Here is a 144179-nt window from a genome sequence, read left to right as displayed (position 1 = left end):
AGTATGGGACAGAGGATTTTAGAAAAAATATTTTTATTATTTCTCATTAAACTTCAAAATCTTCTATTCGTAAGTTTCAGGGTGCCATACATGCATTAATGAAGGAAGCCTTTCAGCATTTCAGTGAGTATGCTATTGTTCTCTTTGTAAAGAAAGGGAAATTGAGATGGAAAAGTACCACTACTTAAAGAGCTATTTTTTTTACTGATTATAGTGTTTTAGCAGCCAAGACAGATTCTTGTAAGGGCTGAACTGTATTACTATTAGGCTTGTCTAAAATGTTAGACTAAGACTTACAGATGAATTTCTGAAGCCTGAGAAGTTACTGTGTCTGCTCAATACAGGGTCCATGTGTGTGTCCCCCACCCACAGCAAACACAGCAAAATAAGATAAAGCATTTTAACTTGATCTCTTTTTCATTTATGTTGATAGGGGTCCTGTGTTCTACTCCATCGCAGCAGCAACACTAAGTACATGGTGACATTTACAAATAGACCTCCGTTCAGGCCCTGGAAGATATATACGAAGGAAGAATTCACATACTGGAATTGACCGAAGAGTGGGGACTGGAAGGCAGCATCAAGTACACTGGAATATATTTAGAATTCTGGCTAAAAGTGAATTCCTGGTCTCCCTCCGTATATGCCCCCAATAGACAAATGGACACGTGGCTGTCTTACAGTTTTATTAACACTGTAGAAAACAGATGGATAAGCAGGATCCTTATGTTGCTGCACTCACAATGCCTTTTTTTTTAGTAGGCTCCGAATTCATCACTTGATTAGAAAAAATAAAGATGAGAAGGTTTCTCATCATTCTTATTCTGACCCTGTATGTTCATGAAACAGTTTTGGTTTAAGAATAACTGTGCTGGATATCACAATGCAGTATATTCACTGTAGCTACTGAGCATAAATGAAATTAATCTGAACATAGCTGCACAAAAGAAGTTTATTAGCTGTATTTCCTTCAGATTCCTAAAAATAATGTGGCAAATAATATTATTACATTAACTGATGAGCTAAGAGCCATCTGAAGAAGCAGAGTATAGTATTGACTTCTATCACCAGGGACCGGTCTGATGCTACAGACCAATAGTAGAGGCCAGGAGGTCAGAGATAAGGATACCAGCACCTTGGAAAAGAGAGGTGCTATATCAGAGGTGATCTTATTGTAATTCTGTATGGAGTTTTTAATTTTAGGTAGTTGTTAAATCTGAATGCATCTTGTTAATCTCTGAACTATATTGTGCAAGCAAACAATTTTCACAAACGCAGCACAGGAAACTGCATTCACCACATTTGCAGGATAAACAGTGTGTGAAACCAAAGAAAATGAGACAAATATGATTATTTTGTGATTTTTTTTTGATCAGATGTTTCTCTGTCTGCCCACATATGAGTCAGATATTTTGCATAACCACAAAATAATTTTCACTGTTTGCAGTGCTGGATCTTTGTGGAATTCTGGAAGGAAATCTTACTTAAAACAGGCATTTGTTCCTTGTGGTTTATTTGCTCAGTCTATATATAGAGGAAATTCTGAAATTCACAGAGCTGTCCACTCTGAAAAAGAGTACAAAATCCCATCTTCTTCAGTTTAATAATTTGTGTTTGTCTTTCATTAGCAAATATTTCCAAAAAAGCTATAAAATATCTTTTAACAGAATAAACAGTACTGGCCCAGCCTCATCTGTTTCATTTTCCATGTCCTATTTTTCAAGGTTTGAGGGGAGGATGACACAGGATATAAAGCCAGATATGTGCCCATTACAGAGCCTCTCATGCTAATGGAATGTTAGGAGGGAAATGAGACTATTTTCTTCTCCATTTTTATCACAATAGAAGCACAAAAATAATGAAGCAGGCCAAAACCAGATCATCATGTCAAAAGTATTTATCAAGTTCTGGCTATCCGTGGTTATCAATGAAAGACAGCATAAGCTTCCCTATATTATCACCACCCTGGCCTAGGGTGAAAGATGAGCTAATTCTCCAAGCCCTTCTGGTCCTTAGTCTTTTGGAGACTACCAGAAAATTAAGTATTAGCACCAGGCAATGGATGCCTGTCACTAGGAACACTGAGCTCACACACTGCATCACACAGGATGTATGTATGTGATTTATGGCTCAGACCAAGTTACTGTGGCTTAAGAAGTTACAATAGACTACCTAACACATGGTAACTACTTATATGTTGTTTTATGGTATGCTACCAGTTCAGTTAGCCTACAACACATAGGCTTAAGCTGAATTATGTTATGTTTGTGTAGGCTAAGAGCGTATATATGGACAAGTATTGAAGTTCAGCTGATGCTTGGTAACTTTGACCATGTCTCGAGTCCCTAGGCAGTCATTGTAGCCTGGGTATGAACTGCAGTCCCATAGCCAAATGAGTCCATAGTTCTCTGGCTAATCATTCAAGAACTTTGTAATTCCCAAAATTCCCATCAAAAATGTACATAATCCAACCCACCAACACGTATATAGAGCTTTGGTTCAGCTAGGAGAAAAGCAACATCTAATTTTAAATTGCTTTCTTGGACAGAAACTATTTTTCCAATCATTACTTGTTAAGCAACTAGTTAAAAGAGCAAAAATGTGTTTCAAAGTCTATTTTCAATCTAAGGTTGTGAGGGTGAACAGAAAGACATTAAAGACATGAAAATTAACAAGCAGAGAACATAAATGATAGAGTATTTCAGACCAGTATGAGTACCCCATTATTTTGCAAATTAAAAACTGTAAAAACTTAGAGAAGATGTGCATAATCATGAACTAGTGAAGTCTAGGTTCAGTTTTTAAAGCTGTTCATCCAGTACACTTTTATTTCACACGCAGACGAAAATGGCATACACACATATGTATTTTGCTTTGAAACCGCTACTCAGAGAGCTACTTCAAGAAGATACGGATTCTCAGTGGCACATTTCCGCAGCAGAGACTTGAACTAGAACCCTTGTATCACCACACATGTACACCAGAAAGCAATAGCTAAGTGGCCTCAGCAGGAGGGCACTTTTTGCTTACATAGCAGTGAACTCCAGCAAGGTAATGGCTAAGCTGCACAGAAGTGTACACACTGCAAATAGAAAAATATCAGCATCTTACATTTATCTTGTTTAAAAAATAAATCAGATTTCCTAATTTAATAACAGTATTTGAGTTAGATTAGGGAGGCAATAACTATTTCTTACTTTATTAGTTAAATCTTAACTATAATTAGGGACTACTTCTTTCTGACTGATTCCTAAGGGATTTTAGGAGAAGGGAAGTGCTGAAAGAATATCAGAGTTTATGGTCTGGGTTTAGGTGAAGATCATAATTTATTAAACATTGATCAAAATAAATTTTAGCAAGTGCTACAACATTTAATAGAAGATAACTGACAATTTGGCACACAGTGTTCATGTATTTTGAGTCTTAAATGCCTGAAGTATACAAGAAAAGATCATAAAAATATAATAATAATTTCTAAGCCAAAGCTTGAAACAAAAATCCATCAAGCCCATTAAATTTTAAACTTGACACTACTAAATTGCTTTAATGTCTTCAAAAGCGCACAGTTAGAAGCATAATGATATATTTGGTGAGTGTTTCTTACTTTTTGACATGAATTACTTTATTTGATTTTTTTTTTTATTGTAGCTGGTAAGAAAAATATTATGCACGGTAAACACCTTTACATGGCTGAATCAAAAGTACCCAAACATGAATTTGAGCAAATGTGCTTAATCTAAAAGAATTTAATTGCATTTTTATCAGTACTTCATATGTCATCATTAGTGGATATCTTCTGAAGATAGCCTCATTAAACTGCTATGCCATTGGAGGATAAAAATGACTGCTGAATGTCACAATAAATACTATCTCATCCTACGTTCTTGCCCACTGCTGCACTGAGCTTCTTTGGAAATTAGCACAGGATTTTCTATCAGTAAGACAAACCATATATGTTTTTAAAGAATCTCAGTTAACACAGTGCATTACAGCCACTTCTAAATAAGGGAAATTTACATCTCTCTTCAGCTAACAAGCAACGTTGAACTTTCAAGGAAAAGTTTTGTGTTGCTTTTTTTTCCTGTGAAACATATGTAATGATGTTTTCTTTGTGCATTTCTATGAAAATATCCCTAGGGCAGAAATACTTAGGAGTTTAAAGAAATATAAAACCCTAGGGCATCCTCACTTTACTTAAAGATTTCCTACTGGTTATTCGTGAAGAAACCATACTGTCTTTAGGGCCAGTCTTGTAAACTCCTTCTTCCTCTGTAAAATTCATGAAATATATTTTCCTTGGGATCATGTTTTGGCCACTGCATGAGTGCGTGGAAATCTTTGCAATCCACATACAGAGACCTGGAAGAAGCCATGAAAGTGTGTTGTATGGATGCAATTATTGTGAGGTACGTTTTCCGGAGAGTGCTTTCTTTCTACATTAAATTAGCCCCTTCTAGTCCTCCTGAGTACTTTCATCAGCTCTCCGAGCACTTGAGCTCTCGCTTCTGTCGCCTGTGTTTTGCCAGCTGTCATTGTGACCTTAAGCCCTGAGAAGGATGGGATATCCAGCATGGTAAGGACATGTGACAATGAGCGGTGCAGGGAAAAAAACAGAATTCTCCTCAGCAAACCAGGAATAGATCAAAAAGAAGGCATTGTCAGCTGCATGAAAATCCCTTCAAGGCTTTTCATATGTACTATTGGTCCAGACAGCTCCAGCAAACAGAGCAAGCAAATGTTGGAGACAGGAGTGGAAGTTCAGTGGAGTCCTCAGACTCGCTGTGAACTGGGGGAGGAGAGATGAAAGGGATTTTGGGGCAGTGTTGTCTTGAGATGCAGTATGGGCTGAAAGGGGAAAACGATTTCATTACTCTTCCTATAGAACATGGTGGTTTCTGATACAATGTGTTCATTCTACTCTTACCTTATACTGGAAAAAAAAAGAAAAGAACAGTTTCGGATAATAACTGAACTGAGCCTCGGACAGAGCTGCATCAGATCTGCCATTCCTCCTCTCCTGATTGTCCAGAGTAGGGACTTATCTGTTACAGATCATGACTTACATCTGGGGTGTGTGCACAGCTTTCCTTCACATGAAATCCACAGGGGGTATGCTGTACACCACAAGCTCGACCAGACATAAGCTTGGAGAACTCTTCTATGTCTGCTGCTTAAAAATCACCTTACTTTCCAACTGGTATTGATAAGGCAGCTGAACTCTATTGCTTCTGAACTCTAAGGAAAGACTCCTAGCTTAGTGACTCATTTTCAGAAAGGAAGCATTTCAAGCATTTAGAAATTCATTAAGAAAGTTTTAAAACATACTATATATACTATAGAGAGCACAGGAGGAAAATGTATACTCTTTATAAAACCTACACATAATCTGTCCCAGTGTGAAAAGATGATACATAAACACATTCCAGACTGATTATTTTAAACAGTCTTTTGTAACTCTGTGTAATTACTGCAAATTTAATACAAGCCCACAGGTAGTTTGTTCTCTTCCACTGAACTCAAAGTTCCATGTTTCCTCCTGCCTTTCCCTATTTTCAGAGATTCTATGCAACTCCACACCAGTTTATACTTATCAGTCCTACACTAACCCTTAACATATAGAGTTTTATGTGTCTCCATTTTGCCCTTTCCAGTTCTTCATGTTCTCCTCCCACAGCAAATACGTTTTTCCATTCCTCCCAACCCTCTCTCTAGCATGCATCCTGTGGTATCTTACTCTTCCTCTTCATAGATTCTCTGGTCTTCTTCCCAGATACCCTCTCTACTAGGGTCTCTCATCTTTACCCTATCTAGTTCCATGCCTAAAGCTCTGTGACAATCTTAATGTCCACATATTTCCCCTTAAAAAGACTTCTGTATGCTCACTTTCTCTTCTTCCTTGAGAACAGCTTCTTAATAGCCATTGTTATTGGCCAGGGAGGTACACCAGGCTACCCAGGTGCCAGCCTGCTAAACTCTGGAAGATGCTGAGAACTTCAGCTAAGCATTAAAAGATGTCATTAGTTCCTTCCCTATTCTACATACAGCTACAAAGGTGCTTGAAAATAGTTTCAATAGTGCTCAAAAGTGAAGGACTCTCTCACCTCCATTTTTTTGTCTCTTATCGTTTCTTTTTAAATCAATTGATATATTGAATACTCCTTAAAGGTGGTTAGATGCGGCACTCAAAAGTAGTGTCATGTTACAGACAGAGAGACAAATGCAGAAAGGCTTCTGCGTTGAGCACAGACATTAGCAGGCTCAAATGATTAAACTTGCAATGAGTGAATCATACTCTGGCAGCAATAAGCCACACTGGAATGTGTTTGCTCTGCTACTGAGATACTCCTTGGGTGATTGAAGGCACTCGACCCTTGGCCTCCTACCTCAAAGTGCAGGCACCAATAAGCCCTGTGGTAGCTCATTACTCAACTGCCACTCATCTCTGATACCAGCTATGCATGTCCCCACGGACAGAAGGAATATTTCCTCCCTAGCTAAGAGGACATGACTGACACCAGTGCAGGGTACACGGCTCAGTACTCTGATGTTTCCTGGCAAAGTCTTCTATATGTCTAGAGTTCATTTTAGCTTTCAAGATACTAAAAGGACTAAACTCTGGATCATCATATACATGCATACAATATATGTGATTCAGGTTTCCTTTATTGGAGCTTGTAGAAATGGTGTGATTGTCTTTCTTTACTTACTAAGTTTTCTTTGAATGGCTTCAACAAAGATTAACACACTAGTTCTTAAAGTATTTCTGATGGAAAAATCCAATAAAAAGATTTAAAAAAAACACCCTCCTCCCCTTTCTTTGGTTTGTAGAAAGTGTTAGTGGAGGAAGAGAGGAAGGAGTGGGGTAGGAGGGAAGAAGAAATTAATCAACTCTGTTTAGAATGCACAGGACGAAGGCTAGGAAGGCTGAAATAACCCACAGCCACAACAGCCTACAGATCCATTGGGAGGAAGAAAGTAGGCCGTTTGGCAAGTCCAGGAACCCTTTGGAGTTCTGAAGGTTCAAATACATAGAAGAAATGGAAAAAATTTTGAAAAGTCAGGGTATTCAATCAGGTGCAAGTTTAGCTCACCCACTGAGAAGGACCCATCTGAAGGAGCAAGGTGGTGGGGACTTGTTCCTTTGTGAGTTACAGCGTGTAATACATAGGCACAAGGCTCTTAACTATGAGCTCCCCAGGCTTTCTCTGCCAAAGTCCCTGTGCGCATTCAAATACAGAGTTAGAACAGTCAAACAAAACCTGCTGTCCTGGCCTTTGCCAATAGATTTGGTTTCTGTTGCCATTGCAGCTATGACCAGCTCTTCAAAGAGCGCCTCACACAGATTCTCATATTTAACACAGTGTCATGAAGCAGATGAGACAAAGAGAAGGACATAGCACACCAAGAAGACATAGCATATTAATCAGTTAGGGAGCACATTTTGAAGAGAGCTGAAGATGAGTTAGAAATCCCACTTTGCACACAATAAGCTCCTATCTCTATATCGGAACTAAAATCCTGTATGTTACCTGTGAAGATTTATCCACAAAACAAGGCCAGAAACTTAAGCCTGGTCTACCCAAAAAAGAGGTTGTCACTTGAACTATACTAGAAAATTCTTTGAATGGAGAGGTAGCATACATAATCAAAAGATTCCTTTTCTAACAGTTACTTCTGTATCAGATTCCAAAAAAGAATAACAGGTAATATTGCAATGAAGATATCATAGCTGTGTCAGGGAAATTATTTTTTTCACACTCTACCAGAGTTGCATCAGTAGCACTTTTAAGTTTATATTGGCATTAAAAGGCAAAGCCCTATGTTAGAGTACAAGAAGTGTGCACTTAGCCCCCCAGCCCCAAAAGTGCTTGTTTTTCTCCCTTAATAAAGAACTGGAAACTGAAGTCTGCTGCAGAGGTTTAGAATCACCTTTCACTTATACTGTGATCTCTTTATCTTCTCGTTGAATTTATTTTGTGAAAAATCTTTTTCAAAGTGCTAAGAACAAGTCAGGCTTGAAGACCTGACAGACTTCTACTTTAAAAAAACGTGAAGAGTGAACAAAGCTTGCTTACTTAGGTTTAGATTAAAGCTAAAATGCATCTGATGTGTGGCTATACAAATTACAAATTACATTTTTTTAATGTAAATTTTAAGCTTACTAATTTACTTATTGATAACATTAAACATGAAAGACTAAAAATCTGCCTGGTAAAGAGAGATTCAGTATTATTGCTTGTTACTTGCAAATGAGCACTTAGTCTTTAAGAATGCCATCAAATTTCAATATGTATGAGAGATTCTGCTGTTTTTACTGGAAAAGCTTACAATGAATGGCTTACAATGGCAAAATGTTTGATCTTTCATACGAAAGCTCACTTACTGCTACAACTGCGGTCTTATAAAACATGACTGAAAACAGACCTGGTTAAATATAATCACTTTTATTAAGACTTTTTACTTATGTAGCATTTTGTATGCAAGGATTTGGCATATTTTATATATATCAGTTAAACTTCATAACCGTCCTGCAATGCATGCAATATTGTGTCTCTAAACCCATTCTCTACATGGATAAATTGAGATCCCTAGCCTGTATGTATACTGTGAGCTTAAGCATTGGCACACGATTGTCTATATTAAATTATTAATTTAATGGTATATTAAATCGCTAGTCTCTGGTGTGGTTTTCGTCTCAGCTAACCAGCTGTCTTCCAGATAGTGCCAGGACCAAGGACAATTTTGAATAGGTTATTTGGATATAGTCACCCTATTATGGGGACAAGAGTTTGACTATATAGATTTAGCCCCTGAGTAAGTTTTCTGGCCAATTTCATCTGCTACCATAGATGTAACCACAAAGTTCATAGTACACAGCACAATGCCATGCATGGACTCATGATCTAATTTGGGCTCTGGAATCAGTGCAGCTCAAATGAAGCATGTATTAACCCTGGTGGAGAAAACAGCTAAGGATCCTATTCTGCTTCCACTTGCTCAGGCTTGTCTGCATGCCACTTCAATCCTCTGTGGTAAGCCAAGTAGAAGGCATCTACTTTTGCAAAAGGAGCAGGATGGGAAGGAAAGGGGTAGAACTATATTCACTGGACTATACAGAACAGTTGACTGTCTAGAGCAGTAATGTGGGCACTCCCACATGTTGAGGTAGGTCTCCAACACAGGTGCTGAGATGCTTGAAACATCTTAGAGCTCACTGATTTTGGAACTGGGGGTAGCCAGGGTGGTGACCACACAGGCAGGCAAAGCTCATGCTAGTTTCCCAGTTTCTAGGCTTAGGAAACATTGAACTTTATCATTCCAGCAAAAGTTGATCTTATCAAGGAAAATGGAAGAGGAAACACAGGAACTGAAACAGGGAACTGGAATAATCTTTTTAACAACTCTTCACACTATTGAACAAGGGAATGTTGCTGGAAGATTTGAGGAGGTTTACTCCAGCGCCATCTTGGTCCACCTCTGCAACAGTTGTTGCTCCAATCACTCCAAATCTTTTTCCTCCTCTGGAAGCAACAGCAACACAGCAGCAGTAAATAATAATAATAATAATAATAATAATAATAATAATAATAATGATGATGATGACTCTCCATAAGTATGGTCTAGTAGCTGGGTTTTTTTTCTCAAGTAAACAAATGTCTTTGGCAACTGACCAGAGTTCCTTGGGGTCTGAGCTGATTGGTTGAGTAGTTGGACTGAGTTCAAGCACATTGCAACACTAACGTAACTACACTGCTGTTGGGACTCAGCCTAGTCTCCCTGCAGAGCACGTGGAGGTAGGACCATGTTCTTGGTCCTATGCATGCTACATTGCATCATGTATACTTGCCCAAGGCTTAGCTGCCAGCTCAATTTATTTTATTAACTTATGAATTATGCTATTTTATTGATTATTTTATGGATAAATTATTTAATTATAATTATTATTTTATGGATTATTTAATTATATGAACTAGAGCAACTTTTCAGAAGAGATTGAAAAAGTTTTTTCAGAATGTAACATTGAGATATTTATTTGGAACGAAACCCCTGTACCTGCTAAAACATGAAAAATATGGAGTAAGTTTCCTGTGCCTTAGCTGTGAGCCTTAAGGCATATGTCCCCAGTTTTTTCATACAAGCTGCATGGGCATTATGCATAGGCATGTGCAGAATTAGACCATTGTTGCAGAAGATGCTCCTAAATTAAAAATTTTGTATTCCAGGGAACCAAAGTCCCCCGGGCTTTGTCTTAAGCTAGATTTCAAGTTGACTAGTGGAAACTTTGCAACATTTGAGGATCTAAGTAAAGAGTCAGTCACCTAAATACTTGTGAAGACTAGTAACTGGCAATGATAAATAAAAAATAAGGCAGGATAGGAAGCCAGTGACTTTGGTTTCTGTTGCTTTGCATTCCTCTCTGCTTCTCCCTAATTTTCACTTATGCTGTCACGTACTGATAGAAGTCCGTTTGTTTTCCTAAAGCTATAGTATGGGTACCTGGTTTATATCCATGCATAAAACAAACCAGTAACACCCGCAGTGTTGGATATGCTATTGCTTATCATGTAGTGACATCATTCCATAGACAGAGATACAGCAAATGAGACCCAACTTCCAAATTCTCAAGTTTTGTGAGTTCATCCACTCACCTAAAAAGGATAGGCACAAAGTTGCAAAGCTCAGGGTGCAGGCACCATATCAGGCAGACACTGCAGCACATAGTAGCATGTGAATGGATAATCTCTCTGAAGCACTGACCAAAGGAGGCACAGTGGAGTGGGAAGCAAGACAACCTGTGGATAGCATCCAGATCCACCTTTCCCTCCATCTCCTCTTACCACATTGATCGATCTGCTGTCTATTCTGCTTGCTTATTTGTGTGAAAATACAGCTTCTACTGGGCAAAACTTGATAGCAAGAACAACTGTAGTTTGTAACTGAAGATTCAAAGTGAGCTGAAAACAAGCTGAATTAATACACTTTCTGTGTGTACAGGCCACATCACCTCTGAAGTTAGTGTCGTGGCACCAGTATGGCCACTGCAGTCATTTTCTCCTAGTTCAGAGCTATCTGGCCAAAGCCCTCTGGCAGAAAAGATCGATGTGAGGGCAGGGCCCCCCCGCAATGGACTTTAGAGATGCCACAAACGCCAACATGGCACCTACTGCAGAAATGGTACAGAATAATCGATTACTTTGATTTGTATTTACTGAAGTCAGTAGATGGATCAGCTGATTTTGGTGCAGGCCTTACACAGCATCACCAAGACCACATAAGGTGCCAGCACAGAAAAAGAGCTTGGGGCTCTTTGCGCTCAGTTCACTGAATCCAGGATAGAATCAGATCAAAAATGTGCTTCCTTGGTAGTTAATGAACTAGAAAGAAGGACAGTTGAGAGTGAAGGTCTGAATTATGAAGGCTTAGGGGCCAATTTCACTTATGATAGTCTGCTTCTCAGTGGGTCTAAGCAAACTAGAAAATATGGAAGTCTGGTGTTTATTTACCAAAACACAGGTCAAGCTATGAATGCCAAAGTTCTTTATAAATATCTATTATTGAAAAGAAAATATACAATATTATCACTTCATACTGTGATAATCACAAAGGAAGTGGCTAAGTGTCACTGGACTGACTCTTTCTTGGCTTATTCACACACAAACATGAAGCTGGAGACAGCCCCTCAGCAGGAGCCTTCATGTTTCCCCACTGCTACATCTAGCTACTCTGTGGAGGAATTAAGCTAAAGTCAGAAAATAGAAGTGCAGAGGAGTCATGATCATTCCATTTCTGGAGTGTGAGACAAGCTTAACAAATTTTTTTTCTTCAAAGATGAGCAAGTATTCACCTTCGGAAAGTTTACATATACTGATGAACCGATTTCAAGTTTTGTCGCTAATACAGCCATGCTATTCTAATGAATTTCTAAAAATTAAAGAATGAAGTGTGCAGGTAAAGTTCAGATGACAAATACAAAGTCAATATTCAGACAACTATACTATCGCCAAGTCCACGTTTAATGGTGTGGTATTAATAATGTTATGCTTTTAACCAGAGGTTAATCTGCAATTCTTTTTTTTTTAATTAGCTAGAGAAAGATTCTTTCTGGACTATTAACTTTTTTTTAGTATTTAGATCACAACTCCTAAAGACTTAGCTATATTTTGACAGATACTGACAAAGAGTGCCATGGAATTGTGACTCAATTGTCACCTTCGGCGTTTTCAAGCTGAAAAACTCAGGATGAGTGCTAGGTACTAATTAGAACTGTTATATTAGGAAAGCAAATACAATGGTGTCTAACATTAAACAAAGCACAGTTCTCATCACAAATGGTTTCTTTTGTGTGGGGGTTAGTCTAAAAAACCATTTTGCATGCTAATGAGGCACAAACAATAATTGCCAGAGTAACTAGTTTCATGCAATTACAAAAACCACATAAAAAGCTCTATTGTTTGTTGTCTTATGATTTTTAATGCTAATTTTGCACTTGATAATTTGGGGATTTCATCTGCACCACAGTGTGCAATTAGGTTTTTGTATGTGCGAAGGTGAAGGCTTCAGATGGGGAGTAAAGGGTAGGAGGAAACAAGTCCTACTGTACAGAAGTAAAAGAAGCAGTCGTTTTCAGTGAAGACACTGGACAGCCAGAAAAAGAGATGGAGAAAAAAGATGTGCTGAATTCCCGTTGGGTGAAAAGAGAATATTTCCTCTCTGAGAAAGAAGAAAATCAGAACTGAGAAAAGGAAAGAAGACGGAGGCTCCAGAAGCTGAGAGGCGTACAGACAAACTAATGAATATCACTAAGCTGACACATCCTGTGGCTTGGAATGCATGACAAACTGGAGAGTTGCACAAAGATCTGAAAGAGAACAGAAAATTAGAGAGTAAAAAGTCAGATGGTTAAGTAGTTAAAAATAAAAAGTTTGGGGCCCTGCTCTTCCCGGGAAGGAGCTCTCATTACAGCCCATGCAAACCATTTACAATCCTGGGAAAGAAAGATTGGATCCCTTCTATTTTAGTGTAGACACTGACTGCTCTGGCTAAAATTCTGCCTGCATTTCTGTGATTTGTCCTTTCATCTTACAGTCACTTGTCTGCAAATTAAGTGGAGAAAAACATACCATATGGCATTTTTCCCTCCTAATTCACCCCGGCCTTTACTTTATTATTTTACAATCAAATAAAATATCATACAGTTGAACTGGGATTTTGCACTGTGTTGGAGAAAATATGCATTGCATGGAATCTTTTTACTTCTCTAAGCTAAAGGATAGCTACCACTGGAAGTAGAAATTCTGTTTTAAGGTCAAGATTGAATACATTTTGCTCTAAAGTGCATTCTATACATTGTTATCAAGGGATACTAAATTTCATGCTCTTGTTTCTCTTAAGGAAATATCATTTTGTGTAAGGCCTGTGCTAGTCTGAGATCCTAACTACAGCAATGTCTGATGTAGGGAGCACAAAACTCGAGTGATGGTCAGAATTCATTTTCCTTTTGTGACAACCTCTCTTCTTCCATTTACCATGACGTTAAACATTTCTGCAGATCTCTCTCTCTCTCTCCGTTCTCTTTCCCTGTATGTTATGCTACCAGTGTTGGTACAGGAAATAAATTTGAAATCAATACGTGTTGGTATTGTTAGATATTGTAATGCGAGTAAAAAAAAAAATCACATTTGTCTCACTATAACTAGCTGAGTCCAGCACTTTCACCCTTTCATCCTGTATACTCTCTCTTTTTCCACTGCCAGCTCTCCGAATGTATTTTCCATAATAATATATCCTTCTACTATTGTTGATCTCTTCAGCATATGCCCATACACACAAACTTTGTCCCATTCAGTTTTTGTTTATGGTTTTCACTTGGAAAAATCAGGAAGTCTCCAGGAAAATGCTTTTTACATTTCCCTACTAGTCTGCAGCATTTTCGAAATATTACCAATCGCTACGTGAATAATTGATTCATGACTGTCACAGCATGGAGGTGACATTGTACCTTCTTACTCCTCTTCCCCACCCCCTACTGCTCGTTTAACCTTTTCTTCTTTTCTTATTCGTTGTTGACAAAAGACCATTTAGATTTGGTCAGCATTAAGGTCTGCCCATGCAAAGTGAATGGTAAACAAAGATAGAAGGAATCCCTATTAGGAAACTTTACCTTAGGTAGTGTTGATATTGTTGATTAATTTAATATGAACACTGTAATAATTGAGAAATATATAATCAACACTGTATTTAATTGGCCCAGTATATTTGCTAAATAGAGTTTAATTCTCCAGACAATTAATTAAATCTGTTTATATGAAAATACATTTGAGGGAAAAGCAAGAAGTTTATGTAATAGCTACACATGAAAAAGCACATTTTTATCTAGTTTGAAAAACACATTTAATACAATACTCAAAGTCTAATTGGTCCACTACATTGCAGCATTAAATGCTAATTATGATTTGCCTTTCCTCTGCTGTTTTATGATGACATTGAAATATGCTTTTTATTTTTCTCTCTCTCTCTCTATTTTTTCTTAACTGGCTTGCTTTAGGCATGCATGTATCTAGGTAATAGCTTTATTCAGCCAAAATATGGGGAAGTTGAGTCTAATATTTCATGTTTCTCTTGATGGCATATGTAGATAAAAATTAGACTACTTAATAGCAGGTCTAGGAAAAATGCTGCTTGAAATGAGGATAATATTTTGGAAAACTCAAGGACATTGGGTATAATGTCTCACTAACTTGGACATTTATATGCAATCATGATCAATCTTAATAAATGTAGAAGATGTAAGGAACCTCAGGTTTTTGAAAAAGAAGCTCTAAGACAAATTAAAACAGATTTAAAACATTCTTTCCATTAGGTTATAGAATAGGTCCTTACAAATAAAAAGAGTTAGCACTAAAGCAGTGTCAGGAAATTATTCATGTGAATGATCTAGAAAGGGTAGATTTTAACAAACATGCGGCGTGTGAAAAGGAAGGGGATATAAGTGAAAAATTACCTAGGCTATACCAGTGTGTTATATATATGTTAATACATATATTTCTGGGGTAGAGCAGTGAGAAAAGGAGAGCAGAGACCTGCTTTGCAACTGCTTTAGCTTATAACCCTTGGTAAATCACTTTGTAGCTCCATGCCTCAGTTTCCCCAGGTAAAAATGGGTTGAAGGAAAGTTACAGATACATTTTCTGAATTACTTTATTGGGTATTCAAGTGTTATTCTTGCCTTTGGACGTGTCAGTTGGAGTTGCAGTCTGCATACATCTCAGACAAAAACAGCACTCCTCAGAGTCCGTGCAGATGGCATCTGGGCAAATGCAGTCTATTCTTAGATTACCTCATTTAGATTACTTGTTTTAGATTAGCTGATTTAGATTAGCTGTTTTCCACCAGCTTCTATTGGTCCTGTGGAAGTGACAACAGGCAATGATCTACTCTCAGCAGCTCTGGGGAGCGAGTGTTATGGAAACACCAATCTCGAACAGTCTAAGCAGCAAGACCACAGCCCTGCCAGCTGCTAACATGAATGGAGGTAAAGAGAGAGACATACGAGGCCAAAGGCTCCTCTTCCAACATCTATGTCTTTTAAGGCCACACATTGCCTGGCCTTTGAGGTTTTCAAGCGCTTTGAAATCTTTGAGAGGTGCTAGAACTGCAGCATAGCCAAGGAACTTCCCATACCTGGTACAGATATATCTTGGTACAGATATAATCCCTTAGTAAAGAGAAATTGATTTGGAGGAAATCCCAAACTCCATACTGGGAGACAGAATAATAATGGGTGCTCCTGGACACCATCTGGCAGCACACAATCCACTACTCGGGATCTAAACACCAAAATGAACCCCCTAGAGGCCTAGCGTTACTGATTTTCATCTGACCAGCTTGAGCAAATACAATATGTGGGAATGGAGGGTTGAAACTCAGAGGACACAGACTGGTAGTCCATGTTAAAGCTACAGCCACCATTTCTCTACAGTTGCTAGCAATCCTGCTAACCAGTCTAAAATTCCAGCCTCATATCTAGTCTATATCTTTTGTTATCCTCACAGATATTTATCACTTCAGACTCACTGATGACACTCTTATCCCTCTTCACCCCATTCTCACATGTCCCTTCTGCTTCCACATTCATCTTCTTCTCCCTTTGCCTTCCCTTTTGCTGCAGTGGAATCAGATTTCCTGGCGCAGAGGCTGTTGCCACTGAAGTTCATCAGGTTACGTTTATATTTCAATACCCTTCCATCTCCTCTTTGTTTTGTTCTGTTCTTTTCTTTCTTCCTTCTACCCAGGTTAATCATCCTAGCCATGTAGGACAAGAAGCTTCTTTAAAACATGAATGGTTTCAGGATACTTTGGCCAGAAGATGCTATAAAACTGGTGCACGTTTTTCTTTCTCCTTCAATAATTGAGTATATTGCTTCATTCTGTGCCCAGCCATAGGGCAGCCTAAGGGTCTGCCATCATAATTTTAACTTCTTAGCCAGTCTTCTAGCCCGTATCTCAATACACTGTATGTGTAGGATGACTCACACTACCATTTTATTTACGATTCAATCAAAGGCTGTAGGAAAGTGAGCAGTAACTTCTTTCCCATTGCATTAAAAAAAAAACTTTTCTTTTAGCCCTATATTCTAAACATTTGAAAGTCTTCACTTTTATTTCTTCTTTGTTTGTTTTTTTTTTATCCTCTCAGAAAGAGCAGCAGGGTGTAGATAGAGTATGTTGAATGCAAATCTCTAGTTCATCTACATTTGGAGTATACTTTGCAAGATCTACTAGCAGAAAGCGTATTAGTGATCCTTAAACAAAATGTTTCACTTCAGGTCTTCCGTGATTTGTAGCACTGGCAACAACGGCCAGTTCTTATAGGAGAGGAAATACACATCCACCTACAATCATCACTCAAGTAAAAAGCAAGAAAGGTAACTCGTTATTTCAGCAGTATCTTTGGCTCGCAGTGATCCCAGAAATTTTCTGTTCTACTGAGGAGAGGACAGATTCAGCAGCTCTGAAAGCTCAGATGACAAGCTATCAAACCAGCTATTTTATACCCAAAACAGGATGCAGACTTTTACCATTATTCTTAATTAATATTTGCTTATGGAAGATTCCGGGAAGTGACAAATGCTCCCTGAACATTCAGGAAAAGCAAGTCCCATGTCTTAGAAGCTTACAGTTTCAGAAGAGAGAAATACACCAAAGGGAAGAGAAAAGAAACAACAATCTACAAGTTATACATACCTCACTAGGAGCAGTGCAGCAGAAAAAAAAAAGTCTTATTTATAAGAGATGTAAATAAAGGTAGGAGAAGTATTGTCCACTTTTGGAATTATTTTCAACTGCAGTCACAAATTCTGTATTCTGCAGCACCAAAAACAATTACAAGACATCAGATTTAGCATCAAAATTACCTACCTGGTACGAGAAATGCATCTCCCAACCTGCAGTGCATTAGCTGACTTCATACTGTAATTGTAATGAATCTCTTATTGGACCCTTGCTTCCCTGGACAATGCCATATTGTAAGGCCTAAATACATCATCAGTGAGCCTCGTTCTCATGTATTACACTAATACATCATTGGAATGACAACTGCTACTGATGATATATTAATGCAATACATCAGTAGTGTGGGGCTCCTATGGGGTATTACTCAGGAACAGGGGCCATCTAAAGAAAACAGACATAGAGTCAAATTCAGTTTAATTACTGAATGAAAGGGCTATCAGGACGAAGGTTACACACAATGCTAACGTTCTTACATCATCCATAAGATTATTTTGCAACCTCATTACATATTAACCTTGCAATTTGAGATAGTAATTGTAGGACTTGGATTTGTCTGCTGCTGTCAGTAATTCACAAGCCATAACATCCCCAATATTTTATAGTGATCTATGAATAATGCAGCTGTCTTATTTTTATTCTGTCCATCTTACATTCCATGATAGTTAAACAACACATCAAATGTGTAGCTCTAAAACTGGATTTAGAAAAACAACATTCTACTTGAAAGTCTTTGTTTGTAGTCACTGGGCACCATATAAACATTTGCACTTGTATAGTGCATTCAGGAAAAAAAGAGACAACTGGTATTTGCTTTTGCAGTCAATTATGCAGCACATTTTCGTATATCATTTATCTTAAAGCCATCATAAAGCATGTACAATTCTACTGTTTTTTTTCCTTTGTGTTTTTGTGGGTTTTGTTGTTCTTTTCTGTAGGAGAAATATTTTTTCAGAATTCCCCAGGGATTTAAATGGTGCATTCTACTGTTCTTTAAGTTAATTTATGAGCTGGATTCTGAAATGCTTTTAACAAAAGGACTTTCATAACAATATTGCCGTGTCCACTGAAATGAAATATACCCAGAGTCATCTTCCCTTGGCCCTGTTTCTCTCTAATTTGAATGCTACCATACTATAGGTTATCCAGAGAATCCACCTATATATTATGAATCAATCTGGCACCAGAGGTGATATCATTTAAACTAGGGCTTTTGGTGGTCTTTCATTTCATATTTATTAAAATTATAACCAAATGCTGAAAAGATATCATATAGCAGCATATAGCATCAAGCCAAAAGATATAATGTATATTTAATTTTATAAACACCTTACAGCCTCTAATACAGAAGCTATACTTATTCTTGAATAGACTGCTTTGTTTAATAAGCATTTATCTATTGTTAATGTCTTTAGAGAATTCATCTTGGGGTTTATACTGAAGATAAATGCAGACGTGTGAGAGTTTATGAAAAATGTCTCAGCAAGTGACAGGAAGCCTGATATGAGTTACCACAGTCCGCTTCACATGTGGGGCAATCCACTACTTGTCTTGCATTTATTATATTTTCTTGCTAGGCATTTTCTCTTTCTGTTCCTGAGACCCTTTGATACTATATACTTTTAAATACCAAACATTGACAGTAAATCTGAAAAGAATACATGATGTGGAGAAAGAGACAAAACTACTGATGTAAAATGCAGCTACAGTAAAATAGAAAAGAAACCACAAAGATTCTTTTTTTAATGGTCTGAGCACGAGGGAATCAGAATTTAAAAGGAATTGACTGAATATCAACTGCATGTTCCAATGATATATGTCACTTTAGCTCACTAGGATGATGTACATATTATTTGTAAAATAAAAAAAACATTCAAAGCTACAGTTAGAATTTCTCCGTAGAATAAATGTAATCCTCGCAAAACAAAGCATCATTATCTTTTGAGGAAGGTAAAACGTGCATATTTGTCTATATCTAATCTGATCTAATCCGTGTATACCTTACACCTGGGATGATAATAAATAATGCATTTTAGGTGTGGAAAGAGGTTATGAAAGTACAGTAAATCAGCGGTAAAGCTCCATGTGACCTATCAGCCAAGTTCCAAAGATAGGTTTCTTTTCGTTATTTTCTAATTAGTAACAACTTCTCCCTTCCTCTGTCTCATATTTCCTATAGGCAAGGGTATGAACTGAAGGGAGATCTGTTACAAACTGCATTGTAGAACCTTCAGGATGTCAGTAGTAGCTGGAATTAAATTAGATTTCAACTCTTGCAAATTAATGAGTAACCTTGAGGTGTTTGAATGTATCTGGTATGTCAATAACGTAATGCGCAACAGAAAAAGGATGAACTTTGCTCATGCACCATGTGGAGGCTTTCCCCTGTGAGTTTTATATGGTGAATTATTTACTAGTTATTGAATTAATCAGACAAATTTTACTTTTTGACACTTAAAATCTGATATTTAAAATCTGCTTATGAGCCTAATTGAACGGACATTGTATAAAACCCCTCTTCCACGGTGAGCTGGTCCTGCTTGTTTAACGTAGGAATTTAGAAACAAAATAAAAGCACATTTCCCCCTCAGCATCAGCAGGACAGCCTGGTGAGAAAGCTCGCTGTGCTGCAGCCACCTTATGCAACGAAAGAGTGTCAGAGGGAGACGGGAGATGGACTGGACTGCATCAGTCTGGCTGTACTCAAGGGCTGAATGAATTTGAAACATGACCAAGTCTGAATGGAATAGTGGTCAGAAAGCCAGGAACAATTACTTCAGATTACAAAATGCTTGAACGATTTACTTCACAAGACAACTGCACAGTCTCCGTGTGCTACAGGACTATCAATACTATATTTGGACAAAATTTGATGCGAAGAGTTGGGGGCGGGGGGAGTGGGAAGATTCACATTGTGTAAGATGAAAGCAGTACAGTATTTAAATAGAAATGTATTCCAGTAACCAAAATCCCTGCCCAACATCATCTTTGTTTCAGAAAGTCTGATTAGTTAACATATTCCATCACCTTGGGAAGAAAGCTGAGGTAAGCGGCTTAATTTATAGATGGATGGAACAAACTTATTTAAAAATTCTCGCTACGTTATCATGAATCATGTAGGCCTATTAAACTAATTGCTAAGTAAATTTAAGCAGTATTACAGAAGATTTCAGTGAATTTATCATCAATCTAAGGAGATCTTTGGTGGTCTCATGCTGCCCCCCACAGATATGTCTCTGAACATTCATTATGCCATAATTACAAAGTCTCTTTGAAGAGGCTAAAAATCCCAAGACTCCTCTCATCAATTATTTTCACCTGTTAATTCATTTGGTGTGAGGTAATAACCTCAGCATAATAACAAATGTGCAAGTACTCCGATTTTGCAATTAAAAGCAGCAGGGCTCCTATTTTGATCATACAGACTGTGACATCCATCATAGAAAACAATTTGGGCCTAGCGGGATGACAGATGCCACACTGATGGCTCTACTAACTAACTGCCTGTCCGGAAAAAAAAATGGTCCCGTTTCAGCCTGCAGCTGCAAGCTATCTGATAGCTCCTGTCCAGTCAGCAGGGGAAAGCCTGCAGTGACTAAATTACTGAAAGGTAATTTTACTTCACAAAACGAGGATTTTGGAGCCACATATGTATGCATTCCAGTGGCTGGTGTAATTTGGAAACAAATAGTCCTTTTCATTTGAAAATGACTGGAATCACTGCCAGTGTTCAGAGAGTATTGTTTCTCAGCCCTTTACATGAGAAATACAGCGTAATACTCATTATTTCTCCCCTTTCACATCTTATTAGACACAGAAGGAAAGGTGGTTATCTCTGCTTTCTTTAGCTAAATCTGCACAAGTAGGATTTCTTCCAACCTCTGGACAGGTGCCTAAATAATAGAAGAGTGCTCATTTTAGCCTTTCAGTTTGTATCAAGGCTGAGTGAACCCTGTCTGGGGAATGATCCCACTATCACCACCAAGCCTTAAAGTGATACGCTCTCCTCCGAAACTCCGCTAAAAACAAGGAAGCAAAATGCAAGTGCAGGCAGCTCATTAGCCTCGGGACTGATTCACCAAGGAAATAATTTGATGTTGAATTAATGACAGAAAAGCTGTTGTCCTGCTGATTGGGGGTGGGAGGGAGGGGAGAAGGGAGACAGAAATGCACATACTCTGAAAAGAGTCTCAGAAAATGTAGCCAATTTATTTTACCCACTAAACTGCATAATGTGATACCTTTGTATTGGACCAATTAGCTTAAAACATTTAGTGTTGAAATACTGCATACTCCCAGTAAACAAGACAACTGATTAAGCCTATAACTTTCTAACGGGACACACGCAATGATGCTGTCACCTAAAATGAAATATCTCAGTATGGTCTGGGATTTTTTTTTCTTTTCTTTTTGTTTTGTTCTAATCCAGTTAATCTAAAATCTGGTGCCTGGGTGGCGGAAGCCGGACTGTTCGGGCTGCTAACAATGGCAGATGCAAATTATAAAGGAAAACCAGACTACTGAAAGGTGGTAGGTATTGTAAGGATTATGTTTTCAGATTTCAGCACACTAATGCAGAGCAACAAAAGATCAGCAGAGGGCCAAAGGTTAAGTATAGCATGAACTTTCTCAGTGGCTGTGCACCTTAAGATGAAAAGATAGCCCTGTTTATGACATCTGCAGACTACAATGCTTACCATTTTATACTTCCCTCCCACGTTCTCTGCGGACAAAGAGCTGTGCCCGGCTCCTTGGGAAAAATCTACTGTTTCTTACTCCATCATATTACGCTCATAAACCCTGTCAGCAATAAAGGATGTATGGGTAGACAGAGGCAGGGATGTGCAGCTAGTATAATACATAATCATCCCAGAAAAGATACCAGCATTTCAGTCTTTCATTGGCTTTCTCTTCAGGGATCTGTGCCACACTGAAGCGTTGTGCAGGTTAGGCTAATTCCTAGGGCAGGGGGGTGCTCCAGCTCAGGCAAACAGATCGGCTGAGGTATCTGCCCAGCGTTTCCAGATATGGAAAGCAGCCTTGCCTAACCAGCTGCAGGATTCACGGCACGTAACATGTAAGATTTTTTATACAACTGCGCTGTGATAAAAACAAACAAAAGGGATTAATCAAAACAAGAAAATTAGAATTACCCATCTTAGATGTTCTTTAATGCAAAGCCAATTGTTCTTGCCCTTTATGCACATGCTCCTACAGTAACTAATGTACAGTGGCCATCAACAAATTATGACTCGTGACACTTTTGCTGCTGCAGTATTAAGCCCAAAGTCCTATGGAGAAAATATATGGTTTTTATTACCAAATTGTTCTTGTTTACAATTCTAATATCCTCTTCATTATCTACTTTTCCAGACATTTTAGGCAGTTCTGAAGACCTGGGGCAGCACTAGTCCTGTCATAAAGAGAAATTAATGTTGTTAAAGATGGCCTAGCTGCCCTCTGGGACAGCTGAAGATGTGAAAATATAAGGTTCCTGTTTTAAAGATGAAAATGATTAAAGGCACAGGCACCTTGCTCTTAGTGCAGCCACTAAAACTTTTAATAAAATACTTCAGCAGAAAAAAGCTGCTTTACTTCTCCCACCGTAAGTCCTAAGAAAGAAAAAAAGAGAGAGAGAGAGAGAGAGAGAGAGAGAAAGAGAGAGCAAGGAGGGGGGGAGAACTTTGTTCTGTAAGAAGAGGCTTGCTTTAAGGACTAATAAGCGTAAAAAGGACCTCATCATTATAAAGAACCTATCCGTCTCAGCAACAGCTCACTTAATAAAGACTGGATGATAGAAAAACCAGTAGAGCTGTCTCCAAATAGCCAGTAAGCTAATTAGGTGCGTTGTAGCAGGTAGCCCTTACAAAAACTGACAGGCTTAAGCCAGCATGCGCAAATACTTAAGGACATTGTCGTCGCAGGCGTACAGCGGTTATTGTATCCTCTTCAAGGCTGTTGCTGCTGCCACAATTTTACAAGCTTACGGGCCTCAAGCCCTTAAAGAAGCGCAGAGCAGGTTTCGTGGGGGGAAGGGGGAAAAGAGAAAAGAAACACAAACCTGTCGAAGATATTATATGATCTTTCAGGGGCCCCAGACCAAAGAGACCTTTCTGAAGGAACGGCTCGGCTGTCTGGAAGAAAATGGCAGGAAACACAAAAGCAGAGAGCGTAACCTTTGTCCTAGCAGGGATGGGAGAGTGTCTGTCAGAGCGTCACCTTCGTAATCTTGCCCACCTCAGTCATTTTTTGCTGCTTAAATGAAGGTTAGAGGATTTGCTCTGAAGACAAAACTCCCCTTTCTCCTTAAAAAATGTTGACGAAGTTAAAAGGCAAGTTTACGTTCTCATTCCCCCAAAAAGTCACATTCACCGCTCTCTCTTTTTGTTTGGTTTTGTTTGTTTTCTGTACTTTGGGAAGAGGTCAGTTCTTACAATTGTATTTATCTCCTCACGCGCTTTTGGTTTTCTAGCAATAATCGGATGTAATTCATGGTATACAGAAGACATTTGAAGACTTCCAGGTCCCTTAATGATAGTGGTAGAGCTGCAAAGGAAACTGCTGTTGATCTGGACACTCAGGGAAATCGAACTTCCCATCACAGGAGCTGGGACCTTGGTGCTAACTCCCTATGAGTAAAAGGCCATCGTATCAGAGAGGTCTGGAAGCAGCAGTGGCTCTCTGAAAGCAATGGCTTCCAGTGAAACCAGGAGGGAGCTTCAGGTGTTAGATACAGTATACCAACCTTGGTATTAGAGAAGCAGAATCATAATAATAGCCCCATTCTGGCCCCATTCATGTGGAACAAGTGATGCAAAAATCTACCATCCTCATGATCCACAAAGCTAACTTTATCATGACACCAAATGTATATTAATATCTGCTAGCAAGTATGTGAAAAAGATATTTTTCAATTCACAGTGCTATCAGTAGATTCTTTAAAATCCCTCCCATCCCCAGGGGTGAATACACTGAAAAAACGTGCATTCCCACAGGAGAGATCTAGTACTGTAATCATTACTGGAGAAAAACAGCACAGGCCTTGTAAATCTTCCAGAAGCAACTTTCCATTAGGAAAATCTTTGGTGCTAAAATGATTTACAGGTTCTAGAGCTCCCATCAAGTTACCCACTTCCAAAGACATAAACTGATACAGAAAATAATAACAACATGGTCTTGTCTTCATACAGATTATGAAAGTCTTAAAACTTAGTAAATAATGTTAAACTGTAATTATCAAGGCTCTTTCGGGGGTTAGTAGATGGTATAATGTAAAAGAGCGTCTGCATTAGGCTCAGCCTACTCTATATTACAAATATGCTTGCTCACACACAAGCCATCATTAAAATGCAGAGTTCAAATCCGGTAAATTAGAAGGTGCCAGAATTAAGGTCGCTTGGTATATGTACGATGATATGGGTTTTAAATGTATGATTTTTTTTCCTTCTATGGGAACTCTGCCTCATTTACTTTATGGCCCCATGCCTTGATAATGCCACTCTTTTCAAGTAGTTCTCTAAAGCCAGACATACTAATTTCTTTGTGGACTTTTTTAGTGTTTGAATGCTTCATAAACATTAGTTTCTCTTTACACAACCCCTGTAAGTGAGGAAATTCCATTATTCCCTTTTTACAGACCAAGAGTTAGGGATGAAAGAAATTAAGGTCAGAAATGTTTACTAATTTTGAGTGCCCAGGTGGAGAAAACTTGAAACAGAGTTTTCAAAGAACTTACGATTTTAGAGAATTTAGTCTTTCTTTGTGTTGCTCCAATAACTCCACTTGCAACTTTCTAGCACATCTGTAAATCAGGTACAGGGTCTCAAGACTATGCAAGACATACAATTATTGTTAATAGTTTGGCTTAAGCAGCTTCCCTAGCAACAGATAGGAATGCTGTGGCTGAGACAGATGCAAGATCTAGTTTCCTAGGTCAGCACTCAACTGTTACAGCTATGAGTTGCTCCCTCGTCTTCTTGCAGTCCCCCACCTCGTTCATTTCACAGTCTCCAGCATGCCCAGCACGTGAGCTCTCCATGCAACCCTGATTGCTCTCAAGAGCATCTTACATCCCACATACCAAAAGTCTGTTGGAGAAATAAAAATGTGTGACATATAATTAAAGGCTGAATCATAGTATATGCACACAAAGGGATCAACTGTGCTTTTAAAACCGTCTTTTAAGTTCTCTTTCCCATGTATTAAAAAAAAAAAAAAAAGGCACAGTTGAAAATCCAGAAATGTTACCATGTGGTTCTGCTGAATGGAGGAACAGTCTATCTTGTAATTTAATGGTCACTGAGGTGATTGCCTCAATCTCTATTTAGCGTGCAGGTTAGGTCTAAAGGTTTAAGGGTGATGATTTAGTCAGTTCACAAAAGATGTCAGCTATTTACCTTCCGTTGTTAGTGAGCAGATAAGGAGAGAAGTTGCTGAAATGGAGACAGTGGAGATTCCAGCCTGGGACAGCAAACCCTCCTTCAGTGACAAGAAGTCACAGATGTCATTTGGTGGGACTATCGCTCTATTCCATCCTCCGCTGATTTCTGTGATTTTTCTCAATGAAAGAAATAGGATTTTGGAAGTTATATGCAGTCAAAAGCAAGATATTCCAGTGGGAATACACTACAGGGGCTACACCTTAGTAGCCAGGAATCTTTGCTTTATTGCTATAATAATGGATGATGCGGGAATCTGCTGTCACTTGATATTTGAAGGTACAGAAGGAAGTTCTGTAACCTTGTACACAGGAAGAAATATAACCAAAGGAACCAACAGTGATCAAAAATAAGGACAGTGTGGTATTTCTCCAAACAAAAGTTCAGCAAGTTTGACAAATACTAAACAATGTTGCTTATAATTCCAATTAAAATAATATCAGGTGTGACATTTGCTCAGAATCAGTAAAAATGGTATGCTTTGATATTTCTCATTTCTACATACTGTGATAGAGGCAAGAAGGGGCCCAATTCACCCTGCAAACATTAGCATACCATCACAAAAATCAGTGGAGCATGGAATAAAATTGTAGTCCCACCAAGTGCATCTGTGACTTCTTGTCCCAGTCAAAGTCCCAAAGTGGGAATAATAGGAAGAGTTGCCTTAGTCACAGCTCTAGTCAAAGCCCTAAGAGGAAACCTCCGTGAAGTGCTGCCTGCTTTCTCTTTATCCCTCTGAGCCTGGGAACTCTACTAGTCAGGATCAGACAGCAATCGGACCACAATTCCTATTTCTTTTTAGTCATCTTCTACCCAAAGGATGTAACTAGAGAGCCAGCTCTGTGCTTTGCAGGGTGCAAGAATCACAGACTTTAAGAACTTAAGACCTGATCCACAGCTAGCAGAATTTACTGGAAGTCTGTCAAATTATGATGTTACTGTTAAGGAAAACAGGAAAAATCTGGTATTTTCTTAGGACAGGATCACAGCTGACATTTCTTATATGGCTGTGTCAATGGGTGGCATGACAGTTAACATATACCATAAAAAATACATTTACCCATTAAACCAAAGTAACCCAAGGATGAGGACTTCTTAAATATCCTTTTTGTTTTGTTTAAAATATAAATGGGTAAATATATTTCAGGGTGAAAATATCCTTGATACCTTTTGGCTATAGAGCAACTGTGAAAAAATAATGGCTACATCTGTTTTCTTTCTTAATACTCTATAGTTAAGACTGCCAACTTGAAAACGACAACAATAAAACAGAAAAACAAAAAAGAGGAGGTGATTTGGGATACAGACAATAACAGACTCAGAGATATAAAAGAGCAGCAAATCTGGATGGTAGAGTGTCTCAGAAATCAAACAAATAAAAAAAGAAATCAATTAAATAAATATAATTCACAAAGCTCCACAGTCAGTATAAACATCAAGCAGGCAATGTCTCTTGTCAGTCCATGAAAGGAGAACTTTCTGGCCTCTACAACCACATGCTGAGATTTCTAGATCTCTTGTATTTCTTATAGAAATAGAACACTAAGAGATAACAGTGTGAGCTTACTAGGTACTAATAAACTTCTTCAGGATGCTATGAAGCATAAAACCACTGAAGCTGATTTAAAATGCAATTTAAGGTGAAGGGAAAAAAAGAAGTCCTTACTTTTCCAGCACACTTTTACCCTAAAATATTACAGTTCTTACATCAAGCTGTATAAACAGAAGATCTACTAATACTTGTGCTATCATCACAAGTAAACTGCCCCACAATAACATATGTAAAAGATATATTTTTTGATTCTGTATGTAATTTCAATGTATATATAAGGATCAATTTGTCAGGTTAAATTAACAGCAGGTACTTCTGCAAATACCTCTTTTTGGAGTGTGGTCTACAAGCTTTCATTTTCCAAAATATTTGTTAGGTATATTTCTGTTTGTTTGTTTGTTTTTAAACAAAGTCATGTTTCCATGTGTGAAGTGTGTTCTTTTGATATGTAGATATTGCTCTACTTCAAGAAACACCAATGTCTCTAGCAAGTTGTACAAATTTCTCCTTCAGTCTTGTGTCGCTTCCAGTCTCTTTCTGCAAACAAGAAATGTGAAATTCTGTTCAACGTGAATAGTGCACAGCGTTGTGCTATTCCAGAGGCTGCTGTAGTGTTCAACAAACCTTCTTATCTATAAACTGTGAAAGCATAGTCTGCCCTGCTTGACTGGGGCATAAGACTTATTAATTGCAATATGACTGAAGACTTCCCAGTTTGTTTGGCAGGGGGAGGGAGACATAGGGGAGAGAAAACAGCAAGGAAGTGACCTGTTCCAAAAGTTTTGGCCAGCACAGTTTAAATCCCCTCCCATCTCAGTATGTCTGAGTGTGCCCCTCCTCAGCTCCTACTGTGCAAGGGGGAAAGGCTAATCTTCAGTTTGTTCCCTTCGTTTTCCATCATGCAAGGGATTGTGATTCCTGTCCCCTTTGGGCGGTCTTGTGCACGTATCCTGTCCCATTGCCCTCTCACTGAAAAGGGCAGATTGCCAAGTAGCTGTCTAGTCTATAGACATAAAGACCTATAAAAGTAGATGGTGGATGCCTCATTCCTCACTTTCATACATATATGATAATCTAGCTACAGATTAAATATTAAGGCAGAAAGGAAAAAAAAAAAAACTATGCTCTTCTTTTCCTCAAATCTGAGTGCATTTTTTTAAATTGCTTTTCTGTTGTAACTGTGGTACAGATCAGGTCCAGTCTATAAAATCCAAGCACCCGCTGACTCTCTCATCATACCCAAACTCATTTTTTGTGTTTTTGATGCTGCAACAAGTGTCTAATTGGCTACTTATGAAATGTAAACAGACCTAAACTATTGCTACAGAGCGCCCTGTATGGCCTCCAGTTAGCACTTCATGGAGATGCAAGTTAAGGATTTAAGGCCTGGTTTCACAAGGTGCTCACTTACTTACTTCTGTAAGAAGTGATGTGCTTAGCACCTATTTCATGCTTGTGCTCACGACCCCCAGAAATGTTTAGTTGCTTAACTCTCCGATTAGGAGTTAGATTTTTACATGCCTCCGAAAAAGTAGGGAGCAGCAGGCTGGAGAAGCGATGCCAGAATTTCTGCACTTTGTTATTTTATTCGAATCTTCTTGGTCTATCTGTTGATCTTGTTACTGATTTCTTTTTTTAAAGCAATGTTTTTGTACACAAATTTCCTCCTACTGTAGCTAGCTGTTTCATTCCCCTTTTATTGCTCTCAGTTAGAATTCTTACATCTGGGCCCTGCATCCCAGGTGAACTAAACCATATTAAAAGCCTTCCTTCTGCTCTTTGTTCTAACATGTGCTCTTTCAGCCATAAAAGATACTTCACAGTAGTAGCACTTTGAACCAGAAGGTCAAAGAGCTTCCTGAATTAGCAGTGGTCACTGCTGGTCTAGATATCAGCTTATTTGTTGTTCGGATTTACCTGAAGTTTGCTGTTTGCCTGGCTGTTTTAGGAACTGTATTCAAAGGATTATTGGAAAAGGTTCATATCATTCAATCACTTCTAAAAGACCAAAATCTGAAGGTAAGCCTGTTCTGCAGCTTTCTAACTTGACTGACTTTAATTGTAAAGACAAACCCTTTGTAAAGGGTTTGCAGAGGGGCACTAGACATCGAAAGTTTGGTTCCACTGTATCTGAGGACTTATATCTGATTCAAGATGAGAAGGGAAAGGAGGATTACAAGCTTAAAGCAAAGATAAAAATAAGTTTGAAACAAGCTTACTGGAAGAAAGAGAAACAAGCTTGTCACGACCTTGCCACAGGGAAGCGAACAGGTTTACCAGGGGTTTCTGAGAAGGCTAAGACAAAGGCCAGCCTGAAATTGTGATCCATTTGCTGCTTTAACCTGCCCCAATTTTAAGTGAGTCGGCTGTGGTTAAAGCATTTAGAAAGGGTAAAGTTTGATCTCGTCTTAAAAGTGCCACTGTGCTTCTTTGTAAAAACAAATGCAACCCCCTAACTAGATTGATTTAATCTGTGTCTATCTTTGCAAAATAGCATGCTTAACTTCATGGCAGCAGCAACTGCACAAGTCTGTGATGTATAGTACAAGAAAATGTACCAGTATCCCCCACTTCTGCAATACCAGAACTCCGTAAGAAGTGAGGAGGTGGGAGAGGAATGAACACCAAAATCCACTCATTTAATCTATACTGCTGGCTGACTTTTCTGTTGACTTGGATTAATCAGCTACAGTTGTTGCATAGAAGCCAAGGGTGGGGAGGAATCTCTAACTAGACTTTCCTCTGTGTTTCTGATAAACATAGTAGGCTGCCTTGCCAGCAACAGAAACATATAAAATTCAGTTCCTTTTTACAGTGAGATAAGAGGATCTTAACCAGTGACTGTGAGCACTGCGTTTCCTATTTCACGCTTAGTGCATAAAACTTTGGTTAACTCTCTTCATATGTCATGGACCCTTTAACATGAAAGCTGCCACTTCTCCCCACTCTGGAAATGTAATTCTTTTAGGATATTTCTTTCTTCATTTTAATAGAAGACTAAAATGGTTTTGCAGTAAGGTGAAACACTTTGGTTTTTTTTCCCCCCCACACTAATATCTGGAGAGGCACTCATTACACCTGCAGATTCTAGTCCTCTTATCTGCCAGCTTTCCAGGCTTTGAACTTGCTGTCCAGAGGCAGGAGAGAGGACTGCTGAAAAAAACACTGTGTGGCTGAGGATTTAGTACTCCTTCCACGCATAACTTGGCATTCAGCAGCTCCCTCACTCTTCAGGGTTCTCTCTGCTTCTGGTGCCAACTGTTTTATGTAACTGTTGCATCTTCACTTCTTTCTCCCTGGAGGCGATCTTTCTTGAATCCTGGCCTGATCCCTGTACTGTTAGCTTCCTTATTTTCTCTCCTTGGGCAAGATTTGAATGCAGGTGAATATCAGAATAGAGGTGGCAGGCGGAGAAGCAGTGACTGAATTTGAAACTGTCAGCGGGGCAAATTATACCAGCTGTTACGCTGGTAAGAGTCAAAGTTCATCTTCCAGATACTGATCTGATCAAATGAAATTCTGGTCCCAATAAATCGGTGACAAAACTCTCAGTGATTTTGCTTATGGCCATCACTGATGGCAAACAAGAGGTAAATAATTTGTCCCACCCATTTCAGAAGATTTGTATCCTTCCCTATTTTACTGCTTTAAAGCTATTCCTTCATTCTCCTCATCGCATGCTCACCTTTGTGCTTTTTCCCACATCAGCCAATGACTACAATAGTCATGTGAAAACCTGATCCTAAGGGAGAACATAGACTATCAAAGTTAATCCCCTATTTAAAGACACTTCATCCATTTCTACCTATAACTATTATATCCATATAGCCATATATTCTCAATAGCTATCTATCAGCTGTGAATACAAAATAGGTAGATACAAATGAGTCATATTTTGCATGGCTAAGCCACCTGGGTCCTCTGGTCAAGGTTGAACTGGGCTCAATGGTTATACTGTCTGCTATAATAAATTAGTAGTGCTTTTGTGCTGTGCCTCTAGCTGTAATAAGGATACATGCATTATGGGTGTCACACCGTCTCTGAGGACAATTTTAATATAGCTTAGACAATAGCCTAGCTAAATAAACAATGAACCAGTCATGATATAGAAAAACAGCACAAGCTCCAGGGTATGAAGCTTAGCAAAGGAAAAGAGAGCAAACAAAACATTAAAAAGATTAGCAAGCAACAATAAGGGAGACACTTTTAATACCTTAGGTAACCTGGGACAGTCATTTGATATCACCTCGGAGGATCTGATTCAGCAAGACATTTAAAGATAGGCTTAATATTAAGTGCTTGCTTAACCTTCATTAACTTACTTTGCTTAATAGAAACGTGCTAAAAATTAAGCTCACTTTGAATAATTTTCTGTATCAAGGCCTGGAGTTTCAAAATATAACCCTAATAAGCAGACTGAGGTTAGCAAACTAAAGCACCATTGTAATCAACATTACCAATGAACTGATTCAGGTAAAGCTGTGGTCAATGGTATGATGAGAGTAAATCTGGAATGGATAAACATGGGAGTCATGTGAGTAACAGCGAACTATAAATAGCAGGTACGCCTGACCAGATTTTTTAGGCATCTCTAAATTTAGACTTTCATATTGAGAATGAGACTTAACCAGTTGGGTCCCGTTTTTCCCGTAGCTAAGCCTCTCTCTCACTTACTGGACTGCCTGGTGACCTCTGCCTTCTTCTAGGACTTCTTGTCAGTCTTATCTCTGAGGGCACTATATGCAGTATAGTTTTGGATATCACTTGCTGGTGGGCTAACCAAAAAGAAGACCTAAAGATGCTGCTAAACCACGACTTACTGCTGCAGCCCTTTCCCTCTCACAAAATATGCATATCTTCTTCCTCTCTGAGAAAATGCAAGGGATTTCACAGATAGAGAAAACCTTGATCTGCATTATTATACATAAAGTTCTGCAATTCTCTTTTGAGAGAATTGCCTCATCAACTTTCCATGAGGCTCAGTCTGTTCTTCATTCAGGATGGACTGTATATATCTTTGTATCTGCAAGCATTGTGTGATACCTAGCCTGATCTGCAGCCTGTCACTTAATCCAGCATTGAGTAGAAAATTGTTAATTTCCTCATGTACTTCTTTAAAACATTCATCACTATAGGATCAGAGTGCTCCACAAATCTAAACTAATTAAGCTTTACAAATACTTGTAAAGAGTGGTATTATTTTTTATCCTTTTTACAGAAAGGAAACTAAATCACAGAGACTTTAGATCAAGAAGTCAAGTGTCCATTAATTTTGGGTCCCCAGAACGAGATGCTTAGATCCCAATTTTCCAGGGCACTTAGTGTTCTACAGCACTTTATATGCTTTTATAGCATGTTATTTACAGAGTCTCAATCAGCCACTGCTATGTTTGTGAGACCTAACACTTCTGCAAATTTGAAAGCTCTCAAGTAGGTTTCAAGGAAAATGAAGATCACATTCAGCATTTAATTGAAAAAAGTTTAAGTGACTTGCCTAGTCCAATACCAGCATGTACATAGGAGCAAAAGTTAGAATCCAGTTTTTCAATGGGACGTTTATGTGCCTTACCCGTAAGACAATCTTTTTCTTTTCTGCAATCCTGGCTTCATTTTTATATGCCTTCCAGCTTCCTCAGCAAGTTTTGCGTCTCACCTCTAGGTGAGAAAACACACATTTTTTTGTGAGTAGAATTCGTAGTATTTACTAAAGTATGAAACTATGATATTCTATATTTCTTGGCTATTGGGGCCAGCAGACTAGATAGCTGTAGATAGCTAAACTCAGGGTCTAATGCTGATGGAGGAAATGGCTTGTGCTGGCGGACGTTGTGTTTGGTACTTGGGACATGTGAGGGTGAATGGAGTGGTGTGAGGCAACCTCGGTGCTGTGCAGCCCCTGGCAGTGAGGGAGGTCTAGGTGCAGCTGCACTGACATATGGAGCTCCAGGAGGACACCTGTGGGAACATCTGAACTGGAAGGTTTCCAGACCTCCAGGTCTACATGGGGGTCATTGTCCATCTCCACTTTGGGGTTAGGCCAGGGCCCAGGCATGGTGGGACGGGCACCCTCCTCAGCTCCTACTCTCCTGCCCTCGTAGAGCAGCCTTCTCCTGCTGCTTCCCAGCCCCTTTGGTCTCACAATCCTTGCTCCTGAAAAAAAGGAAACCAAACCTGTGAGCCAGATGGGAACCATATTTCACTCCAAAGAGATCCCATGTTCAGACAACTGGAAGACCAGATCTCCAAGACATGCTACGGTGTCACCAAAGACGTCTACATTACCCAGAATGATTGTACTTGTGTTATTCCGCGTACTTTTTCTTGATTTCCATGTTGCTGTATTCAGTAGCCATAGGACATTCTGTACCGGTGAAACTTTTGGTGTGCAAAACAATATATTTTTTATTAACTTCTTTCCTGGAAATGGCTGTACCTTTTGTATTTGAGATTTTCCCAAAATGCGCAACCCGAGGCAGCTATCTGGCATGAGAAATTCATCCTGAGCAGTACAAGTCTAATAATATAATAAGCAAGAAGTTTATTGTGGAAATTGTTAGTCAGCCTTAAGTACAGGCATCATCTTCTGTGTTACCTCTAATAAAAGGTAATACTTGTACCCATATATTAAAGGCTGCTAAAGAAAAAAAAAATTGCACATGTTAAAGGATCACCTGTTCCAAAAACTGTGAAGCAGACTCTCATATATAAAAGCTAGTCTAAAATAGCTTGTAAATGACAGCATCACAATATAAACTTAGACCTCCTTCAGGAGACTTTCTGTAATGATTAGTAGTAAGCTGGCATATGACACAAATAACTGAATGCCATTACATTAGGGAAACATTACCAATAGAGATAAATCCCCAGACACTCACCAGTATTTTATCTCTTAGAAAGCTGTCTTTGCTCCCTATATGGCATGTCTTCATGGATGTTTTAATATATTACCTTAGCACGATACACAAAATAGATGTAAGCTACAGCAAGGTGCATGTATGAATTCATTATTTAAAAATAACTCATGACTCTCCCATGTCCTACAGATTTAATATAAGAAAAGGGGGATTCTTTCTTCCCAGCAAATGAAAGTCAAATGAAAATTGAGAGACACACAAGAGATAGCAATGGTGCTAATTACTTTACTATATGTGTACCTTTATGAACAGTGCTTACTCTGTGTGAAAAATATTTTGCTAAGATCATATGGCACAGTCACAGAAAATTTTGTGGGGCCTTCTGAATGTGGAGTTGCAACTCCCTGGCAACATATCTATTTTTTCCTGGAATTACGATCACCAGTTTTCATCTGGAACCTAAGCAGAATATGTGAATGAGAAGAATCAGGGATCCAAAGGCAGTTCACTGCTGCCTTGTTATGAGCCAGTGTCCTCTTTTACGTGCCTGATGTCAACTTCAGAGGACGCTGCACTGCTTCAAAGTAATCCTACTGGTTGGCATGAAAGGCTAACATGAAATGGGATAGTATTTACTTTAGTCACTGACAAAGTGAGCTGTGGCAGCGTTGCTGCACTTCCAAATTATAAGGCCCAGCCTCTGAGCAGGTAGTGGGACTGTTCGCTTGCCCTACCACAAACTACAGGTTCAGCGTATCCCTTCAGTCCGGTTGAAGTCTACAGCAGAAAGCAAGGAGAACGGAGTGACCCATATGTGCTCAGTATTACCGCTGTGCTCACTGAACAGCTGAGCAAGTCCATGGCAGCTGTTAAAAAGAAGCTATATTATAGTCAGCTACTAGGGAAAATGAATCACGCAATTTCCTTCTAATGGAAGAGGAGGAGGCAGCTTCCCTCTCTCCTTACAGCCACAGGGAGAGAGAGGAGCTAGGCATTTGTTCCAGTGCTCAACAAACAAATATTGCAACCTGTGAGCATCTCTTTCCTCTTACAAAAGATCAGACATCGTCTGTGTGAGAAAAAGTAAACAATGGTGCTGAGTATTGTCACACAAAGGTACCGAGAGTATCCCTGTGTAGCACAGAACAGCGCTGGGAAGAAGTAGATGTGCCTCCGACAAGTCACCTAACTATCAAAATAATGCTATGACTAGGTTAATTAGTCCTATATTTGAAGCCTTTTCCACTTCTTTGTTTGGACCTAGTTTGTCCACACTTGCATATGTCACATTTCCAAAATGAGGAAAACGGTATATGGGGAGCACACAGGGAGAGAGAAAACACAGGGCAATCCTGAGAAAATTGGCTATAAAGACACAAGCTGAGTCATGTAAATACAAGTATGCATCTACGTGCAGCCAGGCACATATGCATATGCTATATATGTAGGCCAGGGTACTCCTGACAAGCTTTTTTTAGGTAACACAAGAATGAATTTCCTGGTCCTCTGTGATCTGTGGGCAGCTATGACTCATTCGTTCCCGGTACTGAAGTGTGAATGGAACCATTTCTTTTGGGAATAAAAACTTTCACGAAATTTTGTGATGACGTATCCAGGCATCTTTCTCTGAATAAACCACTCTTCTATCAGGTGAAAGAATATAAAATGTTGCCGTCTGCAGGCTTTGCAAACACCTGTTCCTTTGCCCATTACGCCCCAGTGGCAGCACTGCCAGACTTAGTGGTATAAAAATCATGGTTTGTGCCTTCAAATCATGAGATTAGTTATATGTATCATCAGATTTCTTTTTAAAGTTTGGGAGTCAAGCTACTTTGCCTTTCAGGATCTGAGGCATTAGCATAGCTGAATGAGTAGCAGTTTCTGAATATTCCAACAGTATATTGTGAATAATTTCCTATTCATAACCCACATTGTGAAATTGCTAGCTTGCTGATGAATTCTGTGTATTTGAAAAATGAGGCAACTTTGCCAAAGAATTGAAAGCCTTTTTTTCCATACAAGGTATTGACTGCTGGAAAATAGTATAAAAGGTGGACTGGAACCCAGCCTCTTCTAGGTAGATGAGTGCCTCATTGTCTATTACTTTTATGAAACAACATTTTTTGAAGTCAGATATCATTAATCATTATTGATTTTCTGAGAGAAAAATTTGTTCAAGCCTTTGTCCATGACCTCAGAATGCATCGCAGATGAGAATAGAAGATTTTCTTGGATTGAAAATTGAATAGAAAAGGAATCAAGTATGGTGCTACAGCTATGGAAGCTTTTCACTGTCTCATAATGTGAATTTTATTTAAGCAAACACTGCAGGATAAAATCTGATATTAATATGTACCAATGATATTATCAATTTGGATGAAACAAATATATTGTGTAGCCAATACATTTATTTTGCTAACACAGTCATCTTCTTAATTAAAGTAGGTTATACTGTAAGGAACAGCTGCTAAAGAGTAGGTAGAAGAGAATTCACACATAAGTCAGGCTTGGAAGAAGACTATTCATGGAACCTCAGTTTTCCGGTACAGAGGGCATTTGTGGGGTTAACTTGGCCAAGGAGATAAATTTGTCACTTGCATTGTGCGCTTCTGCCAAATGCAAATTTAGAAATACAATAGGATGCAGTTTTCATGAGTGGTATAGAGTGTATGACAAAATCCATTTTCAGTGCTTAAATAGCAGCTCAATAAATAATCCTGCTAAAGGGAAGGAATTTATTGTTTTTAAAGTTGAGGTGTGTGAAAGCTTCTATTGTACTTGATTTCCTCCACCTCCTTTTTTTTTCTTTTTTTTTTTAACAGCACAGAGCTACAGAGTGGAAAAATATAATTAATAGTTTGGGATTTCTGAAGCCCTGACATCAAAAAAATCTTGCACAAACTGGCTTGTCTCCATCAACAAAAATTAAATTTCAGAGGAACCTAAAGGAAGATTTAAACCTTTCATTATGGGAAACAATAAGCACTATTGAAATGTCTGTCTTGCCACAAATAAATGATCTAATATATCACTTGGTAAGGAACGGATGATTACGCTCCTTCAGAACCTGCTAAAGTCTTCCCAAATTCAGCTCTTCTAACAGGGTTACAAAAAATACTTTATCAAGCAGCTAATAAAAGTGAAAGGAAATACTTTTTGGATAGCACATGCAATTAACCTGTGGAAATCATTGTCAAAGGATGTTATTGAAGCCAATTGATTATTGGATTTCTAACAAAGTGAGATTTAAATAGGGACAATAAGAAATACTTAGTATCACATTAAACAGAGAAAAATGTACAGCACTGTGCACCCTCAATCTTCAGTACAGAAGCCAGTAACTAACTGATCATGGTTAAGAAGACAATTTGTAGGCAGAATAATTCGTAAGTGTCCATTATAGGACTTAGACATTCTTCTGAATCGTATGCTACATATCAGCCAGAGACACTGTACAGGCTAAAGAGTCTTTGGTACATTATTGTACTTGGCCTGCCACAGTCCTCAAAACTTCTCTCTGCAGCCAAGAGATGCGTAAGGGTGTGTGCGTTCTGCTGGGATTGAAGGGAGAGGGAGATGGTCACAGGGGCTCACCTGCACTAGCTGAGTGACTATTCAGGAGCAGGTTCAGGCAACGCTCACGCTGAATAGAGGGTAACAGCTCCTCCAGAACCCTTCAACCCCCCTCAGCAAAATGTTTGAACCTATGGTGCAACCTGAAGTCATCATAAGGATAATCAGTAGCAGCTTCATTCCTATTTTGCTGTTAATCTAGGTCCTTCTATGCATGTATGGTCTATAGGAATATAGTCATTTTAATGATAATAGTGCTTTTACCCTTATTTTACATTTCCAGTTATGGCATAATTCTGAATTTGGAAGGACTCTCTTTGACTCCAGTGGATGTTGAATTAGGTCTTCTCTGAATATCCAGTACATGGCTTGTTTTCATCTGTTTTTAGTATTAGTAGGTCTAGCACTAATTTGTTAATCACATTTCTGTATGGATAGATATACATGAATACGGTGCTGGGGCATTATTTCCAGATGTGAGGAGTTTCTGTAAAAGAAAAAATATTTGGGGATAATTTATCCTTCTAAAATATAAATGTTGTGATTAGCACTGGAATTACTTCTTACAATTCCAAAATAATCAAATAATGAAGAAAAAAAAATGTTCACTCACTGCATAATGAATCCATCCAACAGGGCACAATAGACACAGTCATATTAAAACCTGGATCATTACCCTTCTTTTCCTGCAATTAAGGACTCCACAGGATGTGGATGTTCCATTGATATCAGTCAGTCTAATAACACTTTAATTATTTTTAAAAGTCAGATAAGACATGCAGAATCTGAAATAAAACTAGCTCAATATTGTCACACAGATACGTCGGCTTACCTTCTCCCTGCCTGCATATGCTTTTAGAAAATATGCAAACAGAACATGAGTGCAAGTACCACATGCTCTAATGCTATCTTACTGAGAAGTAACCCTGTGTCTATCATGTCATTTGTTTCCTTTAACTATTCCTCGGGGATTAGTTTGACTAGCCTATTGCTTCATGTTTGGATAATGTGGCTAATCCTTTCCAGTTTCATTATTCTAATCACTCGCAAGCTGGCTCCCTTTTGCCTAACTATACAGCAGCCAGACACTGCTTCTTTCCTTTGTAAAACGGCATGTACTGAAAATGCAGAACACCTTTTTTGTAGCCTCCATTTAAAAGCCAGGTTTGGCAGCTGGTTTAGTGTATGTTTCAAAACTAGGTAGACAGAAGGGCCTTTGGGAGATGATGCTTTGCATCAGCCTGTCTTCTTAGATCAGTGCAGACTTTTTAGATTTTCACTTCCAATTGCATTCTATCCATAATTTCTGTGTTTAATTGCTAGCCATAAATGTGCATACCACTGAAATATCTGAAAACTTTGAAAGGTTTGATTTTAAAGTGTCCCTCTGGTGATATAATACACTTTGTAAGAAAAAGATATGTTGGTATTACATGCACTCTGCACACTCCCACTATGATTTCCATGTCATGTTTGCACTAGTTTACTAGTAAAAACATGTTTTTACTGTCCTCACTATTTCAGTTTCAGTGTAACTTACAAAAAATCAACTGGCATTTTCCTCCGCTTTGCATGTAAACACACGAAAGTCACCATAAATGGCCCAAGAAAACAAATTTGGATAGAACAGTAACGAGCATGGAACAATGCTTTAGGTAGTGAAGAAGAGGCAGAGAACGTACAAAATAGTTTGTAATTTGTTTAAGGCAAGTAAAGTATTTGAAATATCAAAGGCAGCAATCAGATGGCACTACCGTCGTCAGTCACTGCAATAGTCTGCCACAGACAGACAAAAACAGTTTTCTCTTCACTATTTCCAATTTATTAAAACACTTCTCAGCTTCAGATATTGCATCTGTAAAACTCAGACAATCATTCACACGTACCTGGCTGCTATCACTGAAGACATGTAAAACTCTATTTTTGTGTTTGTCTCAAGCTAAATACCATTCGCTGTTCCCATTTTATAGATGAGGAAACTGAGCTATAAAGAAGTGAATAGGCAGCTCTGAAAATTTATCTTCGATTACTGGGACCTAAGCTGAACTTTTCATGTCGTCTCGAGCATATACCTGAAAAGAAGCTTTTCACTTTTTTCCACTTTTTTATTTTTAATGTCAATCTTTTTTGCTTTTGGGCAGAATTCCAAAAAACAGATTTATCTGATGGAAAAAAAGGTGGAATGAATTTAAAGATTGGTTTCATCCACCTCAACTGGCTTGATTTCTTCAGAAAATATACTGAGTACATGTCTTTAGCTTCACCTACAAATTACCAGTTGCATCTGTCCAAATACGTACAGGTACTTTCCAAATGATCAGCTCCTTGTCAGTCACAGAAACTTTCTGTTCTCCCTGTCTTTTGCCAAAGAGAAATGCTCCCTTCTAAGCAAAAGAGTTCAGCAGCCATTGAGTACTATCCAAGACCTTTCAGCACAGAGACTATCTTGGAATTATGTGTGCGACAGACTATTGAAAGATTTTCTTTTCCGAGCTCTGTATTGTTTTGCACCTTGTATTTTGTGCATGGACAGGCATTTGTGCATTAATTCAGTGTAGTTTTTAAAATCTGCATGGTTCTACAAGATCAGTCTATTCTAGACTAAGATATTTTAGAAAAGACAGCTTCAAAGGCTCTGAACTTTAACTGCTTCTCAACTATGGGCCTATCCACACAGACAATGAATAGTAAATGATGAGACACTTGCATTAAATATTTATGTAATTTAAGTAATCCATTGTGAGGACATAGGGAAAAGAGAATAGGTGAAGTGGGTGTGCGTTGTCCCTCAGTGCAAATCTTAGTAATAATGTGAAAATGAGATTGGTGATCTCATCTCAGCCACCATTTAAGTGCATTGCCAATCTACTACCAGTGTTATATGATGCTGCTGCTAACTAGCACAAATTATGGCCTGTAATGTGGAAAATGTCTGAAATTCTGCATTGTGCACATATACATCAACTCATATATATCAACTAAGCATCACAGAAATTAAAACTGCTGCCAGGCTCTGTTCACAGGACAATAAGGTCTAGATATTGCTTGAGGCTAGAGTTGAGATGAATTTACAGATCTGTGTGTGTGAATCCTGTATGCTGCTCAGCTGGTTCAAACCACACTGTTAGCTTTCTATTTTCTTGATAATTAAATTGCTCTTAATGTAATAAAATAAGGGTATGGGGAAATGGGTGATCAATTTGAATCTGGATTTACATAGGTACATTTTTGCCTTTGTCATAACTATATTACAGGCTCAGTTTTCCTGGGGAAGAAATCTTGCTGAGTTTCTCTGTCTTACTTGCTAAATCTAGGTCAAGAATGAAAGGTTTAAGTGAATGAGAAAAAACAGCTGGTGATTTTTCAAGCAGTTAATCGAAACTTGGTTAATTGTTTCTGTTGCACTCTCAGGGAGGGAAAGAGATAAACTGAGAAGCAAACTACTTAATAGCATTAGGGTTTACAAAACCTTTTCTTCAGTTGTCTAAAATGATACCAGAAAAAGTATGCAATGTTAGGAGTTTGTAATGGGTTTAGTTACAAGATTTTGTGAAGAGGATAGACTTGAGAATCTTCTCTAAGTTACAATATTCATTCAATAAACTACAGTGCTGTTATTATACATTTAAATGCCTTGGTGCACACATTTTATATAAATGTCTTGTGATTTAAATGCCTCACAGTCCGTCATAACAGGCTAAGGCCTTTTGTAATACTAATCTCACTTAAAAAATTATGAAAATAGCTTGCTTTTACTCTGATTTGTTTCTGTATGTTCAGACTCCTTGTATACTTGTTCCAGGAAAAACAAAAGTATTGCTTTGCCTTGAGTTTTGCCTCACTAACCTTACAGAGAGAGCTGGTGATAACATTTTTTGTTTGATGCAATGTAATGTTCTCTTAAGGTCAAGAATTGCTTCACAGAAGACCAAAAGGTTATACAGGCACCCAGTACACTCTTCAGGATTTCTCTTTCATAATATGGCAAAAGGAAAGCACCTAAAATCCAATTTTTAAAACATTTTTAGTTTCTTTTTGCATTTAAGGAAAAATATCTGTATGCATAGTGAACACATGCAATGATTTTTTACTGTGCCTCCGTTTTAACGCTGGTATAAAATCTACTGAAGACATTGTGGGATATGGCTTGAATGGTCTGTGGAATATTCAAATCTTTGATGTTTTCTTGAATGTAGGATTTCTGGGTCGTTTTCTTGGCTTTTGGGTTTACTAAATACAGCTTAGGCTGCTTAATATTACTTTACAAGCACCCATAAGTCTTGGCTTGGATTAAAACATCATGTTAGAGAATTCTGGCTATGTTATCTTTTCCTTTTGATGGTCATAGCTGATCAAGGGGTTTTAAATACCTTGGTGACTCTGGACCTAAGCAGCCTTGTCTGCATTAAGGAAAGGAATGCAGAATTTGCCTACATGATCATAGCTCATAGGAAAAATTACACTGATCTTGGAAAGCTGTCTCTGCCCTTAAAAAATGCCATTTCCTATTTCACTTCTTGTTGTGTGTACTGTCCATATAGTTAAGTGCAAGTGATAGTTAACTAATGTATAAAGAGATTGCAAACCCATATGACATTAAGCCATGCTTTAGCTTTATTAATGCAGTATAGAAAGACTGAAAATTTGAATATAATAGACTATAAATTTGATAGCTTCCCCTTTACCAGCTGCTTTATGTGCTTTCTCGAAACACCTTGTCATGTACTAAATTAGGAGAAACCAGGAAGCATAGATAAATATTTGGGATACCAGTTCATAGTTGTATGATTGCTTAGTTTATCTGTTCATTAATGTCAGGTTCAGTTTGAGACTGCATGACATCGAAAAAAAAAATCATACAAGCCTTTTGTTACAACTACTGTAGATTTTTTCTGAGAGCATTTAAAAAGAATCCTGACCTTGAGGGAGTAATCTAGTTTTCTTTATATCATAATTATGGAAAAATTTAAATGAGGATAATTCACAACTTGAATTAGATTATTCACAACTCAAACCACAACTGTATCTCATCATCTCCATCATATGGATGTGTTTTTCCCACTGCAAATAAAAAGGAAAATACATTAAAGATAAACTTCTAACACAATAAGGACGAATGAGAATGTGACAGCAACCTCCCTTGCTGCTATGTGCCAGCTGATTGTATTTAACTCTAAATTCTTCAGTTATTGAGGGCAATGACAGTTTGGCTTTGATTTGGTTTCAGCCAAGAGTCAGCTGTTTGGAATATCATCAGAGGTATGGCACCACCTTTTTGTGCACGTTCATTGGATATGGCATATACTGAAGCAGCAAGTATTGCTACAGAATGGAAATAACGCTATGACAAACACAGGAAGCAACCACGGAGGACTTAATTTCCTTTGCTTTGTGGGAGGGGAAGGAAGCCTCAGTTAGTAACAAAGCCCAGTCCTACTAGTTCTGATCATTGCCTTCCTGACCCTGCAAAGCATATGCATAGCTTTAAGCACAAGGGTAATCCTACTAAAATCAACTCTTTTCCTCAGCAGTACGATGCAAAGAAGAGCAAACATATTAAATCCTGTAATCATCTTGGTCAGTGCTTCAAACACATGAGCTGTGGTAGTTGTTTTCAATTTATATTTCTAAAACTATTTTTTAAATAGCAGCAATTCTTCTATGTTTGGTAACTCAAAGCCAACTACATTTTTAAAAAAAATTTTTTTTAAATAAAGTCTAGTAAAAGTCTACCTTATGGAGAGTGGGAAAAAACATGGGAATTTCTGCTCAAGTTCAAGATCTTATTTTTGGAAAGGTTACAAGTGTCTGAAAGAGTAGTAAATTATTCAAGTTATCTGTCCTAAGTTATGTAACATTTAAAATAGTCTTTGAGATAAGAAATGTCCCTAAGAAGCTAGTGATGCTAGAAATTTGGGATTAACCATATGACTAGGATCTACTCTCCCAAGCCTTGTTTCCCCTTTCTTCCTTAACTGTCATTTCTATCTGATTGTAAATTCCTTCATGCAGAGAACATCTGTTGTTAAATTCAGCTAAAGCTAGTTTCTATTTCACATAGATGTCTTTGACACTAACATGATACAAACACTAAATTAAAAAAATAAATTTCAGTAGTTCTTCATGTAAACTATTACAGGAAAAATGTAAACTAAAAGAACTGTATTTGGCTTGCAGATGAAGGATAATAGACAACTAAATTAGACTATAGGCCTATCTTCTCTATAAGTAAAGTCAGGTAAAATTAATTCCTCTATTTTCCTCATTCCCTCACCTCCCATTTTCTCCAGTCTCAGATTGTTTTATATGATGTTTTCAATTTGTTCTTATAGGAACGTGCTCTGTGCATATACTGCTCTCTTTTGTTATGGTAATTTTATTTCTCAAAAAGGACGTGGACACTGGATTGGTATAATCTAAAAATTCCAATCTTGAAATAAAATGAAATCATTTTCTTTGTCACCAACAAAGTCATTGTGCTGCATCACCAGTTTTTAATGAGAACAGTAAGGAATAATGTCAGTTAGTATTGAACAAATCTCACTCAGCAATTTTTGACCATCACACAAGCTTTTCACTTCAAAAACTACAATTTGGGAAGAGAGAAGCATGTCACAATCTTCATACATATATGTATATGAATTATAAAAGTGCAGTACAGAATATTGAACACGACAAGTTTTTTCGCTTCTATTTCAAATATTTAAGTATGGTCCTTAAAAATGTTGTCATATAGCAAAACTTCAGACTTATTAAGAATTAGCCATCAGAACAATCTTTAAATATATTTCTTTAATACATTTCTCCCTTGTAAATAAGATGTACATTTTTTCTATAGCTATGCAGTTTACTCTAGAGTGGCTCCTTTAAAACCTCAGGCCAGTATTGAAGATTTTCTATGAAGCATGTAAGTGCTTGCACATTTGTAAAAGGTATACGGATAGCATTTCAATAAAATCCAAATAACCCCATTATTTTACATGTGCAAAAAAATAGTCTGACTGGACTGCCAGTCTGTTTGCTATATTTAACAATTAGTTTAATACACAGGCTCCTTGAGGACAAAAGACAGAAGGGCTGCCAATTTTCTGTATGGTTGGTAGATCACTCATAGCCTCAGGCTAATGAGCTGTGGTTTATTTCTCTGACCCTTTCCTGAAATGCCTGTAACGGTGTTTGAAGTGTGGTTGTAGGGTAGCTATCATCCATCCTGATTTCACATTTCTAATTAGGCCAAATGTATTCTAATCAAAATGCAGAAAATATGAAAATACTGCGGTATGAGTAGAGTGATAAGGATGCTAGTCACTGACACCATAATCAAAAATAAAAAAAGAAGGAGCAACAGTGAAAATGCAGACATGTTTTTGGAACAGATTTCCAGAAGAGCTTAGCACCAAATAGTTCCTTTTTAATGACTTAATGACAGTGGCCACATTTTTAGAAGTCATCAGCACCAATGAAAATTTCATTCAAATATGTAAAAGGGAAAAGAGTTCTTCTGAAACTTTGACCCTGGCTATGGGAATCGCTTTTCAAAGTCTGGCCTGAAATAATTTACATACTACATTCACAGAGATCTTGGGGGTGGGGGGGAGTAGCTCTCTAGGTTTTTATTTCTAATATTAACAAAATGGCATCCTATTCATTCATGAGAACGTGAATGGGTTGTCTTGGCCCTGATTCATATCAGTTATGGCTGATGGCATATCTGTCACTCATATATGCACAACCTTCTCATACATGCCCAACCTTCCCGAGATTACGTAGAGTGTGAGCCTTTACAATTGGTGGATTTGTCAAGAAAATAGGATTTTTTTTTTTGTATGATGGGAAGGGATCAGGGGTCAGAAGGGAGGCAGGAGCACATATGTCTGTGAGTAGGCCAAAGAAAGAGAAGGACAAGTGAAGATTTTGAGGTACACTCTATGGCCTTTGTTGATACTTTAAAATACAGAAGTAAGACACTACAGGGATGACAGAAAGGGAAAGGACTTGAGGAACGACTAGGGAAGATGCATCCAAAAAAAGAGAGAGGATAGATAGCATTGCACAAATGTGGATAGTTGTATAACTTTCTGAGCAATTTCTTGAAGTTCTGCATCTTTGGAGATGTTCTGATTGCTGTCTAAACTGAGATTCAGTAGAGGAAACCCCAGACTGACGAGTGCTAATGTGCTTTAAAACATAGATAATAGTTTTTGGACTCTTTTAATAAAACAAGAAGTTGCACTAGCTACAAATAACTGTTTTGTGCATATGTCATTAACATTCTGCCTGAAGTTATTTCTTGATCAATGAAGAGAGTATTCAACAGGTAGTATATTTCTCCCGCAGCCTGTCAAAAGGGGTATTTATTTCATGTAAAACACAGTACTGAGGATCCCCCTAGTCCTAAATCCCTAATTTCTTTCTCATTCTCCCTCGTTTTCTTCCACCCTCTTCCCTCCCGTCACCTTCTTTCTAAGCCTCTGTTTCTCCTTTCCCTTTTTCTACAATCTCTTCCCAATTTTCTCTTCAATCTGTTCCTGTCTGTCCCTCCTTTCAAACTTCACAGATGAGGTTTGCTAAGGTGGTTACTGTATTGCTTCTGCACCTGCTCTGCAAAGAATTTTGTTTAAGCTTGAAACAAATGTTTGCCATTGGCCTACAATTCATTTGCCACAAATGTTTGTAAGAGCTTGGCAAATTGAAATTCAGTTTTTGATTCACCAAAATGGTTGTGACTGACTCTTAGTCCTACTCTCCTAGCCTTAGAATTGAGTGCAGATAAATGCAGTTCAGCTTATTTTGTTCCTGACTTAAGTTTCTACAATGGCATTTGCACCCTGGGACATTTGTTCCCTGGAGGATAGCCTCACTTTACTGAACTACTCTCCGTTTGCGAGGTACTTATTCAGCTGTGTCAATTCTGCCTGCATCTGCAATATTTTCAAAGCGTCTGAAGCCTGAACTACTTTAGGAGACTTGAAGGAGGCAACCCCTGAGCTTGGCTATCCTATTGCACCAGTGACACATGACACTCTTTGTGTACCTGCCGAGTTCAATATTGTGAAAACTGACACTCTTATTCTTGAAATGGGCCTTTTGTCTGCTTTAAACCTCTAAGTTGTTAATGGATGTGTTTCTTCCCCAACAGAACTGAATAAACCTCCTTGTTTAACCTCTGTCTCCATTGTGACAGACTGTGCTGAGTCCAACACTGGGCTGTGCTCCGGCACTGGTGCATCAGAAAAGAAGCAATTCCTATACAACAGAAACTTAGATGTTTGACTTTGTCTGGGAAAAAAGCTGTCCTAGGAGCTACAAAAGACAGAAAAGAATGGCTTCAGATAGAATGCATCAGCTCTGCAGAATAGGTGTTTCAAATTCTTGCTACCAAGAAAAAGAGTGATGGTTTTGTGTGTCTGAACTTTTGCAAGCTGAATAAAATTATTATGAGGGACAATCATTTATTCCATTCCTATATCTCCCAAAATGGCCAGTAACACGTCTCATTCTAGATCTGAGCCATAAAATGATGGGGAAAAACACCTTACAGAAAAAAAAACACCTCTTCAGCTCCTTAGTTTTCAGAGGTTAGTTTATTCTGTGCAAAGTTAATTGTTAAGATCCTCAGTAATGTCAATTTGAATATTATAACTGTATGATGCATGGGACAGATTTTCCAGAACATTCTGGGCACATTTTTTTCAATTGTATATTTTACAAAATTCACTAACACGAAGTCAGAGGAACTTTCACACTGATGCTCAAGATTTGTGTCTTTCTTTAATGCTGCCTAGAGAATGATGGTGCTGGTTTTTAAAAGCTTTTCGGTCCACTATTACTGCATAGTCTTGCAGTGCTTAAGACTATATCAGCAGACTCTAAAAAGCACTTAAAATCTGTATTATAATGTATATGTGAAGCTGGTTGAAAACTGATTTCTTTTTTTCCATAAGGCGCTTTAACAGGATGAAATGATTTCAAGATGCGTAATAACAAACAGAAGCATAAACCCCATTCCTAGGCCACATATTAGTATCCAGACAAGTAGCTGTGGCTCCTGTAGTCCGACTTGTGATCTTTTCCAATCAAATCATTTCCTATCAAGTTTATTCCAAACTTTCAGCAATTATGGAAGTACTGTGTGATATTATTGCTTGCAACATATTAGTCTCAGACCAATAATGTGTATTCTTGTTCTGATGTAACTAATTACCAGTAGCTAAAACTAATTTATACTTTTGCTGATAAACATTGAAATTATGATAAAAACTATATGAGATGGTGCTTTCCATGAACTTTGTCGAACATCACTAAAGACGTCTCTGTCTCTGCAATATGTAAAATATTTTATTAAGATCCATAAAAGTAATGTTTTACTTTCCTTATCAAATAAGTTAATTGAGGATGAATGCAAAAATTTTACTGATTAAAAGGAATCATCAGAACTTCATGGCAAAGTTGGCCAGGATATTGAATCACAATTCCATAAAAATTTCTAACATTTTAAGAAACAATTTCTCTTAATTCAAGGTCATTCAGGGTTAATTTCAGAAAGCCACCGTGGAAGCACAGAGCCTTCTGCCTTTCTGGTGGTGAGATGTGGAGCCTTGAAACCCCGGAAGCCTGAGGAATAACGAACATGCAACCGAGCCAAACACTGCTCCCAGGATTAACAGGCTTTTAGTTCTGTGTAACAGTCTAGCAATTGCTAAAGCGACCTGACTCTGAAAAACATAGGAGTATAGCAAGTAGAGCCTTAAAACCACCTGCCTCCAGAAAGGCTTTTGAGGAGCTCGGTTCCTGGAGGTAAGAGATGCCACCAGCCAGCCAACCAGCTGCACAGAAGGAAAACAAGCCGCCAAACTTTCTGAAAGGCCCTCCCATGTCCTGTGAAATCAAACTACCTCTTGCAGAATGTTTTAAGTGAACCAGTGATGGAAAATGTTCTTTTACATGCTTTCTTGTTAACAGGTTTTCATTTTAACAGTTTTTTTTCTGATAAACCTGAATAAATTCGTCACAATACTGTCAAATTCAAACAAGGTTTTGAGTTCTAAAGCCACCACCATGATGTAAATACATATTGAAAATTCTCTAAAATTCTGTAGTACTTTCTAGCCACTTCACAAAACAATGTAACTGTCTGATATAATTACATTACAATCTACTGCCTGATCCCTCTTTCCAAATATATGACTACATACATCTTTAACCCATTCAAAGTGGCTCTATAAACTGCTCCTAACAATCTCACAGTAACTAATTAGGAAATAGTCTGAAGTAAACTGTTTGTTGCATTGCTTCCACAACAGTAGTCTAGTTCTTGTTAACAATTTCTAGTCACAATGGAAAACTGAAAACTAGACTGTGAAAATAGACTTCATTTCACACCTGTAGAATCTGCAAAATTTCTAGCGAAAAAGGTATTAAGCACAGACACACTCATCCATGCATTACCCTCAGGCCAATTGGAAAAAGGAATGTTTTAATCAGGCGTTGAAAAAGTGTTTGCAAATGTCTCACCTAAAAGGAAAAATCCCAGAAAGCTTTTGCTTCAGCTACCAGGTAAAATCACATCCTCAATACCAGATGGTTCCTAGAGTAAAGCAATAACATACAGACAACGTTGCACGCTAATGCTGTGCAGATCCTGATTGTGATAAGAAGATATAACCAACTCAAAACAAAAGTGTGTATGTTCTGTGTATGAGAATTAATAAAACAGTATGAAACTAAATAGTACCACAGAATTATTTGAATATTTTGTATAGGGCTTGTCATTCTTGATTGTTAAAAACGAGTAAAAGATAAAGGAAAATGGTAATTTGGAAATAAAGATAGAGCAGAAGAGGTCTTCTATACTTATTAGGCACTGAAATTATTTACTTTATTCTAGAAGGGAGCTACTGAAGCATAGAATTCACCTAATCTGAACTTCATATGTAGTGTCTGACCCAACGCTTATTATTTACACCAGGTTGAATGATTCAGCTGGCCTGATGTTGACATAGCTTTGTCATCCTGGGCAATACAGCCAGATGTCAGGGCAGACTTTGCATCCCATTTCAGGGCAACGTTCATTCTGTGAGACAGCTGGGAAGTGATTGTCGCACTGCCTTGTCTCTCAGACGATGCCAAAATGACAGCGAAATCATTCTGTTCAGCTCCGTCAGCGGCGCAGAGTGTCAGGGAGACGCGGGAACGTGGAGTGAGGGGAGCTGAGGGAGAGAGCACAGCATGGCTGGGGCCACAGACCCCGGTGGGGCCAGGGGTGGCAAGGGTCCAGGGTGCATCCAGGGTGGCCCATGGGAACAGCGGCAGTTGAGGCCACCTATAACACGGCCTGTAAGGCAGGCCATGTTTCAGCTGACTCGGAGCCCCTGGTTCATGGGCACGGGTGTCGGGGAGGCTCACCAGCACAGTAAGGGTTATTGGTTTGCCCCCAGGGGACAAAGAGTGACTGGTCACCAGCACAGCACACTGCAGCTGAGAGTCTCGTTCACTGTATTCATCAGTGACCTGGATGAAGGGACAGAGTGCACCCTCAGCACGTTTGCTGATGATACTAAACTGGGAGGAGTGGCTGGCACTCCGAAGGACTGTGCTGCCATTCAGAGGGACCTGGACAGGCTGGAGAGCTGGGCGGAGAGGAACCTCATGAAGTTCAACAAGGGCAAGTGCAGGGTCCTGCACCAGTAGGGAGGAATAACCTCAGGCACCAGTACAGGTTGGGGGTTGACCTGCTGGAAAGCAGCTCTGCAGAGAAGGACCTGGAATTAATCTTGCCAAAACTGTCTAATCTAGGCAATCCAATATGATTTCTGATTCAGTTCTGGAAAAAACATTTTGTATTTCAGGCCAGAAATAGCTTTGAAATATTGTTGAAATATGTTGAAATATTCTTTAGTCACGATCAGCTCACTGACTTTTTTCACTGTTGTCCAATCAGTGGAAAAATGATTTTGGTTTTCCCTAAAGGGCTGAATAGAAATAGTGAGGTTCTAGAATATTCTGGAGAACGGTACCAGCAATTATTTTTCCCAGCAGTACATTATAAGTACATTATAGTTGATTTTTTTTTCCTACCACTGGCAAAATGGCATCTATGTTTGGAATCTGTTCATCCCGCAGCAGGTACATAAGATTCTCCAGAAAATTAAATGATAGGTGAAATAGCTGGAGTGCAGCTAGCAGAAAATTATTCTTTCTGACTTCAGCATTTTAAAAAGCTCAAAAGCTCGAAACAATATCAGTACTAACTTAAAAATAGTCCAACTTAGACTTCCTCAAGCAAGTTATAGACTCATGTGATTTTTCATTTTAAGGCACTAATTTATATCTCAGATATGACTGATCAGATGTGAGTAGGCTTGATGGAAGTAGGAAGATTTTCCAAGTGGCAAAGGTTTATATACTCAATACTTTTTAAATCAGTTCTGTATAAAATTTTGGAGGCCTGAGACACTGTGACCTAGCATCTGCAAGATGGATCTGTGTTTTCTGTGTTGAGGATTGTTAACATCTCATTTAGAAAAGCAAGCTCAAGTAACTCATGATAAAATGTTTTTTGAGATGCTAATATCTTATGTTAATAATTAGTTATATGTAACTCCAACTATCTCACAGATACATGTGATCTGAAGACTTTAAAATTATCTATTCGTGCACTGAACACTTTTATTTTATCCTGTGTTTTCTGTTATAGATACAGACCTGATACTACATAGATATTAAAGTTAATAAATGTCTAAAATTTATAAATTATTATAAAGACGTAAGGACCCATTGTGACAAGCTAGCTTGATCTATTTATAACAGAAAAACATAAGAACTATGGGCATCTTTTGATACCATTGGTCATAAACAGCTATTGCTTTACCTTAAGGTTCCTGCGGGAAGAGCTTCCCACAGGCAAGTAGCTTTTTCCTAGGTCTGTTCTTCTCCTTTCAATAACACCGAGAACGAACGTTCTAAAAAGCAGCTGTGACTTCTTGCCAACTGAACATGGCATTCAGAAGTTATTAGCTATATCTTTTTCTTAAAGATACAATCATAAACGTATAAATAATAGTAAATGAAAATCCTGAAACAGCGTTGACCCACTGCTTTCATTTATCATAGCAGAAGCTCCTTATGCATCTTTATTATTTGCATGGTGCAATTAATGCAATTTGATTGCAATTAATTGCATCTGATTAAATATAACTGTTTTTTCCACTACAGCCATCTACTCCAGATTAGTGACTGGCTTCTTCCCAAACATCTTATGTGAATTCACTGCTACAGAAGATACTCCATGCAAGGAACTGCCTATGGGGCTGATAAGAGAGCTGCTGATGAGCTACCTTTTCTTCCCAAGTGCAATTTTCCCTTGAATGCTTGTTGATTATGAAGAATATCCTCCCCCTTATATCATTCAGACAAAGGTCCTGTGCAAATACCTCTTTAGAACTAGGTTCCAAGTACTATGTATTTAGCAAAAAGTTACGTTTTTCCACGTCCACATATTTGTTTGACACGCACACCACATTTTGCTGCTCCATCCAGCTGCTTTCTTCTTCATGAAGGTGGTTTATTCAAGCGCTCCCTTTGTTAATAAGTTTATCCAGTAAAACCTTTGAAAAAGCATCTAGCAGTGTTTTGAGGCACAAATCAGTATTAGGTATTCATGATGAATACCCTAAAATAATTATAGCCAAAAAACTATTGGATCTTAAATTACATTTTGGGATTGGGAAAGTGAGGGGACTGATTAAAGAAGGATAAGTTCTTTAATGTTTCTTCAGAGAAAGTTATTAGAGTTTTAGTTATTGAATACTTTCACAGATGGGCTTAGTAATATTGAATTCTGGGTATTGGCATTTGTGTGTTTGGTCACACCTATGTGAGAACATTCCTCTGAATGTGTAATTTGGTATTACATCTAACTGAGCGGGAATAGACTTTTTGTGAATCCCATGTCTTCTCATAACACTCTGTGAAAATATCTTGTGAAAAATTTTTGCTATGAGGACAATTTGTTTTATACAGAAAGGAATGAATCAAGTCTTGTACTCAGTTCATGGAAAAAATGAGTTACTAATGATCTTTCCCACCTTTCAAGAGATTTTTCGTTTTCAAAAAGTGCCAGTCCTGATTTGGGACACGAAATCAAAATCTTGAAAATGTTAGTAAGCCATAAATCTGCAAAGTAATAGGAAGATTCAATAGCTCATGTAGATAATTTTGAAGAAAAATATTTCCATTTGGATTTCTCTAATTCATTTACTTTTTAATTATATTGAATTACCTAATGAAATTTTATTCTCATGCGGGAACACTTTGTTGTTTATGTTTTGTTAAAATGGAAGATGTTACCATTTAGAAATGCTTTTATTTGATGTGTTTGAAATTGTGTTGAGTCAAACATTTACCTACCAGCGGTCTCCATTTTCTCAGCATTTTTCTACAAATAGTACATACACATCTTGCTGATAACCTTCTGACCAGACTGAATGGATACATACATTCAGCCATCTGTAAACTGCAGAGTATTGTCTGATAGAGTTCATGGGTTCAAATCAATCCCTATGCTTCAAGGTCTTTTCTGGATCATGTGACTCCTTCCCCTTGCTCTCCCCCTCGCTCCCTCCCCCAGCACTGCCAAGACTGATCCGTTCCCACAGCTAACTCTCTCGTTTAAGCCCTTACCTGTCATCCCATTGTCCCCCATCTCTGGGCCTTCCAAACTGCCTCCACCCATTTGGAGCATCATTTTGTTTGCCAAAGGTAAAGATCTTGCTTTGAACCTTCCACTTGATCCCCATCACCAGTGGTGTCTAAGTGTCACCTCTTATCAGTGCCTTGAAAATCTGTATGATGCTCTCCCTCTCCCTCTGTTATTTTTCTGATCTTGCACCACCATTACTGCCTCCTCTGTGACATTGCTTCGCATCTTTTCCTGGAGATTGAGGAGATCTGTGTCCAGCACTGCCACAGATAGTTTTTTTGTCAGACCTCACCAATAAAAACACAAATAATACTGTTTCATTTATGCACATGGATGAGAGAGCATTTTGAAGGTGAGTTGTTGGCATACAGAATTTGAATCCATGTAACAACCTGAACAGAGCTATCCGTGTGGCACCTTGTCCAGTATTTCTGCATCCTCTTCTGTGTTTGCCATTTACAGTGCCGCAACCCATTTGACCTTCCCAGTAAACCACTTCTCTGCATACATGTAAAGCTATCTTTTAGATTAAGCTACCAAGGAAGTTCATGGCACTGAGATCCCCACTGGAAATCTGCTTTCCCTATAGGGGAGTGAAAAAGTAATTTTGAATAGCTGTGCAAAAGGGCCTTTGTGAGCTACTGATTTATGACAACCTGCAGTCCCGTAGGCAGTATCCTTAGAGCAGGAGAGGGAAGGGCAACGCTCACATCTGAATATAGATGGTTAGTATGGACCAACACTCACAAGACTTCTGACTAAAACCAAGGTGAATACCCCATCTAGAGCATGTCCTTTTGCAAATGAACTGGTGACTTCAGATATGAAAGCATTTTATGTCAAATTGGTGGAGCTGCAAGAATATGACCTTCTAACAAGCTGCAAACAGGCTACAGCTTACAAATATGGAGTTGTGTTATCCTGTTAATATATTATGTTAGAGTAACATAGGAGAGTTTGTGATGAATTGTAGTACATCCATGGCCTTTGAACTCTGTCTTTTATAGTTTGTGGGAAATCTTGGGATTTCGACTGAAATAACAACAGGAAAACACATTTCATTCATGTAACACAAATTCACAAATGAAATGTAAATTCACTTCTGTATTAGTATAAAACTATTATACAACAATACATGGGGTTTTCCTTAAGTTAGGGTTCAAATGAGGGAGCCTTTTTCTCCACAAAGATGCCATTAAAACAAAAGTTTATTTTCTTTAATGTAAAAGATATAGTCCTAAAATTTAAAAGAAAAAAAATATTAATGGACAAATTTCGAATATTCAGACAACTAAAGAGGAACAGAGAGAAAGCAAGTCAGAAAGAGGAGGAGAGAAAGAGAGAGGGGGAGAGAAGGAAAATGTAAGAAGTGACTTTTTTTGTATAAAAAAGCATCCAGAAAAGAAAAAAGAATCAAAATATTTGATAATTAGTATGAAACATATTTAGCTACTGGCATTTTCTTTGTAATGTTTTATGTATGAAAATAGTTCTATAAATAAATTGCTACAGGCTTTTGTTCAAATTGATATTATGTAGATTGCTATGGTACTGAACGTCCATCAGCAGTGAAGAAATAATAATAAACAGAGACATCTTGGCATGAACTGCATGTATAGCCTTATCTTACAGCCAGCACTTGCCGAAGCTACCATGCAACAAGCCAAATACCGCACACTGGTATCATGACGAGTAATAAAAACATGTAAGAATGGGTTTAATATTTTCTATGAGACATTCTGTGTTTTTGTAGGCTGGTTCATTTAGACTCTGCTGTGAAATACCTTAAAAGGTAACACGGTATTCTGACTACAGCAGTAATTTATTACACCAGTTAATCTTGTAAAATTGCCCTCTGGATGTAATAATTTGTTATTCTTTTATTAGGCCTTCTTCTGCATACCATGTTTATCATAAAGATGTCACCATTGTAATGCCTAGCAACCAGTACAATGTTCCAGAGGTGTTTGCATACATTTTCCTGAGGGAGAGATCTGCCTCGTCCCTGCTTGGGAGAGCTGTCAGTGTATTCTGATGTATGAGGGATAAAAGGAGTCCCTGCTGCAGTCTCCAATAAGCTGAAGTCACGGCCTGAAAGCACTGACTTGGGCATCACTACGCTGTGTTAGAAAATGTGTCAATTATCAGATGGACTGCCTAAGGGTATTGCCTGGGTCTAGGTCATAAAACCATCAGGACTAAGGGGGGGAGGGCAGGGGAGGAACTGATGAGGAAGTAAGTTGAATTAATTGATAACTAGGAGGCCTGCATGTGAAATGTATTCAGCAGAACCAGGACCCAGGTATTTTATCTCTTAAACTTTCTTCCATGATAATCAATGAATATGGCAAGTCTAAAATACCTCCAATTTTTGGCCCAGTACCACTGACTGCTACCCACGCTTGTAATATTTTACTGACTTTTTCATTATTTCCAAAAATTAAGTCAAGCAAGAGAAGAAGCTGTAAAAATAAAAGTAAAATCATGCTAATATTTTATAGCTATTTTTCTATTATTGCAGTTCCTAATATACTCTGCAACTGTTTGCATGTGAATACAGTGGGGACCACTTAAATGTCTAGCCTGAGGCCTGATTCATGAAAGCTTTATGCACCATTTATGTAGGTATCTGTGGCGTTTACCCAGAAAAAGTAAGGAATACATATTTTTATAGTGAAGTTGATTCCTCTGCACACCCCACCTCCTGTAGTCTGGTGGTAGCTCTCAGTTACAGAAATCAGAAGATCAAAGGTCCTCTAAAAATCAGAGCAGTTCACAATTTTAGGTATAATAATTAGTAGTCATTATCCAGTTATTCTCTGTAAGTGGCACACTCTCCAAATGAATGCTATGGCCTCATTTCTGCCATTCAGAGCCACGTATGCAACGCTGGTTGACTCATCATGAGCTACGTGCCTTTATATGACAACAAGATTAGGCTGCTTGCCTGGTGGCAGGGGTCACTCAAGGTGAGGTTATCCTCCGTACAGGCACTTGCCAATAAAGCAAGGATTTTGGAAGTGGTTGGAACTGGACAGCATATTTACCTCTTGTTTAAATGGCATTTCCAAAGCAAAAAGTAACTCCCCATATGAAAGAAACTCAGTGGAGTTCCAGCAGTTCTAGGGGTTTTCCTTCAAATACACAAATGCCTCTTTACCACAATTGTTTCTGCAAACAACCTTTTCAACACCTTTGTGTGAAGAGGAAGTGTGGAGGAAAGAGGCTGTGTAATGAAGTGACTTGTCAAGGTCTCTCGAAAACTCTGCAGTACATATGGGACACAGAGCCTCTCTGTTCTTTGTTTTAATTACATATCTTTCCTTCCTCTCAGGTTTCTTGAGATAAAGTATTTTCCAAATAACTATCTGCCATCTTCAAAAAATTTCATTTCTCATTAATCCAGCTGTTCTCATAGGAAAGTGAGCTACTCACCTGTACATCTCCAACGTTTACAAGTACCTTTCAGTTGCTGCAGAAATGCTGCAATATATATGTCATGCTTTAGCTCTGAGAGTAAAGTCAGTTCTTCAAGAAAAAGAAAAAGCCACTTCTTAACACACTGATAACATAAATTCACCTCTCTGTACAAGGGGAGATGTGAAGAGAGACAAATATATGTATTTTCCTCACTTCTTTCTTTGACTCTGTTCACTTTTTAGAGAAGACCTCTCCTCATGCTGCAGTGCATGATGATTTTGTACAAGGTAGGTTGCTGGAACAGCTGCATGCATGAATGGTAAAGCATTTTTCATAGATGAAAAGAAAAGTACAGTATAACATCATCCTGTTGAAAATAGTCTAGGAACTACAGCCAAGAACTTCTGACTTTTGCTTGGCTGGTTCCTCTGCACTCAAAACAAGGAAAGAGCAAAGAGCCCTGCTGAGCCTTTCAAGGCAGCTAAACACAATTGCTGCCTGTGTACTCCTTGGTGCCTAGGGAACATTCACTCTGCAAATCCCTGGGATAGTTATGTCTGAATCCACAAGAAGCTTGCAAAATCACAAACAGAACTAGTCAGAAATTGGAATACCTGTTGCATGGGAACGTCTAAATTTTCAAGAGAAAAAAATATTTACAAAGCATAGTATGATATTGATGTTTTAAAACTTCCCTGGGAGGAAGATTTCTGGAATATCTTTCCAAGAAGATTCCACTGTTAGCTTTTCCAAAAAAAATTTCTGAATGCCTTGGCCCTTGCTCCAGTAATCTGAGCAGCTTTCTATGCATCAGACTTGTAAGAAACACAATACCTAGGAGCTACAGCTTGAGTACCCAGACTGACACCTTAATACGTGGAAGAGCTGGAAATGAATTTCTGAGTACAAACTGAAATTAGCTGAAACTTTGAAATCATTGCAGGAAGAGTTTTCATTTTGTAGAAAACTTACTTTCCAACTGATAGTCATTGTGATAACAAATCAAGACAAACTCTTCAAAAGCACATCTGGATTCTGAATTCAGCCAGAGCACAGTGCAGAAAGAGCAATGTGGCCCATACTGCTGAAGAGACAAGTAGATGCACTCTGAAGCATCTAGAGCTTTTTTTCTTCAGTAAGCTTCATTCCTAAGTCCTATGATTTGCAGTAGTCAAGCCTGGATGTGGCAGAAGCATGCATCACTGTGCCAGACAGCAGTCTGATAGAGTCTGGGGTAATCTTCAAGGCAGACACAGATGAAAGGGAATGTTTTTTGCACTCATGTCTACTTAGGTGTGACTCTGAGTATAGGAGGATCCCGGCCAATAAATCTAACAATTTTTGCCTTTGAATATCTTGTTTAGGGAAATCCTGAGCTGCCATTATAGGTCAGCTTTACAGGGCTGTGATTTTGGATCTAAGTCTATAGCAAAAGCTCTACATTGAGAAAGTACCATGAAAGCCTGTTTCCCTATTTTCTAGGTGAAAATAATCCACCAAGACTCTGAAGTGTAGCTAGAAAGCAACAGAAATGAAATAAACTTCTCCTGAGTGATGAGGTGAAGAGATTGGGACACATTTAATAACGACTGCAATGTGAGTAAATTGGGATTGAGTTTACATATGCAAGCTTCTTTAGTCATAGATATCCGGTATATATCTAGTAATATTTTCAATACAATATATTCAGTACACAAACATCTCATAACTGCAGAAGTAAAAAGATAATTTGGTGAAGTTTCTGGTTCTTCTTGATTCCAGTAGTGTTTTGTGAACAGTTTTTCCTTTTTTCCTGTATTCTGACAGTTTCGTTTCAGCTCCCTATAGAATTCAAGTGTGTGAAGATGTAGATAAATAGTGAAGAGAAAATTAAGGATATTTTTCAAACTTCATAAGAAATTTGTTTAGAATTAGTTGCAATGTTGAGCAGGGAAAGAGGGAAGTTCTCACCTCACCTGCTTCATCCTCTGGGCGTAATAGTATGGATGTAATAGTCTTAGGTCTATATCCCACAGCCTGTGAAGGTCATAGCAAGAGTCTCACTGATTTCAATTGTGCGGGAAAATTCCCAAACTGTCCCAAGACTTCTGACATTTTCCAGTAAACACAAGAAGGCCAAATGTTATGTACAGTAACTGACATTCTTTCTGCTCTCTATCACCTGAAATAATCAAGTGTTATGCTACAGAGGCAGAAATATGATGAGTTCAGCTTCCAATATATGTGTCAGTCTGACAGAATTCTGACAAGAAGTGTGGGGCAATTATGTCTTAAATATACAATAAAGGGCAAATCCTTCTTCCTTACTCTGAGGAAGAATCATATTAGCTTGCACCACTTCTGGGCTCAGCACCCGGAATTGCACAGCCGTATTCCAAAGGGTGACAAAACCCAGTTTGAATAAACAGACTGCAGGAGATGAAACCAAATTTTAGAGGAGATGTATCTCTGCTTGCACAAAGATCTATGCTTGCACAAATTTTATCTTTCCCCTACCTTTTTAAAAAAAAATAAATTGGTTTGAATAAAGCTAAGCTACAGTCTTAGTGTAACTACTAGTAAATATAGTAGCTATTTTATAAGTATTGCTGTCATTTTCTTTGACTAAAGTTACAGAAATTCTTTGAATTTTATATAGGAGACTAAATTTGTAATGGAAAATGATGTTTGATGGTGTTTAAATGCGGAGTATGTCGCTGCATAAAGCATAGGGCTCTTTTAAGTTATTTTTTTTAACTTCTTGACATGTGTCACAATTTGGAATTCTGCTCTCATGGGATAAATGCCAGATTACATGGTGTAGTATTTTTATCCTCTGTACTTTCACTGTAGAAGCATACAACATCAAAGAAGAGGCAGATCACTCACATCAGCAGAAAATGGAATAGGACTATAATATGCTTGCTTTGATCTCTCCTTCTAATAATTATCTTGGCTACATGCATACATTGAAAGTAAGATTTGAATTAATAAGGCCAAGAGACCCTGGAAAATGTAAGAAGGATATCTGAATACTAACTTTGACTATCTTTAACAAGATAAACTGCAATTGATCCTACAAAGTTGTGGCCTGTTAATTTAAGGCAATAATCCTTAAATATTTTTCTTTCTTAAGCTTTTCACCACTACATTTAGTAGATGCAATCAGTCTAATTAAGATAGTATCTCTTCAAAATCACACTCACCTATAGTTGGGGTGTGGGGGGGTGGTATTTAGCTAGCATTCATTTGATTTTATATAGGTTTTCAAATAGGAGGGCCTACGGTAAAAATCATTAAATTTATATAAAAAAGTCATCACTACACAGTCTGTTATCATTAAAAACTATTCTAATATTGCCTAAGGAAAGATATTGCTTTTGATATGGAAAGTAAATCAAATCATCCACATCCACATAGGATTTCTACACAGCCAAAGAGCATATTGCGTGCCTGGTCAGTCATTTTTTAACTAGTGTTTATTGCTATATTGCGTTCTGGGAATGCTATTTCTACCTGATGTGAGTAGAAATTATAATGTAAACAAGGTGGATACGCGTGCAAGCTTCATGTGGTTAATAATGGTTGGAAGGGGGAGAAACCTACTGCAGTATATTGGTCCCAGAGAATGAAAATATCTTATTCTTCTGCTTCATTTCTGATATATGTGAGTTACATCAGTAGTTTGGTAGAGAGCGTGTTGCTCCCAAACCCAGATGTTGCAACTTCAAATTACTATTTGATAAACCTTGGCTGTGCTGCTAACCATCTTGCTAATACAATGCCCTGTAGGGTACAAAGGGATACATAATCCACTAGCCAGGCTGACTTAAGCACAGTATGAATTAAACAAACGAGAGCGAGCACATCCGCGGTTAATATACCGAACGCAAGTTCCAAAAAGCCACTTGAACAAAGACAGTCTGTCAAAACAGCAGAGGCTGCTGTTGTCCTCAAAATCCCAGTCAAAGGTTAAGAATGTTCTTTTAAAACAGGGTTAGCTGGGCATACATGTAACAGATCAACATGCAGAAAGAACTGCTTTGAAGAAATGCTCTCTCTGCTGAACAGGCACGCTTTTCTCATCTGCTGAACTTACCTGACAGTGGACGGGAGTTGCAAGAGAAAAGGTTTGATTCAGCGAGGATGTTAGGAACGGCTTTGTTCAGTTCTGAGACCAGCACTTCTAATTGAAGCACAAGCACCACTAAATAATCATCACCTGGCAGTCCAATGTCAGACAGAGAAACAAAAGCAAGTGTTTGTGAGGAAGTGTGGGTATCATCAGGACAAATTCTCTGCGAAGAGCACTTGTCATAGACAGTATGATATTTACAGAAGTGCTTGAATGTGCCTCAGCAGTCACAACTGGTCTCCTGCCATGAGGTTCTTATACTCTCAGTAGCTATTGAGCTCTCAGATCTGCCAACCAAAATTCAGGAACCTGTTTTTTTTTTCTCTCACTCACCAAATTCTTTCCTAGTTTTAAGTGTGGGAGAATAGGTCACTGAAGTTAAAGCAGTAGCTGGGAGTACTTCCCATATAAGCAAAAAACTATTCCCAGTAGTTGTTCCGTGTAACCTTTTTCCGGATGAACAAAGTCCAGCTGTGGCATGCCAGGATTCAGGCTCCCATCAACCTAGTCATGTTAGCAGAGACGTTAGATTAGAGCAAGGGTGACTGAGGGAGCACTCAATGTCACTGTGCATCAGATGGGAAGCATGCCGTGCTACTAAGGTCTGGGAGGCGCAGCTTGGCTGCACCTTCTTAACACTGCCAAGCTGTGTTTAAGTGTAAGATTTCTTTCCGATTGCACTGAATGACTGTAGTGCACTAGACTAACAGGGGGTAATACACATCCACAGAGGTTTTGGAACACAGGATGCTTCTTCTTCCCAGTCAGGCTTCAACATGCGATTTATTTTAAAATGCCTTGAGCTATTCTGTTACAGTGTAAGGATATAAAGGCAGTTTCTTTTTAAATATCTACCTCAGAAATATTCCAAATAGGTGCTATGGTAATAGAATATTGTGGTAAAGGACAAACACAGTAAAATTCCATCAGTGGCATTTTTATTATTTCCATTTAAAATAATAGTCTTGAAACTTGTAGCAGTATGTTGTTCATGGTACTTGCGTATTTCTGAATTCACTGGGCACAGAAAGTTTCTTATACATGTCGGACTCTTACCTCTCCTAAGTAAACAGCAAATATTTGTACCTAAGGGTTGCTTGACCTCATGACTCATCCTCCAGCTCGTAAAAGGAGAGTACTAAGGAGAAAATTTGTTTGTTGTATAAGCCAGTGGGATTGGAAACTGCTGCCAGCTAACATTCTGCTAGTTGCAGAGAACGATGAAGAGTGAAAATTGTGCATTTTCAGACGGTGAGAAAGTTAGTTCACAATGTTGTCACTGTGATGAGTGGTCAGGGATAGATTTGCTTTCATTTCAATGGAAGAACTGGGAAAAGACAGAAAAAATAATAGGTGGCAACTAAGACTCTTAATTTCATAAGGGCAAACTTTGATCAATGAAGAGAAGTAGGTAGTGGGGTTAATGCTAGCAAGGAGCAGTAGGATGCAAATATTTAGGAAGCCTGGAAAGTCTTAAAATCAAAGATATCAAAATCCATATCCAAACCAATCTGTATCCCAAAGCTGTTCTAACATAAAGCTTCTAACATATTTGGAGGAATAACCAAATCAAGAAAAAATATCCAGACAAACAGAGAACCTACAAGGAATGATAAAAAGGATTTATTAGGGGAAAAAAAAGGTCTTGGAAGTATAGTGAAAGTTGCTGAGATCCAAGCTAAACTACATACAGATAGAAGATACTAAGACGAAGAACAAATTATTCTTCCTCGATATGAATTTGAAGAAGAAGAGAAAAAGAAAGTGTGATATCCATGTGGCACATTATAAATAAAGTATTTCCCCAAATTTGTAGCAAAATCAATGGGAAAAAAATACGTCACCTCATCTTTCAGTAACAAGTCAATGTTGATGCAAGTGCACAAGCAACACCAGTGATGTGCAGGAAGTAAGGGAATGAAATTTATCAATAGGCAGAAGAATAAATAAAGACTTAACTATATGCAAATTATGAAAATAATTACTCTCTGTTACTAGATTTTTAAATTCCTGATCTAGGAAATTCTCAGCCATATAGCAAAATGGAGAATGGTAACTGGAGCTCCAACCAGACAATAGCAAAAGCTGTACATGTATTTAAGGGAAAAGTGATCCAGAAAACCATAAACTTCTTAATCTGATCTGAACTCTATACAGGATTTGAAATTTAAAAAAAGGGGTGTAGGGTTAGAATTAAAATTAAAAAAAAAATGGAGATAAATTGATGGCTAAATAGTTTTTCTGAGTTTATCAAAAGAAAATTGTGGTAGATTAATACAACATAGATGTATAGATAACTAATAAGTAGAGAAAGGAAATGAGGCAAATCTAATATTCATTTTCTACAAAACTAGATTCAAAATAAGAAGGGAAAGAAATTGATTAATTGTCTCAGGTTAGACAGCAACAAGGGGTATTGAGAGCACCAGAAGGAAATTGTCTTGGAGCTGCTCAAGGATTACTCTTATCATTCACATTGCACAGTATCTTCGTTAACAACTGTTTCACAAAAAAATAGTAGTACTGGTGACATCTGCTGATGACGGTGTTAAGAAGTATCAATAGCTAAGATGGATTGGGATACCATACCAAAAGATCTGACTAGCTCTGAGGACTGTAGTGTTAGAAATGAGATGATATTCAATGGTAAGTTGGCAAAGCCATAGATTAGAGAACTAATCAAACAAACAAACAAACAAACAAAAATCAGCAGACCTGGCAGAGGACTATAGGGAACAATGCATGCTAAGTGAACACACAATCACAGTTAATCACTAGTTAAGCGCCCAAGGTGACAAAGTCATGAAATAAAGCAAATGTTATCCTAGTATCAAAAGGTAAGGATGCATTTGTGCTCTTGAATACTAATGAGACCTCTCTGAGAATAATTTGTACCAGTTAATCACCCTTGTTCAAGAAAATTTTACTGAGGTTGGGATGAGTAGAGGAAGAACTAACTGAATGGCCAGAAGAGAGGAGAATCCCTCACCATGAAGAGCAGGTCTAATCTGACAGCATGAAAGTGAGGCAGTCATATGCTTGTTCTTCATTGATACATTAAAAAGAATAACTACCACAGAAAGGAAAGAACTCTTTAAGCTAAAAGACCATTGGCATATTGAAAAATGATTCTGCCGTGGCAGATAAACTCTGATTCAGAAAGCCTTTCTGACTCACAGAGGACTAATTCTGGACATCTCAAATGAGAAATGCGTACATGTAAATGTGCAAAAGAGTATTGATATAGCATTTCTATTTTAATCTCCAAAGATCAGAAAAGACAATAGGACTTATGTTCTAAAGAACATAAGTCTTATGTTCTAGAGAAAAAATTAGGCCTCGCATAATTTAAGACAGCCCTCTGAGATAAAAATAGTTGCAAAATTAATGTGATGTCTTTTTCTCTTGGTTCCTGTACTAACTGATGAACTGGGGCCACAGATATGATCTTTACTATGAGACCATTGGCTGGAAATCCTAGTTATCATGCTAAAAGAAATAACTTGGTGGCTTCAAAGAAAGTATAAGCTTTTGATGGAATATGTACCCTTTTGCATATATATAGGTTTATATTTTTATAAGTATTCAGTCCAAAATTAGTGAAAATGTGGCTCTTCAGCATTCAAATTCAGTTAGGAAGTTTTCCCCATCTGCACAACATTTTTGTCACGCAAATAAGCAATTTTCATATTGAAAATTTGTTTTTATGAGAACAATTTTCCTTGCATAGCAAGCAAATAAGCAAAAGCAGCCATTAGAAATTTAATGGAACCATATTTTTATGAATACTTTTACTTAATTCATGACAGAATTTTGATTTTTTTTTTCTTCATTTTGCTGTGATCATCTGTACTGTTGTTGTTGCTGGACTTTTTACTTCCCTGTCATGAATGTCTGGAATATTTTATCCACGTAAACATGTGTATTCATGTATGAATGAGTTTATTTGCATGTGAATCAACACATTAATACACAAAGAAATTTTCTCATTCTGAAAGTGCTTGCCCAGCTGATCTGTATATGCGCATGGTAGAAAATTGAATGTAAAAATAAAATTGAATGTAAAATCTGCTAGGCAGCTAGTAAATCCAGCTTATATACATCTTTCCTTGCTAGACACCAACTTTCCTATTTTCTTTAAAATAAAGAAAAAATCAGGAGACTGTATATATAGTGATTTTTTTTTCTCTCTCTACTACAGACTTGAAATCTACAAGTGCTCAGCACTCAAAACTCCAATTAAAAACTACAAGTGCTCCGCACCTCTTAAAGGCTGATGATCTTCTGAAGAGTTGCCCCTAAAAATTTGTATGCCTTTTTCCTAGCATTCACAAAGGTAACCTCACCTACCTGTTGTTATCACCGTAGCAAGACATCCTACAAATGCCACTTTTCCAGACCTATTAGCCAGGGTCCACTTTGGCCTTAAGTGTCTCTTCCAAAATGAGTATCCATTTCTTCTCTCTCCTCTTGAGAGATTGGGAGAACTAACATTTTATTTTTACAAATACTGTCAAAATAACTGTCTGTGATGAATTTTACATTTACCACTTCTCTATTAAATAGTAATCACTCTGTAGGTCAAATTTGTTCCTTGTCATTCAATTAAAAAATTTAGTTTAAAGTTTTCCCCAGTAGAAACTCTTCTTTAATCAGCTCCTACTTTTGTTAATTTATCACAAAGTTCTTAATGTCCAGGCTCAGAAATCTGATTTATAATTCAGTGTTAATTTGCAAGTGTTGTTTACTCCTGTGGATTTAAGAACATAGGAATCACCATACTAATAGTTTACAGTGCTAGTTGGTCTGGTGCCTCATCTTTGAGCCTGGCCAATAATTGAAGACCAGATAAGAAGATGAAAATAGGTGAATCATATAATGAATAATACTTTCATGATTTAATCCTCTAGTTTCCAATGGTATTTCTTATTGTAACAGTGTCTTACACAGCAACTTGAAAATAGCAGAGGAAAGGGAGGATGCTACAAAAATAGGAAGCCAGGAATGCACAGAACTGAGGCAGTAAGTCTCAAAATGACGCAAGATATTAGCTTATAAAGGTCAGACAATCCAGTGAGAAAGGAAGAAATGTACTGCCCAAGTTAAATGCCCATATTAAAGAGAAATATATATGTGTGTGTGTATGTGTATATATATATATATATATGTATATATGTATATATATTTATATTAATTCTGTGTAACAAATTTCCGAAGAGTTTTATGGGCTAGCTACTTCATGAAATGCTCCCAGCTCAGCTACATTTGCAATTGCTAGCCATTCAACAATAACAGGTTAGAAAAACATACATATAACGCAACACTTTTGTGAACAGAAGAAAATGCCAGCTCTGCTTTAAAATACTTTGAGCCATATTTTAACTATATCTACTTTAAAAACTTTCAAGCCCAAGTAAGAAAAATGCCATACACAGTATTTTTCTAAGTTCATCTTGGAAATGGGAGAAATGGCAGCTTTGCTTGCAATCTACAGTATCCTAGGAATCATTGGAAGGTAAAAAAAGGAAAGAATAAAAGTCTGACAATGGTATTTCAATTAGAAGACTTTTCCTCACTGTCAATGGCTTTCGCATAATTCCATATCAATTAATGTTTCAAAGAAAGTTGCCTGACTCCTTCCTATTCCGTTTGTCCATCTCTCTGGTTACCCTCATTACTTCAGATTTGCAATTAAGACTTGAAACTCTAAATTAATTTAACACTATAGACTGCTTATCAAAAAGTGCTGATGAACTTAGGATGGTGATGGATCTTCTCCTCTGTGCTAGTATTGCTCCTCCTTTGAAATCTGGTATCACTGTGTTTTGAAAGACAATCTCAAAAACTGGGACAAAGTTTGTATTGGTAGTCAGAATTCCTCAGCTTCTCATTCGTATTGTGAACCAGGTCTTGAATATAGTAGATGGGTTGGTCTCCATACAGTCTCTAAAGGAAGGGCACAGAGCTGCATGGTAATCTGGTATGAGTGACAAACCTTTTTGCATGTTGGCCAGAACTAGGAGGTCTGTGGTGATGGAGGATGGGATTAAGATAAATTCATCCAGGTTTCAGTTCACTCAGTGAGCCCAATTCCCATTTACACAAAGCCCCTTTACAACATTGTGCAGGGTAAGAGGCTTTAAATTATGTACATTTGCAACCACATTAAGGCCTTTTGTATAAATGAGAATCATCTCTGATCTGACTCTCTAGTTGCTACAATGGAGCATTGGATCAGGCAAATATGCCTATTATTAACCAGAAGTATTAAGTGTCCTCTTCTTATGAGTATTACAATTCCACAACATTAGTCATGACCTTCCTCCTAAGAAAATAAGAAAAAGAAGTAAAAAGTGCATGTGCTGTGTCATTTGCACGTTGTTCATATCTGATTTTTACAGTGGCAATTTCTCAAGACTTTCATGAATGGACAGGACAGCACAGCTCTTCTGTTGCCTTACACGGCTGACTAGTAGACTGTAACTTGCTTGTTGCTTACTCACTCATAGTCACTTTCTAAGGGGGAAAAAAAATCCTTATTCCTTTCAGTTTTTGCAATCCCACTGAAAAACAAAATATGTAACAACATGATGTATTTGGCCTTCTCCTGCTAAAGTTAAATACAGCCTTTTCAATTTCCATTTCCAACAGAAGATATGTGACAAATGACATAGTAATTTTCTTATTCCTTCATGTTCATAAAACATTGATAATATGATTTTTACCTTCCCTTTGTTCTCAATTAAATGAAATGTTCCAATACAATTAATGTGTTCTTGCAATTTAGTTTTTCTTTAGAGGTTTCTCTTGTCTCTGATTAACAGCATTTTCTATCCATTCTGAGAACCCCCAACTGCTATTCAGAATGTTTCATTATGCCTGGCAGCTATCAATACAATTGTGAACCAATATCATTTTAATTGTTTCACTAATAACTTGTTTTAAATGATTCAACAGTCATCAGGAAAGATAAGTGCTCTTGTACCCTGCAGGCTTGTAGGGATGATGGTATGAGGCAATGTAACAGAGTGCTGTATCAGAATAATGAAACCGTATGCACAAGATAATGACAAAGCACTTGCATTGCTGTAAAGATAAATGAAAACAGTAGATCTTCTTTTCACTGTAATATAACATCCATTCCTATCTCCCATTTCAATCATTAGACTTTCCAAACAGATTACTGCACAAATACACATATGCAACATGTCCCACTGTAATAACTGCGTGCTCCCATCTAGCCAGGCAGATGGTGAATGATGGAGTTAACGAGCTTTACAAATGCTCTTGTTAATTAACAAAAATTGTTACTTTCTCATTTGAGGGGGGCTTATAAATTAGACTTAATTACACTAGATAATTGCAACTGCCAGCTACTGTGCAACTCGCTCATGTTCTGTTCTTTCAATGGCAAATCAACAATTGCAACCCTTGCCTATTTGTGTGGATGAATTTAATAAGCAAACAGCCCTTTTATGTTAATGGTTTACTGGCATTCATGGGTTTGGCAGGAGAAATGTGCTGGGGGAGGGTCTGCTAATGGCAGCACATAATCATATTAATTAAAATATAACTGCCATTTAAAGATTTGTAGTGTAGAATTAGAGCATGTTGGGAACTGAGAAAATCAAGCTAGAGTGCATATTAGCGTCATTACTCTGTGCTCCCTGCACAGCAGTCAGCAACCTCATGTGTCATAAATGTAATTTATGAGTGCTATTTTCTTTGAAATATATGTTTTTTGTTCACTCATTAGAATGTAAAAATTTGCAATGTCTGCTTCAGAAGGTTCAAAATAAATTCACTTAGAGCTGAGACCCATGATCTGGTTTTAACAAATCCCTCAACAATTTTTTTTTATTACTTGTATAATTTCTTATAGTAAAGCCAAGCATCCAGTCCTTTGAAGATGGATTCTATGCTTTATTGCAAATATAAGTCACACCATCACTATAAATTCTACACTATTAGACATTTTATAATTCAGTATCATTTTTATGGAGTCTCTAATAAATACAGACTTTTTTGATTTGGTTTTGGAAATATTGATGCAAAAAACTAGCCAGTTTATATTTGGTCACATGTAGAAAGGCAATATCGAAAAAACTTTTGAAAACCTACTTTTTTCTTACTTTTTTCTACTTTCCTTTCTCATCAATTTTCAGATTTTTTTTTTATATAAATCAATTCCACTTATACAGCTTCCACAAAAATGCTAGACTGTATATTCTTTACAGTCTAGTTACCTAGTTACTGGGATCCCTGGGAGAGCAACTCGTCCACAAAGTCTCTCTGAGAGAAAATGGTCCCTGGAATTAGAGGAGTGACAAGAGAAAAGAAATTGCAATCAAATGAATTCTGTAATTTCTAACAGTAGAGAGGCAACACAGTATGTATTTACCCCACCACACACACACATATATTTATTTATATACATTTATAGATCACATTTGTATTACATTATCTTCAGCAATAAGTCATAGTTTGAAAGGAGTTACTATATTGTGGTATGTAGGATTATCACATTGTATCTCCATACTGCAGAACAAGAAAAGGACTGAAATCCCAAATAGGACATGATGGTAATTTTGTAATTGTCTGTTAATGCTTCTTCCTTTTCTCCATGAAATGCACATCTGAAAAGAAGTGCACCAGAAAGGAAATTACAGTCCCACTGGAACCAAAGACAAACTGCCATCCCGAAGGGTGTCTTATCTCATATGTTAGGGAAATTCTCAGCAAAATGAAAGTGCTATGATACCCACAGGATTTTTGGCTTTACAGGTTGACGGCACAGAATTGGAAGTGGCACTTCTGTCTCTTATTATTCCAAAAAGAATTGTCACTGAGGAATATTTCAGCATCTAGCAATCAGAGACTTCTGATTCTTCAGCTATTATGAGTAATATCACTGTCTTTTCACAGATTACGTTAGGTGGAATAATTTCATTTTCATCCCCCCCAAAATATGCACCCTAATATCTGTATCTTAACTGAAGTAATTGACATGGCTGTAATGGTTGTTTGTAAGACTGAGTCTAAAAATGACAATATATTACAATGTTTTGCTATTATCGCTGCATTCAGTACACAGGCATGATGGACAATCACTGACAGATGCTTGAGCAATTACCACATACTTTATTGACAATTCTGCAGTGTGAGTATACATTAATTATAGCAGAGACTATATCACACCAGTGACAATGATACTATTCAGAGTAAAACTGAAATGAAAACTTTAGAAGCTAATGCAATAAAGTGGAACAGTTAGGAGTAAAATGGGAGGTCTGCATTTCTTTGTTCTAAGATACTCATCTATAATGATGACCATTAAAAGAACTGCAATTTTTGTCAGGTCTGCTACAAGTTCCTGCGCAAACTGAAATGCTTTTTCTACCTGGCCTACCTATCAACAGGGTTCTCGCTTATTATAACCAAATGAAACTCCAGTGTTACTTTAATTGCTTCAGCAGATATCTGCTCAAGAGAGGTAAGTCTAGATGTTGTGCCTGAAGCCTCCATAATAAGTAAGCATCTCCTAGAACATATTCACTCTGCACGGAGAGCAAGGATTTGGGCTTTAGTTGACCATGACCTCCTTTTTTTCTACTACAGTAATGATCTCCCCAGCAATTGCTAGGGAAAAGTTTGAATATGATAATTTCTGTTCCGTATGACTGATAACAAAGGGTCTGATTCAATATCCAGCAAACATAAAACAAGTGAGAGAAATCTCAGAAAATCAGAAAAAGCTTTCAATAGCCAACATGATCAGTTCCTAAACTTTCAGCAAAGAATTTCCCACAATAAGAACTGCCAATAAGCCATATCATTTTTATTTTATTCTCATATGTTTTTTTGCAAAAAATAGGTAGCCAAACTGAGCTTATGTTGCAAGAGGTCTTTTCTGAGGGGTTAGAGCATTAAAGAGGAAAAATATGCAGAATTTGCTGGGAACACACACACACACACACACACACATACACACACACACACACAAAGTCATGATGTGCACAGGCCTGGACAACTGTTCAGGCCAAAAGGTCTCTGAGGAGGCAGATCTGAGGGACAGACAGGCAGAGAGCACTAGAGTCAGGCTGCTCAAAGCACACACAGGCAGAGAGCAAGAGCTGGGGTCCTTGGAGCGGGCAGAGAGACCAGGCAGTATGCTTGCACCTCCAGCTATCCTATGATGATTCTGTGACAGCAATTCCCATGATGACGATCCCTCCAGAATTCAAGATCTTGCTCTTTTGACATTAGGATTTGAGGACTGTTCTATTGGCTAACCGTTGGCCATGGGCAATAGTTTTACAGCATATACTACTCTTTTAGAAAGTTAACCAATACAACAGCTGGAAAATCCATTGATACTGGAGAAATACAAAATTCCTACAGGCTGAATGCTATATAACTAATGAGCCTTATAACAGCATTAGAATCTTGTAATCCAAGACTAAAGAGGCAATTGTGCTTTCTTTCCATGTGTTTTGTGTCATTTTTCCTACTATCAATGCGTAAAATCATTTGGTCAGCCTTTTTGAGTTCTCTGGCCTAAAAGTAGGTGAAACTTGATGACAAAAAGCTGTGTCATCACATGCCTATATCAAGTTAAATGCCACACTAGTGATATGGGAAGATGGACTCTGAAAGGCTAACATTCCCCGTTAGTGCCATTTTCATCTGTAATGAGTGTTACCAGAAATAGAAAGATTCGGTTGTTTGGAACAAAAAAACATAAATCCATTATCATGGTGCTCATTCTAAATAACAACAGCCCTGTTCTTCTGTTACTGTTTCTTCCCTTACATGACAGACAGCACAGCTGGTTGAATAAACTCACTGCTTCCTTGAAATAAGGCACATAGATCTGTCTCGAACAAAAACCGCGTCAATATGACATACTCATCTCTACAATGACATACTCATCTCTACAACGTTAATATTGGTAGAAGAGCTTCTATGACCACATGCTGTTTCTAGAAGGGCGATCCCTCTCTCCAATAAAATTCACTTCCGCTCAAACCTAAAAGAATCATGACATCCATCTATTAACTTCAAATTAATGTTCAGAACTAGAGCCACAAACTTCTCTTCACACTGGTGAGGCTCTACCCTAGTTTGCATTACTGAGGCAGGTTAGATGACTCCAGAAGTCATCTTTGTACTTTAGCTACTTCCTCCATGCTACTCCTTTGTACCAACATGCATAAAAACCTCAAGTAACAATCACCACTATCTTCCACAGCAAAGTTAGTTCATAATCTAGAATATCATTTTCTGCTGCTTATCTTTAGCTTCCTCATTCCCCCAAAAACGCTAAGAGAATCAGATTTTTTGTTTTGCCTGATTTAAAAAGAATCAGTGAGTAACAGGAGAATAATTTTAGAGTTGCAAGAGTCCTTTTTTTCTCACTCCCCATTTCTCATTTGGAGAGGTGACTTCAATGCTAGCCCTTTGGGTTGTACTCCTGACCAATAACAATTACAAAAAAGCTTCCACTAAAGAAACCAAAACCAAATTATCCTCTCTATGAATCAACAGCAAAAATAATGCTGACATCCTTTAATCAGCAGATCTCCAGGCAGAAAAGGTTTCCTAGACAACCTTACAATGATGCTGGTAGTTATAGTGGCAACATTCCTGAAAATCATCTTGGAATAATCAAATGTCGTCAGGAAGGCAAGAACAACACCTAACATGATTTCCCTAAATCCCTCCTCAGCTATAGGTCTTCTGCAGATGATTTCCAGATGAGCGCATGTAACTGGACCCACCCGAGGTTACATGGTAGACAAGGAAAACACAAAATACAAATAAAAATATAAGTATATTCAGGTTAGGATATTGTCTTCTGTAATCAGATGACAGAAAAACAAATCCAGAAACAAAATGTCTTGACAATAAAGATTTCTGACCAGTGCCTAATTAACACCACTAAACTGTAGAGCATGCTCAATGCAAATGAGAATTCATGGAAATGGGAAGAATATTATGCAATACATGTTTACATAAATGCAGCTGTGCCTGCCTAACTATGATTGTGCCTATCATTCAGCCGTTATTCATGCAGGCCACAAAAGTTTTCTACTGCCTTGCATGCATGAGGGGAACAAGCCTGGAGTAAAGGTTTCTTGCAGTTGACTCTTTTTTTCAGATGGCCATATGAATATTTATGCTATGGTTACTCTTGTTAAAACTCTTCTTCTTAAATGAGAGTTCTTTGAAAGTGAATGTAGTTAAGGGTTAAGATTTTTTTTTAATTAATGACAAGAAAAAACTCTGTTTTTTTTTTTTTTTTTGCAGTATTTATCCAGGGCTACTCATGCAGAGTTCTGCAATGTCTTTTTTAAACTTTTACTCTTTTACTTTTTTCAAGCATAAAGCACTATATTGTCAAAAGTGGCCTTTTTAAAATCAAGATATATGCAGCTACACATTATTAATTGTTTATAAGTGAAAAGGCAAAACATTTGCAAAGGAAGCAGTCACTGTATAAATCAAGAAATATCTAAGTGGACATTAATCAGTGACCTGCCTCACCTACCCTACATAATGAATAAACAAATGCCAGCATCAAACATGATTTCTACCCATCTGTCTAATACAACTTATTGTATATTTTTCTTCATCTCTTTCAAAAATTATGCTGTTGGTGAATCTGGTGGAGGACTAACAACATGGCCAACAACCAGGCAGAGTGTTAATGTGAAGTGCATGAGACTGCATATATCTTTGCTTGTCTTCCTCCCTCTTGCCTTATGGTGCTTCTTCAAGTTCTGTCCACATCCAGCAGGCCAAGGTGGCCAGTGGTTCAATGTTCTTTGGTTGTCTAGTTGGTTGGTTTCACTCTTAAACCAATCTTTACTCTTTACAACTTATTCTAGAGCCTTAATCATTATGAAACATATTTTCAAATAAGACATAGGACAGCTCTTAGCTTTTATGTTCAGTGCATGTCCATTATCCAGAGTTTAGCTGGTGATGACTGTTATGTACACAGCTGATGACATCAACCCTGATTCCACAAACCATATAACATTTACTTTCTAGTTTGGCCATGTGCTGTCAATCTCACTCATAAACCATAAATTTAGCAAACTCTCAAATAAAATAGCAAACTGCTACATCTCCAGTGTTGCTTATATTGGCTTCCACCTAGGGTCAGTAGACAGAAAACAGTACAAATCAGATATGCTGCCCACCAGTACTCTGTCCTGTACCTAACATTTGACCAAAGTCAAAACAAGAATCTAAAGAACGTCTCAGGCGTTCCTGTCTGCTTAGCTGCAAATGAGAAGCAGCTTTTATGCATGTGGATTATTTTTGGTAAATTTGAATTAAGGCTTTTCACGAAAGCTTACCAAAATCACACTTTAAAAAAAAAAAAAAAAAAGGAAATAGGTGTTTCAAAAGTTTTTCTTTGGGAGAGCCCCAACAGTAGGCCTAAGCCTCATGTGTAACATCTCTATGATAACTAGTGGCAAATGCTATTATGCCAAACGATTCATTGACAATTCCTACTCTTTCACAGTGTATCAATATCTATCAGCAATGTAAACTGAGTGAAATGGAATAGCTGTATCTTAATGACTTGCCCATGGTGTTCTGATTGAAATGCCTAGAAAATTTTCCTAAAGGAATTCCATCCTAGTCTTCATTTTCCTGGCATTTTGCCCACTGTACCATTGGGTACTGCAGAAAATTCAAATCAAAGCAGAAAGCTGGTATTGTGACTGAAAACTTTTAGATTAAATGAAAGATGCTGTTAAGCTGTTTATAATACATAAATGGTGGTTTATTTCTCTGTACAGGGCCATGGAGAATAAAACAATATTCCTCTTTCATTGACGTCACTGAATGCAGTTCACATCAGGGCTGGCTGAGGCATGAAATTTCCTTGTGATAAAATTACATTGACAACAGTGAACATTAAATTCTGTTTTCCAAGAACAGATAAAACCGATAGGAGTTAAATTAGGAAACTGTAAATACTTCCCTTTTTATTTTATTTATGCTCTTTTATTAACAGCAACTAAAATAATAAGGGATAACAGTAACTCAATGAAGAAAACAAGGTATTTTCATTTCCTATGAAATCTGTAAACTCATCAAGTGTTAAAGCTTTGTGTTCTCTGCAGAACCATCTACTATCTCTAGCCACACAAATATGAAGCAGTTAGGAAGAAATGAAGGCAATTATAGAGTTTTGTAAAATGCAGTCCTCTGCTTCACATTTACTAGTCACTGAACTATTTGAAAGCTTTTTCTCCTTTTTTTAAGGTGAGAACATTTTCAATTATTATGTTATAAATAATATGAAAAGGCATTTGTTTTGATTCACCTGTTTCCTAATCAAATAGATATCATATGAAAAGTAGGAATTCTGCGCTTTGTATTTTCTATACTAATTTCCTGTTGTCATTTTGATTTTCAAATTTTGGTGCTTCATGTGGAGAAAAATTGAAAAGACTGTGACTTTAGCAATAAGATAAATAGGAATGGACACACAAAAGTATATAAAGTAATGAATGATACAGAGAAAATATACTGAGAATTTTTATTTTCTCTGTCTGAAAACAGAAGAAGAAGAGGACATTCAGTGATACTGAAAGGCAGCAAATTTAGAACTGAGACAAGGAATTACTTTTCTACACAGTGCACATAGGATGTTACTTAGGCCAAGATCATAGCAAGATTTAAAGAGAAACTGGATTTTATATGCATGACAAAACTATCTAGAGTTCTAATAATGAATACATTAAAAAAAAAAAAAACTCTGGAAGAGATATAAAATTGAACACTTAAAGATTTCAACCAGTCTCTCTATTTCAGACATTATACCTAAAACATATTCCTTTCACTTTCCTCAGAGGCATTCAGGACTACTGTCAAGAAGAAAGTTACAGATGAACTGCAAGTCTTATCCAAAATATGCCCTCTATTCTTGCAAATGTTTCTACAAATAAGGAGAACAACTCCCCTAACATTCTGTTAAATAGCAGTTATCTTTGTTGAAGCTACAGATTAGAAATTCTATGCAGGATACCGTATGTCTTCTTATTGTGCATGTACACAAACACAATGATTTTATTCCAATATTTCTCGTAAGTGCTGAATATGAATCACTCTACATTCATGCTGTAAGGATGTTTTATGAAACAGCATCCCATTCTTGCTCACTGACAAGGAAGTCCTTGCAATTCGCAGTCTAAAAGCTCAATTCGTTCTGAAAGGCCAAGTCAAAAGAGGTTGACAAACAACTGTATGTACTCCAGCTTATACAAAGAAGTCGGAATCAAGATCAAAAGATCCTGAAGATCAAAATGGTTGTTCCTCCCTCCTTTCTCCCCAGTCTACAGAAGTTGAAGTCTCAGGACATACAGTTAAGTTTTCTGACCAAATAAAGCCTACCACATCTAGAGCCAGTGCACCAGTCCCTTGAGCTAATTCTCGTAGGTTGCACACAAAAGCCAGCTCAGACGTCTTCTGTGGTTCAACTACTAGCAGAGGCAAAAGACTCACAATGAGCAACACTTTCTATAAGCAGTGTGGCACTGACTTCACTGAGGATTGTGAAGACGGGACTAGGTCTGATATTATGACTGCAGGAATATTTTTTTATTTTTGTTGTACCTACAGCTACATGATAACATTAACTTTGTGATCACCTTTGTTTTCACTTTTAAAAATCTACAATGCTCAGCATATGGCATGACTTTTTTTTTTAATCTGATAATAAATTTCGTACAGAGGAGAAGAAAAACTAGATATACAACTCCTTTTGTTAAATGTTTTCCACTGTTGACCTTTGCAGCACAAAATTGCTTCACATAGTTGTGAGCAGAGGATGCTAATGCTGACACAGCCCTTTCAGTTACATCACTAAAGCCGAGTAACCATGCACTCCACTTCTGGAAGGGTTTGCTGCTCTCATGTCAGAGAAAAGCTTAGAAGATAACGATCAGCCAAAAAGTTTAATGTTATTAATGGCATTCAAAACATTGTTATCATTGTTAAAAGAAAAACAGTAAAACATGCAGATCTGTTGAATCCTTTAATCCTTGTTTTCATTAAGAAACAATTTGAAAACAACAGGCTTTAGACTTTTCCTCATTTATTGAGCAGTCCCTTTTGTTCATGCTGTTTGTTGATTAGGCACCAGACAGACCTATTAACAACACCCAAACCAAATCATCTGAAATGTGAAAGTGTAGTAAAGGCAGATCTCAGTTATATACCACTACTTCCTGCAGTATCCTACACGAGGAGTACCAGGGTGCAGCTATAGCTGATAGGTATCTAGTTCAACATACGGGCAAAATCAATGAATTGAGAGGGAAAAAACGTGTTATCCTTTCAAGCACAAAGAGCACAGACTTACAGAGCAATTAAAAAGCTGAAAAAATGAGGTGTCTTGGCAGACTTAACTTGAACAAATGAATTTACATTTGGGATTACACAACCACATTGCATGCTTTTATGGAAACATTGTAGTTAACATAACAGCTGCCACATCACATGGGATTTATGTTGTCAAGAAACCCTTCTAAAAGTAGCTCAAATTAGCAAGATGCCCAAGAACATTTGGTACATAAACTGATCCATTTTCTCAGGTTTTAAAATGTATTTTGTAACAATTATGCCCTAATTTCCTTTGACTTAAAATTAATTGTTCTTAAAAAAAATGAAGGAGGTTAAAATGGTTGACTTCGGGATTGGGGCCAGCAGAAACTGATGAATATATGAGATGATGGGAAACAGAACAAACTGCTACAGAAACAATAGGAAATAAGATATAGTCTAAGGAGGCTGGTGAGAAGAAAGTCACTTGAGCTGGAAAGGAGGATATTTAGACGCTTTGGAACAGACCCTGCCTCACAATGCTGCTGATCGCTGTGAGGAAGTGATCTGATTACATCTCTCCTTTTCTTCCAATGTATGTGTAATTTTTAGTGAGGTTACCCTTGGCTGAAGAAATTGAAGAGTTCTAAGATACATCATCATTGGACATTTCTGGCTACGTTAAGACTTCTTAGAAGCAGGCACAACTCCATCACCTTCCATGTCTTCAGTTTTGCCAGAATTCATGCAAGAAAGAGAAATTAAAGACTGAGGAAAAATCCTTCAGTGATACAATAATTTCTGTCCCTATACCTAATGAAAACCCTAATGAAAGACCCACAGGACTTTGCCACGTGTGTCAAACCATACCCTATGCTTTTGGCACTGCTCAGGGTAAGTGAACTAACAACTGGAGACGAGAGGCCTTTTTTTCCAAATTTTTCATGTGCTCAAAAACTCGTCTTCAGGACAGCCAAAACTGCTTGTGAATTCTGCCTAAATTCATGGATTCGTTTCAAATGAGACAAGACTGACAAAACATTTCAGAAATATTGAAACAGTTGCTTACAGCATTTTCAAAATGAATTGATGTGAAGTTCCTGAGCTACTTAATTTGTTGCAGGTTTAATGACTAAAGGAAAGACTTAACTTTGTAATCAGTGATTTTCTTCTCCACTTTGTCTCCCATTCTCTTTGACCCTAATATTGTAGTAATCTTAACTGTAACCAGAATCAAACTTCTCATCTGCTTCTGGGGATCTGAAAACACATTATCTACTTATGTCTCATAATAAAGCCTTCTCCATTAGGGTATACTTGTGCTGGAGGAAGGTTATTCTCCGTCCTATTTGTTGATACTGTTCCACCTTGAATGTACTGTCCAAATATTTAGTAACTCCAGCAGTAAATGCATGTAAGAGTGACTCTTTTGCCTTGCTGTTGGACACCTCTCCTGCAAATCCAGGAACTATATTTTGTATTCAAACCTATAGCAAGGATTAAAATTTCAGACTTGCACCTCCTGGGCAAGCATACTGGGTGACTGGTTGTATGGTGGTTTACAGATGAAGTCCAGAAATGGAAGGTTTATTTTTGATTTTATGTATCTTAGAAATAAAAATATATTTCACATTCTGTCATTCCATTTTGGCCACCAGCTAAAAATTGCCAGTCTTTTCAAATGTTCCAGCAAAAGTATGAAATGAGGAAAACAAAGGATGATCTCCTTCACTGATTTCCTGTTCATTGTGCCTGTAGACAGAACGTTAATTCCTCACAGTCTTGAGTCTATAGAATAAGAATGAACATTCTTATAGGCAGTTCTGAAGGACAGGCAGCAGAACTGTAGAAGGTAAAGAGACACTTAGAAAGGACAACTTTTTGTATGTGATCTCAAAGCACATATATTTATGTGCCACACTTCTTTATATTCCCTCATATATACTTTTTTAAATAAAAAAGATGTTTCTTATTTTCTTACAACTGTGGTTTTGGGCCTCACCTTATTTTGCTTTTATATGTATTTATATCTATATTTGATTGTGTAGGACTGTCAATATTTTATTTTAAATCTTTATGGAAGTTTTAGCATTTCAGCAGATGGGCCTCGCTGATTATAGCATTCACTATTAGCATTTTTTTTTTATTTATGTCTTCTATGACTTATAATGTCTTTCTAATCTGACCTAAGTACATTTTACTGCACAAGCATGGAATCTCGTTTACTCCTGAGAATCCTGATGACTCATTAACAGGGATATATCCTTAGGTGTCATTAATGTAGTTCTTACTCTAATTTGTAGACAATTAGATAAGTGTCTTTTTACTTCTCCTCCTTCCTTTACAGCACATGCAGTTTCACAGGGTGCCTGGAATGATTACAGCAGATAGGTATTTTAAATTATTTTTCCTTTCTTTGGACTCAGTCTTTTTTATGTGCATCTATTCTCCCTTTCATTTATTTTTTTTCCCTTTTAATTGTACATGGCTATTTTTAAAGTGGGTAATCATTTCTCACTGTGGTGCCTCTAACTACTTTAGAAGGCTTTCTCTAATTCCTCTAATACTCAGAGAATCACAAACACTGCAGGATCCAGTAAGGTTTTAACAGTACAGCGAGTCTACTTATAGGAATAGCTCAGAAACAATGCATTTTCTGTGCTCCAAATAAAAATATGCATACCACTCCACTATCCCTGATTTTGAGAGCTGTTTCTGATTACTGATTGAAAATTCCCTCTGTTCTTCATTAAAGACTGAGATTCTTTTAAAATGCTTATTTACGGTGGCAGTCCTAAGGGGCAGGCTATGTATTTAACTGCCTACAGCTTCAAATCTCTTTCAACATGAGGCCAACTCTGTGTTAGGTAACTTGTTGGGTGAGTGGTGCCACATTCCTGCTCTGCCTATGGGATAAAGCAGCCGCAGTACAACATGGCTCATTTGTTCTTGGACTATCATTAGCGTTAATGAGCTTTACATGTATACATCAAGGACAGCAGAAGAGAATCATAGCTTCTTAATGTTTTGTTTTCAGGGGTTCTATCTCTGGCTTAGGATTGTTCTTTCTGAGCCAAATCCTGCATGCCTGTGAAAAGCTTGAGTAAACAGGCTATGTGCAGGGGATATGTGATGGACCGAGAGATGCAAAATACTCCCCCTCCCCCACAATCAAATGTGTCACTGCAGCTTATGTGATACGGCAGCAGTTCCCTCCTGGGGAGGGGGCATCTAATAATTTTTTCCTTGACGTTGTCCCTTTGTTAGACTCAGCCCCCTCCTGCAACCCCCATAAATCTGCTGTGAAGACATATGCCATTGAGTATGGTGAATGAGCAGCAGGGATCTCCCTTCCTGACCTTTCCTTTTCATGATGCCTCCCTCCCCAACTAGCTGAACCATTGTATTTAGGACCCTCTGCCCTCACAGGGAAGGGTATGATTGTTTTGGAAGGAGAAAGCAAAAACCAATGCATAAATAAGAGAGATTCACTGAGAAGGCTATCTAATAAACAGGTAGGTGAAAAGATAAAACACTAGGGTGCAGTATCTAAAGTAACTGGCATTTTTTCATAGCATGACTTGCAAAGAACACACAGTTAGAAAAACAGTCCACATACTGAATTCTGCCCTGCCAAGGATAAATTCATGTCCTGTGATCCTGACCAGACCACTTTACCTTTCTATGTCCCTTTTTGTCCTCACTGAAAACAGAACAAAATCAATTCCTAGTGCCATTAGCAGAAGATATCAAAGCACCTTCAAAAGCTAATAAATATAAAGCTCAGCTTCTAACTTCCAAATGCAGACTAGCTCTCCGTCCAAAGGGTCACTCAGACCCTGCTCAGACCCAAAAGGTATGCTCTTTCCAGAGCTCTATGACATTCAAGTGCAGTGTGATCACTTCTGCATTTATTTCAAGCCCCCTTTTTGAAAGTACAATGAAGTCACTCCTCCTCTTTCTTTGTGAACATGGTGGGACGAGCCCTGGAGGTCTATCACCTCCAGGTCTGCAGCTAGCCCAGTGAATGTCTTTTTCCCTGTGAACCTGCAATACCAGAGGTACTTTTTGCCACTTAAACTCACAATCAAAACAAAAAATCTTTTATCACCTATAAGGAGAATTACAGGAGCTTGAGAATGTCTTGCCAGAAATTTAAAGAGGGGTATATATAATAAGCAAGGAGATAGGAGCTTGGGTAAACTATTTGAGCAAGTGCATGGAATAGATGGGACAGAGCAGGGATAACAAATTCAGTAGCTGGCAGGCATTGCTCATTTGGTGGAGGTCAAAACCATAGATAAATTCAACCATCTCCACAGTGTCTGGATGCCTTCAGTGCACCCATTTCTAGTAGTTTGACCTGCTTGGTGCCTGGAAGATCTAACAAAGAAATGGAGGAGGGTTGAATCTATAAATGCTTCAGGCCTGATTGTGCTGTCATAAGGAATCGACCCTAAAATAAAATGATTTTCCATCCTACTTATATTTTAGCACATTGAAATGGTTTCTTTTCTAGTTGCAGTTTTTGCCATAGACCTATTAGAGCTGTTTCGGTAAAACTGATAGACTGGTTATGTGTACACCAGCTATGAAAGAACTGATGTGATGCTAGTGATGCTGTCAGGCTTGCAGTAGTCACCCGGAAAGGTAAGTCCCATTTTGTAGGCTTGGGGTTGCCGCTATAGGACGTATCTGTTCATTTTGAAGCTATTAAGTTTTGGGACACAAAAGGCCAAGTTTCAAATTCTTTTTCTGTCTGGTTCAGATTAACCATTTGAATACACATATCTGAAACATCAAGAGCCCTGTCCATCAGGTGGAAGGAAGGGTTGCTTTCAACCTCTTTCACAGGAGAAATCCTGCTTTTATAAATAATTAAGCATGCAGTGTATCAAGGACTTAAAGAAGTATCTCTTACATCATCATCCTGCATCAAGCTATAGCCTCAGTTAGATCCTCTCCCATTTTCAGTTCCTTATGTAGGACCATTTCCAGTTTGTAGAAATAGTTTACTGGGGCAGAGAAAAACTAACTGCACAGCCCAAGACATTAAGGATTAATGGAAGAACCACATTCAAGCTGTGCTCTAAATCTTGCAGAACAAAATCTTAAGTAGAGATTCCCCAAATCCTGTGTGAGTATCTGCCTGCGGACCATTGACTTTCTGGCTTTGAGCAGAAATTCAGCTGGAGATCCAAAAATCCCTTCAGAACACTACAATAGATGGATCTGGCACCTTCCTGCAAAAGTGACAACTTTGACAAGTCAGCATATTCCCTGAAAAAAAAAAAAACATGTTGACAAAAAATTCTTGATCGCCTTAATTGGAAACTCTGGCCTGGGCTGTGAATCTCTCCTCCGGTATGCAATTATAATGGGTAGCACTCAACACAAAATCTAAACCAAAACTGAAAACACTCTGTGTCTTCTCAAGTTCTGCTTCTTGAATTAAATTATTAGAGCCTGCTGTAAAACAATAATGATTTCTACTGTCAGAAACAATGTTTCAAACAGATGTGAACCACACAAAGCATATGTGAAAAACGTGTGATCCACACACTAAGGTCGCAGGAGCCATTTAGACGCCACATGTAAAATATGTGAAACACGTGTGGAGGCATGATGCAAATTCCCATTTTGTTTGTCCTTTGGCAAATATCAAGAGCTTGGGCTAAAAGAACTAAATCTGTCTGAGGCAAACTTTGTGCCTGTGAAACTTTCAATATTTATAAAAGATTAACTTTTTTTAAAAAATTCCTACAGGGCAGACTTCTTAACCCCTCAAATTATCCATTGCTAATGCTGCCTGATACGTCCTTAGTGACGGAAAATTCCTGTTACCCTCTTTCTTAATACCTACCAAAGCAAAAGGTTAACAGCTCTCTGCTGTCTTCTGTTACACAGCTAATCCTTGGGTAATAATGCTGTTCTTTACCCAGTGGGCTTGCCCTGCTTTAACTGAGCATGTGACTGCATAACTCAGGGCACTAGCAAAATCTCACTGAAGGGAATCCACAGCATTACAACTTCTTCACAGATTATGCTTAGTTAGTGATGATGCCGATGCTGAGGATTTGGCTCTGGGTGCATTTCTTCTCACCTAAATTCAGCCGTTTAAGAGCTAGGCCTAAGCCAGCTGTCTAGATCTCCTTGCCGTCAGTGAAGAGAGAGGCATTTCCAAACTCCACTTCATGCAGGACAAAATGAACCCCCACTGGAGATGTTCCACTGTAAAAGGAGGCTAAACAGCTAATTCAGAGCAGAAGCTTAACTTCTAGATGGCTAAAGTTAGACTGCAAGAACTGCCAGGTGTATGTCGCACACGAGGACTCCTGTCCATAAACCGACAGCACCGTCTCCTTGGCAGAAGGCCAGAGCCTGTGGCTTTATTGCGAAGTGGAGACCCCTGCAGAACTGTGCAAGTGTCCCCACTGGGCAGGAGCTGCTCGCAGCGCCTTCAGAAGGAATTTCCTGATGCTTCCCCCCCTCCATATCTATGCTCAGTGAAAGGATTACCTTGCCACTAGGCTTGGAGCAATCAGCCCGCAAAGAGAGCTCTGTCTGGAGTAACTTTGGGCTTTTCATACTCATTCTCTCTTCTTTCTGTCCTTAGCAAGCCTATTCTGTGGGAAATTGAAAGGTCTCCACCCTCCTCATCTTTTCAGCCACCTTTTCATCGCCTCAGCTGCACCACATGTGAGCTTGATAAAGCCAGAATTCATGTAGCTGAGAAAAGTAGGCTCTGTCTTGAAATTCCTCTTTATGCAATGACCCCAGTGGAACGCTTCATGAGAATAAAGGTTTTTACATGGGAGAAAGTGGTACAGATTCTGATCCCTTTTTTCACTGCCACTTTTTAAATGATCTGAAAGGTAACTATAGCAGAAAAATACTAACATATCTGTTCCTGTGCTAACTGAAGACAATGATTAATTCCCCTTTGACTTTAACAAAAGCAAGATAAAAACTTTAATGGAAAAATCCAACCTAATAATAAAGAATTTAGATTTAAGAATAACATTGATTTCATATAGACACACATGCACAGACTACTATATATCTCTTTCAGTTGCACATCTTATAATGCTATACTTGGAAAAAAACTGTTTATGAAATATTCATGGCAAAACAAATAACATCCATAAAAAATCAATTATGAAGTCAATTTGATTTTTATAATTTTTAATACACATATCTGAGGTGCAGAGAGAAAAAATAACTAAGCCCTCAGCAGACCATTACAACCTAGACAGTACAAGATACAGCACCCACAATGCTTGAAGGATGATGTCATGTCTTAATTATGTTAGCATTTAGTGGATATACATCAGTTCCACATCTTCAGATATTCAAAATTTACTGTGCCCTTTCTCTGACCCTGACTCTTTTTTTTAGACAACTGAAATAGGGAGAACATATTCAAAGCAGATTTTCTTTCCGACATTCATGAAAAGACTTCTGACAACAAGGGTTCAAGTGAGCCCTGGTGCTAGCTATTTTTCCATCTCTATTGCTAAGAGTTTAGAGTCACAAGAAGATGATGATTTTCAGCCCTCCTCAGGGGTCAGATCCTACACCACCAAAAGCAACATTGTCATTGTTTTCTGTGGGTCTTGAGGGTGCTTAACACCTCAGAAATATATCCACTGTATGGAGGAGGCAAATTCTAGAGACGGAAAACCTAGGCTTTCTTTGGTCCCAGATCAATGGTTAATCTACTGTGGCTCTGCAGGGCTGTTTCATACCCCTTCACCAATTGCAGGTTAAACAAGAATGTAACACATATAGATTTGCAGGTTTGCTCTTTTCTGGAAAGGAGCTTGCTCCTGCATTCATGCAACTACTCTGCATTCATGCAGCTACGCTGCAAACGTACATAAGTGCATCCAATATGCAGCCACGAGAGAGCCATTCTTTTCTTTGTATAGGAGAAATTTTACATAGGCAGTTTTGCCAGACATTAAAAAGGTGCATTCTCTGAAATCACCTTATATTATTTCTTTTTTTTTTTGACAATAGCATTATATGAGGGCACAAGGATAGGAAGGACCCGTTCAACAGTCATTAATATTTATTCTTAAGTGTTATTTTTTATGATCTTGGCTAAAAGCCCATAGAATTAGTCAGCTCTAGTGTTCAAGGAGATTAATGAAGTTTGGACAGGGGGCAAATGTGTATGAATGGTTTCCAGCAATTATATTTTTTGGTTTTTGTTTAACGGAGACAGCTTTTCTTTCTAGAAATGTTACAAAATGACATCTATAAAATGAAACTACAGTAATCCATTGTTCTAAAGCTGCTTTTCCAAAGAGCTATTGCAACTTGCCTATCAAATGCATTCACTGCCTTTGGTTGCAATGTCAGCTACCATACACACCAGATGCACACCCAGGGTAGCCACAGAAATTGTGCCTTTTAAATCCATTGAGTCCTAGCATCCCTTCCCCTGAGATTAGCCCCAGAAGGGTTTTGCCACAGCAAACCTCCATTGCCTTCAATTACAAGGATTTGCACCCACCTTCTGCAAAGAAAAGGGAAAAATTTGAGGGGGGAAAAAAAAAGGAAAAGGTTGTGCCTTTGAATGTGGTAGATGCTACATGATGGTGGAAGGTCAGAAGCTTTTTTCTTGGCAGACAGTCTGGCTCTCAGTATGCCTCCCACCCCATCCACTTTACATTAAGTTTTGCTGGGCAAGACCATATGCTTTGGATCCATGTCACCCATTCCATTAGGCAATACTGCTGCATAGAAGTGAAGAGGGAGAATATGCATATTAAAAAAACTGGGGAGAGAAAGGGCGGAAAAGAATATATCTAACTTGCTATTCTTTTCCCCCTTTCTACAGACCCACCTCTGAGCTTGGATCTGGGAGGCAAGAGTACAAACAAATGTGCTTCCACTTTTTTTCTTATTTTTTAGCCACACTCTGTTCCAAATACAATTTTAATAAGGGTAGTCTCCATCTATTTCCAAATAGGTTTGTTTTGTATCCATAGAGAGAGAAAAAAAAAAAACTGAAAAAAGACTCCAAAGTGATTAACTCTGTGATAATGAAGTCCAGTTTTCTATGAAGCACACGTCACAGAGTGAATTGCTGCTTGCTTTGATTTGTGCTTGAAATGTGAGACATACTGATTCCCAGATGGCTGTTTCATTGTGCAGAAAAGCAGAGAAACACATACATTTCAGTTAACTTGCATATCTTTTCATTTATTCATGTAATTGTGATATATATTCCATATTCCAGAATGAACCAGATGGTGAAGGGAAGGCTTACAGAGCTGTCACATTCCCATTCAATAACCGTGGCTGTCTGCGGCAAATTCATCTCTATGCCAGGTGTCAACATTTGGCCACTAAGATTTTACTCTCTGAAGCATACTGGGTGAAAGAATTCACAATCATCTCATATGTTCCCCTCTTGATATGCATAGTAAATTCTCTGTCATGCTAGTAAGAGTTGCAGGTATACATCAAAATTGAAATGTGCACCCTCCTAATATCAGCAACATCTGATGTTACCACGATAAGATTTCACCATGACGTGTTAAAAAGCATTTCTAATAAATAAAGCTTTGTATAGGAGAGACTCCAAGTCATATTTTCAGAAAAGTTCATGGGAATTCAGCCTGCACTTCTGTCTAACAATAATGGGAGTGGTGTGTGTAATTCCACCCACAGAACCGGATTAACTAAAAGGATTTATTTTCAAGCAGGAAAACTGCTAAATTCTGGTACCAGCAGCAGGACTGTCTGCCAGTATCCTGTAAGCCTTTATTTCCCTAAGGCCCATGCCATATGACATCTTTGGATGATGTTTAAACCTTCCCCCTGTGTATGTTCATCTTGTGTATTTTTATTGTTCTTTTAATTATCTGCACATATAATATTAATTCCAGAAAGTACAAACAGGCTCCACTGTCATTTCTCCACCACACTTTATATTATAACATCACTCATGAATGCTAGTTACAAGTTTCCAGGCAGACATGCGGTTGATCTAAATTTGTGGGACAACAGCATTCAGATATCTGCTTTCAATTTGTGCGCATGTTTCTCCCTGTTATTTTCTTTTTATGGTAGTATTAATTGTTACCAGAAGTCTGCATGAAATGACTTAGGAACCAAACGTTGGAATGCAGCAGATCAGAAATGGTTGTTTTGCTTGTTGTTAAATGAAATGTGTTTGGTTAGCTTATTAGCTAACTTGAGTACTCCCATGAACAACAGTGATTCCAGTTTTGGACATGGAAGAAAAGTCAAAAATCTTGACCTACTGGCAAATTCAGATGCCTCACGCTGATGTATTCACTTATCTGCTTGGAACTATGTGTATCTGTACAATTTCCAGAAGTACAGTCTCTTGAGAGCTGTATATTTTGGAAACACTGTGCCCAGATTAGTAAGGACTAAACACTGTATTAACAGAAAGAATGAGTGGGTTTATTCAGTAACCACCTTGGCTTGAATATCAAAATGTAACTGTTCCATAAAAGGCCTAATCCAGTACCCGCTGAAGTCAATAGGAGTCTTTCCATTGAGTTCAGTGGGCACTGGTTTAGGGACTAATTGCTGCTTTACAGCACCGAAGGGAGGAGTAATTCCAAGTGCTTATTATCCAGCACTGCCTAATTCTCTCTTTAGAATCAATGGGGAAAATCAGATCTTTATTGAGGTGCCTGAGGGGTTAACACATTTTCATATGTGAAATCTATGAATTACTAAAATAATCCTACATCCTACGATTAAGCAACAGTGCAGGTTAATACACAAGTGTGGATAATATAAGTTTATCCCAAAATCTCTGCTTCCCCAGTGTGCCTTTGCCTCTCATTTTGTATAGGTTCCAGAAAGGTGCAGGTTATCTAAGGATTTAATTTCAAGTAATTTTAAACAGGTGCAGGTCATCTGAGTATAGATTATACACCAGACTATATAGACTGAAATGCTCACTGCCTTCTTGAACATATGCCTAAATCTCCCTTAGAGGTAACTGCAGGAATCCTGAATAAGGCTGAGGGCTGAGAGAGCCAAGGATGTGACTGTGGTCAGCATTTCAAGCAGCACTCTTGAAATGTGAGTCTTTCACTGGGGCTCTTTACGCAAAAACAGATCAGATGGAGGGAGCCCAATACTAAGACTTCCTGCAATGGCCTTTTTGGTGTTTCATCCTTTTGCCTGTTTGGATTATGCACCTGTTTCTTGCCCAATTTAAGGTATACTAACAGGACACTGCCCACAACAGGATCTCAGCATCAATGTTTATCTTTGCACTGTGCCATAAGATTGCTGCTGTACCTAGACCATTTGTCTCCCTTGGAAGGAAACACAAAATGAAATTGATAAATTCGGTCACATAATGTTAAGTACTCCAATACAGGAGTCTAGGTTGCCTGTGCAGTCACTTTTAAAGGCTTCTAGCTATAGTTTCCAGTCCTACCTCTCTTCCTTGACTGTAAGAGGAGCTAAAGTTCATAACTAGGCAACAGCACAAATATCTAACATTAGATGTTAGAAATAACCCCTTACTAAGAATTTTCTCTCAACTGCATCATTCCCGAAACACCTATCAGGCACTGGCCATGCGGAAGTTGTGGCCTAGGAGCCAGAGTCACTGTTCTCTTGCTGGTGACAATGACTGCCTGAACCACTAGACCCTTCTTTTGCAGGTATAGGGAATACCAGCATTATTTCAATGCCGCGTGAGTGTTTGTTCTTTACCACTATAGACAATGAAAGTGGGGTGTGAATTTTCTCACCGTACCCTCATGATCTGGTTCAGAGTGAAACGGCATGCAAGCAATCCAGGGAACCAGTTCATGATTTCGCCTTATGCAGCTTCACAGCAAACACTAGCTTTAAAAGGAAAATAGAGTACACCCTTTTTGTACGTAGAGGAAAGTGTAAATTCACCAAAGACGACAGTTGTGAAGTCAGTACCACAAGTAAATTACAGGAATAGGTGAAAAGGATTATTCTTCATGAACACAAATTCAAAAGCATGTCTTCTGTTTTACTTAGTACAGTATTCATTTAATAGGACTTTAATCTGAGTATGTTGCATACACACATTGCCACGTGTCCTCTCATGATACCGATGCACGGTCCAAATGCTGCAAATACAGGCATCCAGGACAGAGCTCAATCACTTTCTCTCTTAAATGACTGACAGCCTGAGCACATACAGGCAGAAGTCAGATAAAGCTCGGGTAAAGGGTCCATATGTTGCTAGGATACAAGGCCTAATGACACGGGGAGGTGTATGTAGGGGAGGTGATGGAGCAAGGGATCAGGGTAGGGAATATAAAAAGAGGAAGCCCATTTTGTTTTTGTCTTTGTAACATAACCATTGCATAAAAGCCTCCTTTCTTTCACACTGATGTAGCAGGAAGCAGCACCTTCTCTGTGAGCGTTGCTGTTCACCACATTCATGTATTCGAGGGAAAACTCATGGCCCCAGAAGTTCACCATCTACACGTAAGAAGTAAATGCAGATGAAGGAGAGTGAAAAAAAAAAACCCACGAACAATTGATATTTTTATTTGTTATTTAATACATATTCAATACCTCTAGGTAGAAATTGAATCTTATGCACAGCTTAACTTGAAACAAGTAGAAGCCTTTCAGCGGAGCTGAAGGTGGTAGTGTTATGCATAAAAGGGGAAGACGGCTGCTTCTCTAAACAGTCATATTAGGGCTGTGGCTGACAGAGGGACCAGCTGACTGAAAAAAAGAAAAGGAAGAAAAAAGGAACGGTGATGGATGCAGTGGTTAATTATCAGTGAGTTAAAAGACTCTCGTGATTGAGGTGGAAGGAGTATTTGTGAGATGCAGATGTTCAGTGATTGTTGTTTAATTATTGCTATTATCATTTTTTGAGAAGGACAACAAAGTCCTGTGCAGGAACTAACACAAAATGAAAGCGCTATAATCTGAAAAACAGAGGTGAAGAGGATCAGTCTGAGAAAGAAATATATACTGTACATATCTTTTTTTTTCCTTTTTTTTTGAGATGGGAATGCAGAAGAAGGAAATGTTCACCTTTTATGGTTATTCTTAAAAAGAGACTTTGCTTTTTTTGTTCTGTTTCAGTTAGAAATATACATACATATACATATGTAGAGGAGAGCTCCTTAAGAAATATACTTACTGCTTGCAGTACTTAAAACTGAGCATGCCATTTGTGGCATTTTTCATTCTAAACAGAAGAAATTCAGTAAAATTAAAGATAAAGTAAAGTGCAATGCAGAAAAATGTTTTATCTAACCAACATACACATCTGTTTTTGACCAGTGAGCTTGCTTTGTGGATCACTTTAGATAGGGATGATGTAGTGTTTCTTTAAAATATAGATAGCAAAAGTTAGGAGAGCAAGAAAACTGTATGCATCCAGATAATAAAACCAGGATCATATTATATGCCATGTGACGATAGCTGCCTACATTCCAGCCGAAGCCTCTGAAAGTAAAAAGACCTTTTATTTTGTAAAAGTATGTTTGATAGGAGTATTGTAAAGCAAACATCAACAGAGGAACTAGTAGCTTGAAAAGAAGAATTATGAATATTAACTCAGGAAATCAACACAAGAGGTGTACAGAGCACACTGTTTATTAAAAAAAAGAAAAGGTGATAAGCCACTCAAGTGCCAGAAAGAGACAGAGCAAAGGCAACAATAATGACACAATTCAGGTATGTAAATGAAAACACGGTTGGCAAGGAAAAGCAAAGAGAAACTGTTAAAAGTAGCCTATTTTAGTACTTTCTACTAGTACTGTGCTTTTTGCAATGTGCCATTTTAGAAAAGCTGAGATCATAGCAGATCTCTGAATGTAGATCAGGTTTTATCAAAGCCTTTTGCTTTGTCTGTATGTTGAACAGAGAGCTGTATTTTAACAAATGCAGAAATAATGAGGGTTTCAGATTTCCAACGTAAGCACAAAAAGATACACTCCACTCTAATATTTCAAAGCATTCAAGTTCACAACCGAAACAGCACTGAGGATACTCAAAATTCCAACATGTAGTCGTCAGGATTTCTGAAAGTAAGAAATCTCAGTCACATATCTTTCCTGTTTCACTTCTAGACTAAAAGGGAGAAATTCTGCAGAAATTTACAACTGATCTGTAGCTATTCTGCACAGTTCTCTCTATACTGCAGGTATACGACAACTGTATCACAAAGAAAAAAACGTCTATTTTAAACAAAGCAAAATTTTGATTTATTTTTCTGCTAACTGGATGTTATATCATTTTGCTAGAGGCCAGTAAGCACATTTTAAAGCATATATTTTAGATATGTTCACATTATATTTCAATACACAGCCTAACAACCACTTAGCTCAAGTAAGGTTTTCCCTTGCTTTTTTTCCTCCTTTTCTTCCTCCTCCCATGAATTTCCAGTCACAAGTTAAAATTCAGCATGGCCAAACTTAACCTTGTGAGCCTTTTTAAAAGCCTCTTTGTCTATTTGGGCAATATTACTTTTCTCCTCATATAATTTTACTATTTTACTTTTTTCTTCTCTCTTCGAATTCAGGGGCTATATTTTAAGTATCTTTCTCAATAGACGCAAGTGTTTAGGCCATGCCCATCCTTGCCTTTCTTCTGCAGATTCTGCAGAAGAATTCATCTCTGCCCAATCAAAATTCTTGCTCATGATGTTATCGCCCCTCATGACTTGACCTATTCAGCTTCAGGGTCCTGGTGTTGCTTTTCTTAAGTCTATCCCAAATAGTTACACCTTTTTTGTTAAATTATTGTTCTATCCCCTTCCTTTACACTTACATAATAAACAGCAGAGAAGTCAGTCCATCAGTCAGTCCTTCAAGAAAGGTGATTATAGCCCAAAAATGGATGAGGAAATCTAGCCTGAGTTATGTACATTCAACATGAAGGGAGTACCACATAAAAATGCGTATTTCAAAGTTTCTTGCAGTCACTTGGAATCTCTTTTCCTTCACTTGTGCTAACAATCCTCAACTTCCAATACACTGCTTTTTCACTAAGAGCTTTTAAACATGTTCCTGAAGTTACAGTTGATTTCAACTGAAATTTTCTCCCTATAGTAATTTTCATTTGGAGTATATAAAAGCAATGCTCTACATCTGCATAGAAGAGCTCTGTATCTGCAAATATATATAAAAGAACTCTGTACAAAAATGCAAACTTTACATCCACATGAAAATAAAATTGACTGCTCATGGTGAACTAAAGCAGATTTGATCAATTTGTTCTTTAAGCTGTTGTTATTGTTCTTTTTGGTGTCATTTTGCAACTAAAATCATAAGCAATGTGATCTACTCAGTATATTAGTCATGAATAAAAATACATTTAGCAAAAGCACAGGCTCTTTAGTTTTTTTGTTTGTTCGTTTGTTTTTTTAACTATATGGAACATGAACACTTCATGTAATTGTTCCATATCTGGTCCTGGAAAAATCAAAGCCACTCTTGGATAATTGTACTGTATTATTAAAGGTCAGTATTCTTCGCATTGACCTGCTTTACATCTTCTGATGGCACCTGGGAGATATTTCAAGACCAGAATGGCTGGCCATGAAATATGCCCCAACCTAAGGAACTGCCAGTGGTAGGCTAGCCAGGGAGGTAAATAATGATTTTCCTATTGGCCGTGCTTCGGGTATGTGTCTCTTAAGAGAGACTTCGGGGGAAGATACTGCCATGTGACTGCTGTAGAATTGTGAGGAGAAACAAAACAGACAAAGGTCTTAGAAAAGTAGAAGTTTTTTAGCATTTTTCTTGAGGTTTGCACCTTTGTGCCCTATCTAGGCAAAGTTTTATAAAATTAGTTTATCAGATTGTGACCCTAAGCCATTGTGTGATGCAGCCACGAAGAAAGAGACCTAAGAGTTCAGGAAAAGCCATATATAGCCCAGTAATCTGTCTGTGACAGCGGGTAGAAGTAACATCCTAGCTTAACATGCTAGGATGTATTTCTGGTCAAAATAGGGAGACATTCAAACTATTGTTTAAGTAATTGTGCCTGCTCATGTGGAATACTGTGCATGGTTCTAATAACCCATGTTAAGAAAAGATTAATTTAAATTGTTACAACTACACACAGCAGGAGCTGGAGCGATTAGGGAAGTAGAGATCCTATTTTATAAGCTATGTTTACTGGGGATGCAGGGTTTTTTTTTTCCACAGACTTAACAGAAATACCTGTACTGGCAAAAGTCTGTACAATAGATCGGGCTTTGAGGACCAGGGCTTATTAGAATGAATTAGAATGAAACCTAGCAGAGGACAGGAGAAACGGGAGAAAGATACAAAGAACAAGAGGGATGAGATATGAGTTTTTTCTACAAACAGATCAAGAGGATAAATGTCAAGGAGAGAAATGTATTGTTTAATATAAAGGAAAGTGTTGGTGCTGGCAGATATGCATATAAATCGCCTCTGAATGAAAGTAAACCACCAGATTGATTAGTGTAACAGGGCAACGGCCTCACTGAGCAAGGGGAACTATTACAATCTTGCGTCCTGTGTTTTACATCATACCAAAAAGATGTGGCAACATTTCAAAATGTTGCCACCATTTTGGCTTTCAAATAATTCCTTACATTTTGGCTTTCAAATAATTCCTTATTCTTATATACATTCAAAAAAAAAAAAAAAAAGCAGTAAAAAAACACTTGCCACGTGCTTTGCCCAGTCAACATGTCATTCCTTGTTCTAGGCATTCCCTTATTCCTTCTTATAACATTATCCGGAAGAAGTGTGAGCTGTGGTTATGGAGTTTGATTAACCACTTAAAAGAGACAAAAGAACTTTATTAGGATAGTATTTGTCTTTCCATGTGTTGAGTACTCCATAACACAGACATCCAGTTGTCACTCATCATAAATCTACAAAAGCACAACTACCATACTGTGTGCACACGGTTAAAGTTACACAGTTATAAATTAAACTTTTATTGGTGCATCTATTTTCCCACCGAGCAAAACAATTACAAAGCAAATTGAGAACTGCCAGGATACCACTTGAGCATTAACTTGGTAGCTGCCTCCCACTGTGCTGGCACTGTTTTTACTCTTCTTCCTACTCAACAGTCTTGCAGCAACAAAGTCAACAGCTGTGGCCAAAGGCAGTCAAGTTTGGCAGTTGCAGCACCCAGATGACAACCTCTGGTGTATCTCTTTCCAATAGCAGCAGCAACATCTGGATTTATTGACAGCTCGAGGGTTTCTCTCTTGGCTGGATTCCTGGTGAGCAGCTGTGGATCTGTCTCTGTTGCTATCCTAACGCTGGGCCGTCGGGGGGTAACAGGGTTCCCGTGTCCTGCTATGACTGAGAATCCTCACTATGTACCTCTAATCAGTCTCTATCTCCAATGACATTATACTGAGTCAAAAAATATTTCCATTGAATTGCCTATTTTCTTTCTAGAATGGTCTATTCTTTGTCCTTCAAACACACTGCCCACTAATGTACCATGTTGCTCATGATTACAAGAAGAATTTCAAATGCCTCCATAGACTATTTCAGTGTGAATTTTTTTGCTAGTCTCTGGCTGTAAACGCAATTTCGTTTGTAGAAACAGAAGCTTACATTATACCAAATTAAAGCGCTGTACTCCCTGACACAGATGAACATGAGTGAGTAATCATGCAGGAGATAGGAGTTTGGCAGAGCTTTTAGCTTTAAGGTGATGGTTACTGATCCCTGGGTCATAGGATACCAATGAGCCACAAGACGGGATGTGGAATAAGAGGGGACTGTAGCAGTAAGTGTTTGCACAGGTGCTGCTAGACAGGGAAAGGTATATGGTACATGGTGCAGCAATTTAAACTGAAGGAAGCAGCACTCATTCAGACTAGCTGATCACTCCCAGACAAATCTGTACGATAGACACACTTGAAATACAGAAAGGTGTAAGTACGGCAGAAAATGAAAAAGGAATTTAGAGGGAAAGACAAAGACAGGTTTCTGGTGAAGACCTCAGGAGAAACAGGAACGGTGACTTAGGAAGTGAAAAAGATTAAGACGATATTGCAGCACAGACAGGCACTTTCAGGCCTTTCCTCCCCGCCCCCCCCTTTTTTTAAATAAAACATTACTGTCTACCTTTTCAAAGTGTTTTGGGGAATTTAGCTAAGAGTCTTATTATTCTGGACAAAGTCCTGTGGCTGAAACCCTGCTCAGAGCTTTAGAAATTTAAAGATAAAATGCTTTAGAGTATGTAAGTGCTGAGAACTTACAGGGTTCTCCTAGCCCTACCAATAACTCCTCCGTAATACTTTGTGAACCCAGTAATACAGTTGTGACCACAAATGCTGCGTTAAACAAGGAACTCTCCTGCCCGTTTGCCATAATTCTCTCACATAGGTTTCATAGTTCTTTCAGAAATATCTGATCACTATGTGAAACCTAGAGGCAGAAAAGCCAGACAGAACTCTGAGGCTTACTAAAGCTGGATATCTAGACTTAGAATTCTACACAAAATATAAATTATTAGCACTACAGTGAATCATATATCATAACATAAATTAATAATTTATTACTCAGTGAAATGCTAAGTGTGATTTTTAATACTATATGACAGATTTTCTAATTTATGAACTGTCTATTAAATTTAAAAGTCCTTCTATTTCTTTCTTCTCTATCATATATTAAAGTTTCCTTTTGTGTGAGCCTCCTAATCCTTCATTTATTAACAATATCACTCTCCTTCTCTTTTCTATTATTGCTTTTGGGTTCTTTCCTTTCCTTCTTTCTTTTGTTCTCCTTTTACTTTCCAAGCACCTTGAGATTCAATTTTCACAATAACAATATGTAAGAATTGAACTCAAATGTTTTCTGTCTTTCTCCCCACGAATATAATATCTTCCATGAATATATTAAACTCACATATGCCACTCTTAGAGTGATCCATAAATACCGTAAATTAATCATAGGGCAAATACTATCTATCACTTGTAGTAGGAAAAATATAGTAGCTTTTCTCATTGGATTTCTTTCTTCTCTGCTGGCTTTGGTACCTAGTAATTAGTATCATGTGGAATCCAGATCCAGATAATCCTCAGTAGATGTGCTGTTGCCTGACAGATACTTGCTATACAAACATTTATGTATGTATCTACATTGATCAGAATTTCCTGGATCTCTGCTAAATTGAAACCCAGGTCAAAAAGTACAAGGTTGACATTAAAAAAATGTTACCTTCCTTGTAATTATATTTCCTTTGTGGAAAGGTAAATTCCCATAATCAAAACTGTACATAATTGCCAGTTAGTTGCCTTAAGCACATTGATTTGTGTTTGTTATATAAATTCCCAGTCCCTTTATAGCATGGTTACCCTTGGGAAGGTCCATAAATAACATGATTTTTCAGAACTCTCTTTTTCCTAACTAGAGGATCACCACACATTAAAATGGACAGTCTTCTACATGTCTTTGTGGCATTTCTTCCTGCTTAAAAGGTAGTGTTTATCCACAGGATTTTGCACACGAATTTAAATTGGGGAAGGTTAGACCAAGGGTGTGGCTATCCAATCTACACATTATTTCACAGCTCACTGCAGCAGCAGAGTTGTACGGGCATTCTGGAGATCCTTTGGGATAAACAACACCAAAGAAGAGCTGTCTAGCAAGCGGACCCCACTGACTTGTTCTATACATGCTTGCTCATCTAACACACCCAAATGGGGTCACAAAGGAGAGAGTTTTGTCACACCGGCGGTATGACTAATCACACTGGCGAGCTATGCGAGCAGTACGTCTCGCTGATAAGGATTCCTCCTAGCAGTCTTGTGAGGTGAAGGAACAACTGACACCCCCAACGCCACCACCAGTGATCTGAGAAACTTGCCATGGTCTATACGCACATCATGGTGTGGTGTGAAAGACAGATTTGCAGCCATTAAAGGAGTTACTCTGCTGCAAAGCACTTGAATAAATTTAAGCACATAAGCTCCAGGACATGAATTGAGACTATGGTGACCGCTCCTTTTACAACTGTTTTCTTGTGCTTCTGGGTGCTAATTTTCAATGTGTGCCTTATGAGTGTGATTTCATCTTCAATATTTAACTGAAAAGGTTGTCTGTCTTGAGAGGATTCCTAGGGAAGAGCCTGAACGCTGAAATCCTTTTCATCCATAGAACAGGTTCAAAAGATGCAAAGGCAGACACATTCTCCTGCATGATCTTGCAAAAGTGCTTGAGTTTTGCCGTCAAAACTCAAAGAGCTCTTCAATCTACAGACCCATTCGGACTTTGGTCTCTACACTGAGTCTGCCGGCAATTGTGTCAGCTGTGATCTAGGCACCTGTCTGTTAGAAACTGTGCTGAGAACACAAACTCATTTCATACAGATCTCTGAAAAGACATTAGATGGCAATAATTGCTCTTACTTCCAACCTGGATTAGATTTGAACCAACAACCCAAGCTTCATATTCTATTACTGGTCCCCTGAGCTGTTCACTACCCTTGAATTCTTTCTCTGATGCTGTGTTATGTACTCTGGAAATAAATATATCACATTCCTAATTCTGTGCACAGAGGAATGAGAATGAATACGAATAATTCTTCAATGCATGTGGATTTGTACTCCATTAAATAAAACCCCAGTATTTTAAGAACATAAAAAATTCTGACTACTTCCTCAAAAATAATAATCATTATACCCTTCTCAGTCTAGGATCTTGCAAAAGTCTCCTGCCCCTGCCAAGGACAGGCCTTGTTTTGGATTATTTGCATGTGCAGCATATATAGCAGAGACCCAAGTACTTGCTGAGGTTATGGAGTTTCATGACAAGATACTGTATGGGACTAAATGCTCTGCTGGAGTAAATTGCCTACTGAAATAGATGGATTTGCATGAGTAAATATCAGTGAGGAATAAAGAATGTAAATTATTGAGACTTATTAATTGGAGGAGGTATATTTGTTAAAAATATAAATATTCCCACCACCAAAACCAGCAAGGATTTTGCATAAAGACATGAATAGGATCAAATAGCCACCATAAAGGCACATGTTTTTACTATGCTGTAAAGTCTATTTTAAAGGTATATATGTGACCTCACAGTAAATTGGTGTTGTGACAAATAGCTTTTTTGCTCCTATAATTTGTCAGCTAAACCACAAAGCATTTAATAGTGTTTGAGTCTTTATTGCATTTACACATATAAAAATCAGGAATATCATACATTTATGTTAAAGGTACATACCATCAAAGATCTCTTTTTAGTTAAAAAAACAAGCAAAAAAGAAAAGACAACCAAAACCCTGAGTCCTAGGTAATACTTTCCGTACAATGCTGTGTTTACCTGAGAGTTCATGTTTACAGCTCGGTTATAAAAAGCTGAGAAAATAGAGCTTTGTTACCTAGACACTGATGAAACTCTAAATAGCATTGCAGGCAGAGCTGTATAATGAGTACATATTAAAATGTCTTTGGTGTCTTCTGAGAGTGCAGAACATTACTTGTTACTCTGACCATAAATGTATAACAATTGTGGTTTTGTAAAATAAGTTGATACCTCCTGCAGTCTAAAATATAGAACAATGCAGATGACTAATTTGAATCAACGAGGTTGCACATGGCATGTCACAGTGGGATTCCTAATGATCTTCTACAAGGATTCTGTTTGTCTAAGGCTCCCATTTTCTGTCCTGTGATGTGTGGATGTGAACTACGCTGAAAATAATACAGGGCTAATTACCAGCCTTGTCAATGGCAATTCACATACGATGATAAACCATATTTCTAAAAAAAAAAATAAATAAATAAAACCCCACATCTTTTCAGTAATGACAACATTGAAACTAAAGATGGTTTCAGCCTCTGCTCATGGTTTCTTTGTTCCCAATAGCATTTTTCAGGGTGCATGTCAGCACAGGTGAAATTAAAATTAAGAAGAAGAAAACAGATTTAGGTCTTAAAAAGGATTAGTCACAACACCATAACCTTCAACATTTGTTTAGAGCAAAAAAAAATGAAAGAATGTAAGAAAGGCTTATGGGAAAAATGTATATCCAATTTGTCCTTTTTTTTAATAAAGCTTCTCCCTTTTTATTTCCTTCCTGGATTTATTTCCTGTGCAACTGTTTGAAAGCAGTCCAAATATCATGTCCTGTAAGCACAGAGTTTTGGGCTTAAAAAACTATTTATCGTTGCATTTTCATTCAGTTCTTCAACATTTATTTTCAGCTGACTTTGACCATTACACAGCAGTTTAAACTGAAACTGCAATCCTTCTACTTCTTTCACAAAGACACTGAATAGCCAAGACTATCAAATGGGAGCAGAAAAAAAAATCTAGTAAATTGACAAAGTGTGTTATATGTTGTTTAAATTTTCCAAATATTGTTACCTGTCCTTGGAAATCATTTTATCCTTCCAATTTAGGTATACCCAAGACATCTAATGTCACTTACTACGTAAATGCTAAGGCATAGTTTGTAACAACGGTTAACACTAGTCTCACCTTATTGGCTTACCTTATCTGTTGGCTTTTCTCATAGTCATTTGATACATGGCTTTGTAAATGGGGGAAACGTTATTCTTCAGGTAGTTACATATGTGTATTTTCATTAGTGTGCCTATACATACAGTCACAGATACATGTATGCACATATACCTCCCTAGATGGCATTCTGTGCACAGCTACACACATACACATGCATATATGCATATGTAGCTTTTCTGGTTAAAAAAACTTATCAGTAGGTCAGAAAACTATGTATGCTATGAAGTATGACAGAATATTGTGTCAGTTGTTGTACTGCTTTTGGTGCAGTGGAAAGCATTAGACATAAATAGCTGTATTACAAGCATTAGAGAATCTGCCTTCTTGATATGCTATTGAATTAAAGTAGCTTCTTTTCTAGTCAGTGCTTCTGTAGCATAAGTGAGTTTAGTGACAAAACAAAACAAGAGATAGAGCAATTGAAGCAGATGTTCCATGAAACTCTTACTATACAGAACACAAGGGTCTGGCATATAGCTCATCAGTAAAACATGAGAATGTACTTGAGTAGAAAAATCACAATCTGGTACCCACAGGCTATTGCCTGCATCTCATGTAAACTGATAAATTAAAGATGCTGCACCATTTTTCCTTGTCTTTCCTTTGTCAAATGCAATCATTTAAACATGCTCTTTGGTACTGGAAAACTTAAAAAATAAGCAAACATACCAACATATACCTTGTTTGCTGAAGCACAGCTTTCTACACACATTAAATTTTTCCTTATCACTTCTGTGGACATATATGTGTATTTTTAATCCGACATAATATTGTTTATTTTGCCTCAGGATTTGCACTTGCAAAAGCAAATTTCAAGGTCTACCCATTGCACCCCCTCTGTCTCTATTGGTGCTAGCAAGAGATATTTTTATCAAGGATTCTGCAGAGTAAAAGATCCATTTATGGTCACTTTGTAAGGAAGCATTTTAAAAATTATGTGGGTATTAAATCTACCCACAGAGAAACAGTATAGAGAAAACATATATTGTTATGCTACATAAAATAAAAAATGTTCTGAAAGCCAAAATAATCAAATAAAGAAGGCAAGCTGTCCCCAGACGTTTTGATAGACTGGAAAACAATGTAGTGAAAGTACAAGAATGTTCAATAGTGATGTAGAAACACAATTTATGGTTTCTAAGAATTTGATTATATTTACACTCACAAAAATCTCACAAGATCTAGGACAGTTTTAGTGTTGTGTGCTGACAGAGGTCAGACTTAACAACCGCTGAGCAAAAACATGCAACCTTAATTTGGTAAACGTTGAATATTTCAGTATAATAAAAATAATAATAAATAAAAAAGATGACCAGGTTTTGATTTTTTTTTTTAATTTAATATTTTTATCATTCTTCTAGTCTGTTCTTTAGTCCTTGGAATTTTAGCTTTTGTGAAAGTGTTTTATGAATGCTTAATATTCCTTTCTTACTAGTCTCTCGCAATCTGATGCTAAGTGGGACAAAATGCAAACAGAGCGTTGCCCGTTAAAATTTTAATGCCACATCACAATTTTCTAATGTAGCTATCAGAATTGCAAAGCAGTGTAACTCCACTGAAACTAATAATAAATCAGGTGCTAAGAGCAGTACCTCCTGCAAACAGTGGACTCCAGCGAAGCAATGGGAGACTTGCAAGGACAATTAGTTTCTTTCATTTAAACACTTAACATTCTTTTCCCAAAGTGTGCAAAGATTAACAGGATGCCATATTCCTTTACAGTTGATGTCAGGATTTTCATTTGTGCATGTTTAAAAACAAAAGCATATTTAAAACCAGGGGAGAGTTGTAAGTTTGAAATAAATACTGTAGCTTTAGTCACAGTACAAGCTAGGCATAAAATGAAGCAAGTTGCATGCACACCCGCACACGTGCACACACATGCACACAAATATACACTAAAATGCTCTACCATTCATTCAGTCCTAGGCTTTTGCCCTTATTATTGACGTTACTGAAGATGACTCTGAAGTATCTTTCTGTAGGTACTTCTCTGAGTAATACGGAGGAACATATAACTATTTCCCTAACAGTAGAGTTATCAGAGGTATTCTGGGTAGAAGGCTTTCTCTTCTGCCAATTTTGAGGACATTGTAATTAGCCTATGTGCTTTTGGGGAGGGGGGGGAGGAGGAAGGGAGGAAAAGTCCTACAGTTTGCGCCTTATCCTCAGAAAACAAGGGGCCGAAGAAAAGTTTCTTGACCTTCCGAAGAATATGAAAACATGATAAAGGCACTAGAACCCTTTTTAAGTGCAGTTATATCTGCATGAAGAGTGAGATTAAACTCTTCCTAAAATCTCATTCTCAATGTCATTCTCAACTCCATACCCTAGATGTCAAGACGGCTTTGAGTGTTTATTTTGATGGAGCTATGGCATTTAGATTTGTTGTAGCCTTCGGCTCTCACTGTAAAGCCAACGGTATTTTCACTCTGTGCTTGCCTAAGTGGATTAGGCTCTGCATTGAGACATGTAATGTATTAGCTGGAGAGTCTGCACCTCAGGGTCTTAGAGTTTGCTCTTCTAGGGTTAAAGTAGCAGCAGTGATCCCTCAGTCATGACTCCTTCAGGGAAAATCACATGGTTACTCCCTGCAATTTCACCCACACATCTGCTTAATGCTTTCCCTTATAGGGGACCTAGATTTGAGGTTCACATGAACAAGCTGCTGATCCTTGCTTAATTACAGCTTCCCAGTCCATTTTCCCAAAGGTTATACTGCAGGCTGAACTCTCAACACTCAGACTTGTCAAAAAGCACCAGCAATTTTTAACTAGAGTAACAATTGTGTTTGTGGATTCTGGAGCCTGCCACATTCACATTATGCATCCACCTGTACCTCTTTCTCCTCATTCTTCTTCAACGATACTTCCTCGTTTACTAGGAGAAACTGAGACCACTTGGATAATAAAGTGCTCTTATAACTTGCATTCTGAATATGACATATTACAAAAAGATGTTTCCATAGCACCCAGAGATGGGGCTGTTTGGAAAGTTCTTTCTGGACACTTGCTCCAATGAATATAACCCTAAAACACCCATGGAGAGAAGTAACCTTCTATGACAGTGGCAGTTACCACTTTTCATAAGCAACAGTAAAAAATAAGTAACTGAGCAATTTTCATCTTAACTAGCAGGGGCTGTAGTGGGATACATATGCAATTTGTGAGTGCCATATACATCATTGGTACCAGCCTGTCATCTTTTAGGGCCTGGGCTTGAATTATGGTTGAGTCACAAATAAGAATATGTTCAATGGCCACATCTAAGTCTTCAGCTCTCCATTTCACAAAACCACCACATTTTGACACAGTGAGCAATCTCTGCTCAAGGCCCATAACTAGAATAGCAAGGGTGCTGCAGGTCAGAATTGAGACATATTGAAAAGGATGTGTGGAGAAGCTTAGTCCCTCACTTTCATGAGCACTAAATTCACTCACGATTTTAATAATAAAAAATGCAGGGTTGTCTGACAACATTCATATTTTTTTCATGAGCCTGTCTTCTCAAATTCTTTGGCTAATGCTGCACATAGTGACACAGCCAGTGTCACTCATGGAAGTGTTTACCTGCATTGCAACAACACGACTTGGCTGTCAACCTTAAATGTTTGACAAACTGCTCTTTTTTTTTTTTTTTAATAACTACATAAATAACATGAAGATATGGGAAACTGCTTTTTAAAGGTCAGGCATCATGGCTGGTTGCTCTGCACTTCTGGCTGCATTGCATATGGCCACACTGTGGACTGACACATGCCAAAGGCTCTGAAATGACTTCCTGTACATTTGTTACTAGATGACTCCCTCTCTCCATTTCCCTACACTGCCTACTGCAGCCTGCACCCAACATGTCTTCAGGACATAGCTAATAATTTTAGTTTAGTGATCCAGTTACCAGTCCACGAGTTACTTGATTTTTTAAGGTACTTATATCATAGAACATATATATATACATTTTGTTTATATTATGTGTGCAATAAGAATGAGAAAATGAATGAAACATGACATGCTGAAGTCATTTAAACATGACTACCATGCATAATTAAATGAGTAATTCTTCAGGTGGGGCCTGACAGATCTGCAAGAATTGAATGTTTCTCTAAGAACTGTATGTCACCAAAACCAGCACAACATTCACTAATCTCAAAAGTGTCATTTTAGTTCCATTTAAAAAATAGAGTTGGGTCTTCTTTCAGCCATTTCTGTAATAAAGACATGCAAAGTAATAGCCTTCAAGTGAAATGAGTTAAGTGGAACATTGTTGTTAATAATATCAAATATGCTCTTTGGAATCACAACAGAAATATCTTTCTGTATACCTTTCCTTATTAATAGATATGGTTAGAGCTCCCCCTCTTCTTTTAGTCTCCCATAACTATTGAGAAGATATGTGCTGGGTATGAAAAAAATCTGAGATAATCTAATTTCATCATTATCTCCATTGGACATAAGTCTGGGCTCTTCAGAGAGCTGGTTGTTGAACAAAATTTCATATCTTTATTCTAGGAGACAGGCATTCTCACTTTCATGTTTTTGCCTTCATCTTTTAGCTTTAATGTATTTTCTTAAATATAAGCACCTACAGAAACTGTTATGTTTGTTTAATCAGTCTTGGGTGTAAAACTGGATTGCTAGAGAATGTAAATTGGCACCACTTAATCTGAAAGCATAGTGCTGTTGGACAGCCTGAGGACAACCTGGATTGAGGAGGACCGTAAAGTTTGAGTTTTGAGTGGTCAGAACAAGGGTGCATAAGCCTAATTTGCCTGCAACAAAACTACCGTGTAATATTGCACACCTGAAAAATGAACATAGGGAACAGTGGTCCAGTAGCACTAGCACCTAATCATGAATTGTTTCAGCTTCCACTGAATAATATTATATGACCCTATTGCTTTAGGTATCAAGGGAGCAGAATCACTGGCTCCACATGTTTCTTTCAGTCCAATAAATGCATTATTTACTGTATGTTATTCAATCATCAATTTCTTTTGGGCAAATAATGAAAAAATAAATTTGAAATCAATTGAATAAACTCCACATTTATCAGATCAGTTATCTGCAATGAATACTTTGGCCACCTCTTCAGCCACATGAACATATATAGGCCATAAATCAACTTCAGCAAACGTACATATGGGCCTACAAGACACAATGGCCATGTTGTGTATTTTCTTTGTTGGGTCTTGCTTAACATGTAATCTGTGTAGTACCTAATCCTTTGCCTATAAGCGGGCTTGTTTAAATATAATTCTAGATGAATATCTTAGATTATTTCAGGATCTTTTCTACAGTTTTTGCTCTGGGGATGCATACATCTGAGTTCTTTTTTAATAAAAAAGCTTTCAAAAATTTCTGATGATCTTAGTTGCTGGGTAGGCAGAGAAGAAAGTACAGATTTGTCCTTTAAAATCAGAAACAGCAGCTAAGCTCCTAGCACAGTTCTTTTTTACCCCAAGTTCCGCCATGCTTTGAAGGATTTGTACCGTGTGCCTTCTGTAAGGCCAAGAACATTTTCACAGTTTAAGAAAGAAATAACAGTCACCAGAACAGCAGACACTGGATGAGACTTGAGACTGTCAATCAGTGGCTCTGAATTTGGGTTTTGTTCTTGCCAAATTCTTAGTGATTATGTACACTCTCATACAAAGTGTTTAGCTCTCTCTCACTGGAACATCAGAGTTCATTTCAGACTGCATAACAGGATGTCATAAACTGTGCTATACTGGAGAAGAATTCCTCCTGCTTTCAGTTGTCAGTGCTGGGATCACTCAAAAGCAGCTGGAATGCCTGATTAATCACATCATGGGGCCTCACATGTGGTTCCTTAGAAGCAGGCACTAGTAATAGTGCTGTATTATAAATAAAAGAGTGCTGCTTTGCCCATTGACTTAATCACATGGATTACTTGATAGTGACCATCAAGTTATGATCATGATGTCTGGAGTATCCAAAGCTAAAACCACTTTAAGCTCATGATGACACCTAGAGAGACTGAGTAGAAAATGCAAAGAAATCTTTCATTTCAGCAGTTTATTCTGGTTAAGTTAGAATGGGATGTGCCCGCTTACCTAGCTGAAGAATACATAGTATTCTTCAGGAAGTGGTCATTCAGTGCAGTTGGAGAAAGAAGGGATGTTTAGTAATTTAAAGCTCACACTAATTTAAATTCCAATTAGTTCTTGGATCTGCTTAACTAAATGCCTAAGAGGTGAATAATTATACCCTGAACACCTATACTTTGCTTTTACTCAGAAGTAACAGACAGTTTTTTCAGTGAAAATTGGAAGAATAACCTAACTCTGAAGATGGGTTTACACTTTTTCCCTTTCCTTTCAAAATTAATGCCAGCTCAGCATATTTCTATTTCTATACCATATCCTTATTTTTTCTCAACTTTCAAAAACAAGTTTGCCAAGCAAAATAAAGACAAAGTACAAGTGTTTATCATTGTGATAAGTTTCAGCAGTTCTTTTGTCAGTTAGACAGCACGTGTTTCTTCAGGAAAGACTTCAAAGAATGACACAAGTAATAGAAGCAGACAGCTTTGCTAATGACAGACATTTCATGCAAGATTCATGCCTTTTTTAACATCCTGTTCTCAGATCTGAAGTGCAGTTGTTCTCTGACAAAGTCACACTGTAGCCTCTAAATCTCCTTATGGACTGTGCCTGGGTAGTACAGGCTGAAAGTGTAAATAAAGGTCCAATAGGCTTATTCGATAAATAAGAAAGAAGTTAAAAGCAAGAGCACAATAAAGCATAGCTGGAGGCCAGTACATTGTGGCTGTACAGAGAAAGTTCAGCTCGTCCAAGGGTGTTTCTTTTTCTCATTTTGCCTCTGAACATACAAGTTGTAACTTGTGTTATCCTGACCATTGTCTATTACAATACCCTGTAAAACGCTTTGTGCAAACTATTCCATGTTCTGATGAAAAGCAGCATTTCAAACTTCTAAAAGTAAATACTTTCTCCCTTTTTTTGTTGTAAGACAAAAAGTAAATGAGAGGACCTGATTTTTTTTCTCTGCACTATCCATTATTTAATATTTAACTGTCATGTTCCCTCATATTTTTTCTCTCCCTAAACTAAACAGCATTCATCATTTTACTCTTTCACATTCAAATTTTTCCAAGACTCTGATCATTCTTGTCACTTGTCTTTGGACTGGTTCAGTTTCTGTGATCACTTTCTCCAAATGGCAGTAATAACCGAACAAGGCAATCAAAGGGGGAACAGGCCATCACTGCACATAAAGGCATTGTTTTCAATATATATGTGTGCATAAAGGTAAATTCTCCATTTTATGTAATGAAAATGAACTAAAACAAGGCTACTTAAAGAGGTTACATGCAGAGTAAGGCTTGGAGATAAAAAAGTGAAAGCTAAAAATATCCACAGAAAACTACAAGATTATCCAATCAGGCCATATTTTCACTGAAAAACTGATCAAAACCAACTGGACTGTAGAGTAAGTGGACCTGGGTTTCATGGGAAAGAAAAGTGGGATGCCAATGCCTATGAGAAACAAAAGAATTCTCAAGGGACAATTTTCACAAATATGAAGAAGGCCACTAAGCATTTCATTCATACAGAAGGTGCCCGTATCTTCAGCTATGGATCACTAGTGCACCCTAGTATAAACAGAGTCATTGCAAGTGAAGCAGCAAACACAGAATTTCATGACTATTGTTTTCCCTGGGTGTTTGTGAACCAAGATCAGCTTATCACCTACAATTTATTTTACGGAAAGGATTTCTGAGGAGGGCCACCAGAGAGAAAGAAATCACATTTCAGTGCATTGGCAAAGGGAGACAAGGCACACAGTTAAACTCATTTAGCCATAGCACAAGGTAAAGTTAAAATAGTGGAAGACCCACTACATAAGCTTTTTTTTCCTCCTCACGGCTCATCTACTAGAGCCCTGGAAAAAGGCAAAGATTTACTTACAGGTTTGGCACAAAGTGATCAAATAGCTGAATTCCACCACAAGAGAGGGGATTTCTCAATCAAAGCAGGCCAAGTGCCAGAATGCCTTGGTTTACAAGGAGAACTCAGCCTGGCTCTATATTCTTTCTGGAGGCCTACCTAAGTTAGGGCAACTTTCCTATTTTTTCCAATATAGCTATACAGGTTGGAGCTGTGCAGGGCAGTGACCCCTAAACAGCTCTGCAAGCAGAAGCTCTTACTATGCGTACACATACACCAACAAAACCATGTTGTTACTGTCAATATTTGTTTTTCTGCAAAACAAAAAAGGTTTAAAACAAACAAATAGGACTACTTTTTATGTAATACATAATTAAATTGTGACAGCCACTGCCAACAGGATCAGGCAGAGCACAAAACTTTATCTGAATTTAAAAAAGCATTAGGGAAATTCATAGAGCAGACATACATCATTGGTTATTAAACATGAAAGCCCAGATGAAACCTCTAGCTCAGAAAAAAAGTCACTAAAATGCTGATTCCTGGGAGCTGGGAAATTATACCATGGGAAGGATCACTCTACAGCTACCCTATTTTTTCTTTTCTTTCCCTAAGGGTCAATGTTAGAGCTAGGAGACTTTGGTCCTTTGATCAGGTCACAGAATAAATAATTCCTATAAACCTTCAATGACAATAAGAAAATACCATCTCCAAAAGGAGTCTCACCTTATTCAAACGTATATTGGTCCTCATGGCCTTTCAAATTTTGCAGCCTAATAATCCTCATGACAATTTCCCTATACCTCCTATTCTATCAGCTCTGGAGTGACTGAACTTGGTTTCCAGGACCCTCAGCTCTATCCCAGAAAGCAAAGAGAAGTGAGATTTGATAGAATGCACACACTTTTCTGTGGGTCTTCCCCTCTCCATCACTACCCTGGTAATTCAGTCTGGCTAAGATCCCTCCCCTTCTGTAAGATCAGGGAAATGTTCTATCAGATCAGACCAAAGGTCCATCTAGCCTAATTGTTTGTCTTCCATGATTCCGTCTTTTGCCAGATGGAGGTATTTGATCCATACTCTCCCCTGACAAATAAATAAGAAATATTGCCTGAGGCTGTTCTGACCAATCTAACCAATTTCTTGCTGCCAGATCCATGACAAAACCGTATTTTAACAAAGCATTCTTCTCTGTTCTTACCATCTTCACTCCATTCCTACTAGCCACTTTATTTCCTCATCATTGGAGAAAACTATCTCAGCTTGTTCCTGTAACGATGGCATCAGAAGCAATAAGCACAAGCCAAAAAAGAAGCAGCAATCCATTCATAATCCTCAGCCCTTTCCAAACTCTGTGGTTGTTATGCTGCGGTATATACCACCTAGAGGTATGCACACACCTCAGCCTTCCCTGAAGCAGCACATTTCTACTGAATGAACAACGAAGAAAGAAGGCAGCACCCAAACCCTTGGCATCCCACTGCCCATACGGCTACACTCCAAGGGATGTGTTAGCACGTGTCAGAGGAGAAGGAGACAGAGGAGCATGATCCATGATAGCTCACAGAACCTTGGCCTTGATTCTGTTACGTGCTGGTTGGATTCATACGATTTGTCTTTTTAATAAAGTTTAAAAGGCACCGCAGTAAAATGTTTTCCTATAAACTGAAACTCAACAGTAAATACAATGGACAAATGACGGGAGTTGCTCCCATGAAGCAAGTTTATGAAATATTTGTATCAAATTTCATAACGTTGAATGGAGGCCAAGTTTGTTGTCGGTACCAAACAGGCTATTTCCTGGCAAATAATCCCTTTCATCAGTCTTCTAAAGAAATAGAATAAAAACTTTAAGAATAAGACTTTGAAAAATGTGTATTGTACTGTACAGGTCTTCCCACTACATCTCTGCTTCATTGCTTTCCAAGGAAAAAACAGGTGCTGACAACATACCTTGCCACTCTCAGAAATTATTTGAACTTAAACAGAAATGGCACAAGAATTTCTTTCCACTCAAATGGGATGCCACTCCTGATGTTACAGGAGTGTTAGTTATGTTAGTTCTATTTAGATTTGCCTGAAGAATGAATTATTTACTCATATCTCCCAACATACCTTTAAAATTTTCCCAGTTGCTGTGTTTCCATGTTGCCATACTCCTCTCATACTTCTACATCTAAGAAGTTATTAATTAATTGTGTATAATGTATTAACACACATGTAGATATACAGATCACACCTATGTATCCAGTAATATATTCTCTCTGTTTCTCTCCTTTCTCCAATTAGCCTCTGATAATGTGAACAGGCTAACATGATTACAGGTAATGAACCAATTACTATTTCTACAGTCAGGCTGAACTGTTCTTCCTTTGACTTAATTGTGTTTAAAAATAACAAGCTTTCATTATGCTTTTTATTGATGGTCACATTTACACCCAAAGTCAGCTAATCAGCCATGAGCACATAACAATATGATTTGAATGCTTATTGCTGATGTGACTACATTTTTAAACTAGCAAAGCAACAAGCAGAAATACCCGTAATTACAATTTAGGGATAAAGTCCAGTCCTGGAAAGACATGAAATCTGCAGTATTCTCACAGTGCAAATGGATATGCACTGCTTATGCCTTTGCATATCACTAAATCTTTGTATCAAAAGAGACAATACAGGAAGACGGGAAAGAGAAAGACAGTATAGAGTCAGGGACAAGAGCTAAGTTTTTTTAGTAGCACTGTCATGCTACTCCATTCCACAGAGATTTTTGGTTTTGATTTTGGTTTTCAGTTCCCTCTGAGCTCTCTTGGGAAGGATTTTGAGCCTTTTTTTTCTTTTTTTTTTTTTTAATCTACTGCCTACTCTGGAAGCAGGAGAGCAATGCAAGTCCTTCTTGAGCAGTGCTGGGGGCAATACAGCCTCCATTGAGCTTAGGACTAGTGGGGGCTTGTCCCAGAGAATTGCAGAGGCAAAATGGCCCAGTGTAGATCAGTTCCCCAAGACTGGCATGAAGCTGGATTCTTGCATGTCTTTGAACACCAGCAAGCCCACACTCCACTCCAGGCTTGGAAACCTTGGCTCCTGCTCCTTTTTACACCTTCTCTCCTTACTTTTCGAAGGCACATTCCAATAGTGGCAAAAATACTCAGGGGGTCTTCAGGTGCCGAAGCACTTATATGAAAGTGGAATAGAGAAGACAGTATTTTGGCCCTTATTTTTAAATGAGTGGAATAAAGAGGGTTTGGGTAAAGAATAAGATTGAAATCTAAAGTAAATTAGGGAATTTAGGTAGTCAGATAAACTTTTGTAGCTAAAAATCTGCACTTTCCTAGTGCACACAGACAGGTAAGCCATTATCAAACTATCTAGTGTATTAAACTCCTTGTATATTAAAATGCATGTTTCTTAATTTTCAGGGGACTGGCCTAACTTCCCACAAGATGGTGACAATGTTTTCCATTCTTCCTACTAAATTTTCACTCATGAAAGAAAAGCTTAGGCTCAAAAGCAGGCCAGTAGAAGGAGCATGGTTCTTCAGTTTGATGGTGACAGAAAAGAGTGGTAGTGATAGAAATATCCTAATTTCCAATCTTAATTCCAAGGATAGTTTCTAATTTTTTTCCCCGATAACTGATCTTTCTTAAAAGAAAAGAGTAGCACTCCATTCTTTTGAAGAAATTCAGCTAATCTTCAGGAGAGATTTAAAAAATCATTTACGACACAACCCTTTGGCATAAGGAGCTCACGTGAGAGGCTTTAAAACTGTCCTAGGAGGGGTTCATTCAGCTTGCTGGCTGTTTTGGATTTTTCTGTTAGATGCTGAAGTCTTCGCTTAAGCACGGATGTTTGCTGAACTTGATAACTCAAGATTTTGGAATCCATTCTAGGAGCCAGATGCCTCAGAGTTAGGTACTGAAGCACTTTGCTTTTGGGTACTTATGTTTTTAATTAGATCCAGGCCTTTAAACTATGAACATTGCAGGAAAGTCTCTCTGCATTAAGAAGAAGTTATATTAAGCCATAGAAGAATGTTAAATTTTAATGCGCTGGAGCACTCCAACTTGATTCTTACCAGTGAGAATCTCATTTACAAAATGGCTGCTAATGAAATCTCAGAAAAAATAAGTTGGCTTCAAAGCAAAATTAAAATAAAGACAAATGACTGAGGAATTATTGTTTTCAGTAAGTTCTTTTTTCATGTGCTAATTACAGAGTAGGAAAGTGATTCGAGTATCTTATTATCTATCTTCTTTTTCTGCCAGGAGTTTATAAAGGGTGTGAAAATGGAGGGGGATAGTAATAATTCCATTTATGTTTTAAAGAAAATAATCAGGTTATCCAGCATTTAGTATCTGGAGCCTGAGGTTGCCTTTTGCATGACTTTGAAGGACAAACATAATCTTATCAGTTATGTCAGTGAAAGGAAAGATGGGGCCTTGAGCAGATGTATTTATTTATATATAGACAAAAATCATCTCATCAGAGAAAGAACTGACACAGGAGAGAAATCTATGGGGATATAGGCAGAGATATTCATTTTGTTATGACTAGAGCAGTTATTCAGATTTGACAAAAACAGAGTTTTGCTGCTATAAGCTTGAACTTTTTTTTTACATAAAATCTTGTAGGGGAAAAAAACTCAAAAACTAGAATGGTAGTTTCCAAAAACATTTCAGCTTCCCAACTTCTGAAATAACTTAATAATTACAGTGGGTTGAATGTTTGCAAGTTGCAGTCTCCCGGCATCCTTGAAGGAACATGAAGACATTTTCTATGCTCAGGGATTAAAAACACAAAGAACAAAGACATCCACTCCAGTAAGCAGTGGAATTCCAAAAGGAATCCAATATTCAGTACATTATAAGATAGGGGATAAATTCCTCTTGTTTTTAAATGGTGGTGGGCACTGAGAACTGGTAACATGCAATCTTTCTGTATTCACTTTAAGCACATGCACACATTGGAGTCCCATTTTCCTCTGGCCCCTCTTAGTCTCAGTTCCTCCCAAATTAGAGTGCTGCAACCAGAGCATCAGTATTAAGCTTTCTCAGCACATCACTCCTGTACTTTGAGCACTGCCTCGGATGCCCATTAAATCCAGTATTACATATAAAATTGCATCGCTGACCTTCAAAGCAATGCACCAATTTAGTCTTGCTTACCTCACAGACCTCCTATCTAAGTATTTGCTTAGTCATTCCCTGAGGTCCTACCCTGCTGGTCTCCTGTCAAACCCTACATTTAAAGCCTTTGGCTCTCTCACTTTCAGTGTCTGTGCTCCTCGGACTTGGAATTTGTTGCTGGTGGAGGTTCACGAGTCTGGGAGCTTTTTCCTGCCTGTTTTACAAACACCCGTTAACTCTTATCTGTTCTCTTCAGTTTCTGCTCAGCGTGCTTTAACAAAAGTGCTGCAGGCTGTCAGTCCTTACTTTGAACAGTGATTGTTAGGATTTATTTTTAAATATAAACAGCCAGGAGGAGTCTGGAGGTGCTAAGCAGTCCGAGAGCCTGATGAATAATGTGTGTCATTGCCAGCTAAACCCCAAAGCAGCCACTTCAGGACTACTCGTCAGAGCCACAGAAACGGTCAATGCAGCAAGTACGCTTTAAGGCTCTCTGAAATAGTGCAGGGTCTGATGATATGCTTCGTCTTCAGCACAGCTGTCACACATCAGCAAGCAGTCCCTGCAATCTCTCAAGAGTGTATTCTTTTACGTGATAGGCCTGAGCTGTCACCGCACTCAAGACGGGACTCTGGAACTTATCTCATCGTAGCTCCTTTAGCAGAGCCAATTAGGCAATCGTGAGAGCTCTGTTATCAGGAAAACATGTGATGCTATGGGTCGAAAAGGAAACAAATTTAAAAAGCTGTTTTTTCTCAGTCTGCAATAGTCAGAGAAATGCTTTAGAAAAAAAACAAATGGAACCTCTGTGCAAAGTGTTTTAGGCCGTCCTGTTTTATTCTGTGCTGAAACAAAGGGTAAGCCCTCTGATACTCAGTTATGGTATCTGAGTAGTGAAATAAACATCTGCAGGGTGGAAATTTTTTAAACTCTTACATTCATTCCACAAGCAAATATCCCTGGTCAGCATTTCCTACAGACCATCTTTTTCTCATGTGAGACAGATCAGCTTTTAAGCAATTCAGAAGTTTTCTTGAAACCTTTCCTGTCCTCTCCACGTCTCTTTGTCTTCCTTCGTTCTGGGGAGAGCTAGTGTGTATCTCTCCCTAGGGGGCTTCCTCCTCCCCAGTGATTCCAGCTAGACGGTGATTGAAGGACTGACTTCAAAAGAACTCGTATATATATTCTGAATATGGTAAGTGGGTTTATCTGAAATCACTGTCTGCAACTTCTGCATACGGTCAAACTGCAGTTCAGATTTAATGCTTTGAGTTCAGAAAGGAAGCACACAGGTGAAAAGAGGCACACAGAGTCACAGAAATAACAGATAAGTCTACCATAATTCTCCACAGCAACATTCATTCATTCATTCATTCCCCTAGAGCCTGGCCAAGCATAGGAGCAGGCAAAGCCAACAGAGAAACGTCCATCGTGCAGGTCCTCTAAGAAATTTAACATACTGTTATTTCTGCATGAAATTTAATATTTTGACAACACAGCCCTTTTGGACACTGTTTGTCCTAGGAGCTAAGAGAAGGGGAATAGCACACACTCTGCCTACACATGGATTTCACTATGGCTATAGTTCCATAAGAAGGGATGTAGCCTCAGTGCTGAGATGCAATCTGTTCTCACAGTTGCTGCTTTACCAAATGTCCCTGGTCTCAGCTGTGACAACATACAAGCGTCTGAGTATATTTTGAATCTTTTTCTTTTTCTTTTTTTTTTTCTTTTTTTTGACCCTTCTCTGAGCTCGTTCTTAGCACAGGGCCACGAACTTCTGTATCAGCATGACTGAGAGATACCAGAGTGCACAGTGGCATTTGGAAAACCCAGACTGGGGCAGAATGGGCAGAAGTTGCCTAGTTCAGCCATGGTGTGATATGCCTCATAGTATGGAGTCATGGCTCCAGACAGGAGAGACTGGTCTGGAGAGACTAGTCTGGACTAGCCTGGGATCTATCCCATGAGGAGATCCATCTCAAAACAACTGGAGAGAAATTAGCACAAGGAAAATGTCAGAAGTTTTTTCCTCCTTTAACTTTCCAGTCCCTCTCCCCACAGATTTTCAAAAACATGTGAACAGTAGTACCCCCCAGGCTTTTAATTTATCCATATGAGGTTACAAGCATACAACTTCATTTTTTTAAGATGCCTGCTAAGATACGTTACTGGGTGCTATCTATGCCTATTGTATATTTTAGCACCACAGCAATAATCAGAGCTGAGCAAATAATTTGCAGTGAATAACTTGAAGAATTTCATCTCTTCTCTCATTCAGAAATTGGTTGTAAGAAAGTAACAATTTTCTTGGGTTTGTTGATCATTCAGAATTATTCCACCAACTATTTTAGTGACTTAATTTCAGGTTCTACAGATTGTGCATGAACTATTTATTAAAAGTGTAGGGAAAATGTTCATTTTGAGCTGCCATAGACATTTTAGATTGGATGCATAGATCACATGATCTGCATGAATATTTAATATTTGAAGGCATTAATTTATGTCAATGTATAAAGGTGACATAATATGACATTTTATTTAGCTTTCCCTGCTTCCAGTTCAGCCTCAAAATAAGCAGGTAAAATACCATCAAAGTTACAGACAGCTTCACCAGAACAATATTTGGCCAATGATGAATAAATGCAGCACTTTTTTCTTGCCTCTAATTCAAATTAATGTTGATAGAATGTGCATACCCCATGTCTCCAATACTGATGAGACAATAGCAACTCCCTAAGTACATTACTGGAGTTGCCCTTTTCTCCAGTGCAAATAGCAAATCTTGCAAAGTCCCTTAACTGTGATGTCTGCTGGGTCTGGATCCATCATCGAGTAAACCTTGTGATATTCTGCAATGCTAGTATTACCTAACCATATTGGCACAAGCTGTGGGTGGAGCAGGAACCTCTGTTCAAAATTTTCACATGCATTAGACTTCCACTAGCATTTAAGCTTAGTTTCTCATTAATAAATAAATGTTTATGAACAAACAAGTACTCAAGTGGATGGATGTTATTTTCTAAATTTGTGATTCATGATGAAAAATGTCCCTGATTTATGCTAACATATAGTGGGAAGGGTTTTAGAAAGCCTGTCTTTTTATGTGGAAATTAAATATCGGCACTGGGAAAACCCTTTTTGTATATACAAGACTTGGTCGCATGGTTAACATCTGGAATGTATTCATTGCTTCTATAAACTACATATGACTCCCTTTCTACTGCATTCCTCAAGCAGTAAGCAACACAGATGTATTAACATGCCTTTGATTCGCTTCTCCTTATTTTATAGTCTACTGCCATATGCCAACAGCATGTCACTGGGCATGATGTAACCAAGTCTGCCCTAGGAAATTCAGAGAGACTATTTTACTAGAAACTGGGCCTAAAAAGACCACAATTTGATTCTATGCCATTTGTTAAGCCGAAAAATATGAAAAGAACTTTGACTTTACACTACCTTTATATTCTCGCAGTGGTAGAAAGGGCAAAGAGCTCTCTCAAGCCTCCAGCTGAGAGTTTTTGAAGAAATAGAGACTCCAAGATGTAGTAAACTAGATTTAGATAGCCTTATGCCTACCAGTTCCTCCTCCTGGACAGAGATAGAAAAGAAGATAGCATGGAGGGTGAGAGAAGCCTGACCCAAGATACCTAACACTATTTGATACTTGGGCTACACCTATGCTGCATTGAACAAGGCCAGCATTTGGTCACTGTCCTACAACAACCCAATAGCTATTGGTTTAGCTATTGACAATACCTCTAGCATGGCTTGGACCCTGCTGACTAGGATTGTCACAGCCAGGGGAATAGCATGGGAGCATCAATGAGGCCACCCAGCTTTATTTAGTGGTGAAAGGTGAATTTAGCTGTGTGGACATGAATCATGCCTTTCCTGTAAGGTCAGGGAAGGGGCTCCAGCCCTGTGTGCTGGTATAGATGTACCCTCAGATAACAAAGGTACTTTACACTGGGGACATTTTAGCTTGTATTCGCTCCAGAGAAGGGAAACACCACGCCCCTGTGTCAAGTGTGGTTTTTACCACAGTTGTAGCTCTGGCCTTCGTTTCTTCAAAATGTTCCAGCTCCTCTACATCTTTATCTAGCCCAGCAGATGGAATCAGAGCTTGAAACTATGTGCCTACTATGACTATGTCGTTTACTACAGAGAACACCATGAATGCCTCATTAATAGTAATTAATGAAATCAAGACTTCCAAGATTGTGATGGTGAGCTGTCATATCTGTAGAACAATACTTAGCAAACTATGTAAGATGGTACCTGGCTACCTTGAGCTATTGATAATGGGGCTGACAGATCATACCTGCTGTTGGGATTGACCAAAAATAGGTTTTACATGATTGCTTTTAATACTCAATGATAAAATGATTTACCATTTTCGCTCGTAAAACATCTCCATCAGAGACATAACATCAAGACAGAGAGCCTGAACTGAAACTATTTTCAAGCAGCTCTAACAGAAAGTCAGGACAAAAAGTTGACCTGACACCTGTGATTTGTGATACAATGGAGTACGTAATTATGCGAACATTTAATATATCTCATATAACCATACTGTACCAATTTTCCACCATCTTATACACAAACATGTAGCAGCAGCTTGTAATTAAAAAAAATTTATATATTTGCATTATTTTCATTTCCATGATGGTACAGTATAGCTTTACTGACTTAGAACATTTTGAATGACAAGCTTTGCTTTCCTAGCTATATTTTTTAATCATCTAAACAGTGGCTACACATTAGATGTTTTATTTTCAAATGGTAGTCTAGTTTTCTACATATATTTTCAGTGATTAGGCAGATAAACAAAATAGATCCCTAATTTAGCTGTTAATTTTTGACCCTACATTATTACAAAACGTGACCCTGATTCAGTTTGAATTGCTGTATGTTTTTCATTTAGGACATAGCTATAGATACTGTTATTTCCTCTCTCTCACACACATACATACTACCACATGGAGCACATTGCACATTCCTGTGTGATTCCGTGTATGTACTCAAGGATATAAGGAAGAGCCCACCAACCTATATAATATGTCCTTGTGCTGCCCTGTCCAAGCTGTAGGCAAGCCTGCACAGCAATGTGCCCAGTGCAGGCGTCCCAGCCTTTACAGCTACTCTGAACGGATGCAGTGCTATATAGAGCCAGCACAAGCTTCAAAAGCAGTGTACTTGTGTCAGCAGCACTTCGCTTATTGACTTTTAACCTGTTATTATATCTTAGGGCTTTCAGCCACCATGCAATGCAGACGTGCCTTTGTTTCACTGCTATTCCTTTTATTACTCTTTTTTGCTTTTTAAAGCAAATGTTGATTAAAAAAAAACGCTGAGAGAATCATACTCCTTCTTATCACTAAGCTGTGTTTCACATATGACTGAGAAGCAGATGACAAAGGAGATTTTTAGTCGCCTTATCATCCTCCTACATTTGTGCCAACCCTATCCCAGGCAGAACTCCAGCACTGATGATTGCAAGAGACTTTTCTGGTAAGTGAAAATCCTCTAAGCACAGTCACATTCTAGTTGCACTCCCAGTTCCCAGGCACTGGAAGGAGATGGCATACAAGCCAGAACATCTGCCCTTAGTCACTGGAGATTTATCAGATAATCTTCAGGGATCATATGTGTTTGTTGCTCAGCTGCTTTTTGCCACCAGAGCTCCTGGAATTGACCCCTGGTCTAATAAAAGCAGGGGGAGGGAATTACTTTAAATTTGAAGTAAACCAAAAGCAGGCTTCCTGCAACATGTAATTTGTAAGAATGCAGCAAAGACTCCAAGAAGCACAATCTGCACACCACCCCCACCACAAAATTAAAGCATTGTCGTTAACTATGCACAGAACCCACTGAACTCAAAGCAGCCTTCCAAGAACAAACCATTCCTTTCTTAAGCAATCACTGCAAATTGCAAAAGCAACAAATGTTTTAGCCACAAATGAAGGAGCCACTGCCTATCCGCAAAGCTTCTTATGAAATTTGCCGCATACTAAGGCAACATATGAAAATATTTGTTAGTGTTAAATTGGTGAAAGATCTGTGCTTTCTAGGAGGTACTGAAATTCTTTTTCTGGACGCATTCATAGGTTGAAGATAATGAAGGAAAGGCACACATTCCAGCTGTCAGAAACCTTTTTTTTTTTCTCCATAATGGAATTGGAGAGCAGCAGTGCCCTTGAAAAGAGAAATTAAAAGAAGAAAAAAAGAAGACTGAGTGTTCATTTTGATTATCAATGAGGGAAGATACATAGAGGAAACTATAAGAAAAGTAATACTATATAAGGGTGCATGAAAGAAAATATACCAAATGCAAACAGATTATGAGGAAAAATCCCTCCTACAACATAGGATTCATTTTCAGAAGCAAGAAATTGACTGGGACAGACCTCACTAGTGTGATGAGTGTCTTCCTATGATAGATCATGAAGAGGGATTTGTTCCTGCACTAAGTCAAAAAACTACCATTCTGACTTTACTGGTTTATCCTTGTTCTGGTGTCAGGTTAAGAGAACAAAGACAACTGAAAACATCCTTTTGGAAAGGCTTTGTAAATGGCCTACCTATGTTTAGCTGTATTCTGGCAAAAAGCTACCAGCTGTCACCATGCAGGTGACCACATTTCCCTGGTGATTGAAGCCAGGCCATTGAAGCCCCCCTGGGCTTCAAGACACAAAGTGTAATTACAAAGGAGTGCATTTGCCATGTCTAAACTGGCTTACTATCCAAGCTATGATTGACAGGAAACACTCAGTAAAATAGGATACTGGTCACTGCAGCACAGGCAAGAGAAATTAATCTCAAACTGTTTTCTTAAGGGCAGTTCATTATCAACAACTTCCTTTTCCGTTACACATTTGTAGACCTGAGCAAAGGCGAGCTTTCGGTAACTTCTTGCATTTCACTTGAACTCGGGATGAAGTCCAAGCTATTCAAGTTTAGACACCAATATTAAGCATCTAAATGTACATTTAGGTGTCTAAGCATACAGCCTGTTTATAAATCTGTAAATACGCTGGGGAGCAGCACCTCTGAGTTATAAAACACTTCCAGAGATAGAAGTTCCCACAAAGACATTTATTTAAGCGGTGTTTTAGTTTAATACTGGCGAATGGAAAGAAGATTCAGAAATGAGAAGGCAGTGAGAAAATGAAGAGAAATTGAAGTAAAAGCAAAAAAGGTGTGAGAAAAAGACATTAGAAAGAGATACTGTGGGAGAAAGGTGATAAGATGAAGTGCAAAAATTAATTTGAAAAAAAACCTTCCCAAAACAAGAGAAAAGGAAAAACAGAATCTACTATGGAAAAGATAAAGAGCAAAAAAAAAAAAAAAAAAAAAGGGCAAAAATATTGGAAAAGGAAAAGCAAAAAAAAAGTGGAATAAAAATAGAAAACTACAGTAGGGAGATGGAAAGTAAATAAATATGCAAGAAAAATAAGGAAAATGTTAGTGAGGTTTTGTTTCATTATTCATTCTGTATATAAAGGCTAAAGCTGTGCAAATTTAGGAATGTATGAATGATATACTCTGTACTTAGGGCAAAAGTGGCCAAGATTTTGACTGACTACATAGCAGAGCTGTTGAATCACTCAGCTTTAGGGCATCAAAGCAAGGAATAATATTTTCTTCAGAGTTCTCAATGACAGCAGCAGCATCTCTTCTCTCTCCAGAACACAGGGAGGCTGCAGGGCCTCTCTCTTCCTTTCAGCAAGGCTCTCTGGAAAGCTAGTTTGATTTGGGGTGGGCAGGGCACTCATCGAGTACCTTGCTAAAAATGCAGTCTGGTCTGTTTAGAGTCCTGGTATGAGGGAAAATGTGATTTGTGCTCAAGAGGGAGAACATTAACCCTTCTGACCCAAGCTACCATATACTCCCTGCACTCACCTCTCTATCTCGTGCTACGTTTCCTGCTTCCACTAGGGATGGGCGGCCCACTGAAACAGTTCCAGCCGGTGCTGTCAGGATTACTGCTCTGCCCAAGCCCTGTGCAGGAAAAAAGTACTGCTCAGGAAGCATCACCCTCCTCCTGCTTGCAGGATCTCTCCCCAGGATCTTCTGGAGAGAGCACGGCTCAGAGCCTGGTTATGGATACAGACAGATCTGGTACGTTTACTTTGGGCCCTTCTGCAAACCCTTTTGTCTTCCCTGTGCAAGCTCTAATGCATCTTAATTCTTTACCTCTGTCAGCACTAAAATCACTCCCACAGTTCAAAAATAAAAATCTGAAACAGCCAAATTATATAGGTCTTTTGTTCAAACATACTTTTAGGATTTGCATAATTTAGTATTGTGGTCAGTAATAAACATAGAGAAACAGGACTCCCTTTCAGGAACACCTAATCTTAATAAGGTGGTTATTCAAATGTCTAGTTTTGTTTATGGAAATATTACGTTTAAAAATAGAAAGTGGTTTGGGTTTTTGATCTTCTGTTTTAAAGGAAAAAAGTGATTCAATAGAATTAGTAACACTTGCAGCATATCAACCCACTCTCTCATAGAACTGCAATTTAGGAAAATGAATGTGGCTGGAAAGTCAGGCCAGAATAACAACAGTTTATTTCAGATCCACCCAAAGCTTCTATGGGGGCCATACCAATTAGCATAATGGTTGTCTTTGTTGGGACGTGAAGTCTTTGTGCTTGGGATGCCTCCCAATTAAAGAACTGCATTTCAAGTGGGATTTAATTTTAACATTGCAATGCCAAGACATTTACTTGGTGGGTCTATTTTTATTTCAAGTGATGCCGAGGTCACATTTTCAACTTGGTATTGCTGTTATCAAGCCTCTCCAGCGTTTTTGTTTACTGCAAGGGAGTGACAGCAAAGGGTAGCATGCCAAGAATCCTGGTTTCCCGAAGTTTAGCCTCAAACTGATGACCTAAATTGTATAAGGCCCAAGACATGCAGTGTTAAGTCAATGGAAGAACTGTGAAGGCTGAAGAACTGAGTTCTTTCTCAACAAACTTTATATTTGAGCTTAGAGAGCTCCATACGATTAAATTCTTTCAAAGGAATGTACATCAGATAAGAAACAGTTTCTACTAGATCTGAATGGAAAAATCTATGAATAAAGTAGCCACTAAATTTAATTTACTTTTATGATGGCAGACTATCAGTGAGGTAATCCTACTTCCCTCAAACTTACAGATTTATCAAAAGTAGTAGGCAAATATCTTTTTAAAGAATCTATGATTTCGTTACAGATATTTAAAAGTCAGATTTTCTTGCTTAGGTGTTACTGGTCAGCTGAGTCACATGCTGTTTTGCATCCTTCTTCAAGGAGAATGTTAGCTGGAAAGCTCATATATGTTTAGAATGTTATTTCCATTATTTCCATTAAAACATTCTTTTGACACTGAAGCTGTCAAAAGAATGTTGCCAAAAGTGTCAAAAGCTGTGTTTCCCACTAACATATTTGGCATACTACGTACAAACGCAACTATTTGAATCTTTAGAAAAATAAAGCTCAGAGCACAGTAGAGGTAAATTCACTGAAATTCATATCCACTGATATCTAAAATTAATCCTAATACAGCTGAAAAGAAGGATTACTACTGTTATGTAAGCAAGTAAGCGAAGCCGAACAAACCCAGTTGTTCTCAAAGCCACTTGAGTTCAGGATGCGGACAGCTTGAAGTTTACAAGGGGTATTTAAAAATAAATATGACATTTTATGGATAGAGAATATGAGTTCAGGGAAACAAGCAGATCAAGTTTTGCTATGTTGAGATAATGATATAATTCAGTACATTCTGAAGCTGCTGAGGAATACATCTTATTAGAAGACAATTATAGATGTCCAAATATATATAAGCACGCATACATGTAGAAACATACTCTACTGGTTTAAGGTTTGGTATATCTTTGAGTTAAACATGACAATTTAATATTTATATTTACATGATTCAGAAGAGACAGAATCAAGTCGAACATAAAACCTAGCTTTCCGCCTGTGGGACTGATGCTTTCTGAGAACTGCCAACTTCCAAAGTGATGGAAGAGTGTTGATGGACTGGGGATAAGGTCCAATCAAAGGAATTTTGTCTTATATGGATTCACTTTTAGAAATTGCCTTGCTTTCCAATACTGTAAATCAGCCAAATAGGCATATTGGAAAGATACTATAAAATATTTTTTAAGTGCAGAAAAGGTCTGCATGCCATCTAAATACATATGGTTGGACAGATCACAGGCTTGATTCTCTCCTCATTTACATCATTGTAACTCTGTTAATCTCACTAGAGTTACTTCATATACACATTTATAATGGACAGTGCAATCTAGCACTAAATCTATGTGTGAAATCAGCTCAGTAAAATATAAATCTAAAAAGTTATTGGGCCTAGCCTCTTAGGTACCTGATTATACAGCAAGACATAATTTAATTTATGAATATTGAAATTAAATATAGTCTGAAACAATGTCAGAAAGACATTCTGGAGTATAATTTCATAAAAAATGTATTTGGAGTATGATTTCATGAAAAGAATTTGGAGAAGGAAAGGATCAGCAACAACTAATTTGTTCACAACCAATCTAAAAATAGTTAGAGGATCATTTGACATATTCAAGTCAATTTCTGACTTTCTGGAGAATCATTTAGGTATGGTATTTACTCACTGCTTATTTTCTGAAGTGCACACAATGACAGACATTGCCTGAACATCGAAAGTTCCAGTCTCCTTTCCAGTAACCTGAAAATCCAAAAAACTGGTCTGAAATTCATTCTTAATCTGATTCTACCAATATATTTCTGAAACTGAATAACTCTTAATTAAAAATAAAGGAGTATAAATTAATAACATTATCTCTTCACTGTAGAAGGAGTTTCAATTGCAGGTTTTAATTATAGTAATTTATCAGAAGTCAAAGAGCCTAACTATGGGGGGATAAACTCAACCAAGAAATAGAGCGTAGACTGTCTCAAGTGAGGAAGGTCAAGATCTAGTAACTTGACCAGGATAGGTAAAGCTGTAAGATAAATATCACTGAATTCTCAACAGAATGCAAATTAAAATGAGAGGGATCTTGGTTATTAGATATGCATATATACATATATATTTTTTTTTTGTCTGCATATATATGTATCTGGACTAGAGGATACATGAGCCAATTCAAAGTTAGTAAGAACTTCTAACTGAGAAAATCTTAAATGCCAAAGTGAACAGTAAAACCTCTTTTAACAAGCAATTTTCTCGGACTTTGTAGAGACAGATCTGCTCTACTCAGGTCTACTAATTGAAAGAATTCTGTATACAAACTCCTTGAAATCTGAAGAAGCCTATCTGAAGAGGTGAGTAAAGTTGCAAAAGAATTAAAGCTGAAAGGACATTGCTATATGTTTTTCACAGTTCTGTATTTCCCTTTGCACTGTTCATATCTAGGTCTTCTGGCCCAATAAATAAAAGGTGTTTCAAGCAATCTTTTCTTTTCCTATTGGACATTTTTTTAACCCTTCTGCTTAATACAGAACACATACCAATACGTGTCAGCTTTGTTTCCTTTTCCTCCTGCACACAAACCTCTACCTTCTGTGTACATATATAACAGGAAAGGAGTCCCACGTTTCAAGATCCTGCCTCCTATTGCGGAATGCCAAAGGTATAAAGTCAGAAATCAGCCAGTGGTCTAAATAAAATACATATAAATATGTATCGTCCCTGTAATCAGCAACATTTCTGGAAAAACTGAACATTGCCTGTGACTACATTCACTTTTCATGGCTCCTCCAGTGGCTGTGGAACTTCCCCTGAAAGAAATGCTCCAGGGTCAGTGGCTTTCTGACAGTTCCCTGCTAGGGAACCAAAAGAGGTTAAGTTAACCTAAATTCAAATCAAAGCAAAACACTATCCACGGATAGCTGTAAGCTTTCAATAGGTCTCATGGGAACCCTCTTGTTACAGATTCTGAAAAAGTACAGCCAAAAAAGTAGGGCTTGCCAAAACATTACTTTCCAGTTTTGTTCATTTTCTGCACATTACTTTTGTTGTTATCATTATTTATGATGTGGCAATCAAGGACCTCTGCTGTATTGTGACAGATACAACACAGACAAGTAGCAAAGATCTCCTTGCTCCTGAGAATTCACAACCGAGCTGTCAGATAGGATGCCGCAGATGCCTGAAACAGACAAAGAATTTGAGGTTGGCTGCAAAAGGAAGAGAAATAAAAATAAAATGGGTTGAGCAGAAAAAGCTGACTTTCTTCTTAGCCTACCACTGCCAAGCAGTTGTGATTTGTAAGCACAGCAGCTGAATGGGGAGATTCAAATGAGGATTAAAAATACAGGAGATACTCCCATCAAACTATATGATTTTATCACTTGAGTTTATTTTGGGGGGCTAAAGTCTTTGACAGTTTTTTGTGAGTGAAAAGTGAAAGTAAGCTCCTAAGAGAAGAACAATACATTTAATGGAAACGACCAACTTCTAGACTGGAATAAAGGCGAACTGTCATGTTGTCATCTTTCCCAGTACTTCAAGGGAAAATGAAAAATTGTACACTCTTAGGACAAGCTTTAGCTAAGCTAAACATATCACCTATCTGACTCGTGAGCATCCCTGTAAGTTAGGAACTAATGTACAGTAACATAGCAATGTTAGAAACTCGGAACTAGCACAATGCAAAATTATGAAACTGGAGCGATTTTAGGTCATAATTAATAGCACTAAACACTTATACATCAGTACAATTGTAGAAAAAAATGAGGGGAAATGCACATTGTTTGTGCATACCACGTCTCTGACTCACAGTACGCCACATTTCTGATAAAAAGCCTTAGAGAAGAATAGTCTTCAACAGCCCTCGTAGCAGGGGGGCCAAAGTGCATTCTGGTTAGAGGCTATGCATCAGGAATATTTCTCCTATTTTTCACAAGGAGCAATAAGTCTATTAAAAGTTAATGCAACAGGAAATTGGAAATTGTACAGAAACTTCTATGTAGTGACACTCATCTGTTTAAAGTAAGTTCTGAAAGCAAAGAGGAATAAATCTACATCAGAGCTGTGAGATCAGAAAACCAAGAAATTCTGTGGCCTGTATAGGGGTCCATGATTGCCATGCAGATGGGCTTTTGTTTCCAGGAGTGACATGAATATCAGGAATAAATAAATGCTGATGGTCACATTTCAGTGTGTTCACAGGAACATGGTACTTGAATGACCCTTTTTGTTCATCGAGTCTCTCACTGTATAATTTCTTTCATAAACTAATGCAGCACTGTCTTAAAACTTGTGAAGGTTTTGCTCCCCTGCTATTTTAACAGCTTCAGGAGTGCAGAAAAGAATGTAAATACGGAGTTTTGCTCTCCCCAAACTCTATTATAGAAGGGTGAGATTCCCTTTTGAAATCCATAAAAAATGGCACACCAGGGCCTCGAGACCGGAGGTGGATGTATAGTAACACCAGTAAACCTGCTTGAGGTTGTCAGACTACTGAAGCCTTACATTTTTGTGGTGAATCATTTTCAGACACAGCCAGGATAAAATAGTCTCAAGAGACAAGATTTAATATCAATGGTTCACAAAAAAATACCTAAACGAAGCCAAACTCCTGTACAGAAAAGGCCCCAACTGATGTTTCGCCAAACCAGGAAATGCCTGTAAAGAAACACACATGCACTAAAAACAGCAGTCCCCAGGGCCCTGTAAAAGATCCGCGGTGGAGGCAGAATAGCACAGCCATCTGACGGCAGACCCCAGAGCCCATGCACACCTACGCTATTCCTGCAGGAGGGAAAGTAGAAACCAAAGCAAGGGTTAAAAAATATTCTAAACACCCAGAAAGCAAGAGAGCCAGAAGAGAAGAAATAGTTGTTTTGCTGCCCTGTTACCCTCTGGTCATATATATGAGCTTACCGTATTTTTAAAGAAAATCCACAGCTGATTGATAGTCTGTTGTAGCCTAAGTTACTGAAGGTCTGCATCTAACAAGGGGCTGACTATCTCAGTTCTTGCTGCAGAAATCACAAAAGCTTCTAGGAGAGTCCACAGGAGCATCTCTCTCCTCACACCTCAGAGGCACTCGACACCTCATGGGCTGCCAACGTTCAAACACCAGCCCTGGGCCGTGACCTGCAGGGGCGCCGGAGATGTGGGATGCGCGGAGGCGAGCTAACTCACCCAAAGGCCGCACAGCACAGCAGGGCAGCGCTACAGCCCTGTGAGCTGTTTTATTTTAGGGCCGCGGTATCCTCCTAATTCTTCCGAGATCTTTGGGTGCTTTTCTGCTTGTTACAGTGGCACCTTCTGGCAACAGCACGGGCAACAGCAGATTTCTGACTGTTAGGCTAAAGCTGGTAAGTTAAATTATGACCCAAGGCGTGCGGTATTTCATTTTTCTCGCTCACACACTCTCACCCACTCTTTGGGTCTAATATAGCACATTATACAGAACACAAGGAGGCTTGTTAGATTACTGTTGGAAGATGCAAGAATTGGTTAATTTTGCACCGTTTCTCCCTGTCATTATAATCTTTGCCACAAGAATGGCTACATTCTGTGAAATGTTCTGTTCTCAGAGCAGTCATTGTCATGTGAATGAGCTATCATAGACTCCTAATGCCTAAGATGTTTTATTCTTACATTCGTGACATTTGTATTTCAGTGACAAAGACTTCAGCAAGAAAAGGGAATGGAAGAAATTTAATCCAGTCTCTTGATCATTTTTAAATTCTAATTTTTTGGCCTTTTCTTTCCTAGATGCAACAGCACAGTTTTCTTCCTATGTAAGAAATCTGTATTTAGAGTAAGAATGAACTGATGAAATCAAACCTCTGGGATGTTTGTATTTTAATGGTTTCTGCTTTAAAGATACCATATCAGTGCAAATTGCTGATAGTTAGGCGAGGTGAAAACCAAGGAATATTTGTTAGCCATTTTTTGCCACTTATAGTATTCATGTTCTGTTAAAACTCTGATGAGCAGGAGCTTATATTACAGGAGTAGACGATAAAAGATCAATTATTCTCAGACATTGATATCAGCCACTAGGATAGTTGATACTAATATCAGAGGTAATCAGGCCAGAGAAGAGCACCATGAATCATTCTAAATGTGTAACGATGTGACATTTAGGATGCTGTTCTGCTTTGCTGATTTCAGTGACAAAAATTACCACTGATTTTAATGGGGCCAGGTTCAGGACCTCGGTCGAAAATCTCCTACCCAGTTCAAGCTTTTTTGTCATGCCAAATGTCTCTGAAGCGGCTTGTATGAGTAAGAGTTTAGACAATCCAGCTGTATTTTCTTTCTTCATCTGAAATATTTTTAAGCTTAATTTGCAGTTTCTGCTAGTCCTGGAAAATATAACGTTTATCAGGCAATTTTGTAGGGATTCCCTAGTACACACATCAAGGGGTAAGCTATTATGGCTGAGCAAACAAAACATTCAGCTATGCAGAAGGAGGGAGGGATTATGATTATTTTTTTCCAGCCATGGGTACAAAATAATTGTTCTTCAATGATCTTTCCTACAGCGTGACTATAAAAAGGTGTCTGAGCTGTCAAAATGATATTCGGATGGCTGACTGTCAAAGATCTGCTATAGTATCACAACTGGAGATTTTAATTGCATTCAGACATCATACTGGAAAGTCATGAGTGCATTTTCTCTTCTCCTCTCTCCCTTACGCACATATATTCTTTCAGAGTATAAGCTTATATATTAAATATATTTTCACAGCTTCAAAACTGTGTAATATTTTAATCTGTGTGCGTGTCATGTAATACTATCCCCCTCACTCTCTCTCTCCTTTTAAATAAATGTTTGCAGATTCCACTTTTGATACCGGAACTGCAAGGCCTCATTATTTCTTATTTCCAGAGGTTACACTGTTTTAATGTTAAAATGTAATCTTTGAGATAGTTTCATTTGCCTAGTCTAACCTCCATGATCAAATGAGCACCTTTTTTACTCTTCAAAATACTAGGATCTCAGGATCCATGCATTCTCTTAATCATTGCTCAATTTCTTTTATCCAGGTTCCTTTTTTCCCTACGCTCATAACAAGACTGCAGCTCAGACCTGCAAGATCTGAACTCTAGTCCGTATTCTTAATGTCATGGTTCTATAGATAATATATTTTTTTGATTTTAGTTCACAGGTAGCCTGCTTAAAGATATCTAGATATGTATTTTAAATTCTTAGATAAAATGTTCAAGTAGTTGATTTTAACTTGCAACAAGAAAGAATTCAGAGAAGAAAATCCATAGGGAACAACCTAACAAGTACACGGTTGTACTTTTCTACCTATTTCACAAGGCTTTATTTTACTGGGATTCTCCCTGTTTTCATGCACTGCCTTTTGGCTTTGGTTTTTCTTTGATATTTGTCTTTATAGTGAAAAAAATAAAATGGAGGCTTATGTTAACTAGAGAGAAGCCACTGGCTTGGCTGCCCCGAATATTAAACTTTTCCGCTAAAACTGGGTGTTGAGGAGGTGTGAATAGCTGAGAATTTTGCCCATGATGAATACAGTCAGCCAGTCAACTTTGCAATCTTCAATTTCCTCATTACTAAAATGAAATTTTCAAGGAAAAAATAAACAAACAAGCTATCATGTTTCCCTCATGGCCTTGCACAGGCGCAACTTTCAAAACAGCAGCGAGATTGATCACGCAGCCCCCCCAGATTTAAAAGCTTTGAGGCAACATCTTGCTGCAAAAGCAAGGCTTTTGACACTGTCTCCCATCACATCCTCCTAGGTAAGCTCAGGAAGTGTGGGCTAGACGAGTGGACAGTGAGGTGGATTGAGAACTGGCTGGATGGCCGAGCTCAGAGGGTTGTGGTGAATGGCGCAGAGTCAAGTTGGAGGCCTGTGGCTAGTGGTGTCCCCCAGGGGTCAGTCCTGGGTCCAGTCCTGTTCAATATATTCATCAATGACCTGGAGGAAGGCACAGAGTGCACCCTCAGCAAGTTTGCTGGTGATACTAAACTGGGGGGAGAGGCTAACACACCAGAAGACTGTGCTGCCATTCAGAGGGACCTGGACAGGCTGGAGAGGTGGGCGGAGAGGAACCTCCTGAAGTTCAACAAAGGCAAGGGCAGGGTCCCGCACCTAGGCAGGAATAATCCCATGCACCAGTACAGGTTGGGGGTTGACCTGCTGGAAAGTAGCTCTGCCGAGAAGGACCTGGGAGTGCTGGTGGACAACAAGTTAAACATGAGCCACCAGTGTGGCCAAGAAGGCCAATGGTCTCCTGGGGTGCATTAGGCAGAGTGTTGCCAGCAGGACGAGGGAGGTGATCCTGCCCCTCTCCTCAGCCCTGGTGAGGCCTCACCTGGAGTCCTGTGTCCAGTTCTGGGTTCCCCAGTCCAAGAGAGACATGGCACTACTGGAGAGAGTCCAGCGGAGGGCTACCAAGATGATTAGAGGGCTGGAGCACCTCTCCTAGGAAGAAAGACTGCGAGAGCTGGGCCTGTTCAGCCTGGAGAAGAGAAGATTGAGAGGGGATCTCATCAACGTGTACAAGTATCTGAAGGGGGAGTGTCAAGAGGATGAGGCCAGCCTCTTCTCCGTGGTGCCCAGCGACAGGACAAGAGGCAACGGGCAGAAACTGAACCACAGGAAGTTCCATCTGTACCTGAGAAAAAACTTCTTCACTGTGAGGGTGACAGAGCATTGGAGCAGGTTGCCCAGAGAGGTAGTGGAGTCTCCTTCCCTGGAGATATTCAAAACCCGTCTGGATGTGATCCTGGGCAATATGCTCTAGGTGACCCTGCTTGAGCAGGCAGGTTGGACTAGATGATCTCCAGAGGTCCCTTCCAACCTAAACGATTCTGTGATTCTGTGATCTGTAGCTCTAGCATCTGTGATGGAGTAGCATGCTGCGGAGGTCTATAGATTGTTCCAATTTTACCTTGATATGTCACCAGGATAAGAGGTAACACAGGAAATGCATTTTGACTTATTTATCTGGCACCTTGTAAAGCAATAGAAACGCTTTCATACCGAATGGAACACTTTTCGTACGAGGTTTGTGAAGAAGGTCATGAAAAGCTTCCCCCTTTTTCCCCCTTCCCCTCTTTCTTATGTAAGAAATTTTCTACAAAATCTGAGCACCATGCAAATTTCCTTTCATTTATGGGCTCTTCTTGGCTCAAGGAGACAAATGAGGTTGTGAGCCGACTCCTCAAAGAGCAGTTTGCATTTGTGTGCCAGTCTGTTTTCTGTTCTTTTTCAGCTTGGTGGTAAAGCATTGGATGCTACTCCAGATAGCCTAAACGGATAAGACAGGAGTACAGGCAGATGAAGATCATATACTTGGGTTGGTGCGAAGTTTGCTGAAAATCAACCTGATACGGACGCCGGAGTTTGTCAGCGCTGAATTTGGAAGACAAAAAGAGCAGGTGACACATTTTTAGGGCAACACATAAGCTCTTTACTCCTTTTTCTCGTGGCTCATTTACAAATTTGGTTAATATATTAGTCTTACTCATCTTAGGAAAGATCTTTAGAATTGTGCAGGAGCTGCCATTAAAATATACTAGCATGTGCTGAGTGTCATGGTATTATTTTCTGGAACAAACTATGTATAATGTGAATATTCCAGATAACCTGCTTATGTGAAGAAGATTACCTATTAAGAATGAATGTACAAGACTGAAAACTTGAATGTCTCTTTCCTTACAAGAATCTCCATCTTGATTCTTCCATAGCTCTCCTTCTTTCTCCATCTTAACGTGATATAATATTTTTTGCTTACCTTTATGGGTCCCTACCATTTCTAACCTTAAAAAGACTCACTAGTGTGCTAGGAGATACACAACATTGCAAGTCAGCTGTCCAAAAATGATGTCAAAAAATGGCTATTTTAAACTATGATTTTTTAAAAATGTTGTTTGGATTCTTTTACTTACTGCGTCTGAGCCTTTTGTGTGCACTGAAATCATGTTTTCAAGTTTTCTTCTATATTCATGAAGACCAGAAACTCAATTTTATTTTGAAACGAAAGCCAAGATTATCAGATGATAATTGATTCCAAGGAGCAGGGCTTTAAGTAAAATACAAGTATCATGAGACTTCTGATACAATCACAGAAGTTGGCAACAACTGAAGAGTCGGCAAAGAGTATGACTTTTTTTATCTCTTTCTTATATATAAAAAATCAGCACCACAAGTAATAACAAATATTTCTCAATGATCTGACTGCCTATGTGTTCAGTTAAACTAACAATAATACCTCCATCTGGTGACTACCTCCATCTGTGCCTCCCAACCTATTAACACCTCAACAATATGCAAGAAGGCAGATGTCCTTGATTTATAGGCATAGTACACAGAATGCAGGCTCCAGCTATGTACACATCACTGAAATAGGGATGATAATAATACTCATACCAACAGACTGAGAGGCTAAATTAATTCTTTTCTTTTTCCAAAACACATGGAGATCTTTGCATAAAAGCCATAAAATTAGAATTTAATGGGCTATCCACATGTACTAAAATAATGCAAAAAAAGTTGCCTTAACATTCTTTTCAGTTAAATACCAGTGCAAAGACGTTGTGATATGGTTCACATCTTTAGTGCAACTACTCCCGGATATTGATTCCTATATTGGCTTCAGAAGAACGTTTAAACATGCAAAAAGATAATTTCATATATCTTCATGCCTATAAGAGAAGCTAAGGTTTAGAAAACGTGTAACATATATTTATCCTGTTTAATGTTTAACAGATGGAGAAAAGGGAAAATGTTAGGAGAACCCCAGGAAGCAAGAAAGGCAAAAGAAAGAGAAAGTGAGGAAAAGCAGGGAAATGATAAAAGGAAAGAGCAGAAAGCAGAAAAAAAGCAGGAGAGAGAGAAACAGCCAAATTCTGGAAGAAACGGAGCAACTAGGGGACAATGCTTTGTTTCCTCAACTTGTATTGACCTTATCTGGGAACTGAGTGTACTTCTCACTTTGCTGTACCAAAAAGGAAAGAGGTCAAAGTAAGGGAGAAAAAAAAAAAAAAAAGGAAGACAAAAAATAAGAGGTATTAGTGTGACAATTTAGAAAGAACGAATAAAGGTAAGGCAGGAAAGCTGAGGTAAATAAAAGCAGAAAACAAGGGATTGAGGAAAGACCTCTAAGTGAAGAAAAGGACACAGAAAGAACAAGAAAAAATTCAAGTGAAGTGGAGGCCTGGGGCTTGCCTGAAGAAAAAAAAAAAAAGGAACAAGAAGGTCTGCAAGAAAAAGAAAGTGGGAAAGAGGGTGACAGAGGACAGTTGGGACAAATATGTGTATCTACATCAATACTATTCAAACAGTATAATACTGTAAAATTATTATTTTCTGAATAAAGCGTTAAGCAAGTGATCTTGCATGTTAACAGCATATAGACTTTATAGGACCCTTGGGCCCTCTGTTTCATGATGCTGAAACTATACTTTAAACCCAAGTTCCTTCTCTTACATATGTTTTAATTTAAACACGCAAGGTATGGGATATGACCTTGTGATCATTCCAGCAGTTGGATGTTCCTAAACTAAAAGGGCAGCCTATTAAAAAATAACCTGGTAAAAGATATTTTTAGGGAAACTAAGTTGACCATGAAGACAAGATGCAAAAACTTGCTTTTTAGACTAGAAAGACTAAAAGCAGTGGTTGAAAAGCCATGATAATAATAACAATAATAATAATAGTAGTAATAATAACAATAATAATAATAATAATGTGATTAAGGTGGTAAACTGTGAAGCTTCAGCTCCCTTTGTCACAAAACACAGAAGCTACTTTACACCAATTGCTGCTGGCTTCTGTCTTAATTGGACAATTGCCATTGTACTTGCACTCAGAAATTCTGTATTTCAATGTTTCAAAGATTGACTGCTGCTGGCTTGCACCCTCCCCCATTGCATTCATGGGGAGCTTTGAAAGGTGGTCTGCTTTGACATGTACATCATTAGACAGAAGAAGGGAAGCAAGGTATCAATATCAGAAATGAGCAATAGTAGGAAGAGAGTGTGGCAGGATAAGAAAACAATTAGAAACAGTTTGGTGTCCTGAAGTCAAAAAAAAAAAAAAAAGCCAACTTGGGCTAACAGAATCCCATCTAAGAAACGGAGAGGCAAAATACAATATAACCCCCATTCACTCATTCACTGACCAACTTTATCAAAGAAAGCCTGCTTATAAGGACTTTGATGAGAGCGTCTAATATGAGAATTCTTGGTCTGAGATTTAATAATCTTGCCTCCCTTTTGACTAACGCTGTAGAGATAAAGTGCAGTTCAGGGCTGGATAACTATTTTAGAAAGCACATCTCTAGTTTTATCCAACTTCTAACAAAAGTGTTCCTCAGAATAGAATGCAGCATTCTACATGTTAAGAGAAATGGTGACTTTTGGAAATTAACTACAAAACAGCATTACAATCATATTCAGGGTGAGAACCACAGCTTCATCTTCAGCCACAGAGAAATCCAACTGGTTCAGACACAAATCATCCACAGCTAACTGGAACCCTACTGCCTTTATATACTAGTCATGAGATTTGCACTGATGCCCAGAATTGGACTAATACTGCTTCTAGAGACATCAATAATACAACTCCCATTAATTTTAAAGGCAGACAAGCTAAATCAATGCTAAGAGCTTTTAAAAATCCTCTCCTAAAGGTTTTATACGACATTCTCCTGCCACCTAAATTATACCAGACATCACTAGAATCTCAGGTTGCATTCAATAATTTGTTTGATGTAGTGCTTACTCTGTTTATTTAAAAATAAAAGCAAAATTCCCAAATGAAATAAAAAGTTTAACTGGTTTTTAAGCTTTTATTGAATTCTTCTTAGGATGTCAAATACTGTTGTTTGAAGTTCTGCAGAATCAATGCACTGTATTTTGCTAACCTTTTCTTTGGTTCCAGTGTACTTGGGTTCTCACTCACAAAATTTCACTTTCAGGTTCAAACTCACTTAAAAGTTCAGAGAGAATTTCAGCCAAGTCCACTGCATGTGATCTGGTTTATGTTAAAGTCAGCCCATAAACCGCTCAAAACTGGGCCCAGACTCTTTTTGAAACTGGGCCTAAGGTCTGTTTAAAAGCAAACTCAAGAAAATGTTTTGATGAACCTAGGTTCAATATTTCAAAGACTATAATGAAACCTGAAACAAACCAAACTCCAATTTGTTTAGGGCTTCATACTGAAAGTGTTGTATCGCTCCGTCAAACTGTTGACATTTTACCACAACTTTTACAGTGAAAGATTTTTCTTCCCATAATTTTCCCCCAAACCCCTTGGCTGCTGAAAACAGTAATGTATTACCATGGATACAGATTAGAGAGTGGGATATGAGGAAGAGAATGAAGGTTACGGCATATAAAGAGATTACTTTGGAGTTGGCATCTGGAGCAGAGAATCAGACAGTAAAAGAGCTCTCTCTATTCAAATATTTCCAGATCATCAAAAGGTTAATTGCAAGAAGATGAGCTAAGATAGATCACATTTGTGTTTTTGTGTCTTTGGCAGAGCCATCTTTCTCTGAGAAGCAATGTGAAAACCTTCGCATATTTGCTTCACTTAGTTTGGAAAATAAACATTTAAAAGTCAGTAAATTGATTGAAAATGGTTTCTGCTTTCAGCTGGGCAAGGAGGAAATAGGAGACTGTCTTGTCAACTACAGAAAAAGCCAAGCTTCATATTTCTGGTTCTGACCTGGCCCAGCGCAAGCATATTCATATACTCTGCTGTTTTAAAAAAAGAACCAACCACTGTCATCACATGTAATAGCAAAATATGAGCCCTGAAGTGCCATCTGGAGAGTACAATGTACAAAGATGAGTAGTGAATGAATTTGCAGGGAACCAGCTAAACTTTCAGGACATAGGCCCTCTTCTAAAGACAGGGACAAGTCGCAGCAAAAACAGTTTTGCTTTTGGTTTTGTTTTTCCAGGAGAAATGATGACCAACAGGATTCTCTAAATAATCTTATTAAAACAGTCTGATGCAAAAATCCCTAGTGAAGTATGTAGGAGTGAAAATAGTAAAATTCCACAGAAGTTACACAGAAAACCTTTTCTATCTGGAAGGATAAAGTGAAAGGGAAAATTAGATTGTTGTGATACATTTTAATCCAGTCTACTTAACTGTACAGGGCCCACACAGATGTTTTTCTACTTTGCTCTCCAGGTTAGCTCCAAACCTATTGTTAATATTATTTTCTGCTCAATGCTGGAGGAGTGCTTTTACTGTGATCAAAAAAAGGGGTGGTGTTCAGTTCAGGGAAAAGGTAGGATTCATGCTACTCATTCTGTCACTGGAAAATATTGGTGCAGCTATGTTCTGTTTTGGTAATGCACGGTAGAGTTATTTTTGTTAGGGATGCTGAAATTTCTTTCCCAAAGAAAGCAACCATGAAGCCAGACAACGTCCAGGAAACGTCTAATTCTGCTCCTACTCCCAGCCTGTGACACGATTTGCGCCGAATTTAAACAAGAGCAGAATCCGGGCCAGAATAATTTGTAGCAAATGGAGCGAGTGAAATAGAGGGGTTAACAAGTTTATTTTAGAATTAACTTCTTCCTCAGCGAAGATTAATATGTCAAGCTGAACACTAAGTAGAGGTCAGTGCTAAAAGACCACCACACTAATCACAGGAATGTGTGTGCACAGACATTGATATGTTGCAGTGAATGTTTCTGGAAGAAAGCAAAAAGCAGTTTCTCTGCAGCTGTTGGCCCAGCAGCGCTGGGCGTCTCCCGCGCGGTCCAGCTGCACAGCCAGCACTTCTGCAAGACTCCCTCGCGCCTGGGTAGCCTCCTCACAGGCATCCTGCTGGGGCTAGAGGCTGCCTTCGTCCCTGCAAAAGCATCCCAGGTTTCACCAGTGCGAAAGACCAAGGTCCTGATGAGGGGTGGAGGCTCCCACGGTCAGCTGAGAGAGGACTGCAAAAGGGGCCACATGCGCTGCAGACGTGCGTGTCCCTGGATAGCAGCTTTGCTCTGGAGCTCAGCCAGCGAAAAGAGCAAGGCTCATTAAGTTAATGCCTACTGATGCTAGTGACCCTCCTCAAATGCTGTGACAGCAGAGGGTAAGAGAGAGGTGCTGAGTTTGGAACTTAACTCACAAGCAGAGTGACAGACGTATCAAGGAAACAAAAGGTAATAATGACCAAAAAGGAGACTGTGTCTTTTCTGGAACGGTGGTCTGCAACATTTTTTTTTATGAGAGAAAAAGCATACAGTTTTTCACACCGCAAGTTCCCTGGCATGATCCTTTTAAAAACTTTTAATCTGATCATTTCTGCTACTTAGAAGCACTCACTGAACTCAGGGCATGAGACAGCAGGGCCCAAACAAGTGTGAGGAAGAGGAGTATTTCCTAACATGAAAAACAGATAGATGAAGGCAAATCACTTGTACTTCTGCTTGAAACAGACATTGCCAGGTCGCAGCCCTTAAAGGTGCATGGGTAAGGGACACCATGCACTTTCCTTTGTTGTGAATTTTGAATGCACTGGTGCTTACACCAGGCAGCAATCCTTCATTGCCCACAGCGCACAGGGCACATCATTGCTTCATTTGCCAGACGTAGTCAGCTGCACTATGCCGTGCATGCACTTATCAGTGCTGCGTGTAAGAGGAAAGTCTCTGGTGGGTAATGTTTCCAAGTCAAAAAAGATTAGAAGGCACAGCATTATTCAAGGCAGAATCAGACTTCTACACCTCAGATCTTTGCAGATGAGAGGACTGAAATTTGTTCCCCAGTATTTAAGAACACTTTCCAAATTTGAGAATCGCTCATGTTTCAGTGTATCTATCTCCTGAACAGCTCCTCAGTCATACTCCTTCAGCGTTTGAAACTTTCACACAGGGTGAAAGAAAGAGGTGAGGGGAGAAATACTGAAGTCAGGTGGAGCAAAGAAACTTGAAATATGTACAAACCTGCAAATTACTCACACAGAGGTGTGATATCAGGAATAACTAATGTTTCCCCCGACACCCGAATTGCCTACTTTAAGTTGACTGTGTCCTTGTAAGGTATTTATCACGGCAAAACCCTGCAGAACATTTTCACCTCTGTAAATATACGTACGCATTCTGCTGTGCCTTAAAACTGCAAAGGTTAAAAAAGGAGAAATGCTCCTATTATCACAGCAATTCCTTTTTATCTTGAAAAATCAGCAAGATTACAACTCACTCCTTTCCCCGGGATAATGTATTACTATTATTTCCATCTCTCGGGAACAAAGGACTCCCAGTCCACAACAGAGGAATGTGGCAAGGATAAAAAAACCAGGACCATTGCAGGGTAGCCAACGGAGCTGAGAACGGCAGTATATTCACTTAAAGACATCTCATTCCTGCACAACTCCTTAGTATAGAGAGTAGAAGTTTTGGGGTTCTTTAGTGGGACCCATAGTCTTCAACAGATTTTCCTGTGTCTGTGCCAGTATCCACAGGTTGAGAATCCTCGAAAGGCACTCGCAGGCCTCTTCTGCCTGCGGTAGACAGGCTTTAATGAAACTTACTGAAAGACACAGATATGGAAGCTGACAACCACCAAGAGGAAAAAGGATAGAAAGCAGAATGTACTTCTGCAAACAAGCAGTCACGCCTCCAGAAACATGAGCACATAACACAAGAACAGCTATATTGATTATCAGATAGCATTTGACACCGTTAACAGATAAGCTCTTGGGCCAAAGTTGTTGGTTATCACGCATGTATCACTACACACTACTTCAGCTTTAATAGTCACTCTGACAGAGAGAGGGAGCGAGGCAGACAGACGAATGATTTGAGAACAGGGAGGGAGAGGTTCTAACCTCTAACACAAATGACAACTTTGTTCAAATCTTTCTTGACCCCCTCCTCAAAAAAAACCTATAAAACCTAACAAGGCATCCTTCATAGAAAATTACTGGGCCCCAGAATAGTATTCTTTTGAATGAGCAGCGGAGGTTACGACAGCATATACTAAGGGAAATATGAAAGCAATTAAGATACCTTTGTTAAGGAATTTTCAACCTGTCAGCAATACATGTCTTTTGTTCTTCAGTCTTTTAGGTTAATAAAATCAAGGCCACTTCCCTTAGAGATGCCGAAGCTATTAGATATCAGTAAAACTTAATGTACCACAGGGACCATGTAAGAAAAAATGCACTTAATTGAGTGTTCAGAGCCAGAGCCACCCATTGTAAGTATATTCTCGCAAGTGAGATGTTATTATTGCCAAGGCTTTGCCATATGATGTTATAAATGCATCTTTTTTGACTGAGCGCTCTGAATACATGGATGAAAAGATGGCTGCGTTCTTTCAGAAGAAGGACTGGAGCTCTTCTTTCGCATTTTGCCATCATCATCTGTGAGAAGCAGTAGCGTCATTAATGGGATTACATTTCTAATGAATTTATAAGTAAATCTAGTAAAAATGACCTTCCAAAACAAGAGATATTCTGTATATCCTAGTCTGAATTTGCATTTCTCATAGTGTCTCTGTCTAAACATTAACCTTAATATCAGTCTCTAAGTCCTATGTTCAGTTCCTATGAAGAAATAAAGACACTCCTTCCCTTCTTACTTTATTTCTTTTCTCTGGATGAATGATGTATGAGCTTTTTCAAATGCTTTCAGCCTATGAGGGCTCTATTTAGCTACGCACTGAAAGGGTTAGGAGTGAATGAAGACAAAGAAACCCAAACTGCAGTACTAACTGCAATTTACTCTCTGATTACAGATACAAATTAGACTGGACACACTGAGAAAGGCACGGTTCTGATACAGGTTCTTTCAAATAACAGTGAGTTACAACAAAATCCATATTTATGTAATGCGTCCAGTGCCTCACAGTCAGATTCTTGAGGGACCCACAGATTCAATAGAGAGAACAAAACCAGACACAAAGCTAAACTCCTTAGGTTCAGTTCCAGGTTATTGATCTTCACTTGAAAACTTCTAACACTAACTAGAGGTACGTGAACTGGAGGAAACATTTCCCTCAGGGGACATTTGTCCGAGGCTCTAATTCTCACATAGGGTTTTTTATCAAACATATATACCTATTCCCTTAGGGATCGAATATACAGTTTCAAATCTCTCCGGGCCGGAAGCCTCACCTTGCTGGAGTGTGGGCTTTGACATAACTAGCAGGGCCCTGGAAGCCTGACTCGCAAGCTGAATCTAGACAAGAAAATATTCCCAAGCTTCCCAATACCTTTTTTCTTTGAGGAAAAAAATCACACTTTTTTAGGGCTTAGAGGCATTTTCAAAGAAAATAAAAACTTTTATAGACAGTAAACACCCACTGCTTACCTTAATATTAATCTTGTTCAAAGCCATAGAAACACTGATGTAAAATGAAATCATTAAAGAAGTAAGGGATGGTAGCATAATCAAAGACAATACACGTTCATTGAAAACAAAACTTGTCAAAGAAATTGCATTTTTTTCAATGCACTTTCCAGTGTGGTTGAGAAAAAAAGTGTCCCAGAATAATAAACTTTATAATTCACTTAATGTGATAGCATATAGTTTACAGGAAACTTTTCCCTTCTCCCCTACACTACCTTAGCATTGATCACAATCTCCTCATTAACAGTACACTCTCTAACAACAGTATTTATGGGGGTTCACTGAGTATTTTCATCCTTTTCCAGTCGTCCTATCCCATGTAGTTGCATTTATATTTGTACAAAGTCCTTTCACCAAAAATCCTCTTCAGTTCTCCCCCATGTTACTCCTTCTTAAAAAGGGGCCGCTCCTACCTAAATCAGTTTATCTTGCCATCTTTCCTGCCTAATAATCTCCCCCACCCTCCCCAGGGGGATATGTACATACGGACACTTACTATAGCTCAAAAACATATGCATGAACATAGGTTTCAGGGGCTTTTGTTCCCCTGAGTTTCCCTCTGAAAGCAAACGTTATAACCCTGTACGCTCAGCGCTACGCTAGGCCTGCTTCCAAACAGAGAAACGCCAGAAGACAGAGACTAGATTTGGATGTGTGAAAGCTCAGTTGTGTTCTTAATATCCTGTGGAAGCTCGGTCAAATCCCCTCACCTCTGTGTGCCTCAAGCTGCACCTGTAAAGTGAGGAGGAGAATCACAGATGCAAAAGGGCATCTGGTGTTTTTTGAGGTACAGAAAAGCGCACAATGGAAAATAAAGCCTATAAATAAAGGCTATGAGAAAAGGCGTATTAGGCTTCAAAATAAGGTAGTCAGAGGGGTAGGGGTCAGCATTGAAATAAATTTGGCTGTAGGCATTTCAATTTCAGGATAAGATATGTTGAGGTGGTTAAGGGAAACTGATTAGATTAGTCATTTATATTCATTGGTGGAGAACATTTGAGTGAGGAAGGGGCATCTAGAAAGGGGGATGCAGTTAACTCACGTGCAACTATTAATAAAAAATATGTGTCTATACTCACTACGACGTCAAATTGTAGTCTGTATTAAGCTTCCTCTCTCTGCCCTAACAACTCTTTAATAGGTATCCCACCTCTTTGTATCCTTCTCCTCCCCAACCTGACTCCCATCAGCCATGCACCTTAATTGCCACAAACCAGATTTTTGAAGGGAACTGGCTACAAAAATAGGTTATAGGAAAATCCCTTCTTTTCTGGCCTGGCAAGATTTTCTAATTGGGGTTGGCTACATGCCAAAACAGAGTTCAATTGCTGTTTGTGTAAAGTATTTCTTGATGGTCCGACAGAACTCCCAAATGGCACAAAGAAACCCTTTTTCGGGATGTAACCAGTTGCATAAGCTAAATGCGGTATGCATTTCACGTTAGCCTTTGGAGAGAGAGGCTCTGCTACTCTGGACACAGCAAAACCCTGTCTTAATTCAGCCTGGATCATAGTTGAGAGGGAGGAGGAAACTATCCTGTGATTTCAGGCCTAGGAACGTTACTGCCCTTGTGCTACCTGCAAGTATCTGCAGTTTGCTGAATTGATAATCCAAGGTTTCTGCTTACATGAGTGCTGAGAGGCCAAAGGACACGGTGAGTAATAGTCCCTGTGCCTGCACACGGGGCATCCAACCTCGGGCTGCAGGCAGGCAGAACTAGCGCCTCCGCTGCTGCTTGTTGGCCAAGCCCCAGAAGGGACACCAACTCCTATATCTTCTATGAATCAAGCGCAGATAACGAAACCTAAAACAAAATCAGTAAGATTTTGCTACATGGTAGCAAACTGAGAAGTCATGCCATACCAGTGTTGCTGCTGCTTAGTAAATTATGTACAGGTACTCCCGCTATTCGCTGAAGATCCAAATACAGAGTTTGGAGGAAAGGAAGAATATATATGGCTTTTACCCTTCAGGCCAATTGCAAGGAACCATGGCATTGGTGGGTAATACAGAGCCTGTGGGTAATACAGAGCTAGAGGAAGTTTAACTGGATCCAGGAATAGTGCTTAAAATTCCCTCTTGTGATGCAGGTGCATTTCTCAATAGCTTTTTTCCCCCAACTCCTGTCAAATGTGCTTCTTGTTAATCACTGGCTATTACCTGGTGTCTAGTGTTTTTTACTAAGTCTAGGACCTAGGTATTTTCTCCACTCTGCTGATGGTCACAAGCAGGGCAGGCTAGTGCCATGTGAGATCACAAGTTAAAAATACAGAAAGTCCTTTTTTTTCCTACCTACATCTTAAGAGCTTGTTGTCTGTCTGTCTTATAATGAGGAGGGATAGCTGGTCATAGGGATGTAGCTTGCTCGAGGAGTGCCTTCACCAAGTCAAGCTGTGTATCAAGCCTTTAGACCTATAAATATAGTTCGGGTTTTTGGAGAAACAGATTTTTTTTCAATGATAAGATGTGCCTGCTATTATTTTGCCACAATCTTGGAGAAAAGAAAAAAGCACTTAGAATTTCTGAGACAACAATGTTTCTCTAAGTGCTTATTGTATGGAGAGAGAATAAATATTTAAGTGAATCAGACGTGCCAGTTATTTATGAGAAACCCAGAAAACATTAATTTGGTTGGCCATCTTGACAAGGGTTAATGACACATTTCCATAACCTGCTTATATAGTTCTTCCGTCTATGTACTACGGGTGGCTCTGGAAGGTCAGCCTTATAGAATGCTGCATGCTCAGACTCTCAAGCCCTGCAAAACACACATGACTCACGTCTAATTGTTAGCATTTATCATTTTTATATTCTGAGTATACTCAATAAAATGGGATTTACTCTGTTGATGCGACAGTTGAAATATTTTTTGCTTAGATGTAAGTAAGAGGTTATGATCGCTCAGTTTTCTGATTGGTACAGGCACGTTACAGCACCGTGTTTCAAGTACAGAGGTGTTACAAGGGAATAGATGATAGAAATCTTTTGAACGATAACTCTGTATGCATACTATACACTGTACTGTATACACATACTTGTGCCCTCCTGAATTTTAATAAGAAACACAGAACTTGGACTAAAAATGAGACTAAAACATGCTTTTGTAATGGTAAGTGTGTGAGAGAGTCACAGGTTAAATTTGCTCACTGGTTTAACTAGAGGAGAGAGAAAAAGAGTGCTAAATAGAGAGAGTTCCCTGAGCTAATTTTCTAACTATCAGTGAGCTGATTGTTCCTGCTAAAAGAGAATGAAAGCGAAGAAGATAGAAAGAAAGTTATTATAATAAATACAAACTTGAGCCAGGGAAAATTTTATCAAAAGTGACTAGGGAAGTAGGAGAAAAGGTATGTGAGCCGTTGCTTCAATCGCAGTATAATTAATTATATACATCCTGTATCCACTTCTCATAAATGCGTTCCATTTTTTACATAAAAAATGCTCTGCACTAAATGCAGTAGTTGTTGTCCAAACTAATATCCATTATATTCTGAGATGTGTTTCCCATACATTGCTGGTATCCATTAGCTTTTAAAGACCAATTAGCAGGAATACTAGGTCAGTGTTGGCTAGACTAGTTCACTTCAGATTTTACTAAAAGACAGAAAAGGAACAGGGCTGTGTGTGTGTGTGCGTGTGTGTGTGTGTGTGTGTGTGTGTGCGCGTGTGTCTTTACTCTGGCTTCTGTGGGTTGTTTATGCAGAGATTCACAGGCTATGTTTACTCTCATTTTCAAGCTGTGTTCACAGAGCCAGGGCCTTGAACCAGTTGCATCCATACTGCCCTCCAGCTAGAACTCAAATCTCAGTCATTCCCACCAGGTATATACATTTTTTAACCCGTAGGAGCAGATGGACCCACTCCAAACAGTGCGAGATATAATAGGCAAAAAGTAGAGACTATCAAGTGTTTACAGTCAGGATCCAAGCTACCAGGGCGGCACAGAGGTAAGCATGCTATGAATAAAATCTCTCATTATATGCACATATGTATTAACTAAACAAACAAACTTATTTACAGAAGTTTCATTTGAGTAAGGAAAC

The 144179-nt window shown here is 38.3% G+C and overlaps 1 long non-coding RNA gene across 2 annotated transcripts; it reads left to right on the top strand.

Annotated features, from left to right (window-relative positions):
• Nucleotides 1–29164: 29164 nt before the first annotated feature.
• On the top strand, nucleotides 29165–79337 carry LOC104153556 (uncharacterized). Of its 2 annotated transcripts, XR_011139182.1 has the most exons (5): nucleotides 29165–29298; nucleotides 58309–58422; nucleotides 65142–65276; nucleotides 70299–70433; nucleotides 75817–79337. It is a non-coding gene; the product is annotated as an uncharacterized lncRNA (long non-coding RNA). The 2 variants fall into 2 exon arrangements; XR_011139183.1 differs by lacking the exon at nucleotides 70299–70433.
• Nucleotides 79338–144179: the final 64842 nt, after the last annotated feature.

This window comes from Struthio camelus, chromosome 2 (assembly GCF_040807025.1).
Source record: "Struthio camelus isolate bStrCam1 chromosome 2, bStrCam1.hap1, whole genome shotgun sequence".
Lineage (NCBI taxonomy): Eukaryota > Metazoa > Chordata > Aves > Struthioniformes > Struthionidae > Struthio > Struthio camelus.
Note: the sequence above shows the minus strand (reverse complement) of the source record. Positions and strands in the feature narration are given on the sequence as shown.